Consider the following 144,179-nt stretch of genomic DNA (forward strand, 5'->3'; position numbering starts at 1 on the left):
AAGCACAGCTGTGTCTCTACAGGACATGCTGGTCACTAGACAGCCAGAGTTTCTGTGGGGGAGATATACTAGTAACAGAGGTTCTGTTGACCCAAAAAACCGGTGTAGAACGTACACAGAGAGCAACTTACAATATTTACTAAGGTAGCGGAAATGAGTTTACTGCAGTTATCAGAGCATTGTATTTTATTTGACAGCCACAAGTCACACAGGTCATGATGATAGTGTATCTGCAGCATGTTATTTGGAAATAAAGAATCCTTTTTTGTATTCGCCCGCATTTTATATAAAATCTGCATAAAAAAAATCTTCTTGGCTACACCAAAACACGTAAGAAACAAATGTATAACTTTTAGATCTACCGCATCCGCAGATATTATTTCAGCGTTCTTTAATTCTACATTATTTTAGCACATATTAATTTCACAACTTTTATATGATATTTATAACACTCATTTTATATGAGTTTTCTAACACATTCTCACGGGGATATTATATATATATATATTTTGTGTTTTGCGCAATTATTTGACACTGTAATTCGTATTTTATATAAAATATGCATAAAAAAATCTTCACATTCTCACGGGAATATTATATATATATTTTGTGCTCTGCATCATTATTTGACACTGTAATTCACATTTTATATAAAATCTGCATAAAAAAATCTTCTTGGCTACACCAAAACACGTAAGAAACAAATGTATAACTTTTAGATCTACCGCATCCGCAGATATTATTTCAGCGTTCTTTAATTCTACATTATTTTAGCACATATTAATTTCACAACTTTTATATGATATTTATAACACTCATTTTATATGAGTTTTCTAACACATTCTCACGGGGATATTATATATATATATATTTTGTGTTTTGCGCAATTATTTGACACTGTAATTCGTATTTTATATAAAATATGCATAAAAAAATCTTCACATTCTCACGGGAATATTATATATATATTTTGTGCTCTGCATCATTATTTGACACTGTAATTCACATTTTATATAAAATCTGCATAAAAAAATCTTCTTGGCTACACCAAAACACGTAAGAAACAAATGTATAACTTTTAGATCTACCGCATCCGCAGATATTATTTCAGCGTTCTTTAATTCTACATTATTTTAGCACATATTAATTTCACAACTTTTATATGATATTTATAACACTCATTTTATATGAGTTTTCTAACACATTCTCACGGGGATATTATATATATATATTTTGTGTTTTGCGCAGTTATTTGACACTGTAATTAGCATTTTATATAAAATCTGCATAAAAAATCTTCTTGGCTGCACCAAAACATGTAAGAAACAAATGTATAACTTTTAGCGCTGTCGCATCCGCAGATATTATTCCAGCGTTCTTTAATTCTACATTATTTTATCACATATTAATTTCACAACTTTTATATGATATTTATAACACATTCTCATTTATAAGAGATTTATAACACAATATTGTAAAATCATTTATTGGTTCGCGGCCTTACTAATATCCTTTGAAAATAAATTCAGCATTATTATTCCATGCTGTAACATTTCTATTCTGCAGCCGCCTGTTTAGTAAAAATTCAGCATTCTTTTTATATCTTTGGTTTATATTATATTAGCTTTTTGATAATCCCGGGAGGGCCATCTATCTAGCCCTAGTATTTTTGTTATCTCAAAAGGGTGTGACACAGTCACATATATTATTCCAGCATTCTTTAATTCTACATTATTTTAGCACATATTAATTTCACAACTTTTATATGATATTTATAACACTCATTTTATGAGTTTTCTAACACATTCTCACGGGGATATTATATATATATATATATATATATATATATATTTTGTGTTATGCACCATTATTTGACACTGTAATTCGCATTTTATATGCCGCTGCTTTTTCTTTTTTTTTGTGTAAAAATCTCTGGCAGACAGGCACAGCTGTATCTCTACAAGACATGCGGGACACACCAGAGACATTGGAAATTGGGGTTTATAATGTCGAATTCAGAAAATAACCATTTTATATTGAATGACTAATGATTTCTATAGGCCTACTTTACTATGAAATTATGCATAAAAAAATCTTCTTGGTTAACCCAAAACCGTAAGAAACAAACGCATAACTTTTAGCTCGAACACATCAGCATATATTATTACAGTTTTTTGCTGAATTAAAAATTATACAGTTATTTCATATTTTTGGGGCTTAATGACAGGAGAAATTATTGATAGAAACCCAGAATTTTGATACGTGTATGAAAATACACCAATATTAACTATTTGTGCTATTTTAGGCACAAATTTGGTCTATATGCATAACAGACAGGAGTTGGGGCGAAGAAATATGTGTTACATGCGTAGTGAATTGCAAATATATTCTGAAGTGTATGGCATTTTGAGAAATGTGTAGCATAAACAATTACCTATCACGGTCACTAGATGGCAGAATATCATATTAATTATACATTGGGGTTTACTTTTGGAAGCTTATAAAGGCGGTGTGTATGTGCACAGGATGACTTATTTTGTTTTTTATAGTCACTAATATCCATATTAAATGACTCTTTAGCTTTATGAGTAAGAGACAACCTACAAATAGAATCCTTTTCCCTAGTAGTTTTATATTCTATGTCTGATATATTTCTACACAAAGCTACAAAACTATTTTGTAGTTTATAATGTATCACAGTAGTTTCATGTGAAGTTACATCTTAGGTTCTGTTTAGACTATTGTAATATCTGTAGCTTAAAATAGAGCCAAATAGCTACTTTCAAACACGGACATACACCATTGATTTTCGTCACAAATGGAGCCAATATACACTATATCTCGTGTCACGGTTTATTTTTCCGCGTTACGGTTTAAAGTTATAATCATTTAAATAATAATTTTCTCATTAGATATGTGATTCGCGATATTTATTTGCTTAGGTTAGATCATTTTCAGTTTAACAATACATTTTATCACAAAAATGACCTTATCTGGGGCCCTAGAAATAACATAGCAGCATTAGTAAGCCCCTTTCTTTTTACATTATCAAGAATCCTTGGGATAAGATAACGTAAGTTTATATGCATAAAGCATTTAATATAGTGCACCAAACATGATATGGTTTTTGATTTCTATGAACTGTCGCAAACAAATCATATAAGGTTAAAAATATGAATATTATTGAATATAATGTTTTACTATTGTTTACAGTATTTTAGTTACTTTTGTTCATGTACTACTGGTTTCTTTCTCAGTTGTGATTTTTTACCTTTTCTATATAAATATGGGTAAATGAATTGGCCATTATAGATTTATGGCGCTGTAAAGAGAGAGGAGAATTACATAAATGAGATGGCTGCAGGCAAACACACACACACACACACAACAAACACACATAACATACAGAAAACACGCAACACATACAACAAACATACATACACAACATACAGAACACACACACACACACACAACACAGAACCCACACACCACAAACACACATAACATACAAAACACACACACACACACAACACATACAACAAACATACATACACAACATACAGAACACACACACACACACACACACAACACACATAACATACAAAACACACACACACAACACATACAACAAACATACATACACAACATACAGAACACACACACACACACACAACAAACACACATAACATACAAAACACACACAACACATACAACACACACGACAAACATACACACACAACACATACAACACACACGACAAACATACACACACACACACACACACACAACACACATACAACACATGCATTACACACAACGCACATAGTGTATAGTGCGATTACATTTTAGACCTCGACAGCATTGACACGATAAACCTATAATGGCCTATTCATTTACCCATATTTATATAGAAAAGGTAAAAAATCACAACTGAGGAAGAAACCAGTAGTACATGAACAAAAGTAACTAAAATACTGTAAACAATAGTAAAACATTATATTCAATAATATTCATATTTTTAACCTTATATGATTTGTTTGCGACAGTTCATAGAAATCAAAAACCATATCATGTTTGGTGCACTATATTAAATGCTTTATGCATATAAACTTACGTTATCTTATCCCAAGGATTCTTGATAATGTAAAAAGAAAGGGGCTTACTAATGCTGCTATGTTATTTCTAGGGCCCCAGATAAGGTCATTTTTGTGATAAAATGTATTGTTAAACTGAAAATGATCTAACCTAAGCAAATAAATATCGCGAATCACATATCTAATGAGAAAATTATTATTTAAATGATTATAACTTTAAACCGTAACGCGGAAAAATAAACCGTGACACGAGATATAGTGTATATTGGCTCCATTTGTGACGAAAATCAATGGTGTATGTCCGTGTTTGAAAGTAGCTATTTGGCTCTATTTTAAGCTACAGATATTACAATAGTCTGAACAGAACCTAAGATGTAACTTCACATGAAACTACTGTGATACATTATAAACTACAAAATAGTTTTGTAGCTTTGTGTAGAAATATATCAGACATAGAATATAAAACTACTAGGGAAAAGGATTCTATTTGTAGGTTGTCTCTTACTCATAAAGCTAAAGAGTCATTTAATATGGATATTAGTGACTATAAAAAACAAAATAAGTCATCCTGTGCACATACACACCGCCTTTATAAGCTTCCAAAAGTAAACCCCAATGTATAATTAATATGATATTCTGCCATCTAGTGACCGTGATAGGTAATTGTTTATGCTACACATTTCTCAAAATGCCATACATTTCAGAATATATTTGCAATTCACTACGCATGTAACACATATTTCTTCGCCCCAACTCCTGTCTGTTATGCATATAGACCAAATTTGTGCCTAAAATAGCACAAATAGTTAATATTGGTGTATTTTCATACACGTATCAAAATTCTGGGTTTCTATCAATAATTTCTCCTGTCATTAAGCCCCAAAAATATGAAATAACTGTATAATTTTTAATTCAGCAAAAAACTGTAATAATATATGCTGATGTGTTCGAGCTAAAAGTTATGCGTTTGTTTCTTACGGTTTTGGGTTAACCAAGAAGATTTTTTTATGCATAATTTCATAGTAAAGTAGGCCTATAGAAATCATTAGTCATTCAATATAAAATGGTTATTTTCTGAATTCGACATTATAAACCCCAATTTCCAATGTCTCTGGTGTGTCCCGCATGTCTTGTAGAGATACAGCTGTGCCTGTCTGCCAGAGATTTTTACACAAAAAACAAGAAAAAGCAGCGGCATATAAAATGCGAATTACAGTGTCAAATAATGGTGCATAACACAAAATATATATATATATATATATATATATATATAATATCCCCGTGAGAATGTGTTAGAAAACTCATAAAATGAGTGTTATAAATATCATATAAAAGTTGTGAAATTAATATGTGCTAAAATAATGTAGAATTAAAGAATGCTGGAATAATATATGTGACTGTGTCACACCCTTTTGAGATAACAAAAATACTAGGGCTAGATAGATGGCCCTCCCGGGATTATCAAAAAGCTAATATAATATAAACCAAAGATATAAAAAGAATGCTGAATTTTTACTAAACAGGCGGCTGCAGAATAGAAATGTTACAGCATGGAATAATAATGCTGAATTTATTTTCAAAGGATATTAGTAAGGCCGCGAACCAATAAATGATTTTACAATATTGTGTTATAAATCTCTTATAAATGAGAATGTGTTATAAATATCATATAAAAGTTGTGAAATTAATATGTGATAAAATAATGTAGAATTAAAGAACGCTGGAATAATATCTGCGGATGCGACAGCGCTAAAAGTTATACATTTGTTTCTTACATGTTTTGGTGCAGCCAAGAAGATTTTTTATGCAGATTTTATATAAAATGCTAATTACAGTGTCAAATAACTGCGCAAAACACAAAATATATATATATAATATCCCCGTGAGAATGTGTTAGAAAACTCATATAAAATGAGTGTTATAAATATCATATAAAAGTTGTGAAATTAATATGTGCTAAAATAATGTAGAATTAAAGAACGCTGAAATAATATCTGCGGATGCGGTAGATCTAAAAGTTATACATTTGTTTCTTACGTGTTTTGGTGTAGCCAAGAAGATTTTTTTATGCAGATTTTATATAAAATGTGAATTACAGTGTCAAATAATGATGCAGAGCACAAAATATATATATAATATTCCCGTGAGAATGTGAAGATTTTTTTATGCATATTTTATATAAAATACGAATTACAGTGTCAAATAATTGCGCAAAACACAAAATATATATATATATAATATCCCCGTGAGAATGTGTTAGAAAACTCATATAAAATGAGTGTTATAAATATCATATAAAAGTTGTGAAATTAATATGTGCTAAAATAATGTAGAATTAAAGAACGCTGAAATAATATCTGCGGATGCGGTAGATCTAAAAGTTATACATTTGTTTCTTACGTGTTTTGGTGTAGCCAAGAAGATTTTTTTATGCAGATTTTATATAAAATGTGAATTACAGTGTCAAATAATGATGCAGAGCACAAAATATATATATAATATTCCCGTGAGAATGTGAAGATTTTTTTATGCATATTTTATATAAAATACGAATTACAGTGTCAAATAATTGCGCAAAACACAAAATATATATATATATAATATCCCCGTGAGAATGTGTTAGAAAACTCATATAAAATGAGTGTTATAAATATCATATAAAAGTTGTGAAATTAATATGTGCTAAAATAATGTAGAATTAAAGAACGCTGAAATAATATCTGCGGATGCGGTAGATCTAAAAGTTATACATTTGTTTCTTACGTGTTTTGGTGTAGCCAAGAAGATTTTTTTTATGCAGATTTTATATAAAATGCGGGCGAATACAAAAAAGGATTCTTTATTTCCAAATAACATGCTGCAGATACACTATCATCATGACCTGTGTGACTTGTGGCTGTCAAATAAAATACAATGCTCTGATAACTGCAGTAAACTCATTTCCGCTACCTTAGTAAATATTGTAAGTTGCTCTCTGTGTACGTTCTACACCGGTTTTTTGGGTCAACAGAACCTCTGTTACTAGTATATCTCCCCCACAGAAACTCTGGCTGTCTAGTGACCAGCATGTCCTGTAGAGACACAGCTGTGCTTGTCTGTCAGTTTCACACTTATATTATTGAAATGTCTTTGTAAGCCACGTTGTCCTGTAGAGACACAACTGTGATTATTATATAAACGGCATGGTGTGTTATAAAATACAATATATAATAATGAGAATACCTTACACATTACAGTCTGCAGCCAGAAACACTGGTTCTAAAATACACTGCATAGAAATGTGGCCGTAATAGGTAATTGTTATGCCACACATTTCTCAAAATGACATACACTGTAGAATATATCTGCAATTCACTACGCTTGTAACACATATTTCATCGCCCCAACTCCTGTCTGCTATACATATAGGCCAATTTTACGCCTAAAATAGCACAAATAGTTAATATTGGTGTATTTTCATACACTTATCAAAACTTTGGGTTTCTACATAATTTTCTATTTATATGGGCTAATTAGCAATACTAACAACACCTGACATTACCGCGGAACTGCGTGCTTTCAAACTAAATCACCCCTGATAAATCTAGCTAAAGTCTTTTAAATCACATACAATGGTTGTCATTTTTCATAATATGTGCGTGTTGTGTGTTGTGTGTATTTGTGTGTGTGTGTGAGTTCTGTATGTGTTGCGTGTTCTTTACAGAACCATAAACTTATAATAGCAAAATGTTGATGCCGACAGCCGCACACAGATGTATTTTTGCATTATTTCACAGTGCCTGATGAGTACCGGATGCATGGTTGGTTGAGAAGCGCCCGTGGGTGCAGAAGTGTTTGTGGCCCGCATATTAATAAAGTACAAAAAATCCCTGACCTATGTGGTCAGCATATTAATAAAGTGCAAAAAACATTATAACATAAGTCCTAAATGACTAATAACCGCATATTAATAAAGTGCAAAAACATGATAACATAAGTCCTAAATGACTAATAATCGCATATTAATCATAAATAAGTTCTAAATGTCTATTTCTTGTGTGTGTTGTATGTTAATAAAGTGCAAAAATCACTGACCTATGTGGCACGCATATTAATAAAGTGCAAAAATCCCTGACCTATGTGGTCAGCATATTAATAAAGTGCAAAAAACATGATAACATAAGTCCTAAATGACTAATAACCGCATATTAATAAAGTGCAAAAAAAAAAAAAAACTGACCTATGTGGCCCGCATATTAATAATTTAGTGTTTGAGAATACTTTTCACATAACAGGATGTAGGATTGCATACAGAAACATCAGCCCTATTCACTATATGGATACACTGTGAATAAAATATAAAAAGAAATACTGGTATAATATGAGAATACTTTTCACATAACAGGATGTAGGATTGCATACAGAAACACCAGTCTCGGGTTACGTATAAAATCTAATATAAAACAAATGAGAAAGGTGTTATAAACCACGTGTAAAATAAATACACGACTAGGCTATAATTATAAACATGTGTTATATAAACGATATCAAAAGGGGAAATCAAACAAGGAGGGACAGCTGGATACCAGCCGTCAAACATTTTGTGTTGTGACATTGGTGCATATCTCTTCTGTGTATATAAGGCAGCCACAAGGATAAAACCTGCTACAATGTGAATAAACACAACTTGCAATGGCCTCAGTAGATAACAAATAACTTTGCAGATGCCATCTTCAGGACACAAAAAAGAGAAAGCAAATATCAATCCAGGTACAATACAAGTACAAATGTGTTATAAAACAAAGTTCTGCTTCACAAAGATCACCAAACAGCATGAGTTTGTACAAAAATATCTGACCCTCAGATAACACAGCTGTTTTCTGAGAAAGCTAATACAAAAAACAAATAACCTCAGATGCCATCTTCAGGACACAATAACTTTTCTGTTTGTGAGAATAAACATTTATGGGGTACGCAAATACAACAACAATTGCTTGACCTAGGTGCTATAAACCTCTGACCCACAGTTAACCTAATTTAGGTAATGTTCACCATTTAGTTAGTGTTTGAGAATACTTTTCACATAACAGGATGTAGGATTGCATACAGAAACATCAGCCCTATTCACTATATGGATACACTGTGAATAAAACAAAAGCTTACAGAATCAAACTCGGGGCTACGTATAAAATCTATTATAAAACAAATGAGAAAGGTGTTATAAACCACGTGTAAAATAAATACACGACTAGGCTATAATTATAAACATGTGTTATTCCACAAAATACGGGAATAATATCAAAACTACAACAAATTAAACTATATTAAACTATATCAAAAGGGGGAATCAAACAAGGAGGGACAGCTGGATACCAGCCGTCAGACAAGGGGAGGGGAGGGGTTACACATTTTGATACATTTTGATAGGGGCGGGGCACCTGTCAGATTGAGTTTGACGAAACCTGGCTATTATACACTACTCCCATGGACAGAACCAGGCGAAGTACCATTCATGACCACAGGAGGGAGCTTAACAACAGAATTCACAACAGGCGGCGGTCACCCATATTCCACAACGGCTCCCTGTCTCTGACAAGATCGATGAGGAGGTCAATATCAAGGCCGACCTCCTCACCGTCCGAATCTGGAGCACGCTGTGAAACCTGTTTGAAAAGGGGGAAAAAAAATTAACACCAAATTTGAAACATTGCTAACCTCCCCCCCAAATTTTTTTAAAAAACCTACACGACGACGGCCGCCACATGAATCACGCTGACGACCCTGGGAGCCACGGGAAGGACCTCTTGCTTGGGCACCAGATTCCGAACTCTAGAAGAAAAATGAAAAAAAAATTATGTGCTGCTTGTTGGTAGCTATTCTATGTGTGTGTGCCATGTGATATATATGTTTTGTATGTGTTGTGTGAGGTTTGAAAGTATCAGTTTCTATGTGTTTTGTTGTAAGAATCTCGTGTTATGTTTTGTGTGTAGTTTAGGGTGTGTTTCCGCAATACATGACAGATACATACCAATTGTGAGCCCTCTCCGTGTGTTTCTCCACCCCTTCCCTCTTCTTCGGGGAGCACCTCTTCTACTGGGGAGTCAGCCTCATCAGCTTCCTACAATGAAAGATAAAAAAAATACATTATAGATACACTCACACACACTCACACACACACACTCACACACACACACTCGACAACGATGGAGCAAGAGAACTTAGGCTCATATTTACCTCTGCGTTGACGAGGAGGAGGAGGAGGGCTCCTCGAAGACATGGTTGCAGGCTCTCGGCTCTCTGACAGGCTCTCGGCTCTCTGGCAGGCTCTCGGCTCTGTGGCTGGCTCTCGGCTCTGTGGCAGGCTCTCGGCTCTGTGGCTGGCTCTAGGCTCTGTGGCTGGCTCTCGGCTCTGTGGCAGGCTCTCGGCTCTGTGGCAGGCTCTCGGCTCTCGGCTCTGTGGCTGGCTCTCGGCTTTGTGGCTGGCTCTCGGCTCTGTGGCTGGCTCTAGGCTCTGTGGCTGGCTCTCGGCTCTGTGGCAGGCTCTCGGCTCTGTGGCAGGCTCTCGGCTCTCGGCTCTGTGGCTGGCTCTCGGCTTTGTGGCTGGCTCTCGGCTCTGTGGCTGGCTCTCGGCTCTGTGGCAGGCTCTCGGCTCTGTGGCTGGCTCTCTGGCAGGCTCTCAGCTCTCTGGCAGGCTCTCAGCTCCGTGGCAGGCTCTCGGCTCTGTGGCTGGCTCTCGGCTCTGTGGCAGGCTCTTGGCTCTGTGGCTGGCTCTCTGGCAGGCTCTCGGCTCTCTGGCAGGCTCTCGGCTCTCTGGCAGGCTCTCTGGCACAGGCTCTCTGGCAGGTTTCTTCCTCATTCTGTCTTGGCAGGGTGTGGCAGGGTGTTGGTTCTTCTGCTTTTGGGCTGGAAATGGATGAAGGCCTCATGGCCCTGCTTTATATATAGTCCAGGGGGCTGACCATAGTTTTTTGAGCATGCTCAGTGTAAAAAGTCGGATATGGCTGCCGGATCCGACTTTTTCCGGATCCGGCGCTTTCCGGTGTCCATAGACATGCATTGTTGCAAAATGCCGGAAAGGCCGGATCCGGCCTTTCCGGCTTTTTCGCCGGAGGCAAAAAAACGTTACAGTAGACGTTTTTTCCAGACGCCGGAATCGACTCGATGCCGGATCCGGCATCAGACTGGAAGGAACGCTGGGCCATCTGGCGCCATCCGGCGCCAATAATATTCAACGGGGGAAAAGCCGGATCCGGTTTCTCCGGTTTTCAATTCCGTTTTTTGGCGGAAGAGCTGGAATTCGCCTGAAACAAAAAACCTGATGTGTGAAAGCAGCCTTAGGCTATTTTCGCACATCAGGTTTTTGCCATCAGGCACAATCCGGCGAGTTTTGAAAAAAACGGATCGTTTTTTTTTCGCCTGATCCGTTTTTTTCTCAGAGTTGTATTAGCGACCAGATTGCACCAGATGGCCACATGTTTCATCCGTTTTTGCCAGAGCCATAAAAAAAATGTTTCCGCCGGACGGAGATAACATACAGAGGAAAGTCTTTTCTGTCCGGTGAAAAAACGCACTGCGACGGATCCGGCAAAAAATGTATGAAACAGATGTGAAATGATGATGAAATCATGCACATTTTCTGTTATCTCTCTCTAAAAAAAGGATCAGTTGCATCAGTTTTTCACTATTTGCAACGGATCCGTTTTTCCACAAATTCACTGGATCCTGCCTGACGAAAACAAACTGATGTGTGAAAGCAGCCTAACTATCCATATATCCATCTACATCTATCCATCAGGCAGGATCCGTCGAATTTTTGAAAAAACAGATCCGTTGCAAATAGTGAAAAACTCATGCAACTGATGCGTTTTTTTTTTAGAGAGAGAGAGAATGAAAGATGTGCATGATTTCAATGGAAAAAATGCATGAAAAAACGGATTCAGAGGCCGGGTTCATAATTTCACATCTCAGTTTCATACATTTTTCGCCGGATCCGTCGCTGTTCGTTTTTTTGCCAGACAGAAAAACCGTTCTTCTGTACTTTTTCTTCACCCGCCGGAAACGAAACAGCTTTTCTGAAGGATCCGGCAAAAAACGGATGAAACATGTGGCCATCACGCGCAATCCGGCGCTAATACAACTCTATGAGAAAGAAACGGATCCAGCGGAAAAAAACGGATCCGTTTTTTCAAAACTCGCCGGATTGTGCCTGACGGCAAAAAACTGATGTGTGAAAGCAGCCAGATATATGGATAGATACATCTATGTATCTATAGATATATCTATCTATAAATATATCTATAGATCGATATATCCATAGATATATAATAGAAAGTTGATGTTTCTTAATGAGCGTTTAATTAAAAAAAAAATGGCGTGGGCTCCCGAGGAATTTTCTGCGCCAGAGGGGGAAAGCCGACGGCTGGGGACCAATATTTGTAGCCTGGGAAGGGGGTAATACGCATGGCCCCTCCCAGGCTATGAATATCAGCCCGCAGCTGTCTGCGTAGCCTTTACTGGCTATTAAAATAGGGGAACCCCCCCCCCAAAAAATGACGTGGGTTCCCCTTATATTTTATAGCCAGAAAGGCTACGCAGACAGCTGCGGGCTGATATTTGTAGTCTAGAGAGGGGCCATGGATATTGCTCCCCCCACCCGGCAACAAATACTAGCCCGCAGCCGCCCCAGAAATGGCGCATTGTAAGGTGACATTAAGCCGGGCTAATAATGGAGAGGCGTCAATAAGACGCCTATCCATTATTAATCCTAGAGTAGTGAAAGAGTTAAAAAAATAAAGACGCATTCAGAAAAAAGTATTTTATTATTCTTAATTTAACCGTACTTACCATACTTGATCGCCTGCAAAAAATCTAAAATAATAAACCTTATACTCCCTGTCCGATGCAGTCCAATTAATAACGAGTGTCCCACGTTGATCTCCCCTATAGAACAGTGACATCAGGTTATGTCACTGTTCTATAGGACCCTCAGTGACACACTGACAGGAGACAATGGCTCCTGCAGTGCATCACTGAGGTTACCTTAGTTCACTGGTCTCACTTTATGGCATTGCTGCGTGGGAACTTTCTCACACAGCAGTGCCACAAGTGAGACTAGGGACTGTTTTTTACAGTGGCGGAGGAATACAGTGCGGAAGAATACCTCCATCATTGTATTCTTGGAGCCTCTGTAAAGCGGTCGCTCAGCTGATGCTGTTGCTCTCCACAGGAGATCATCGGAGGACACTCATTTTAATTGGATATCTGCGCATCAGGGAGTATAGTGTTTGTTTATTATTTTAATATTTTTTACAGGTGACACTGGCTTCAGGGATCAAAGTGACAAGTGATGGTGAGTATGTACTCTATGTTATATGTACTGTATGTTATATGTATGTATTGTATGTAATGTATGAATGTATTGTATGTAATATGTATGTAGTATGTATGTAGTATGTTGTATGTATGTATGTTGTATGTATGTATGTAGTATGTTGTATGTATGTATGTAGTATGCTGTATGTATGTATGTATGTAATATGTATGTAGTATGTTTGTAGTATATATGTATGTATGTAGTATGTTGTATGTAGTATGTACTATGTATGTTTGTTTTTTGTTTTTTTACATTCAACACATTAGCCGGATGATGGGACTACTACTGTCCCATCATTGGCTAATGTGTCAATCACTGTCATTGTAGCAGGCATAGCCCGATGGGACTTGTAGGTTTTTCCGCACTGATTTTGGTAAATCCGCAGGAAAACCGCACTGCGGATTTACTGCGGAATTACCGTGGATTTACCGCGGTGTTTCCTTGTTTTTTTGTGGATTCCACCTGCGGTTTTACACCTGTGAATTCCTATTGAGGAGCAGGTGTAAACCGCTGCGGAATCCACACAAAGAATTGACATGTTGCGGAATATAAACCACTGCATTTCTGGGCTGTTTTTTTCAGCAGCATATGCACTGCAGATTTTGTTTTCCATAGGTTTACATGGTACTGTAAACTCATGGAAAACTGCTGCAGATCCGCAGCGTCAAATCTGCAGCAGATCCGCAGCAAAATCAGCAACGTGTGCACATAGACTTAGAAGTGAACTTCAAGAAGAGTCAAATGGTGAGGAATATTATCTAGACATAACAGAGCATCAGTGATCCAACCTCATGCATTCCAAATTGGATACGACAAACTAATTTGCCACCATTACAGCACAGATTAGGGAAATAATTATTTGCAAATTCTGCAGTATTAAGGCTGAATTACAAGAAACTCGGAGACATACAGGGAATAATAAAATGCATTTTAATTAAAATACAACAGTAAACATTCACTTGATGGTTTAAAAGCTGCACAGGAATATGCAACTGTGACAGAGTACACGCAGCAGGCCCCCCATTAAAAATATTACCCAAAAGTAATAGACAAAGATGTTTATTTCCATCTTCTGAATATGTAAGTGGCCTGCCAGGGAAAAGGTACATTTGTGCTCAAAAGTTTGCATACCCAAGCAGAATTTTGGCTTTCTTGGCCTTTTTTCATAGAATATGAATGATAACACCAAAACTTTTTCTCTACTCATGGTTAGTGGTTGGTTTAAGCCATAAACTACTGTGTTTTGTCTTTTTAAATCATAATGACAACCCAAAACATCCAATGACCCTGATCAAAAGTTAACATACCCTGGTGATCTTGGCCTGAAAACGTACAGAAGTTGACACAAATGGGTTTGAATGGCTACTAAAGGTAACATCCTCACCTGTGACCTGTTTGCTTGTAATCGGTGTGTGCATAAAAGCTGAGTGAGTTTCTGATATCCAGACAGACTCTCACATATTTCATCCAGCCCCTGATGTTTCTGGATTGTGAGATATGGGGAAAGCAAAACAACTGCCAATGGATCTATGGGAAAACATAGTTGAACTGTATAAAACAGGAAAGGGATACAAAAAGATATCCAAGGAATTGATAATGTCAGTCAGCAGCATTCAAACTGTGATTAACAAATGGAAAATCAGGAGCTCTGTAAAAACAAAACCACGGTCAGGTGGACCAACAAAAATGTTGTCCACAGCTGCCAGGAAAATTGTAAGGGATGCAAAGAAATATCCACAAATAACATCAGCCAGCTGAAATACTGGAGTCTCTGAAAACGAGCGGTGTGGCTGTTTCAAGACGCACAATAAGGAGTGACTTGAAGAAAAATGGGCTGCATGGTTAAGTCGCCAGAAGAAAGCCATTTCTGCACAAATGTTACAAACTATCTCTCCAATAATGCGCAAAACAGCACAGAGACAAGCCTCAAAACTTCTAGGTCAAAGTAATTTGGAGTGAAGAGACAAAAATTGAACTTTTTGGCCACAACCATAAACGTTACACTTGTAGAGAGGTCAACAAGGCCTATGATGAAAGGAGCACCATTCCTACTGTAAAGCACGGAGGTGGATCGTTGATGTTTTGAGGATGTGTGAGCTATAAAGTCACAGGAAATGTGGTCAAAGATGAAAGAAAGATGAATGCAGCATGTTACCAGCAAATACTGGATTCAAATTTGCAATCATCAGCCCAGAAGCTGCGCATGGGACGTACTTGGACGTTCCAACATGACAACGATCCAAAAGGGAAGGTCAAGTCAACCTGTCATTGTCTACAGCATAACAAAGTGAAGGTTCTGGAATGGCCATCTCAGTCTACTGACTGTTGTGAATTCTGTTCTTGGGTTCCCTCCAGTGGTTGTAGGTGGGAATGCAGTTGTCACTGAGTCACAGTCCTGGCCAGGTGTATCTGCTAATTGCTGTTCTGACTGGGATATTTAAGTGTGCAGGATTCATTAGCCCTTTCCAGTTGTCAATGTTCCTTGTGAAGTGTTGGATCACTTTCTGGCTTCTCCTGCTAGCTGCCAAATTCAGCAAAGATAAGTGTTTGGTTTTTTGTGTCTGTGGCACACTGCTGTGTGTTTGTTTTTGTTTGTATTCCTGCTCTGATTGTAGGATTCGCTGGAGTTGCAGATATACGCTCCCACATCTTTAGTTAGATGTAGGAAGTTTTTGTATATTCTGCTGTGGATATTTTTGAAGGGTTTTAATACTGACCGCACAGAACTCTGACCTATCCTGTCCTATTTAGCTAGAGTGGCCTCCTGTGCTAAATCCTGTTTTTCTGCCTGTGTATGTTTTTTCCTCTCCGACTCACCGCCAATATTTGTGGGGGGCTGTCTATCCTTTGGGGATCTGCTCTGAGGCAAGATAGTATTCCTATTTCCATCTTTAGGGGTATTTAGTCCTCCGGCTGTGACGAGGTGTCTAGGGCTTGTTAGGTACACTACACGGCTACTTCTAGTTGCGGTGTTAAGTTCAGGATTGCGGTCAGTATAGTGACAACCTTCTCCAGTGAAAGTTCTCATGCTGCTCCAAGGTCACCGGATCATGACAACTGACCTCAATATCATTGAGCCACTCTGTGGAGATCTCAAGCGAGCAGTTCATGCTAGACAGCCCAGGAATTTGCAGAAACTGTAGGCTTTTTGCCAAGAAGAAAATAGAGAAAATAAAGAACCTCATCCACAACTACCGCAAAAGACTTCAAGCTGTCATTGATGTTAGAGGGGACAATACACGGTACTAAGAAATGGGGTATGTAAACTTTTGATCAGGGTCATTTGGATGTTTAGTGTTGTCATTATGATTTAAAAGAGAAAACACAGTAGTTTGACAATAAATGGCTTCACCCAACCACTAACCATGAGTGGAGAAAAAGTTTTGGTGTTATCATTCATATTCTCTAAAAAAAAGGCCAAGAAAGCAAAAATTCTGCAGGGGTATGTAAACTTTTGAGCACAGCTCTAACTATGTCATTCCAAATCCAAAGTCTTTGGAAAAAAGTAACATAACTTGCTGATTGAAAGCAGCCCAGCAAGGTAGAGAATTAGGACCTGAAAATATGAAGTGCAGTCAGCTTGGACACCGGTTCCATAAACTTCAACCTGACATCCACAATTAACGCCTCTACTGCTTTGAGAGCCACAGCTTGCTGTTAGAAAACCTGCCACTGAAAGTGAGATAATGCATCAGCTATACAAATTTTCTTCTCCAAAGAACTAAATGTTCAATTGTAAACAATGCAATACGCAATATGACAAAAAAGATCCAAATGGAAGGCAGAAAAATAGAAGAAAAAGAATTAATGACTTGGACTACACTTAGGTTATCTGTCCAAAAGCACACCTTCCTATTAATAATAATAATAATAATCTTTATTTATATAGCGCCAACATATTCCGCAGCGTTTTACAGTTTAACAGTTTCAAACACAAAAGTCATAAGTAACAACGTTAACAATACAATAATTAAAGCAAAATAAGACGACCCTGCTCGTGAGAGCTTACAATCTACAATGAATTTAGTTGCTTACCTGACAGTTCATCAACACTATAAAGGTACCTTCACACATAACGATTTCGTTAACGATATCATTGCAACGTCACACTTTTTGTGACATAGCAACAATCCCGCTAACGATCTCGTTATGTGTGACAGCAACCAACGATCAGGCCCCTGCTGGGAGATCGTTGGTCGTTGGGGAATGATCAGGACCTTTTTTTGGTCGCTGATCACCTGCTGTCATCGCTGGATCGGCGTGTGTGACGCCGATCCAGCGATGTGTTCACTTGTAACCAGGGTAAATATCGGGTTACTAAGCGCAGGGCCGCACTTAGTAACCCGATATTTATCCTGGTTACCATTGTAAAAGTTAAAAAAAAAAAAAACAGTACATACTCACATTCCGATGTCTGTCACGTCCCCCACCGTCAGCTTCCCTGCACTGACTGTCAGCGCCGGCCGTAAAGCAAAGCACAGCGGTGACGTCACGATGCCGAATTCGTTCCCCTGATCGTTGGTCGCTGGAGAGAGCTGTCTGTGTGACAGCTCCCCAGCGACCACACAACGACTTACCAACGATCACGGCCAGGTCGTATCGCTGGTCGTGATCATTGGTAAGTCGTTTAGTGTAACGGTACCTTTAGAAACAACTCACACTTGTTAGCACTGTTGTTTTGCAGCGCTGGGGACCTGGGTTAAAATCCCACCAAGGACAACATGTGCAAAAAGTTTTTATGTTCTTACTGTGTTTGCGTGGATTTCCTCTGGTTTCCTCCCACATTCCAAAGAAACAATAATAGGCAATTTAAATTGTTAGTCCCAAAAGGAACAGTGACGATAATGTACGTAAAGCGTTGCATAATATGATGGCGCTACTTAACCCCTTATTCTGACTGGCGGACATAGCACTTCATGGGCCGGTGTCAATTCATGGGAAAAATGTGATTTTTTATTTTCAGGGCTCTACGTTATTATCTTCTGTGAAGCACTTTGCGGTTCAGGGTGCTCACCACAGATCTAGATACATTTCCTAATGGTTGTAGTTTCCAAAATGGGGTCCTTTATGCTTTTTCCCTGTTTAGGCACATGTGGGGCTTCCCAAGCCCTGCCTTGCACCCAAACAGTAGTTTTCTAACACATATGGGGTATCTGCGTACTCAGGAGAAACAAATAATCTATTTTCTCTCATTACTCTTGTGGAAAAAGTGGTGATTAATAGAACATTTTTGTGGGAAAAATGTGATTTTCTTTTTATCACGGCTCTCCGTGGGGGTTCAAGGTGCTCAACAAACATCTAGATCTATTCCTTGAGGGGTCTAGTATCCAAAATGTGGTCACTTATGGGGGACTTCCACTGTTTAGGCATATCAGTGGCCCTCCAAATACAACAAGACGTCCAGTCTCAATTCCAGCCATTTTTGCGCTCAAAAAGTCAAATGGTGCTCCTTCCCTTCAAAGCCCTGCCATGCTCCTAATCAATAGTTTTGACCCACATATGGAGTATCTGTGTATTCAGGAGAAATGGCACAAAACATTTTCGGATCCATTTTCTCCTGTTCTACTTGTGAAAATAAAAAACTTGGGGCTAATTTAACATTTTTGTGAAAAGTAAAATATTCATTTTTTCCTTCCATAATGCATTAATTCTTGTAAACCAGCTGAAGGGTTAATAAACTTTTTGAATGTGGTTTTGAGGACTTTGAGGTGTGCAGTTTTTAGAATGGTGTCACTTTGGGATATTTTTGTCATATAGGCCCCAAAGTCACTTGAAATGTGATATGGTCTCTAAAAAATTGTTTTTGTAAATTGTGTTCTAAAAATTGAGAATTGCTGATCAACTTTTAACCCTTCTAACTTCCTAACAAAAAATCAATGTTAAAAAATTGTACTGATGTAAAATAGACATGTTATTTATTAACAGTTTTGTGTGACATAACTTTCTGGTTTAAGGCCATAAGAATTAAAAGTTTGAAAATTGTGACATTTTCATAATTTTCACCAAATTTCCAATATTTTCCCAAATGAACGCAAGTTATATCGAACAAATATTACCATTATCATAAAGCACAATATGTCATGAAAAAACATTATCTAAATCACTGGGATCCGTTGAAGCATTCCAGAGTTATTACATCATAAAGAGACGCTGCTCAGATTTTAAAAAATGAGGTCTGGTTATTATTATTATATATTTATATAGCAACATTAATTCCATGGTGCTGTACATGAGACGGGGTTACATCAAAATACAAATATAACTTACAGTAAACAAAACTAACAATGACAGACTGATACAGAGGGGAGATGACCCTGCCCTTGCGGGCTTACATTCTACAGGATTGTGGGGAAGTAGACAGTAGGTTGGGGGTTGCAGTAGCTCCGATGGTGTTGAGGTGGTGGTGTGGTCATTACAGGTTGTAAGCTTCTTTGAAGAGATGGGTTTTCAGGTTCCGTTTGAAGGATCCAAATGTGGTGGATAACCGGATGTGTTGGGGCACAGAATTCCAGATTATGGGGGATATTTGGGAGAAGTCTTGGAGGTGATTGGGTGAGGAGCGAACAAGCGTGGAGGAGAGAAGGAGGTCTTGGGAGGACTGGAGATTACGTGAGGGAAGATATTGAGAGATTAGCTCGGAAACATATGGAGAAGAAAGGTTATGGATGGCTTTGTAGGTCAGTGTTAGTAGTTTAAACTGGATACGCTGGGAAATTGGGAGCCAGTGAAGGGATTTGCAAAGAGGGGAAGCAGGAGTGTAGCGAGGAGAGAGATTAATTATTTGGGCATCAGAGTTAAGTACGGACTGGAGCGGTGCGAGAGTGTTAGAGGGTAGGCCACAAAGCAGGATGTTCCAGTAGTCGAGGCGGGAGATGACTAAGACATGCACAAGCATTTTGGTAGAGTGAGGGTTGAGGAAAGGACAAATTCTGAAATTTTTTTTGAGCTGGAGACGACAGGAGGTGGCGAGAGCTTGGATGTGCAGTTTAAAGGACAGGGCAGAGTCAAGGGTTACTCGGAGGCAGCGGATAACCGGGAAGGGGGAAAGTGTGAATTCATTTATCATGATAGATAGATCAGGTAGGGAAGGTGTACGAGATGGAGGAAAGAAAATTAGTTCTGTCTTGCCCACATTGAGTTTGAGGAAGTGAGAGGAGAAGAAGAAGGATATGGCTGATAGACGCTCTGGGATTCTGGAGAGCAGAGAGGTGACATCTGGGCCAGAGAGGTAGATCTGAGTGTCATCAGCATATATATGGTACTGGAAGCCATAGGACTTTATGAGTTGTCCCAGGCCAAGGGTATAGATTGAGAAGAGAAGAGGTCCTAGGACAGTGCCTTGAGGGACACCAACAGAGAGGGGGCGAGATGAAGAGGTAGTATGGGAGTAGGAAATGCTAAGTGTGCAGTTGGGGACGTATGAGGAGATCCAGGATAGGGCGAGGTCTTTGACACCAAAGAAAGAGAGGATCTGTTGTAGGAGGCAGTGGTCAACTGTGTCGAAGGCAGAGGACAGGTCTAGAAGGAGGAGTATAGAGAATTGTCTGTTAGCTTTGGCTGTAAGTAAGTCGTTCGTAAGTTTGGTCAGGGCAGTCTCAGTGGAGTGGAGGGCACGAAATCCAGATTGTAGGTTGTCGAAGAGAGAGTTAGATGCAAGGTGAGAGGAAAGTTCAGCATGGACATGCTGCTCAAGTAGTTTGGAAGCAAATGGGAGCAAAGATATGGGGCGGTAGCTGGACATAGCACTCGAGTCAAAGGAAGGCTTTTTGAGGATAGGTGTGATTATGGCATGTTTGAAAGCAGAGGGGAAGGTACTAGAAGTTAGTGATAGATTGAAGAGATTGGTTAGCGATAGGATTAGTGTAGTGGTGAGGTTGGGGAGGAGGTAGGATGGGATGGGGCCAAGTGCACAAGTGGTGAGGTGTGATTTGGAGAGAAGATGAGCAAGCTGTACTTCAGTGATTTTGGAGAGGGAAGTTATCGGGTTAGGGCATTGGTCTGGCATACAAAGGGGTTGTGGTGGTCGGACAACAAAGACTTGCCTTGTTTGGTCTATCTTATTTTTGAAGTGTATGGCAAAGTCCTCAGCAGAGATTAAGGAAGTTGGAAAGGGCAGTGGTGGACAGAGGAGGGAGTTAAAGGTGTTGAACAACTGTTTGGGGTTGTGGGATAAAGAAGATACGAGGGATGTGAAATAGGCATGTTTAGCAGAGGAGAGAACTGATTTGAATGCTATTGTTGCTTGTTTGAGCGCAGTGAAATCATCTTGCGAATGCATTTTCTTCCAACACCGTTCTGCAATTCTGGACACTTGCTGAAGCTTTTTAGTAATGTTATTGTGCCAGGATTGTCTATTGATTCATCGCACTCTGCTATGCATGACAGGGGCGACTGAGTCGATGGCTGATGCCAGAGTGGCATTGTAGAAACTCGTGGTAGTGTCTGAAGCTATGGAGGACAGTGACTGAATAGAGTCAGAAAGTGTTCGAGGGTCTAGATGTGCGAGGTTTCTACGGGGGTGCGCATGTTGCTGGAGATGGGTGACAAGTGTGGAGGGCAGTGATGAGAAAGTGAGTAGATGGTGGTCAGATAGAAGGAGAGGGGAGGTGGTGAAGTTAGATAGGGAGCAGAAATGGGTGAAGACCAGGTCTAATGTGTGTCTGTCTGTGTGGGTGGCAGAGGAGGACCACTGAGTAAGTCCAAAAGATGAAGTAAGGAACAGGAGTTTGGAGGCTGCTGACTGGCGGGTGTCAATGGGGATGTTGAAGTCACCCATGATGATGGTGGGAATGTCAGCAGATGGAAAGTGAAGGAGCCAGGTGGAGAACTGGTCAATAAAGGCAGTGGTGGGGCCCGGAGGTTGGTATATGACGACCATTTGGAGGATGGAGGGAGAGTAGATGCGGACAGAGTGGAGTTCAAAAGAGGGGAGGATAAAGGAGAGTAGAGGTGGAATTGGGTTAAAAGTACAGTTGGAAGAAAGGAGAAGGAAGGCCCACTTCTCCACCATGTCTGTTGCCAGACCGAGGAGTGTGGGTGAAGTGAAGGCCACCGTAACATAGCGCAGAAGGGGAGGCTGTGTCAGAGGGTGTCAGCCATGTTTCGGTGAGACCCAGGAGAGAAATATTACGAGAGATAAAGAGGTTGTGAATCACGTGGAGTTTATTGCAGATGGAGTGGGCATTCCAGAGTGATCAAGAGAGAGGGACATCAAGCGCACGGATTTAAGGTGGGAAAGATTTTGGGTGTTTATCTTGGGTTGGGAGCGATTGAAGGGGTAATAATGGGAGGTATGAGATGTGGGGGTCCAGAATTGGGAGATATGTCACCAGCAGTGAGGAGAAGCAGAGAGAGACAGAGCAGGTGGGAGAAGGAGAGTGGGCGGCTTGTTTTGTGCATTATTAGGAGAGATCTGAGCTTGAGGAGCAAGTCAGAGGAGGTCAGGTCGGGAGGCAGGAGGGAAGGAGAGATTATTACTTGGTTAGAGGGTGCTGGGGTTTGGGGATAGCGAAGGAGAGTGAGGAGTAATGGAGCCAAAACTGTTAGAGCGTATGTCAGCATGATGAGAGTAAGTGTGGTGGAAAGGGAAAGAAATGTAGTATATTTTTTAACAGTGATTAGTCATACCTTCTATTTACTTCTGGCTCATTTCTGCTGTTATCCTTTTAGAGCCATCCTTATAGAGACAGACCACGGTCAAGACAGACCTGCGACTCTGAATTTACAGCAGGCTAAGTGCACAAGAGATAGGCCAGGTGTGATCAGGAGGGAGGAGCAGCAGGGAGACTGATCACAGACACAGGAGGGGATTAGTAAGAAGTCAGAAGGGAAAATGCAAAAGGAAATAGTCAGAAACAAATGGAAAGATATAGCCAACTCTGTGTTAGCAGCAAAGAATTATGGTGGGAAAACATGCAGGAAGAAAAAAAAAACAGTAATAGCAACCAGTGGATATAACAGGAATAGCAGACGGATTCAGGGTGAGAGGGATCAGGAAAGATGGGTGATGGTGATGATACTACAGCCAGTGGACATATCAGGAATAGCAGACGGATAAAGGGTGAGAGGGATCGGGAAAGATGGGTGATGGTGATGATATTGCAGCCAGTGGACATACCAGGAATAGCAGACAGATAGAGGGTGAGAGGGATCAGGAAAGATGGGTGATGGTGATGGTATTACAGCCAGTGGACATACAAAGAATAGCAGATGGATACAGGGTGAGAGGGATCAGCAAATATGGGTGATGATGATGATATTACAGGCAGTGGACATAGCAGAAATAGCAGATGGATACAGGGTGAGAGGGATCAGGAAAGATGGGTGATGGTGATGATATTGCAGCCAGTGGGCATACCAGGAATAGCAGCTGGATACAGGGTGAGAGGGATCAGGAACGATGGGTGATGGTGATGATATTACAGCCAGTAGACATACCAGGAATAGCAGATGGATACAGGGTGAGAGGGATCAGGAACGATGCGTGATGCTGATGATATTACAGCCAGTGGACATGCCTGAGGATGAAGCAGATTGATTGTCAGACTGATAGCAATAAAGAAGCATAGTAATAATAATAAAGCACCTATAGCAGGGGGTTACTTTTCTGGCATATTTCTGCTGTTATTCATTTAGAGCCATCCTTATAGAGACAGACCAGGTTATTAAACTACAAAGTGGCTTGATCCTTAAGGGATAAAATAACAATAAAAACACTTGTACCATTACGATTACGTTCACCAAAATCCTTAGCAATGCCCATTGGAGGACTAAAGCTCAATGCTCTGACTCTTTGCACAAACTTACTCTCCTTATGACTCCTACCCCCTAAGCAACTTTATTGCCTGTATAGTATTTCATTATTTAAAGCTTCACTTTTCATTTTGCTTGGGGTCACATTCTAAAACCAGCCATGACAGTGACAGCACTTGTAAAACTATCAGCAGATAGCAAATGATAACACAGCATAAACAAAATATTTTTTTAAGATGTTACATTGTTATATAGGTTGAACAAAAGGCCTAGGTCCATAAAGTTTAACCTATCTCCTCAGTTGTTCATACTGTCATTAAATTAGCTATAACCATCAATGTTATGTGTATCCAGGAAATCATCCAGCCCTTTTCTAAAAGCTGTTATAGTGCCTGCCATTAGTACCTCTTGTGGTAGGGAATTATTATTATTATTTATTGTTATAGCGCCATTTATTCCATGGCGCTTTACATGTAAGGAGGGGTATAGATAATAAAAACAAGTACAATAATCTTAAACAATACAAGTCATAACTGGTACAGGAGGAGAGAGGACCCTGCCTGTGAAGGGGAACTCCACATTCTGACTGATCTAACTGTAAAGAACCCTTGCCTGCTTAGCTGTCGGAATCGCCTTTCTTCCACCCGTAATGAGTGCCCACTAGTCCTTAGTATGGTCTTTGGAAGGAATAAGTCATGTTTCAGTGTTTTGCACTGGCCACACATATATTTCTACATGTAAATAAAATCCCCTCTGAGGAGTCTTTTTCCCAAGCTAAAAAAGGCCAAATCTTTCAACCTCTTATCATATGAGACGCCTTCCATCCCCTGTCATAATCTAGTTGCCCGTCATTGAACGGATTCTAACTTCTGAATGTCCTTTTTTTTAAATGTGGAGCACAAAACTGGATCTCATATTCTAGATGTGGTCTCACCAGTGATTTATAAAGTGGTAACAATACATTGGGATCCCGGGATTTTATCTCTCTATTTATACACCCTAAAATCTTGTTTCGCTTTTGCAACTGCTACTTGACATTGAGTACTACTGCTCAGGTTATTTGTAACCAGAATACCCAATTCCTTCTCCCGTTTTGTAGACCCCAGCACACTCCCATTTAATGCATATGCAGAAATAGGATTACTCCGTCTTAGGTACATTACTCTACATTTATAGTGGGTACAGAAAGTATTCAGACCCAAATTTTTCACTCTTTGTTTCATTGCAGCCATTGCTAAATTCAAAAAAGTTCATTTTTTTCTCATTAATGTACATTCTACACCCCATGTTGACTGAAAAAAAGACAGAAATGTAAACATTTTTACATATTTATTAAAAAAGAAAAACTGAAATATCACATGGTCTTAAGTATTGAGACCCTTTGCTCAGACACTCATATTTAAGTCATATGCTGTCCATTTCCTTGTGATCCTCCTTGAGATGGTTCTACTACTTCATTGGAGTCCAGCTGTGTTTAATTAAACTGATAGGACTTGATTTGGAAAGGCACACACCTGTCTATATAAGACCTCACAGCTCACAGTGCATCGTTATAATAGATGAAATGTGGATTACATCTGCGCTGCTGCGACAAATAATAGATCCAGATATACTTGTAAGATGTTCGGGTGGTTTATTCAACGCGTTTCGAAGCTCATGGCTTCTTCTTCAGGAAGTTTCCACACAGAGATAAACCACCCGAACATCTTACAAGTATATCTGGATCTATTATTTGTCGCAGCAGCGCGGATGTAATCCACATTTCATCTATTATAACGGTTCTGAGAGGTCGCAGCGCCGACCTGTGGATCTGCAGCAGCTGACAAACTACACGCTTGTACTGTGTACTACCAGGTGAGCAGTTCTCTCACAATTGATCAGAAACAATCCTGGGGATAAGACCCTATTTGCGCTTTTTTTGTCTCCTATCTTTCAATACTAGCTCACAGTGCATGTCAGACCAAATGAGAATCATGAGGTCAAAGGAACTGGCCAAGGAACTCAGAGACAGAAATGTGGCAAGGCACAGATCTGGCCAAGGTTACAAAAAAATTTCTGCAGTACTCAAGGTCCCTAAGAGCACAGTGGCCCCCATAATCCTTAAATTGAAGAAGTTTGGGACCACCAGAAGTCTTCCTAGACCTGGCCATCCAGCCAAACTGAGCAGTCGTGAGAGAAGAGCCTTGGTGAGAGGGGTAAAGAAGAACCACAAGATCACTGTGGCTGAGCTCCAGAGATGCAGTAGGGAGATGGGAGAAAGTTCCAAAAAGTCAACTATCACTGCAGCCCTCCACGAGTTGGGTCATTATGGGAGAGTGGCCAGACGGAAGCTTCTCCTAAGTGCAAGACATATGAAAGCTGGCATAGAGTTTGCTAAAAAACACATGAAGGACTCCCATACTATGAGAAATAAGATTCTCTGGTCTGATGAGATGAAGATAGACCTTTTTGGTGATAATTCTAAGCAGTATGTATGGAGAAAACCAGGCACTGCTCATCACATGCCCAATACAATCCCAACAGTGAAACATGGTGGTGACAGCATCATACTATGGGGTGATTTTCAGTTGCAGGGACAGGACGACTAGTTGCTATTGAAGGAAACATGAATGCGGCCAAGTACGGAAATATCCTGGATGAAAACCTCTTCCAGAGTTCTCTGGTCCTCATACTTGGTCGAAGGTTCACCTTCCAACAAGACAATGACCCTAAGCACACAGCTAAAATAACAAAGGAGTGGCTTCAATACAACTCTGTGACCATTCTTGACTGGCCCAGCCAGAGCCCTGACCTAAACCCAATTGAGCATCTCTGGAGAGACCTGAAAATGGCTGTCCACCAACGTTCACCATCCAACCTGACAGAACTGGAGAGGATCTGCAAGGAAGAATGCCAGAGGATCCCCAAATCCAGGTGTAAAAAACTTGCTGCATCATTCCCTAGAAGACTCATGGCTGTACTAGCTCAAAAGGGTGCTTCTACTCAATACTGAGCAAAGGGTCTGAATATTTATGACCTTGTGATATTTCAGTTTTCCTTTTTTAATAAATTTGGAAAAATTTCTACATTTCTGTTATTTTTTTCATTCAAGATGTGGTGCAGAGTGTATATTAATGAGAAAAAAATGTGTGACACCCCAGGGTCCTGGTTGTCACAGTGGCATTGCTTTCCTCATGGGGAGAGTGATGTCACGCTTGAAAGTAAAGGAGGATCTTCTTTATCAGGTAACCACAAGCATACAACATGTTCACACTCCAGGCCAGAAGGAGGAGCTCTGATCCAGCTTGGGGGTGGCTCCCTATATATATTCTGGTCTGGAGGGAAAGTGAGGTCAGTCAGTCTGTCAGAAGGACAGAGAAGAGAGCAGTCAGACAACGAGAGTCAGAAAGACTGAGGGGGCCATGCAGCCAAGAGGGTGCTGCAGCTCCTGGATAGAGATAACACAGAAAGAAGAACAGATTGTAGTGAGCGTGCAGGAGAGCGAAGCACAGGATAGTGAGACCTGGGGATTATAGCAGCGACTAAGCTACCTCCTCAAAGGGCGCCAACACCGGTAGCCAAAAGACCAAGTTTGTGAGGGACTCCAAGACTCGCAGCAGAAACCAGCAGGACAGCTGGACTACACATCACCTGTCCACCCTAACACCTGGAGACACATGGGTGCATAGAGCCCTGGTCATGATTGAGACCCTGTAAAAAGGCTCAAGCCACCTGTCATACGGGTCAGTGTCCCACATTTAAGGAGGACAGAGAGAACAGTGGTGTAGTCCCTTGCTGCCTGTGGCTTCTGTCAAGTGGGACCTTGACTGTTATGGCTGGCAATCAGGCAACACAGCGTGCAGTAATCAGCGCACATACAGAGATCTGGCAATAACCAAAAACAATAGGACGAGCTCTGAGACGTGGAATCTCTGTAGACTGCAGTACCTGATCTATCCTCACACAACTATAAGCAGCAGTGGATTGCGCCTATCAACTACCTATGCAACTCGGCACTGCCTGAGGAGCTGACTAGCCTGAAGATAGAAATACAAGCCTGACTTACCTCAGAGAAATACCCCAAAGGAATAGGCAGCCCCCCACATATAATGACTGTTAGCAAGATGAAAAGACAAACGTAGGAATGAAATAGATTCAGCAAAGTGAGGCCCGATATTCTAGACAGAGCGAGGATAGCAAAGAGAACTATGCAGTCTACAAAAAACCCTAAAACGAAAACCACGCAAAGGGGCAAAAAGACCCACCGTGCCGAACTAACAGCACGGCGGTGCACCCCTTTGCTTCTCAGAGCTTCCAGCAAAAGTTAATAGCAAGCTGGACAAAAAAAACAGAAAACAAACTAGAAGCACTTATCTAGCAGAGCAGCAGGCCCAAGGAAAGATGCAGTAGCTCAGATCCAACACTGGAACATTGACAAGGAGCAAGGAAGACAGACACAGGTGGAGCTAAATAGCAAGGCAGCCAACGAGCTCACCAAAACACCTGAGGGAGGAAGCCCAGAGACTGCAATACCACTTGTGACCACAGAAGTGAACTCGGCCACAGAATTCACAACACTTGACAGTAGCCACAGGCAGCAAGGGACTACTTCACAGCGCTAGTAGGAAGGCTTCTAACTCCACCTGGTAAAGGGGACTCTGAACTCGCTTCCCAGCTGGCTGGACCCTGCCTGAACCTGTGATTTGGTGCCCCAGATTGTGGCTGCCTGAAGTCTTCAGTAAACCAGGTAAAGAGACTGCAAACCTGTGTCCTCCATTTCTTTCTACACTACCCACCATCGCCATCTACACACCGTGAGCCCTGGGGACCCAGCTTCAACTGTTGGAAGTTATACCATCTTAGCTGCCATACTATCACCCCAGTAGACCCCTTTAAGCGGTGTCGGTCACCTCTGACCGAAAACAACAGGTGGCGTCACGAACACAAACTTTATTCAAAACCCCTTTAAAGACTTCTCCTTTAACATTGGCGCTCAGGGCAACGGAACGGGTCGCCGCCACCGTGACATCCCCCTTTAAGTATCGGACCCGATACCGAGTACCCCAAGGCCCTGGCGGGCATTCCAAATGAACTTTTTTGAACTTACCAAATGGCTGCAATGAAACGAAGAGTGAAATATTTTAAGGGGTCTGAATACTTTCCGTACCCACTGTATCTACATTATAATAATAATAATCTTTATTTTTATATAGCGCTAACATATTCCGCAGCGCTTTACAGTTTGCACACATTATCATCACTGTCCCCGATTGGGCTCACAATCTAGAATTCCTATCAGTATGTCTTTGGAATGTGGGAGGAAACCGGAGTGCCCGGAGGAAACCCACGCAAACACGGAGAGAACATACAAACTCTTTGCAGATGTTGTCCTGGGTGGGATTAGAACCCAGGACCCCAGCGCTGCAAGGCTGTAGTGCTAACCACTGCGCCACCGTGCTGCCATTAAACCTCATTTGCCAAGTGTTCGCCCATTCTGACATCTTATCCAGATCGTTTTGCAAAATTGTATTGTACTGTTGATGTACCTTTGCTTCTTGACATGGAAGTAACATTTCTTTTATTACGAACTTCAAATTATGTGAGTGCTCAGTTGCCAACAGTCCTGAATTTACCTAAGATATTGGTAAGTATGTGAGTAAAGGATAATTTTATGCAGCCAAATATATTCCAAAATTTTAGGAGGCCTAGTATAGAGGCATGTGAATTTTTACTAATTATGGTCGTCCAGGATGAATACAAAGTCCATTTTATTGGGACTGTCAGAAACATCCTTTTTGCTGTATTCATCATAGTCTAATTTTGTCTCATGTTCTCTTCCCAGATGATAGTAAACAGACAAGTCTCTTCTGCCGCTGTCATCCACAATTACTAACAATTCTAATCATTCTTATGTTCTGTCTTGCTTATACTTTCCTCTTCAGCTCTTCCTGGCTCTCTTCTTTCACTCAGTGCCACGCAAACACTGTCACATTGTAATCTATCATACAGGTGCAAACATATAAATCAAGGAACCCTATAGCAGAACTTCTAATTCGGGCCCCTCCCCCAAAAAATGATAATATTCAGCGGGGTCACAGAAAAACATATCTCACAACTTTGCAGCCCCTACAAAGTAATTTTTCTCATACTGAAGACCCTGGATTGCCCTTTCATTGCCCCCAAAAAGTATGATGCTAACACTAGTGTCCCCCCTGAAAGATAGTCTAATAACCCCACAGTGAATTCTTCCGTAGTACCCTCCACACACATGGTAGGATAACCCTATTGTTCCACCCTCCCCCTCAATGCCCCCCCGTAAAGTATGGTGACAACAACACAGTATGATGTCCAAACTGTGGTCGCCATAAAGTATTGTGGGCCTCAATAGAGTATAATGATCCCCACACCCCTCCAATCAGTATGATAGCCCAAACACAACCATCCACACTGTATAATGACCCCCACTAGCCCTCCAAACAGTATAATGGCCCCCACTCAGCCATCCAAACACTATACTTGCCCCTATACAGCCCTCTACACAGCATTATGGACTCCACAAAAACCTTCACACTACACTGTGTGCAGAATTATTAGGCAAGTTGTATTTTAGAGAATTATTTTTATTATTGATCAAGAACTATGTACTCAATCAAACCAAAAGACTCATAAATATCAAAGCTTAATATTTTTGGAAGTTGGAGTGGGGATTTTTTAGATTTGGCTATCTTAGGAGGATATCTGTTTGTGCACGTAACTATTACTGTGCAGAATTATTAGGCAACTTAATAAAAACCAAATATATTCCCATCTCACTTGTTTATTTTCAGAAGGTAAACCAATATAACTGCAAAAAATTTTGAAATAAACATTTCTGACATGCAAAAACAAAACGCCCAAAAAACAGTGACCAATATAGCCACCTTTCTTTATGATGACACTCAACCGCCTTCCATCCATAGATTCTGTCAGTTGATTGATCTATTTACGATCAACATTGCGTGCAGCAGCCATCACAGTCTCCCAGACACTGTTCCGAGAGGTGGACTGTTTTACCTCCCTGTAGATATCACATTTTATGAGGGTCCACAGGTTCTCTATGGGGTTCAGATCAGGTGAACAAGGGGGCCATGTCGTTATTTTTTCTTCTTTGAGACCTTTACTGGCCAGCCACGCTGTGGAGTAGTTGGAGGCATGTGATGGAGCATTGTCCTGCATGAAAATCATGATTTTCTTGAACGATACCGACTTCTTCCTGTACCACTGTTTGAAGAAGTTGTCTTCCAGAAACTGGCAGTAGGTCTGAGAGTTGAGCTTCACTCCATCCTCAACCCGAAAAGGTCCCACAAGTTCATCTTTGATGATACCAGCCCATACCAGTAGCCCACCTTCACCTTGCTGGCGTCTGAGTCGGAGTGGAGCTCTCTGCCCTTTACTGATCCAGCCTCTGGCCCATCCATCTGGCCCATTAAGAGTCACTCTCATTTCATCAGTCCATAAAACCTTTGAAAAGTCAGTCTTAAGATATTTCTTGGCCCAGTCTTGACGTTTTAACTTATGTTTCTTGTTCAAAGGTGGTCGTTTTTCAGCCTTCCTTACCTTGGCCATGTCTCTGAGTATCGCACACCTTGTGCATTTTGTTACTCCAGTAACGTTGCAGCTTCACGCTTGATTTTCCTCAATTCATGGGCAGTTATTTTGCGCTTTTTTTCCCAAACACGCTTCTTGCGACCCTCTTGGCTATTTGCCATGAAGCGCTTGATTCACGTGTGATCACGCTTCAAAAGTTTGGCAGTTGCAAGACTGCTGAATCCCTCTGCCAGACATCTCACAATTTTGGACTTTTCAGAGCCAGTCAAATCTCTCTTCTGACCCATTTTGCCAAAGGAAAGGAAGTTGCCTAATAATTAAGCACACCTTATCTAGGGTTTTAATGTCATTAGACAACACCCCTCCTCATTACAGAGATGCACATCACCTGATTTACTTAATTCTTTTAATACTTAAACTCTCCTCTGGTGCCGGCACTCCATAGCGAAGCGTGCAGCCGCACAGCAACACATGGAGCTGCACGCTCCGCTCTGGAGTGCCGGCGCCAGAGTTTTACCCTGCGAGACTCGGACATATTTCTCGCAAGTGAGAAGGAGCCCTTAGTATGATTATTTTATGTGCATAGAATATCATGTTATCAGCCGTACCTCTACTATTTACATGGGACAATATGCAGCCAATAATGATGCATTTTAACCCCTTAGTGACTGAGCCAATTTGGTACTTAATGACCAGGCCAATTTTTGCAATTCTGACCACTGTCACTTTATGAGGTTATAACTCTGGAACGCTTCAACGGATCCCGCTGATTCTGAGATTGTTTTTTCGTGACATATTGTACTTCATGTTAGTGGTAACATTTCTTCGATATTACTTGCGATTATTTATGAAAAAAACGGAAATATGGCGAAAATTTTTAAAATTTTGCAATTTTCAAACTTTGTATTTTTATGCCCTTAAATCAGAGAGATATGTCATGAAAAATAGTTAATAAATAACATTTTCCACATGTCTACTTTACATCAGCACAATTTTGGAAACAAAATTTTTTTTTGTTAGGGAGTTATAAGGGTTAAAAGTTGACCAGCAATTTCTCATTTTTACAACACCATTTTTTTTTAGGGACCACATCACATTTGAAGTCATTTTGAGGGGTCTATATGATAGAAAATAATGAAGTATGACACCATTCTAAAAACTACACCCCTCAAGGTTCTCAAAACCACATTCAAGAAGCTTATTAACCCTTTACGTGCTTCACAGGAACTGAAACAATGTGGAAGGAAAAAATGAACATTTAACTTTTTTTGCAAACATCTTAATTCAGAACCATTTTTTTTATTTTCACAAGTGTAAAAACAGAAATGTAACCATAAATTTTGTTATGCAATTTCTCCTGAATACGCCAATACCCCATATGTGGGGGTAAACCACTGTTAGGGCGCACCGCAGAACTTAGAAGTGAAGGAGCGCCGTTTGACTTTTTCAATGCAGAATTGGCTGGAATTGAGATCGGACACCATGTCACATTTAGAGAGCCCCTGATGTACCTAAACAGTGGAAACTCCCCACAAGTGACACCATTTTGGAAACTAGACCCCTTAAGGAACTTATCTAGATGTGTGGCGAGCACTTTGAACCCCCATGTGCTTCACAGAAGTTTATAACGTAGAGCCGTGAAAAAAAAAATTTGCATTTTTTCTACAAAAATGATCTTTTTGCCCACAAATTTTTATTTTCACAAGGGTAACAGGAGAAATTAGACCACTAAAGTTGTTGTGCAATTTCTCCTGAGTACGTCGATACCCAATATGTTGGGGTAAACCACTGTTTGGGCGCACCGCAGAGCTTGGAAGAGAAAGAGTGCCGTTTTACTTTTTCAATGTAGAATTGGCTGGAATTGAGATCGGACGCCATGTCGCGTTTGGAGAGCCCCTGATGTGCCTAAACAGTAGAAATCCCCCACATGTGACCCCATTTTGGAAACTAGACCCCCCATGGAACTTATCTAGATGTGTGGTGAGAACCTTGAATGCCCAAGTGCTTCACAGAAGTTTATAATGCAGAGCCGTGAAAATAAAAAATATTTTTTTTTTCCACAAAAAAGATTTTTTAGCCACCAAATTTTTATTTTCACAAGGGTAACAAGAGAAATTGGACCCCAAAAGTTGTTGTCCAATTTGTCCTGAGTATGCTGGTACCCCATATGTGGGGGTAAACCACTGTTTGGGCGCACGGAAGAGCTCGGAAGGAAGGAGCGCCGTTTTGGAATGCAGACTTTGATAGAATGGTCTGCGGGTATTATGTTGCGTTTGCAGAGCCCCTGATGTACCTAACCAGTAGAAACCCTCCACAAGTGACCCCATTTTGGAAACTAGACCCCCCAAGGAACTTATCTAGATGTGTGGTGAGAACTTTGAATGCCCAAGTGCTTCACAGAAGTTTAGAATGCAGAGTCGTGAAAATAAAAAATATTTTTTTTCCACAAAAAAGATATTGTAGCCCCCAAGTTTTTATTTTCACAAGGGTAACAGGAGAAATTGGACTGCAATAGTTGTTGTCCAATTTATCCCGAGTACGCTGATGTGCCATATTTGGGGGTAAACCACTGTTTGGGCGCACGGCAGAGCTCGGAAGGAAAGGAGCGCCTTTTTGGAATGCAGACTTTGATAGAATGGTCTGTGGGCATTATGTTGCGATTGCAGAGCCCCTGATGTACCTAAACTGTAGTAACCCCCCACAAGTGACCCCATTTTGGAAACTAGACCCCCCAAGGAACTTATCTAGATGTGTGGTGAGAACTTTGAATGCCCAAGTGCTTCACAGAAGTTTAGAATGCAGAGTCGTGAAAATAATTTTTTTTTTTTTTCACAAAAAAGATATTGTAGCCCCCAAGTTTTTATTTTCACAAGGGTAACAAGAGAAATTGGACCCCAGAAGTTGTTGTCCAATTTATCCCGAGTACGCTGATGCCCCATATGTGGGGGTAACCCACTGTTTGGGCGCACGGCAGAGCTCAGAAGGGAGGGAGCACCATTTGACTTTTTGAGCGCAAAATTGGCTGTCGTGTTTGGAGACCCCCTGATGTACCTAAACAGTGGAAACCCCCCAATTCTAGCTCCAACCCTAACCCCAACACACCCCTAACCCTAATCCCAACCTCATCCATAATCCTAATCACTAACCCTAACCATAATCACAACCCTTACCCCAAAACAACCCTAATGTCAACCCTAACCATAACCCTAATCAAAACCCTAAATCCAACACACCCCTAATCCTAATCTCAACCCTAACCTCAAACCTAACCCTAATCCCAATACACCCCTAATCACAACCCTAACCTTAACCCTAATCCCAAACCTAACCCTAATCCCAAGCGTAACCCTAATGCCAACCCTAACCCTAATACGAACCCTAATCCAAACCCTAACCCTAATCCCAGCTCTAACCCTAACTTTAGCCCCAACCCTAGCCCTAACTTTAGCCCCAACCCTAACCCTAGCCCTAGGGCTACTTTCACACTTGCGTCGTTTGGCATTCCGTCGCAATCCGTCGTTTTGGACAAGAAACGGATCCTGCAAATGTGCCCGCAGGATGCGTTTTTTGCCCATAGACTTGTATTGCCGACGGATCGTGACGGATGGCCACACGTCGCGTCCATCGTGCACTGGATCAGTTGTGTTTTGGCGGAGCGTCGGCACAAAAAAACGTTCAATGAAACGTTTTTTTGTACGTCGCATCCGCCATTTCTGACCGCGCATGCGTGGCCGTAACTCCGCCCCCTCCTCCCCAGGACATAGATTGGGCAGCGGATGTGTTGAAAAACTACAGCTGCTGCCCACGTTGTGCACAATTTTCACAACGTGCGTCGGTATGTCGGGCCGACGCATTGTGACGGCCCCGTACCGACGTAAGTGTGAAAGAAGCCTAACCCTAAGTTTAGCCCCAACCCTAACCCTAAATTTAGCCCCAACCCTAACCCTAAATTTAGCCCCAACCCTAACCCTAAATTTAGCCCCAACCCTAGCCCTAACCCTAGCCCTACCCCTAACCTAACCCTACCCCTACCCCTAACCCTACCCCTAACCCTAACCTAACCCTACCCCTAACCCTAACCCTACCCCTAACCTAACCCTAACCTAACCCTACCCCTAACCCTACCCCTAACCCTACCCCTAACCTAACCCTAACCTAACCCTAACCCTACCCCTAACCCTAACCCTACCCCTAACCCTACCCCTAACCCTACCCCTAACCCTAACCCTAACCCTACCCCTAACCCTACCCCTACCCCTAACCCTACCCCTAACCCTACCCCTAACCCTAATTTTAGCTCCAACTGCTGTTCTCCTGCCGGCCGGCAGATGGAGACAGATGGCGGGCGCACTGGGCATGCGTCCGCCATGTTCTGCTGCCGGCGGCCAGGAGGAGCAGCAAGAGGATCCAGGGACCTAGGTGAGTATGCTAGGGTCCCCGAATCCCCCTATTTCTCTGTCCTCTGATGTGCGATCACATCAGAGGACAGAGAATTACACTTTACTTTTTTTTTTTTTTTGCGGTCGCCGGTAAACAGTTAATTACCGGCGATCGCAAAACAGGGGTCGGTAATACCAACCCCGATCGTGCTCTTTGGGGTCTCGGCTACCCCCGGCAGCCGAGACCCCAAAGATTCTCCCGGTGCCGGCCGGCGGGCGCACTGCGCATGCGCCCGCCATTTTGAAGATGGCGGCGCCCACCGGGAGACACGAGGAGCATCGGGGGAGCTAGGTGAGTATTGGGGGGCCACCTGGGACCCCTTTTCTCTGTCCTCCGATGTGCGATCACATCGGAGGACAGAGAAATTAAAAAGAGATCGCTTTTTTTTTTTTTTTTTTTTTTTGCGATCGCCGGTAAACGGTTAATTACCGGCGATCGCAAATGCGGGGTGGGTTAAAAACCCCCCGAATCATGTTCTCTGGGGTCTCGGCTACCCTCGGCAGCCGAGACCCCGGAGAAAATCGGCCTCTGGGGGGCGCTATGGACTTTTTCCACAGCGCCGTTAATTAACGGCGCTGTGGTTTAAGTACCCTTAGCGGCCGCCGTTAAAAGGCGTATCGGCGGTCGCTAAGGGGTTAAAGGGAATCGGTTAGCGCTGCCATCACTCACACACTGTTCCCAAGGACATGTAGGTCTTTATAATAGGCTATCTTTACCTTTACTTATTAGTAATTTGTTGCTTCATTACTGAAAAAATAGTGTATTATTCTTCATGCAAAGAAGGATGAAATGGAGGTTTCTCAAGCTTTTTCTATCAAATAGTCTGTGAGAAAAGTACAGCACACGGATGGCATCCAAGTGATTCTAGATGCTGTCTGATTTTTCCATAAACCCATAGACTTACATTGAAGTTGAATTTGACCAAGATATTAGCGGGCCATAAAGTCTGCAAAAATACGTGGACATGTGAATAGCTCCATAGACTATAATAGGTAGGAGTTCTATATCCGGTAAAACCATAGATAGAACTTGTATGTAAAATTTATGGGGTAGTTAAACTATGTTAGGACCATTCCTCAGTTCGTTCCCAAATTATCGGATTGTGTTAATTGGCCTTAAGACCCTATGTAAAGTGGTTGATTTATAAGTCACTAATATCAAGGAATGAAATATTACCATAGCCAGCTTGCATCAAGCTAAAGGTACCGTCACATTAAGCGACGCTGCAGCGATATAGACAACGATGCCGATCGCTGCAGCGTCGCTGTTTGGTCGCTGGAGAGCTGTCACACAGACAGCTCTCCAGCGACCAACGATGCCAAAGTCCCCGGGTAACCAGGGTAAACATCGGGTTACTATGCGCAGGGCCGCGCTTAGTAACCTGATGTTTACCCTGGTTACCATTGTGAATGTAAAAAAAAAAAAACACTACATACTTACATTCCGGTGTCTGTCGCGTCCCCCGGCCCCAGCCTCCCTGCACTGTGTAAGCGCCGGCTGTAAAGCAGAGCGGTGCCGTCACCGCTGTGCTTTGCTTTACGGCCGGCCGGCGCTGACACAGTGCAGGGAAGCTGATGCCGGGGGATGCGACAGACACCGGAATGTAAGTATGTAGTGTTTTTTTTTTTTTTACATTTACAATGGTAACCAGGGTAAACATCGGGTTACCCTGGTTACAAGTAAAGACATCGCTGGATTGGCGTCATACACGTCGATTCAGTGATGTCAGCGGGTGATCCAGCGACGAAATAAAGTTACACACTTTCAGCTCCGACCAGCGATGTCACAGCAGGATCCAGATCGCTGCTGCGTGTCAAACATAACGATATCGCTATCCAGGACGCTGCAACGTCACGGATCGCTATCGTTATCGTTCTAAAGTTGCTCAGTGTGACGGTACCTTAAGAATAAATTGCCCATCCTGTCTAGCATTGCATAAGACTTTGTAACTAGAGATGAGCGGTGTCCGAGTTGAACTGTTCACCAATTTCAAATTCAAGCTGTTTTGGGCGGTGTTCGAGTCGTTTGACGAAGTCGAACAATTTGGCTGTTCGAGTTTCTGTTCGATAACTGTTCGTTCACCAAAAGCCTAACTTGATTTTCACATTAAAACGTTTCTCAATGTTAATAGACTGTTTCAGTGTATATTGGGTAAGGGGGGGGGGGCGGGGGATAGATCTGTGCTGAAATAAAGTGGGGGGGCTGTAATGGGCGAAGCTGGATGGAAGCCCCCACATGACTGCGTTGCCGAAAGGCGAGTTTGGAGTTTAAAAGAAAATAAGTAGTGTACCGGGATTGGTGGGGTTATGAAGGGGGGGGCGTTTTGTGGGACAAAGAGGCGGGCTAGGGGAAAATGTGCGGGAAGACATCAGTGCTGCAGAGTCAGAGGAAGTGAGAAGCCCACCCTCCCTTTTTTTTTGTGTTGGTTGGGGCTTAACCTATGGGGGGAGGGGGTGTTGTAAGGTTTTTGGTTTCCTGTTTCGTGTCCAGTCTGGGACGTGAAGTTTTTTTAGCATTGTCACAGTGGTGGGTTGGTGGGGGGGGGTTCTTGGAGTTGATGATGATGTTTATGGGGTTGATCTGGCTTTTGTTTAAGGGCTCTGGATGGGGTGTGTACCTCGGGAGCTTTGGGGTTTGTTTGCCCGAAACGGGTTACATGGTGCCCTCGAGCTGGTGGTTACGGCTGAGGGTAAAAAAGTGTTTTGGTTTAAATTTTTGTGGTGGCTTTATGCCTGTTGTGAGCCAGATTTTTTAGCTCCAAGAACCCTCCCCTCAAGGTTTTTTACATATGCAATTGTATACATGTTGTTATTCATGTAATTGTTTGTCAATAAAATGGCCGCTGTGGCCAATTTATCCAAAGAAATGAATGTGTTTTGTTTTAATTTCAATAATTGGCGAGGGTATGTTTTATGTGGTAGGGTAGTGGGAGCGGAAGATTGCTTACGGAAAAGACCCAGTCTTGGCGATACGCGGTCATGCCGATCTCCATTTTTTTTCTTTCCCGCATTTACAGTGGGGCGGTGCAGTCTCTCAGCCTATCAGCAGTGCACACACACACAGCAATGTGCATGTGATGCACACAAGCAAGGGCATATGTCATTGGCTGTGTATGTCACATGTCCTTGCCCTATAAGAACCAGCCATTTTCTCCATTGCCACCATTTCCTCACTGCTGCAGCTTAGTGTTAGATGGCACCACTGCTGCTGTGGGCGCTATACAGTTTAAAAGTGTTTTTAGCGAGAAAAAATTTCTGTTAGACAGAGAGAGATAGGTTTAGGGAGTGGGGACTAGTTGTCATATCAGCCCTTTTCAGGGTAGGTTACAGCAGTTCATTGCACTTTCTGCCAGGCAGGTCTGTGCCAGAGCTGTGCAAGTGTTTGTCACAGCATTTGGTGTAATCTAGCTCAGCCAATCCTTTTGAGCTAGAAGAATTGTCTGGTAGTCATCTGAGTAGCACGCCTGTGAAGCTAGCTACACCGCCTGTGTATCTAAATTTTTACTGCATCTAACCCAGTAAATCGTTTTGGGCTTAGTAGCAGTGTCTGCACGTCAGCGGAGTAGCCCGCCTGTGAAGCTAGCTACACCGCCTGTGTATCTAAATTTTTACTGCATCTAACCCAGTAAATCGTTTTGGGCTTAGTAGCAATGTCTGCACGTCAGCGGAATAGCCCACCTGTGAAGCTACACCGCCTGTGTATCTAAATTTTTACTGCATCTAACTCAGTAAATCGTTTTGGGCCTAGGAGCAGTGTCTGCAAGTCAGCGGAGAAGCCCACCTGTGAAGCTAAGTACACCGCCTGTGTATCTAAATTTTTCTGCTTCTAACCCAGTAAATCGTTTTAGGCCTAGGAGCAGTGTCTGCACGTCAGCGGAGTAGCCCGCCTGTGAAGCTGGCTACACCGCCTGTGTATCTAAATTTTTACTGCATCTTACATAGTTACATAGTTACATAGTTATTAAGGTTGAAGGAAGACTATAAGTCCATCTAGTTCAACCCATAGCCTAACCTAACATGCCCTAACATGTTGATCCAGAGGAAGGCAAAAAAAAACCATGTGGCAAAGAGTAAGCACCACATTGGGGAAAAAAATTCCTTCCCGACTCCACATACGGCAATCAGACTAGTTCCCTGGATCAACGCCCTATCAAGGAATCTAGTGTATATACCCTGTAACATTATACTTTTCCAGAAAGGTATCCAGTCCCCTCTTAAATTTAAGTAATGAATCACTCATTACAACATCATACGGCAGAGAGTTCCATAGTCTCACTGCTCTTACAGTAAAGAATCCGTGTCTGTTATTATGCTTAAACCTTTTTTCCTCCAAACGCAGAGGATGCCCCCTTGTCCCGGTTTCAGGTCTATGATTAAAAAGATCATCAGAAAGGTCTTTGTACTGTCCCCTCATATATTTATACATTAACATAAGATCACCCCTTAGTCTTCGTTTTTCCAAACTAAATAGCCCCAAGTGTAATAACCTATCTTGGTATTGCAGACCCCCCCAGTCCTCTAATAACCTTGGTCGCTCTTCTCTGCACCCGCTCTAGTTCAGCTATGTCTTTCTTATACACCGGAAACCAGAACTGTGCACAGTATTCTAAGTGTGGTCGAACTAGTGACTTGTATAGAGGTAAAATTATGTTCTCCTCATGAGCATCTATGCCTCTTTTAATGCATCCCATTATTTTATTTGCCTTTGTAGCAGCTGCCTGACACTGGCCACTGAATATGAGTTTGTCATCCACCCATACACCCAGGTATTTTTCATTGACGGTTTTGCCCAGAGTTTTAGAATTAAGCACATAATTGTACATGTTATTCTACCCAAGTGCATGACCTTACATTTATCCCCATTAACCCCTTTACCCCCAAGGGTGGTTTGCACGTTTTGGACCGGGCCAATTTTTACAATTCTGACCACTGTCCCTTTATGAGGTTATAACTCTGGAACGCTTCAACGGATCCCGGTGATTCTGACAATATTTTCTCATGACATATTGTACTTCATGATAGTGGTAAAATTTATTTGATATTACCTGTGTTTATTTGTGAAAAAAACGGAAATATGGCGAAAATTTTGAAAATTTCGCAATTTTCCAACTTTGAATTTTTATGCAATTAAATCACAGAGACATGTCACACAAAATACTTAATAAGTAACATTTCCCACATGTCTACTTTACATCAGCACAATTTTGGAACCAAAATTTTTTTTTGTTAGGGAGTTATAAGGGTTAAAAGTTGACCAGCAATTTCTCATTTTTACAACACCATTTTATTTTAGGGACCACATCTCATTTAAAGTCATTTTGAGGGGTCTATATGATAGAAAATACCCAAGTGTGACACCATTCTAAAAACTGCACCCCTCAAGGTTCTCAAAACCACATTCAAGAAGTTTATTAACCCTTCAGGTGTTTCACAGGAATTTTTGGAATGTTTAAATAAAAATTAACATTTAACTTTTTTTCACAAAAAATTTACTTCAGCTCCAATTTGTTTTATTTTACCAAGGGTTACAGGAGAAAATGGACCTCAAACCTTGTTGTACAATTTGTCCTGAGTACGCCGATACCCCAAAAGTGGAGGTAAACCACTGTTTAGGCGCATGACAGAGCTTGGAAGCGAAGGAGCACCATTTGACTTTTCAATGCAAAATTGACTGGAATTGAGATGGGACGCCATGTTGCGTTTGGAGAGCCACTGATGTGCCTAAACATTGAAACCCCCCACAAGTGACACCATTTTGGAAAGTAGACCCCCTAAGGAACTTATCTAGAGGTGTGATAAGCACTTTGACCCACTAAGTGCTTCACAGAAGTTTATAATGCAGAACCATAAAAATAAAAAATCATTTTTTTTTCACAAGAATTATCTTTTCGCCCCCAATTTTTTATTTTCCCAATGGTAAGAGAAGAAATTGGAACCAAAAAGTTGTTGTACAATTTGTCCTGAGTACGCTGATACCCCATATGTGGGGGTAAACCACTGTTTGGGTGCATGGGAGATCTCAGAAGGGAATTAGCGCCGTTTGACTTTTCAATGCAAAATTCACAGGAATTGAGATGGGACGCCATGTTGCGTTTGGAGAGGCACTGATGTGCCTAAACATTGAAACCCCCCACAAGTGACACTATTTTGGAAAGTAGACCCCCTAAGGAACTTATCTAGATGTGTGGTGAGCACTTTCACCCACCAAGAGCTTCACAGAAGTTTATAATGCAGAGCCGTAAAAATAAAACAAAAATTTTTTCCCACAAAAATTATTTTTTAGCCCCCAGTTTTGTATTTTCCCGAGGGTAACAGGAGAAATTGGACCCCAAAAGTTGTTGTGCAATTTGTCCTGAGTGTGCTGATACCCCATATGTGGGGGGGAACCACTGTTTGGGCGCATGGGAGGGCTCGGAAGGGAAGGAGCGCCATTTGGAATACAGACTTAGATGGAATGGTCTGCAGGCGTCACATTGCGTTTGCAGAGCCCCTAATGTACCTAAACAGTAGAAACCCCCCACAAGTGACCCCATATTGGAAACTAGACCCCCCAAGGAGCTTATCTAGATGTGTTGTGAGAACTTTGAGCCCCCAAGTGTTTCACTACAGTTTCTAACGCAGAGCCGTGAAATAAAACAAAAAAAATTCCCCCCTAAATTATTTTTAGCCCCCAGTTTTGTATTTTCTCGAGGGTAACAGGAGAAATTGGACCCCAAAAGTTGTTGTCCAATTTGTCCTGAGTGCGCTGATGCCCCATATGTAGGGGGGAACCACCGTTTGGGCGCATGGGAGGGCTCGGAAGGGAAGGAGCGCCATTTGGAATGCAGACTTAGATGGAATGGTATGCAGGCGTCACATTGCGTTTGCAGAGCCCCTAATGTACCTAAACAGTAGAAACCCCCCCCAAGTGACCCCATATTGGAAACTAGACCCCCCACGAACTTATCTAGATGTGTTGTGAGAACTTTGAGCCCCCAAGTGTTTCACTACAGTTTATAACGCAGAGCCGTGAAAATAAAAAATCTTTTTTTCCCACAAAAATTATTTTTAGCCCCCAGTTTTGTATTTTCCCAAGGTTAACAGGAGAAATTGGACCCCAAAAGTTGTTGTCCAATTTGTCTTGAGTACGCTGATACCCCATATGTTGGGGTAAACTCCTGTTTGGGCACACGGGAGAGCTCGGAAGGGAAGGAGAACTGTTTTACTTTTTCAACGCAGAATTGGCTGGAATTGAGATCGGACGCCATGTGTCATGATCCCAATGGCAGGGGATCACAAAAGGACAAGCACAAAAACAAAACAAGCTCTAGGGTGATGGAACCTGAGCTGACCGCGATCCTGAACCTAAACACACAACTAGCAGTAGCCGGGGAACGTGCCTACGATGATTCCTAGACGTCTCGCGCCAGCCGAAGGATTAACTTCCCCTATAAGAAGAAACGCAGACCTCACTTGCCTCCAGAGAAACACCCCACAGAAATAGCAGCCCCCCACATGTAATAACGGTGAAATGAGAGGAAAGCACATACGTAGTTATGAAAATAGAGTCAGCAAAAATGAGGCCCGCTAAAGCTAGATAGCAGAGGATACAAAAGTGAACTGCGCGGTCAGCGAAAAACCCTTCAAAAAACCATCCTGAAATTACATGAACTCATGTGCCAACTCATGGAACATGAGGAGTAATTTCAGCCCACTAGAGCAACCAGCAGCAAGGAATCACATATCTGCAAGCTGGACTAAGATAAAAATTAAGCAAAACGTGGAACAGGAAAATCAAAACTTAGCTTGTCCTGAAGATAACAGACGCAGGGAGCAGAGGTAAAAAGACACGCTGATTACATTGATAGCCGGCGAGGAAATGACAAAAAAGCCAGGTTAAATAGGAAACTCCCATAACCTGATGGAACAGGTGGACACCAGAGACCGCAGAGAACACAAGTCACCCAGTACCATCAGTAACCACCAGAGGGAGCCCAAAAACAGAACTCACAACAGTACCCCCCCCTTGGATGAGCCCTATGAAAAGCACGGACCAAATCGGCAGCATGAACATCAGAGGCAATCACCCAAGAATTATCCTCCTGACCATAACCCTTCCACTTGACCAAATACTGGAGTTTCCGTCTGGAAACACGAGAATCCAAGATCTTCTCCACAACATACTCCAATTCACCCTCCACCAGCACCGGAGCAGGAGGCTCAAGCGAAGGAACGACAGGTACCTCATACTTCCGCAACAACGACCGATGGAACACATTATGAATAGCAAACGATGCCGGGAGATCCAAACGAAACGACACAGGGTTAAGAATTTCCAAGATCCTATAGGGACCGATGAACCGAGGCTTGAACTTAGGAGAAGAGACCTTCATAGGAACAAAGCGAGAAGACAACCACACCAAGTCCCCAACAAGAAGTCGAGGACCCACGCGGCGACGGCGATTAGCAAACTGCTGAGCCCTCTCCTGGGACAACTTCAAATTGTCCACCACATGACTCCAAATCCGATACAACCTATCCCCCACCATGTCCACTCCAGGACAATCAGAAGGCTCCACCTGACCAGAGGAAAAACGAGGATGAAACCCCAAATTACAAAAGAAAGGAGAAACCAAGGTAGCAGCACTAGCCCGATTATTAAGGGCAAACTCGGCAAGCGGCAAAAAGGAAACCCAGTCATCTTGATCAGCAGAAACAAAACACCTTAAATAAGTTTCTAAAGTCTGATTAGTTCGTTCCGTCTGGCCATTCGTCTGGGGATGGAATGCAGACGAAAAGGACAAATCAATGCCCATCTTAGCACAGAACGTCCGCCAAAATCTAGACACAAACTGGGATCCTGTTGTGAATTCTGTGGCTGAATTCACTCCTGTGGTCACAAGTGGTACTGCAGCTTCTGGGCTTCCTCCCTCAGGTGTTCTGGTGAGCTCGTTGGCTGCCTTGTTATTTAACTCCACCTGATTCTGTCTTCCTTGCTCCTTGTCAATGTTCCAGTGTTGGATCTGAGCTTCTGGATCTTTCCTGTGGCCTGCTGCTCTGCTTAGATAAGTGCTTCTTTGCTTTTGTTGCTGTTTTTTCTGTCCAGCTTTTCTATTCGTTTTTGCTGGAAGCTCTGAGACGCAAAGGGTGTACCGCCGTGCCGTTAGTTCGGCACGGTGGGTCTTTTTGCCCCCTTTGCGTGGTTTTTGCTTTAGGGTTTTTTGTAGACTGCAAAGTTCTCTTTGCTATCCTCGCTCTATCTAGAATATCGGGCCTCACTTTGCTGAATCTATTTCATCCCTACGTTTTGTCTTTTCATCTTGCTAACAGTCATTATATGTGGGGGGCTGCCTTTTCCTTTGGGGTATTTCTCTGTGGCAAGTCAGGCTTGTATTTCTATCTTCAGGCTAGTCAGTTCCTCAGGCTGTGCCGAGTTGCATAGGTAGTTTCAGGCGCAATCCACAGCTGCCTTTAGTTGTGTTTAGGATAGGTTCAGGTATTGCGGTCTACAGAGATTCCACGTCTCAGAGCTCGTTCTATTGTTTTTGGGTTTTTGTCAGATCACTGTATGTGCTCTGATTACTGGCACACTGTGTTACTGGATTGCCTTCATAACAGGATCCCCTGTCAGAAACGATGTTCTCCGGAATGCCATGCAAACGGACCACGTTTTGAAAAAACAGAGGGACCAACTCAGAGGAGGAAGGTAACTTAGGCAAGGGTACCAGATGAACCATCTTAGAAAAGCGGTCACACACAACCCATATGACGGACATTTTTTGAGAGACAGGGAGATCCGAAATAAAGTCCATGGAAATGTGCGTCCAAGGCCTCTTCGGGATAGGCAAAGGTAACAACAATCCACTGGCCCGAGAACAGCAAGGCTTAGCCCGAGCGCAAACTCCACAAGACTGCACGAAAGAACGCACATCCCTTGACAAGGAAGGCCACCAAAAAGACCTGGCCACCAAGTCTCTAGTACCAAATATTCCAGGATGACCTGCCAACACAGAAGAATGGACCTCGGAGATGACTCTACTGGTCCAATTATCCGGAACAAACAATCTTTCCGGCGGACAACGATCAGGTTTATCCGCCTGAAACTCCTGCAAAGCACGTCGCAAGTCTGGGGAGACAGCCGACAAAATCACCCCATCCCTAAGGATACCAGTGGGCTCAGAATTTCCAGGGGAGTCAGGCACAAAACTCCTAGAAAGAGCATCCGCCTTCACATTCTTTGAACCTGGCAGGTATGAAACCACAAAATTGAAACGGGAGAAAAACAGTGACCAACGAGCCTGTCTAGGATTCAGACGCTTGGCAGACTCAAGGTACATCAGATTTTTGTGATCAGTCAAGACCACCACACGATGTCTAGCACCCTCAAGCCAATGACGCCACTCCTCAAATGCCCACTTCATGGCCAAAAGCTCCCGATTACCAACATCATAATTCCGTTCAGCGGGCGAAAATTTTCTAGAAAAGAACGCACATGGCTTCATCACTGAGCCATCGGAGCTTCTCTGTGACAAAACCGCCCCCGCTCCGATCTCGGAAGCATCAACCTCAACCTGAAAAGGAAGCGACGTATCTGGCTGACGCAACACAGGAGCAGAAGAAAACCGGCGCTTAAGTTCCTGAAAGGCCTCCACAGCCGCAGGAGACCAATCAGTAACATCAGCACCCTTTTTAGTCAAATCCGTCAAAGGCTTAACAATACTAGAAAAATTAGTTATGAAGCGACGATAAAAATTAGCAAAGCCCAAGAACTTCTGTAGACTCTTAAGAGATGTAGGCTGCGTCCAGTCACAAATAGCCTGAACCTTGACGGGATCCATCTCAATAGTAGAAGGGGAAAAAATATACCACACAAAAGAAATCTTCTGGACTCCAAAGAGACATTTAGAACCCTTTACAAACAAAGAATTGGCCCGCAGGACCTGAAACACCTTCCTGACCTGCTGAACATGAGACTCCCAGTCATCAGAAAAAAACAAAACATCATCCAAATACACGAAAATAAATTTATCCAGATATTCACGGAAAATATCGTGCATAAAAGACTGGAAGACAGAAGGAGCATTAGAAAGTCCAAAAGGCATCACCAAATACTCGAAATGGCCCTCAGGCGTATTAAATGCGGTTTTCCACTCATCACCCTGCCTTATCCGCACAAGATTATACGCACCCCGAAGATCAATCTTAGTGAACCATTTAGCCCCCTTAATGCGAGCGAACAAATCAGTCAACAATGGCAAAGGATACTGATATTTGACTGTAATCTTATTCAAAAGACGATAATCTATGCAAGGCCTCAAGGAACCATCTTTTTTGGCCACAAAAAAAAAAACCTGCTCCCAAAGGGGACGAAGATGGACGGATATGTCCCTTTTCCAAGGACTCCTTAACATAATTCCGCATAGCAGTATGCTCTGGCACTGACAGATTGAACAAACGACCTTTAGGGAATTTACTGCCAGGAATCAAATCTATAGCACAATCGCAATCCCTGTGAGGAGGAAGCGAACTGAGCTTAGGCTCCTCAAAAACCTCCCGATAATCAGACAAAAATACCGGAACCTCAGAAGGAGTAGATGAAGCGATAGAAATCGGAGATGCATCATCATGAACCCACTGACATCCCCAGCTTAACACAGACATTGTTTTCCAGTCCAGGACTGGGTTATGAGTTTGTAACCATGGCAGACCAAGCACTAAGACATCATGTAAATTATACAGTACCAGGAAGCGAATCACCTCCTGATGAACGGGAGTCATACGCATGGTCACTTGTGTCCAGTACTGAGGTTTATTCATAGCCAAAGGTGTAGAGTCAATTCCTTTCAAAGGAATAGGAACTTCCAGAGGTTCCAGACTAAACCCACAGCGATTGGCAAATGACCAATCCATAAGACTCAGGGCAGCGCCTGAATCCACATAGGCATCGACGGAAATGATGATAATGAACAAATCAGTGTCACAGACAGAATGAACTTAGACTGTAAAGTACCAATGGCAACAGACTTATCAACCTTTTTTGTGCGTTTAGAGCATGCTGATATAACATGAGCTGAATCACCACAATAAAAACACAATCCATTTTTCCGCCTATAATTTTGCCGTTCACTTCTGGACTGAATTCTATCACATTGCATTATCTCAGGTGCCTGTTCAGAAGACACCGCCAAATGGTGCACAGGTTTGCGCTCCCGTAAACGCCGATCAATCTGAATAGCCATAGTCATGGACTCATTCAGACCTGTAGGCGCCGGGAACCCCACCATAACATCTTTAATGGCCTCAGAAAGGCCATCTCTGAATTTTGCAGCCAGAGCGCACTCATTCCACTGAGTAAGCACCGACCTTTTCCGAAATTTCTGACAATATATTTCTGCTTCATCTTGCCCCTGAGAGAGAGCCAATAAAGCTTTTTCAGCCTGAATCTCTAGGTTAGGTTCCTCATAGAGCAAACCCAATGCCAGAAAAAACGCATCCACATTGAGCAACGCAGGATCCCCTGGTGCCAATGCAAATGCCCAATTCTGAGGGTCACCCCGCAGGAAAGATATAACAATCTTGACCTGCTGAGCAGGGTCTCCAGAGGAGCGAGATTTCAAGGAAAGAAACAACTTGCAATTGTTCCTAACATTCAGAAAACTAGATCTATCTCCAGAAAAAAACTCTGGGACAGGAATTCTAGGTTCAGACATAGGCGTATGTACAACAAAATCTTGTATATTTTGAACCTTAGCAGCAAGATTATTCAGGCTGGAAGCCAAACTCTGGACGTCCATGATAAACAGCTGAGGTCAGAGCCATTCAAGGATTAAGAGGAGGAAAGAAGCAGTCAAGCTGCAATTAAGGCTAGGCAGCAAACACTGAGGAGGGGAAAAAAAAAAAAAAAAAAAAAAACTTCCTCAGACTACTTTTCCTCCTACTTCAGCCAAAACGATGACTAATTTTTTCAGGCCGGCTATACTGTCATGATCCCAATGGCAGGGGATCACAAAAGGACAAGCACAAAAACAAAACAAGCTCTAGGGTGATGGAACCTGAGCTGACCGCGATCCTGAACCTAAACACACAACTAGCAGTAGCCGGGGAACGTGCCTACGATGATTCCTAGACGTCTCGCGCCAGCCGAAGGATTAACTTCCCCTATAAGAAGAAACACAGACCTCACTTGCCTCCAGAGAAACACCCCACAGAAATAGCAGCCCCCCACATGTAATAACGGTGAAATGAGAGGAAAGCACATACGTAGTTATGAAAATAGAGTCAGCAAAAATGAGGCCCGCTAAAGCTAGATAGCAGAGGATACAAAAGTGAACTGCGCGGTCAGCGAAAAACCCTTCAAAAAACCATCCTGAAATTACTTGAACTCATGTGCCAACTCATGGAACATGAGGAGTAATTTCAGCCCACTAGAGCAACCAGCAGCAAGAAATCACATATCTGCAAGCTGGACTAAGACAAAAATTAAGCAAAACGTGGAACAGGAAAATCAAAACTTAGCTTGTCCTGAAGATAACAGACGCAGCGAGCAGAGGTAAAAAGACACGCTGATTACATTGATAGCCGGCGAGGAAATGACAAAAAAGCCAGGTTAAATAGGAAACTCCCATAACCTGATGGAACAGGTGGACAGCAGAGACCGCAGAGAACACAAGTCACCCAGTACCATCAGTAACCACCAGAGGGAGCCCAAAAACAGAACTCACAACAGCCATGTCGCGTTTGGAGAGCCCCTGATATGTCTAAACAGTGGAAACCCCCCAATTATAACTGAAACCCTAATCCAAACACACCCCTAATCCTAATTCCAACGGTAACCCTAACCACACCTCTAACCCAGACACACCCCTAACCCTAATCCCAACCCTATTCCCAACTGCAAATGTAATCCAAACCCTAACCCTAACTTTAGCCCCAACCCTAACTGTAGCCTTAACCTTAACTGTAGCCTTAACCCTAGCCCTAACCATAGCCCTAACCATAACCCTAGCCCTAACCATAACCCTAGCCCCAACCCTTACCCTAGCCCTAACCCTAGCCCTAACCCTAGCCCTAGCCCTAGCCCTAACCCTAGCCCTAACCCTAACCCTAGCCCTAACCCTAGCCCTAGCCCTAGCCCTAACCTTAGCCCTAACCCTAGCCCTAACCCTAGCCCTAACCCTAATGAGAAAATGGAAATAAATACATTTTTTTAATTTTTTTATTTTTCCCTAACTAAGGAGGTGATGAAGGGGGGTTTGATTTACTTTCATAGCGGGTTTTTTAGCGGATTTTTATGATTGGCAGCCGTCGCACACTGAAAGACGCTTTTTATTGCAAAAAATATTTTTTGCGTTACCACATTTTGAGAGCTATAATTTTTACATATTTGAGTCCACAGAGTCATGTGAGGTCTTGTTTTTTGCGGGACAAGTTGCCGTTTCTATTGGTAACATTTTCGGGCACGTGACATTTTTTGATCGCTTTTTATTTCGATTTTTGTGAGGCAGAATTACCAAAAACCAGCAATTCATGAATTTCTTTTGGGGGAGGCGTTTATACCGTTTCGCGTTTGGTAAAATTGATAAAGGAGTTTTATTCTTCGGGTCAGTACGATTACAGCAACACCTCATTTATATCATTTTTTTTATGTTTTGGCGCTTTTATACGATAAAAACTATTTTACAGAAAAAATAATTATTTTTGCATCGCTTTATTCTGAGGACTATAACTTTTTTATTTTTTTGCTGATGTTGCTGTATTGCAACTCGATTTTTGTGGGACAAGATGTCACTTTCAGCGGTACCATGGTTATTTATATCCGTCATTTTGATCGCGTGTTATTCCACTTTGTGTTCGGCGGTATGATAATAAAGCGTTGTTTGTTGCCTCGTTTTTTTTTTTTTTCTTACGGTGTTTACTGAAGGGGATAACTAGTGGGCCAGTTTTATAGGTCGGGTCGTTACGGACACGGCGATACTAAATATGTGTACTTTTATTGTTTGTTTTTTTATTTAGATAAAGAAATGTATTTATGGGAATAATATTTTTTTTTTTTCATTATTTAGGATTTTTTTTTTTTAAATTTTTTACACACTTGTAAATTTTTTTAAAACTTTTTTACTTTGTCCCAGGGGGGGACAATACAGATCGGTGATCTGACAGTTTGCACAGCACTTTGACAGATCGCCGATCTGTCAAAGAGCGCTGCAGCGTTACCAAGTGCCTGCTCTGAGCAGGCACTTGGTAAGCCACCTCCCTCCCTGCAGGACCCGGATCCGCGGCCATCTTGGATCCGGGACTTGCTGCAGGGAGGAAGGTAGGAGACCCTCGCAGCAACGCGATCACATCGCATTGCTGCGGGGGTCTTAGGGAAGCCCGCAGAGAGCCCCCTCCCTGCGCGATGCTTCCCTGCACCGCCGGCACATCGCGATCATGTTTGTCCGTGACTGCTCCTGGCACATAGTGCCGGATGTCAGCTGCGATAAGCAGCTGACACCCGGCCGCGATCGGCCGCGCTCCCCCCGAGAGCGCGGCCGATCGCCTATGACGTACTATTCCGTCCTTGGGAAGTAGGGCCCACCCCACATGGACGGAATAGTACATCTAATGGCAGAAAGGGGTTAAAGCTCATTTGCCATTTATCAGCCCAAGCTTCTAGTTTACATAAATCATCCTGTAATATAAAATTGTCCTCCTCTGTATTGATTACCCTGCAGAGTTTAGTGTCATCTGCAAATATTGAAATTCTACTCTGAATGCCCCCTACAAGGTCATTAATAATTATGTTAAAAAGAAGAGGGCCCAATACTGACCCCTGTGGTACCCCACTGCTAACCGCTACCCAGTCCGAGTGTGCTCCATTAATAACCACCCTTTGTTTCCTATCCCTGAGCCAGCTCTCAACCCACTTGCACATATTTTCCCCTATCCCCATTATTCTCATTTTATGTATCAACCTTTTGTGTGACACCGTATCAAAAGCTTTTGAAAAGTCCATATACACTACATTCACTGGGTTCCCTTGGTCCAATCCGGAACTTACCTCTTCATAGAAACTGATCAAATTAGTCTGACATGAACGGTCCCTAGTAAACCCGTGCTGATACTGGGTCATGAGGTTATTCCTCTTCAGATACTCCAGTATAGCATCCCTTAGAATGCCCTCCAGGATTTTACCCACAGTAGAGGTTAAGCTTACTGGCCTATAATTTCCGAGTTCAGTTTTTGTCCCCTTTTTGAATATTGGCACCACATTTGCTATACGCCAGTCCTGTGGCACAGACCCTGTTATTATGGACTCTTTGAAGATTAAAAATAATGGTCTATCAATGACTGTACTTAATTCCTGCAGTACTCGAGGGTGTATCCGATCCGGGCCTGGAGATTTGTCAATTTTAGTGATTTTTAGACGCCGCCGCACTTCCTGCTGGGTTAAGCAGGTGACATTTAATTGGGAATTTTTATCACTAGTCATTTTGTCTGCCATGGGATTATCTTGTGTAAATACTGATGAAAAAAAGTCATTTAGCATATTGGCTTTTTCCTCATCCTCATCCACCATTTCACCCAGACTATTTTTAAGGGGGCCAACACTATCATTTTTTAGTTTCTTACTATTTATGTAGTTAAAGAATATTTTAGGACTATTTTTACTTTCTCTGGCAATGAGTCTCTCTGTCTCAATCTTTGCTGCCTTGATTTGCTTTTTACAGGATTTATTTAATTTTCTGTATTTATTTAATGCCTCCTCACTACCTACTTCCTTTAATTCTCTAAATGCTTTCTTTTTGTCACTTATTGCGCCCCTTACAGCTCTATTTAGCCATATTGGTTTCCTCCTATTTCTACTATGTTTATTCCCATACGGTATATACTGTGCACAGGTCCTATCCAGGATGCTAATAAATGTCTCCCATTTTCTTTGTGTATTTTTGTGTCTCAGGATATCGTCCCAGTTAATTGCACCAAGATCCTCTCTCATCCTTTGGAAATTTGCCCTCCTGAAATTTAGTGTCCTTGTAACCCCTCTATTACACATCTTTTTAAAGGATACATGAAAACTTATTATTTTGTGATCGCTATTACCCAAGTGACCCCCAACCCTTATATTTGATATGTGGTCTGGCCTGTTGGTTAATATTAGGTCTAGCAGTGCCCCCCTTCTTGTTGGGTCCTGAACCAGTTGTGAAAGGTAATTGTCTCTCATAGTTGTCAAAAAACGATTACCTTTGCTGGAACTGCAGGTTTCTGTTCCCCAATCTATTTCAGGGTAGTTGAAGTCCCCCATAATAATGACTTCTCCTTGAGTCGCAGCTTCATCTATTTGCTTTACGAGGATATTCTCCATTGCTTCCATTATTTTTGGAGATTTATAACAATCCCCTATCAGTAATTTATTATTTTTCCCCCCTCCCCTTATCTCCACCCACAGGGATTCTACATTTTCATTAAATTCACCTATATTATCACGCAGGATGGGTTTTAAGGACGATTTTACATATAGACACACCCCTCCCCCTCGCTTATCTGTACGGTCATTTCTGAACAGGCTATAGCCCTGCAAGTTAACAGCCCAGTCATGGCTCTCATCCAGCCATGTCTCAGATATCCCCACCATGTCATAATTATGCTCCAACAACATTAGTTCTAATTCGTCCATTTTGTTGGCGAGGCTTCTGGCATTAGTATACATACATTTTATGTATCTCTCTGCACCTCTATTCTTTCTTAAATTATGGCCACCGCCACCCCCAACTTCCTTATTTGTGCCCAGGTCTCTATCTGCACTATCTTCCCCTCCTAGAAAATGAATAGCCCCCCCCCAATTCCTAGTTTAAACACTCCTCCAACCTTCTAGCCATTTTCTCCCCCAACACAGCTGCACCCTTCCCATTGAGGTGCAGCCCGTCCTTAGCGTAGAGCCTGTAGCCAACTGAGAAGTCGCTCTTCCGGCTTTCAGAGGACATGCTTGGCTGCAGCTGTGCTACCCCTGTACTGGCACCCCCCTCATCTGCCAACTTAGCAAACTTATTGGGGTGTTCCAGATCAGGACTAGCCTCCCTGGCACTCTTCCCTCTACCCCGCTTCCTAACTGTCACCCAGCTTGCTACTTCATCGTCCTGCAGCTCCATCCCACCATCCCCCCCCCCTCATCTGTCCCATTGAGCGTCTGCTCCGTGAGCAGAAGACTCCTCCATATTGTCTATGGATCTCAGTGTTGCCAGCTGCACATTTAGATTCCGAATCTGGTTTTCCAAATGCACAACGTGCTCACATCTCGCACAGCAGTATGCACCCTCGATCGGCTGCTCAAGGACTGCATACATGTGGCAAGATGTGCACTGGATGGCATTAACAAGAGTGGAGCACATTTCCTAATGGGGATTGTACCAGACAGAAAAGTTAAATAAATAAATAAATAAATAAATAAATAAATACAAAGTATTAATAAAAAAAACAAAAAAAAAAAACAGACAGCAATTCAGTACTTCCTCCCTTGGAAACTCCCTGACTCCAAAGTCACTGAATCACAAGTCACACTTACCGCCATTCACACTTATGCTCAGATCACACTCAGCTCGCTCACACTCGCTCTGCTGAAGATTTATAGATTTTTTTTCTCTAGTTCCCTTAACAGCAAACCACCTTGCTGTCCAAATGCACTGTCTAACCCAGTAAATCGTTTTGGGCTTAGTAGCAGTGGCTGAATGTCAGTGGAGTAGCCCGCCTGTGAAGCTACACCGCCTGTGTATCTAAATTTTTACTGCATCTAACCCAGTAAATCGTTTTAGGCCTAGGAGCAGTGTCTGCATGTCAGCGGAGTAGCCCACCTGTGAAGCTACACCACCTGTGTATCTAAATTGTTACTGCATCTAACCCAGTAAATCGTTTTAGGCCTAGGAGTAGTGTCTGCACGTCAGCGGAGTAGCCCGCCTGTGAAGCTAGCTACACCGCCTGTGTATCTAAATTTGCACTGCATCTAACCCAGTAAATCGTTTTTGGCTTAGTAGCAGTGTCTGCACGTCAGCAGAGTAGCCCGCCTGTGAAGCTACACCGCCTGTGTATCTAAATTTTTACTGCATCTAACTCAGTAAATCGTTTTGGGCCTAGGAGCAGTGTCTGCACATCAGCGGAGTAGCCCACCAGTGAAGCTAACTACACCGCCTGTGTATCTAAATTTTTACTGCATCTAACCCAGTAAATCGTTTTGGGCCTAGGAGCAGTGTCTGCACGTCAGCGGTGAAGCCCGCCTGTGAAGCTAACTACACCGCCTGTGTATCTAAAATGTTACTGCTTCTAACCCAGTAAATCGTTTTGGGCTTAGTAGCAGTGTCTGCATGTCAGCAGAGTAGCCCGCCTGTGAAGCTCTACCGCCTGTGTATCTAAATTTTTACTGCATCTAACCCAGTAAATCGTTTTGGGCCTAGGAGCAGTGTCTGCACGTCAGCGGAGTAGCCCGCCTGTGAAGCTACACCGCCTGTATATCTAAATTGTTACTGCATCTATCCCAGTAAATCATTTTGGGCCTAGGAGCAGTGTCTGCACATCAGTGGAGTAGCCCGCCAGTAAAGCTAACTACACCGCCTGTGTATCTAAATTTTTACTGCATCTAACCCAGTAAATCGTTTTGGGCCTAGGAGCAGTGTCTGCACGCCAGTGGAGTAGCCCGCCTGTGAAGCTACACCGCCTGTGTATCAAAATTTTTACTGCATCCAACCCAGTAAATCGTTTTGTGCCTAGTACCACAGTTTGGCCACTCAGCTCTGCAAGGTTTCCATCCATCGTTTTTTGTGCCAACAACTACAGAGTTGCCAATTAGTAAAGCACCAAAATGAGTGGCAAAAGGCCTGCTGCTGGTGGAAAGGGGATAGGCAAGTTGGAAAGGGAAAAAAGGGTTGTGTCTGTGGGGTAGGTGGTAAAGCAATAGTAACATCTGCAGAAGAAAGACCATCTTCCAGCCAAACTATGTCTACTTCTTTTCGTGGACAATCTGATATGATCCCTTTCTTAAGACCATCGCTACTAGCATCGCTACAAATTCCAGATGAGGCACAAAAACAGCAGGTGCTTGAATGGATATCAAGTGCTCGTTCAAGTGGGCTCTCCTCCACCTCAACTTCAACATCACAAATACTCCAGTCCTCAGAGGTGTCACCCCAATCGCACTTGCTTCCTCACAGCTCCCAAGTCTCCAGCCACCTGTCTGAATATGGGGTAACACAGATGGTTGAGTCCGCAGAGCTGTTTACTCATACTATAGCCTGGGAATCAGAGGTCTGCTTCAGAGCTTCTGTGAATACAGACGAGGAAATGATCTGCACTGATGCCCAGAACAGAATCTTTGTGAGTCGGATCCAGTCCCAGATGAAGAAGGTTCTGAGCATAATGTAGACCCTCGTTCCCAAACTGTAACTCCTATTGGTGGAAACAATGAGGAAGATGATGATGAGACTGAGATACTTGATTGGAACGAAAACTTGACTTTTTGGTCAGGGCAGGAAGAGGTGGGCTCTGAGAACGATGCTTGTGAGACCACACAGGGTGATAATGATGAAGTTGTAGACCCCACTTACTGTCAACCCACAGTCCACCAGTCCATGAGGTCAGCAGAGGAGGTGGAGGAGGATGCTAGTGACGAGTCTGACGATGAGGTTAGGTTGCGCCTTCCTGGACAGAGACAGAGTACTGGAAGCATGACAACAACTGTATCCTCAACCACAACTGTGCCTCTGAGCACAAGTCGTGGTGGCTCTTCAGTTTGCATGGGCTCTAAGCCTTGCATAGCCTGGGCATTTTTTGAGATCGCCAAGGATGACCCAACTCATGTTGTCTGTAAGATTTGTCACCAAAATCTCAGTAGAGGCCAAAAAATGAATAGTTTGAGTACTTCATGCATGAATCGTCACATGGATATGAGGCATAAGTTGCAGTGGGAAACTCACTGTGCTACAATGCGGCCTAGTCGGCCAGGCCATTCACCATCTGCCCCATCAAGTGCATCCACGGCCTCTTCGTCCTCTGTGACTGTGGGGTCAGCAGTGGCATATGGTTTTGGCGCAGACCTTCCACCTCTTTACCCGCAACCGCCAGTGTGATTGGCAGGTCGTCAGTAAATTTGCAAGTGGAAACACCTGCTGGTGTGAGCGCTCTCCGACATCGAGACCACCACATTATGATCAAGGCAACATAATATCTCTGCCTGCACCTTCCTCACGGACCAGCAGTTTGCCGGGGACACCCTACTCAACCCTGTCTAAGGACGGCAGCTAGCCCTCCGTCCCTCAGATGTGGACAAGTAAAAAACTAGCCCTGACAAAGCAAAGAGGTTGAATTTCACCATCTGCAAGCTGTTGGCTACAGAAATGCTGCCTTTCCTCCTGGTGGACACAGAGGATTTTTGAGACCTTCTCTCCATTGCAGTGCCCCAGTACCAGATGCCTAGTTGCCACTACTTCTCAAAGAAAGCGGTGCCTGCGCTACACCAGCATGTCGCACACAACATCATCGCTTCCTTGAGAAACTCTGTTTGTAACAGGGTGCATTTCACCCCAGACACTTGGATGAGTAGACATAGACAGGGGCGTTACATGTCGTTGACTGGGTAACTATGGTGACATTAGGAGAAGGGGCTGCTGTCCAAGTCTTGCCATTCCCATGAGTTGCGCGTCGATCCTCTGTATCTATAAGTTCCTCCACTGCTTCTGCTTCCTCAACCTCCTCTCGGTCCTCCACCTGCACCGAAAGCCTGTCTGGTAATGCCACCCACGTTCTAACTGCGCAGAAGGAATCCTGCACACCTCCTTACTATGCTGTCATCAGGGCTCAACGGCATCAGGCGGTGTTTACCTTGAAATGTCTGGAAAATGTGAGTCACACAGCTGAGGAGTTGTGGTCAGCTCTGGAGACCGAGTTCCATCAATAGTTGTCTCCACTGAACCTGCAGCCAGGGAAGGCCGTTTGCGACAATGCCACAAACCTGGGTGCGGCCCTTCGCCGGGGCAATGTCACACACGTGCCTCGTATGGCTCATGTTTTGAACCTGGTTATCCATTTTTGTCCCACTATCCTGGACTAGATGGGCTTCTGCAGAGGGCACAGTCGCTGTGTGTTCACTTCCGCCATTCGCATCCCGCAGCTCAATGACTTACATCTCTACAAAAGTCGCTGCGCCTGCCAGTTCACCGGCTGAAATGCGATGTGCCCACATGGTGGAATTCAACTCTGCACATGTTGCAGCGACTGTGGCAGCACAGACGAGCCCTGGTGCAGTACATTATGATGTATAGCTTGGGCCAACAAGATAATAATAATAATAATCTTTATTTAAATAGCGCCAACATATTCCGCAGCGCTTTACAGTTTAACAGTTTCAAACACAAACAGTAACAACGTTAACAATACAATAATTAAAGCGAAATAAAACGACCCTGCTCGTGAGAGCTTACAATCTACAATGAGGTGGGGAGATACAAAGCACAGGTGTGTATTTACAATAATGTATTTACAATGATGGTCCAGCCATCTTCAGGGGGTGGGGGATAGATGGAGATAGTGAATGGGCTACACACACACAAACATAAAATGACTTTGATTACTGAATGTGATAGGCCGCTCTGAACAAATGTGTTTTGAGCGAGAGCCTAAAACTATGCAAATTGTGGATGGTCCTAATATCTTGGAGTAGAGCATTCCAGAGGATTGGCGCAGCATGGGAGAAGTCTTGGAGTCGGGAATGGGAGGTACGGATTAGTGCAGAGGTTAGTCGAAAGTCATTTGCAGAGCGCAGTGGTCGGTTAGGCCGATAGACAGAAATGAGGGAGGAGATGTAAGGGGGTGCCACACTGTGGAGAGCTTTGTGGGTGAGAACAAGTACTTTGAATTGTATCCTGTAATGAATGGGCAACCAGTGTAACGACTGGTGAAGAGCGGACGAGTCCGAGTAACGATTGGCCAGATGGACGACCCTGGCTGCTGCATTAAGGATAGACTGGAGAGGGGAAAGTCGAGTAAGGGGGAGGCCAATTAGTAGAGCATTACAGTAGTCCATGCGGGAGTGGATCAGGGTGACAGTGAGGGTTTTTGTTGTTTCCATGGTGAGAAATGGGCGGATTCTAGAGATGTTCTTTAGGTGTAAGCGGCACGAGCGGGCAAGAGATTGTATATGGGAGGTGAAGGAGAGATCGGAGTCAAACATAACACCCAGACAGCGCGCCTGCTGCCGGGGTGTTATTATGGTGCCACGCACGGAGAGGGAAATGTCAGATTTAGGGAGGTTAGTAGATGGCGAGAGCAAAAGGAGTTCAGTTTTGGAGAGGTTGAGTTTCAGATAGAGAGCGGACATGATGTTAGAGACTGCAGACAGACAGTCCGTGGCGTTCTGTAGTACAGCAGGGGTAAGGTCATTGGAGGATAAAGATGGTACTGAAAGCCAAATCTGCTGATGGTCTGTCCAATTGGGGCCGTGTAGAAAGAGAAGAGAAGGGGGCCAAGAACTGAGCCCTGAGGTACCCCGACAGTGAGAGGAAGAGGAGATGAAGTGGAGCCAGAAAACAGAACACTGAAGGAGCGGTCAGAAAGATAGGAGGAGAACCAGGAGAGAGCAGTGTCCTTAATGCCAAGTGACTGGAGCCTAGAGAGTAGGAGAGGGTGGTCAACAGTGTCAAAAGCTGCAGAAAGGTTGAGAAGAATGAGCAGAGAGTGGTCACCGTTACGTTTTGCTGTCAGAAGGTCATTGGTCACTTTGATGAGTGCAGTGTCTGTCGAATGTAGGGGGCGGAAACCAGACTGTGAAGGGTCTAGGAGGGAGTGAGTGGAGAGGTAACGGATAAGGCGGGAGTATATCTGTTGCTCCAAGAGTTTAGAGATGAATGGGAGATTGGAGACTGGTCTGTAGTTCAGCAGGATGGGTCGAGGGTGGGTTTCTTTAGTAATGGAGTAATGATAGAGTGTTTGAAGGAGGAGGGGAAAATGCCAGAGGAGAGGGAGAGATTAAAGATTGTAGTTAGGTGAGTTGTGATGACTGAAGAGAGAGACTGGAGGAGATGTGAGGGAATGGGGTCGGTGGTGCATGTCCAAAGGTGGGGCAAATCACGCTGCAGGAGTGGTCTCAGATCAGGGACCTATGCACCCTTCTGCACAGTTTTGAAATAGCGACGAAGATGTTTAGTGCTGATGATGCCATTATCAGCATGACTATTCCGGTCATTTACATGCTATATCACACCTTAAACAGTATTCGGAGTCAGGTGGTGGGACAAGAGGAGGAGGAGGAGGACCAGGAGGAGTCGTATACGGAAGGGATAATATCTCCAAGGTCCAGACGGTCGGCAGCACCAAGGCGGCTGGCATTGGAGAGTGGGGGAGAGGGATTACCGAGGGTGCATGGTAGCAGCCAAACTGTTGAGGAAGGTGCAGGAGCCGAGGAGGAAGTGGAGGACGAACTGGCGCTGGGCATGGAAGACTCATCAGATGAGGAAGACCTTGATCACATTTCTGTTGTGCGAGGTTGGGGGGAGAGGGCAGAGGAATTTTTTCCAATCGTTTCAACAATTTTTTAGACCATACTTTGCAAGGCCACATGAGACAAGAAGTCTGAGGCATAGCCAACGCCTAGAGAGGATGGTACAGGAGTATCTCCAAGTTAAAATTGATGCCATGACTGTGGAACTGGACCCTTGCTCATTTTGGGCTTCCAATCTGGAAAAATGGCCTGAGCTCGCCACTCAAGCCTTGGAGATCTTGTTGTGTCCCGCAGCCAGCGTTCTCTCTGAACATGTGTTCAGCGCTGCTGGTGGTGGGCTGACAGATAAGAGCATACGGCTGTCAAGTGATAATGTAGACAGACTAACGTTCATCAAGATGAACAAATCCTGGATCCGCAAGGACTTTTCTAAAAGCTTGATGATTTTTGAAAATCACCTCACCAACCATTTTAAGAAACTTTGGCGAAATTAATGCCACTTACGTCTGTGGCCCAATTTTTGGAAAAAATTGAGACTCTTTTTGGAGTCCCCTTGCTGTGTTTTACATAACGTTGGCATCATCAATTCCAGGTGGATGGGGTCGCTCCTCCCCCCTTTTAACCTTTTTGAAACTACATACACTCTGGCTTGGGGTAACACAGATGGTTGAGTATGCAGAGCTGTTTACTCATACTATGGCCTGGCATTCAGAGGTCTGCTCCAAAGCTTCAGTGTCTGCTAGTCAGCAGAGTAGCCCATCCATGAAGCAAGCTACACTGCCTGTTTGTCTAATTACTAATTTTTAACTGCATCTAGCCCAGGCAATACTTTGGGCCTAGTAGCAGTTTCTGCTACTCAGCAGAGTACCCCACCCATGAAGCAAGCTACACCGCCTGTTTATTTAAGTACTGATTTTTAACTGCTTCTAGCCCAGGCAATACTTTGGGCCTAGTAGCAGTATCTGCTACTCAGCAGAGTACCCCACCCATGAAGCAAGCTACACCACCTGTTTATCTAATTACTAATTTCTATCTGCATCTAGCCCAGGAAATTCTTTTGGGCCTAGTTGCATTTTGTGCTACTCAGCAGAGTACCCCACTCATGAAGCAAGCTACACCGCTTGTTTATCTAATTACTAATTTTTAACCCCATCTAGCTCAGGAAATCCTTTTGGGCCTAGTAGCAGTTTCTGCTACTCAGCAGAGTACCCCACCCATGAAGCAAGCTACACCACCTTCTTCCTTTCTCAATCTAACCCTTCGGCTCTGGGGTGTCCACTTTCCCTCCATCTCTCTCCTTCTCACAGGTGGACTACCGCGTGTATTCACACTATGGCAAATATTTTGGGCCCAGGCATAAGAAGTCGTCAAGTTAATGGATAATATGTGCCCTCTTAGAAACGTCCATGACGACCCATTCGAGGAAGCAACTAAACGCCTCAAATAGTGAGCAGGATATGGAGCACCCCATGGGCAAACAGCGATCTATATAGTATGCTCCTTCACAGAAGCAACCCAATAGGCGGACACTATTCGGAGGCACAGGTAGTAACCGGAACGCCACCCCTAAATGTCTGTTTTGGCCATTAGGGTGCCCCTGCCCAACTTCTTAACCAGCCTGGTTGCCTCGTCAAAGGAGGTACAGTACAGTATATAGTACTGTACTTGGTTCCGCGTCGATGTTGTCGTTTACTGACCTGCCCCTTGGATATGACAAATGGTGGATTAGTCTGAATGTATTGGGTTCCTTTTTTGGCACAACTCCCAACGGGGGTACCACTACGTCTTCTAAGGAAAGTGTTCTGAATGGACCCGCCATTCTACCTAAAGATATTTCTTTTTTACATTTTTTTGTCACAACATCTGGGTGTTGGTAAGCTGATTTTAGATTTTTACTCAAGCCTTTCTTGATTTTAGAAAGGCATGACATGCCTATATCTGTGTCTCCTCCTCTTTTTACTCTTTTTACTCTTACACCTCTTCATGACTATATGTACTTGTGACTTTTCCATGTGTTTGTTGTGTCTTCTGAGCAGTTTGTCAGCTTTTGGACACCTTTTAAGGTGTTTTCTATGTGTTTTCTATGTGTTTGTATGTGTTTGTGTTTGCCTGCCATTGGTTTCAACGGGGTTCAACGGTGTTCGTCGAACATTCGTCGAACACACCCCAATTCGACTAACTGAACCGAACCCGAACACTAGGGGGTGGCTCAACACTATTTGTAACAAGACTTGTATGGAAGGAGTACACTGTATAAGGGTCACACGAGCAGTAATGGCTCCTCGGAAAAATCAGCAAGTTTAGTGTTTTGTTGGTGGGATCCTACCCAGATTATTCTTCCCTTCCCACATATATCTGTCAGCTGGAAATGATTGTGCTGGCTTTCTGAAGGGAGCTACATTCCAGTTTTGACATATCCTGGTTTGAAATAAAGGAATACCTTCACACCTGTGACACACCCTATATAATCTTATCTTTATTGACTTTTTGATAAGTAGAAGTACACATTTGTGAAGGATATTTTTGAGTGATTTAGCTGAGTAATCACAACTCACCTCTTTTATCTGCTCAACTTCCAGTCCCAGGTAGCAACAAATAGTCCTTCTGTACCTTGGTTTCCCCTGTATGTGTTTGTCTTTTTATAGAAAAAAGCAGTGATCAAAGAAAATCAATGATTGATGTATACAGTGACAACATATACTGCAGCACTGCTCAGAGAATGGTACAATTTACATCAGTCTCTGTCCTCAATGAGGCTTACAAGCTAAGTAATCTATCTCAGACCGGCAAACAAAAAATGTATCTAAGCATTAACAAGCAGATAATTGCAGCTTACCTGCCTGTTGTGTTTGGCATCGTTCATCCCAGAGTGGTCACAGATCACTCCTTCCAGGGACTCAGAAGTTTCTGCTGATGTCAAGTCTCCAGAGCAGAGGCTTATTTTCCAGTCCGCTCTCTCAAAGGGGCTAGACTTCCGAGGTCATTCTGATTGACAGCCGGATTCCCGCTGCCTAACTTAGGGAGTTGGCTATCAATCAGAAGCCCCGCCCCACCACGTCAGCAGAGGCAGCTGAATCCTTGGTAGGAGCATTCTGTCACCACTCTGTGCCAGGGAAGAATGGCGCCATGCACAGGCAGGTAGGTTGCAATTAGCTGCCTGTTAGTTCTAACATACATTTTTTGTTTGTTTTGTAATTTTTGTAACGTCCCAGATACACCGTTTAATAAGGAGCCCAACAACCTATCAAGATAATTTTGTAGTGTGGAATGGATGAGCAATATCTGGAGGAAGACCATGCAAAAATTGCAAGAACATACAAACTCCATACAGATGTTACCTGTGGTAATACTCAGCCTGTTGCCCTCATTATAGCAAAACGCTTAATATACTTCCAAGGAAAAAACCTGTTACCACTCCTGACATTGTCTATTTTAGAAAATATTGTATTTCATATAAAACTATTATGTTTGTACTGTGGAGCTCTACATTGTTTCTCTGTTATTCCGCCAGAATATTTATAAATAAATTGACAACTGGATGTTACCATTCCTGTTGCCAAAGGGGAGTGTCTCTACTCAGGCTGGCACCAGTGGGTGTGCTGTGGACACATCCCCATTAAGGAAACTCCTAGTTGTCAATTTATTCATAAATTCATTGGAGAAATAACAAAGGAATGGCAAAGCTTACAGCTATTTATAATGTTGAGTTATGGAAAATACATTGATTTACTAAAACAAACATGTCAGGAAAGATGACAATACAAGAAATAAAAATACAATCTATAATTAACAGCACACAAGTGACAAAGTCTTATTGAAATCTGGTAGAAAAAAATCAGGAATGACTAATAAGGAGCACCAAAGTGGAGCTCAGCTTTCTTACTGAGAATGGGGGAAGGTTTATGAAGCAGCAACCTGCCTCCTTCCCAAACTGGAAGCAACATAAGCCCTCCACTTTTTCACAATGTATTGTATAGTCCCAAAGACCTTTCTTCCCTATATTTAGATTTTAATATTAATAAAAGTTTGGCTTCTTATTAAGGCCCCTTTCACACATCAGTTTTTTGCTATCAGTCACAATCCGTCGAATTTTGAAAAAAACAAATCTGGAGACTGATGCTGCCAGATCTATTTTTTTCTCATAGACTTGTATTAGCGATAGATTGCGATGGATGGCCTCACATTTCATCCGTTGTTCGCCGGATCTGTCATAAATTGTTTGTCCGGCGGCCAGAGATAATGGACAAAGTAACGGTTTTTGTGTCCGTCGAAAAAACTGACAGCAACAAATCCGTCGCCGTCAGTCGTTTGCTTAAATGGAAGCCTATGGGCAATGGATTCGTCAAATGACAGAATCCGGCAATGGATTCCGTTTTTTTTAACTGAGCATGCTCTGATTTTTTTAGGCAGATCCGCCAATCAGATCCGTCAAAACAACAAATCCGCCACATCAGTTTTTCACAATCTGCAACGGATCTGTCGATCCTTCGAGCCAACGGATTGTGACTGACGGCAAAAAACTGATGTGTGAAAGAGGCCTAAAAGAAAGTGTGAACTTTTAATAAATATGTAAACTATTTTCTGCTTTTAAGTATTAAAGGCCCAGAGGGCATTATAATGTAATATATAGAAGTTACTGTAAACTGAATAGTATGCTTTGATTAAAATGTTGGGAGCCTCCACTGGCTCCCAATTCCCCAATGAATTCAGTTCAAACTACAAACAATGATCTACAAAGCCATCCACAACCTGTCCCTTTCCTATATCTCTGAACTAATCTCCCACTATCTTCCCTCACGTAATCTTCGATCCTCTCAAGACCTCCTACTCTCCTCCACACTTATTCGTTCCTCACACAACCGCCTCCAAGATATCGCCCATCCTCTAGAACTCCACGCCTCAACACATCCGATTATCCACCACCCTTGGATCCTTCAGACGGGACCTGAAAACCCATCTCTTCAGGAAAGCCTACAGCCTGCAATAACCATTCTGCCGCCTCACCACCACCCGAGCTGCCGCCTCACCAACCACTTGAGCTGCCGCCTCACCAACCACCCGAGCTGCCACCTAACCACCACCCGAGTTGCCGCATCACCACCGCCAGAGCTGCCGCGTCACCACCACCAGAGCTGCCACGTCACCACCACCAGAGCTGCCATGTCACCACCAGAGCTGCCGCCTCACCACCACGAGAACTGCCGCCTCACCACCACCAGAGCTGCCGCCTCACCACCAGAGCTGCCGCTCCCCCGACCTTCTGTCTCTTCCCCATAATCCCATAGAATGTAAGTCCGCAAGGACAGGGTCCTCTCCCCTCTGTACCAGTCTGTCATTGTAAATTTGTTTACTGTAAAAATAGCTTACATGCCTTGGGTATAAAAAGAAGAGATCACATCCTGGTAGACGGAAGTAACTCAGAGCTACCAGCCAGACATTCTGCAAACCACCCAACAGACAAGAGATAGGACTGCAGCCAATTCATCATGGCACCATCACGAGGGACACTGATCTATGATTCTATAGGAAACAACCTAGGGGTTTTCAGCTCCGGTTGGAAGGACACAGATCTGATCCAGTGACCATCTCTGAACTATGGATATGTTTGGAGAAAGCCAGGTTTGGGACCCGCTGGTCGCCTGGTTCCATGGAGATGGTCAGATAAGCCAGGTGGTGACTCTCGTGTCAACTGGCTTTGGACCTTGTATGGACTCTATGGACAGTTCTTGGTCATCTCCCTAAGCTTGTCGTTACCTCTTCTCTGTGCGTGCATCCACAGATAAAGTAGCGACCCTGGGAGCTCTGACATCATGTCATACTGGAAATACGCGGAGACGCACTGATCAATTATATGCGCCCATGTAATCAAGCAATTCCAGCCATGGAATTGGGATTGTTCTGTTTGCTATTGTGTGCTGTGGTTCAATAAAGTATTGCCACACTGTTTTACCTTAACCCTGTGTTGTCTGTGTAGTGTATTACCCACTGGGAGATAGAGCGGGCGTTCAGTGGTATGAGCCGTGGTCCATGCAGTCTTGCTAAAGACAGCCGGGCCAGCGGACGAGAGTGCCCACTGACCCCGTTTCTTCACAATTGGTAAACTGTAAACGATATCTATAACCCTGTACGTAACCCCTTTTCTCATGTACAGCACAATGGAATTAATGGTGCTATATAAATAAATAATAATAATTATAAAATGTTGCAACTTTTTGCAATTTTATCTTGCCTTACCACTTTAGAAAAGTTGGTATCACTCTGGGTATGATTAGCTATGTAAATGAGCAGTGAAGCAGACGTAGGAAAAAATTCACAATTCTAGACGGATTGAAAAAGTGGAGGTTTTATATTTAAAGACGGTCAAACGCTATGCATAATTTTGCTAAATTTTGTTGCACAAATGGCAATGCAGTCAAAAAGAAAAATGACTTAGAAAAGGCCACTCATGATAATTTTACCCCTTTCATGATATTTGCACACATTAAAGGGCCACTGTCACCCCCTCCAGCCGTTATAAACTAAAAGAGCCACCTTGTGCAGCAGTAATGCTGCATTCTAACAAGGTGGCTCTTTTAGTTTTAGGTTCAAGTATACCCCAAATAAAGCGTTTTTATACGTAGTCACAATTCCTGTCTCTAGCCAGGGAGGCGGGTCCTCACTCCTCAGCTCTAACCGCTCCAGCTCTGTGCTGCGCAGACGCAGTAAGCTCTGGCCGTCTGACGTCCCAGCCAGGCTTGCAGACTGGGCCTGCGCCGGATTTGAAACGTACACAGCGCTGAAGGGGCGGCGCCGAAAGCGCAGGAAGATTGGAGTGAAGGCAGAGGAGCGGTTAGAGCTGGGGAGTGAGGACCCGCCTCACTGGCTAGAGACAGGAATTGTGACTAAGTATAAAAATGCTTTATTTGGGGTATACTTGAACCTAAAACTAAAGGAGCCACCTTGTTAGAATGCAGCATTACTGCTGCACAAGGTGGCTCTTTTAGTTTATAACGGCTGGAGGGGGGTGACAGTGGCCCTTTAAGTATGTGCAGCAGAAATTTCTGCTCTAAAACTGCTGCACCAAAACGCAGAATTTCTCAGTACTAGCAAAATGGATGATACTTCAGCGATTTTATGCACACGCTGCTTATTTTACCTTACGAGTTTGAATCAGTTTCAGATCTGCAGCATGTCAATTCTTTCTGCATTTCTGCAGTGTTTTTCACCCATTCAAAAGAATATGGAAAACTCATCAAAAATGCATGCAAAAAACACACGTATTTTATGTAACATTTTTCCTGCCAAGAGAAGTGTTTTGGGAGCAGACATTTCAACATCAAATACTTAACATGTGCACATACCGTTTAACTTCTCGTGGCAGCAATGTCGTGATTCTTTTTTTAATCTGTCTTGACCTTTTCGCTGTATGTGATACTTTGAGCCATTACATTTCAAGGTTGAATAAAATGTTCTCAGATGACTAAAGATTAGTGATGAGTGAACACTAAAATGCTAGGGTGCTCGTTGCTCGGGTCGAGCAAATTGGAATACTCGGGTAGTCGGACAGAGCAACAAGCCCAATGTACATCTATGGGAGAACAGGGCATTTTTACCGCATTTCCCCGCAAGGGGTCTTTTAAGGTCTAAAAACATCTGAAAATAATGGAAACACTGCTCAAATGACACGGAAACATCATGGGGATCGCCCCGGAAACACTTTTGACTGCTAGGTCACAGTTGTAAACAATGTTGTCAGAGTTTCACGCCACTTTTACAGGTGCACCAAAAAACATACAAAAAAAAAACGAAACCAAAATGGATTTTGCTGTGAAATATATTAAGGTACATCCTTTCCAGGGTAATGACTTGAATATAAGGCAAAATAATTAACCCCAGACCAAAATGTTCCTCCATCACTTGGGCTATGTTCACACACAGCGTTTTTGATACATTTTCCAACTTTAACATTGCTTTCAACCAATACAAATGCATTCACTGGGAAATGTCATTGAAACATTTAACAACCTTAGCTGGCCATGTGGTGTGTGACACATAAGGAGACCCATCTTGTTTAATTTCTGAAGGAGGGACTCTTAAAGCCTATTTTTAGAGGGGCATCAGGCGGCATTAATATTCTTAAAGCGCCATTATTAAACAGTGCGTCTCCTATGCTGTTATTGCATATGCAGTGAGTGGCTGGGCTGCCAAAAATTATGATGCACCCCGATACCCCTTTTGCGAGAGGTACATTAGGGCTTCCTTAAAAAATGTTGCATTGAATGCAAGGACTGCCCTGCTATCAAGTCATATGCACCCCAAGAATCCTTGAGTATTGGATGACCACAGGAAAATCCACTTCACATTATTCATGTTGTACTCCCATACTGTTTTCTTAGGCATTGACTGCAAGACCTGCCCTGCTGCCAAGTCAACCCCGATAAGCCTTTGAAACCAGGTACTGGATGGCCACAGGAAAATCCACGTCGCATTATTCATTTTGTACTCCCATACTGTTGCCTTATGCATTGACTGCAAGGCTTGCCCTGCTACCAAGTCATATGCACCCCAATATGCCTTTGAAACGACATACTGGATGGCCACAGGAAAATCCACTTCACATTATTCATTTTGTACTCCCATACTGTTTTCTTATGTATTAACTGCAAGGTCTGCCCTGCTACCAAGTCACATGCACCCCAAGAAGCCTTTGAACCCAGGTACTGGATGGCCACAGGAAAACCCACTTCATATTCTTCAGTTGGTCCTGCCATACTGTTTCCTTATGTACTGAATGCAAGGGCCGCCTTGACCCAAATTTGCATGTACCCCGATCATCCCTTGGAAGAAACATGGAGGAGGGCCTCATAAAAAAACTGTCCCATTACAAAGGAGCGTGTCTCCTAGACTGGTATTGCCCATACACTAAGTGTATGGGCTAACAAACATTTTCTCCTGGGGGGTACACATCAACATACTGTGTAAATATTTTTTATTACGGGCATCATAAACACCCTTGCAAAAAACTAGAGTGGCTGTAGCAGCACGGAACACGTTAGCCCTCGTGATCTAGTGGTGGTGGATGATGAAACGTGGAGGAAGGCCTCATTAAAAAATAGGCCCAATTTAAAGGAGCGGGTCTCCTAGATTTGGAATGCCCATAGACTAAGTGTATAGGCTCACAAATATTTTCCCCTGGGGGTACATATCAACATAGTGTGTAAATTTTTTTAGGGGCATCATAATCACCTTGCAAAACTGTAAAATGGTTTCCTACACAGTTGCTGCTGGGAAGGTGCAGGTTTTTAGTAAAAATACGGTGGATGAATCGTTGGATGAAGTGATCAAGAAAAGGGGCATGGTGATGACAGGAATGGGAATGTACATGATTAATAACAGCAGTGGCTATGGGAGGTATGAGATCCAGGATACAGCCTACAATGATTAGTCGTTTAGCCACCACCAATTACCAGAATGTGTTTCATGTCCATCAGAAGATCGGTGTAATAGATGCACATATGAGACTCGGCCTAAAAAATGCCATTCAAAAATATGTTGCCAAAAACGCACGTGTCTGTCTAAAGGGCAAAGTGCAACATGTTCGTGAGATGCAGAATTAGATAAAGCAGATTAGTGTAGGAGGAAAACCAAACAAACTCATGGATGCTTGTGAAAAACTAAGTTGAAAGAGGAGTGCGCCGTCTGTTCTGTTTGATGAATCCTGTCATAAATCACACTCTGTGAGTATCTCCAGGCTCTTTATTCACATCATGTCTCAACCTCCATTACATGAATTCCCAGTACAACAACATCCAACAAGTTCCAAACAAAGAATATAGAACACACATAAAAGTAGTGAGACCCCTAGAGGCCACATGAACATACAACATATTGCTACATCCTTTCTCTTTTAACTAGAGGAACAATAAAAGATACTAAACTAATGTATACTATGACAAAGTTAGAAATTAACCTAGTACGTCCAGTTAGATATAATCTTTGAGGTGCGCCGGCTTTTTGCTAATTCTGCCAGCTCTGGTAATATAAGATGTGTCACTTTCTACATCTGGTACATCTGGTAGTTCTTCTGATATTGTCAGTCTCTGGCCAGAGTCCTCACCCTGATGGTCAGCTGTCACTGTTGGTGCCTGACTTGTACTTGCTGCCTCGTTGTCTTGGGTGTCTGGATACTGTTCAAAAGGCCATGAATCATCTCTTTCTTGCGTTTTCCTCAAATATCTTCGATTCCTCCTTAGTCTTCTTCCGTTGTCTGTTAGAATTTCGTAAGACCGAGGTCCCAGTTTCTGGACAACCTTTGCCTTTTGCCAGTGTTTGTCAAATGTGGTGCTTGGCTGCAGCCGAATGTTGTCATTTCTCTGGAGCTCAGGCAGATCCTTTGCAGATTTATTGTAATAGAAAGCTAGCCTAGCTTATTTTTATTTTTAGGGACTCTATAGCGACAGGGTCTGTTCCGCAGGACTGGCGCATAGCAAATGTGGTGCCAATATTCAAAAAGGGCTCTAAAAGTGAACCTGGAAATTATAGGCCAGTAAGTCTAACCTCTATTGTTGGTAAAATATTTGAAGGGTTTCTGAGGGATGTTATTCTGGATTATCTCAATGAGAATAACTGTTTAACTCCATATCAGCATGGGTTTATGAGAAATTGCTCCTGTCAAACCAATCTAATCAGTTTTTATGAAGAGGTAAGCTATAGGCTGGACCACGGTGAGTCATTGGACGTGGTATATCTCGATTTTTCCAAAGCGTTTGATACCGTGCCGCACAAGAGGTTGGTACACAAAATGAGAATGCTTGGTCTGGAGGAAAATGTGTGTAAATGGGTTAGTAACTGGCTTAGTGATAGAAAGCAGAGGGTGGTTATAAATGGTATAGTCTCTAACTGGGTCGCTGTGACCAGTGGGGTACCGCAGGGGTCAGCATTGGGACCTGTTCTCTTCAACATATTCATTAATGATCTGGTAGAAGGTTTACACAGTAAAATATCGATATTTGCAGATGATACAAAACTATGTAAAGCAGTTAATACAAGAGAAGATAGTATTCTGCTACAGATGGATCTGGATAAGTTGGAAACTTGGGCTGAAAGGTGGCAGATGAGGTTTAACAATGATAAATGTAAGGTTATACACATGGGAAGAAGGAATCAATATCACCATTACACACTGAATGGGAAACCACTGGGTAAATCTGACAGGGAGAAGGACTTGGGTATCCTAGTTAATGATAAACTTACCTGGAGCAGCCAGTGCCAGGCAGCAGCTGCCAAGGCAAACAGGATCATGGGGTGCATTAAAAGAGGTCTGGATACACATGATGAGAGCATTATACTGCCTCTGTACAAATCCCTAGTTAGACCGCACATGGAGTACTGTGTCCAGTTTTGGGCACCGGTGCTCAGGAAGGATATAATGGAACTAGAGAGAGTACAAAGGAGGGCAACAAAATTAATAAAGGGGATGGGAGAACTACAATACCCAGATAGATTAGCGAAATTAGGATTATTTAGTCTAGAAAAAAGACGACTGAGGGGCGATCTAATAACCATGTATAAGTATATAAGGGTACAATACAAATATCTCGCTGAGGATCTGTTTATACCAAGGAAGGTGACGGGCACAAGGGGGCATTCTTTGCGTCTGGAGGAGAGAAGGTTTTTCCACCAACATAGAAGAGGATTCTTTACTGTTAGGGCAGTGAGAATCTGGAATTGCTTGCCTGAGGAGGTGGTGATGGCGAACTCAGTCGAGGGGTTCAAGAGAGGCCTGGATGTCTTCCTGGAGCAGAACAATATTGTATCATACAATTATTAGGTTCTGTAGAAGGACGTAGATCTGGGGATTTATTATGATGGAATATAGGCTGAACTGGATGGACAAATGTCTTTTTTTGGCCTTACTAACTATGTTACTATGTTACTATGTAGCTTGATTCTTCTGTAATTTAGCTTCGATGTTTCCCAGCAGCTTTGGCTCTAACAGATGACACGCAGTTGGTACTAGTGTCTTTGTACGCCTACTCATGAGCCTCTGTGCCGGACTGCTGTCTAGGCCTTGGGTGGGTGTGTTTCTATGATCCAGTATAGACAGATATACATCAGCACCCGCCTGGTTTGCTTTCTGCATGAGTCTTTTGGCCGTTTTTACTGCTGACTCTGCTTTCCCATTACTCTGAGGATATCTTGGAGAAGATGTCTGGTGTTCAAATTCCCATTTCTTACTGAAAGTTTTGAATTCTTCCGATGTAAACTGTGCCGCATTGTCAGAGAAAACGATATCTGGAATGCCATACCTGGCAAAATGGGCCTTGAGTTTTTTAATCACTGTTCTCGCCCTTGTGTCCTGCACCAAATCAACCTCCCAGAAATTAGAGAAATAGTCCACTGTAATCAGGTATTCTTTGTCATTCCATGTGAACAAGTCTGTTCCTATTTTTGACCAAGGCCTATGTGGAATTTCATGAGGTTGCAATGTCTTCTTTGGTTGCTTATCATTGCAGGATGCACATATTTCACATTGTGCTATGTAATTTTTTATGTGGTCATTCCTTCCTGGCCAATAAACTGATTCTCGTGCACGACGTAGGCATCCTTCCATGCCTAAGTGAGAAGAGTGCAATGTCTTCAATATGCCTCTTCTGAGAACTTCAGGTATAACAGCCCTGTCTCCTTTAAAGATGATTCCTTGCTGCACTGACAATTCATCTCTTATGTGGAAGAATGGTGAGACTTCCCTCGGAGCATGCTGCTTGTATTTTGGCCAGCCCTGCAAGATGACAGTCTTTAAACTCTGGAGACTTTTATCCTTCTCTGTAAAAGTCTGGATTTGCTTGACCTTTTCTTTTGACACTGCAAGGTAGCTACACATATTGATGGTTTCAATGTCTTCCTCCTCATCATTTGTGATAGGAAGGTAAGCTCTGCTTAGCGTATCTGCAATCAGTAAGTCTCTTCCTGGACAGTACCCGATGTCAACATCATATTTCTGAAGTCGCAACAGCATGCGCTGTAGTCTCTTTGGGGAATTTAGTAATGGTTTCTTTGTAATGCTCTCCAATGGTTTGTGATCCGACTGCACTGTTACCCGTCGACTAGTGTTGAGCATTCCGATACCGCAAGTATCGGGTATCAGCCGATACTTGCGGTATCGGAATTCCGATACCGAGATCCGATACTTTTGTGGTATCGGGTATCGGTATCGGATACATAGAGATGTGTAAAATAAAGAATTAAAATAAAAAATATTGATATATTTACCTCTCCGGCGGCCCCTGGACTCAGCGCGGGTAACCGGCAGGCTTCGTTGTTCAAAATCAGCGCTTTTAGGACCTGAGAATCACGTCCCGGCTTCTGATTGGTCGCGGGCCGCCCATGTGACCGCCACGCGACCAATCACAAGCCGCGACGTCACCGCAAGCTATTAACGCGCTCATTTTTAAAAATGAGCGCGTTAATGGCTTTCAAAGACGTAGCGGCTTGTGATTGGTCGCGGCCACGCGACCAATCACAAGCCGCGACGTCACCGCAAGCTATTAACGCGCTCATTTTTAAAAATGAGCGCGTTAATGGCTTTCAAAGACGTAGCGGCTTGTGATTGGTCGCGTGGCCGCGACCAATCACAAGCCGCTACGTCTTTGAAAGTCATTACCGCGCTCATTTTTAAAAATGAGCGCGTTAATAGCTTGCGGTGACGTCGCGGCTTGTGATTGGTCGCGTGGCGGTCACATGGGCGGCCCGCGACCAATCAGAAGCCGGGATGTGATTCTCAGGTCCTAAAAGCGCTGATTTTGAACAACGAAGCCTGCCGGTTACCCGCGCTGAGTTCAGGGGCCGCCGGAGAGGTAAATATATCAATATTTTTTATTTTAATTCTTTATTTTACACATCCCTATGGATCCCAGGGCCTGAAGGAGAGTTTCCTCTCCTTCAGACCCTGGGAACCATGAGAATACCTTCCGATACTTGATGTCCCATTGACTTGTATTGGTATCGGATATCGGTATCGGCGATATCCGATATTTTTCGGGTATCGGCCGATACTATCCGATACCGATACTTTCAAGTATCGGACGGTATCGCTCAACACTACCGTCGACCATAGGTGTACTGGTGAAACTTCTCCATCCCAAATACCACAGCCAGTAGTCCCTTCTCAATCTGCGCATATCCCTGCTCTGTTGTTGTAAGGGCTCTGCTTGCAAATGTAATTGGCTGTTTGTTCTGCATTAATGTGGCTCCAAGGCCTTTTTCCGAAGCATCACATTGTACCACCAGTTCTCGATCTGGATCGAAATACTTTAGGGTTGCTGTATCTGCAATGGCATTCTTTACTGCTCGGAAAGCAGTCTCCTGGCTTTCTGTCCATTCCCAGCGCACATCTTTGTGGGTTAGCTGTCTCAGTGGCTCACACATGTCTGACAGATGTCTGCAAAATTTTGAGAGATAATTCACCATGCCCAAAAATCGTTGTACTCCAGAAACATCAGTAGGGGTAGGCAAATCTTGCATTGCTCTCACCTTTTCAGGATCCACTTTGACCCCAGTTGAAGTCAGTCGATGACCAATATAGGCCACTTCTGTCATTTTCAATTTGAATTTGTCCAAATTCAGCTTTATGTTTTTTTCTCTGCATCTGTCCAAAAATTGTATCATCTTCTGATCGTGATCCTTGATTGCAGATTCCATATTTTCACCTTCTCCCACTACTAGGATATCATCCGCTATTGTCTTCACTCCAGTAAGTCCTTCCAAAGCCTGCATCAATTTCTGCTGGAATATCTCTGGAGCAGGTTTTAGTCCCATGGGCATTTTCAGCCATTTAAAGCGTCCAAATGGTGAAGAAAATGTTGTCAATAAACTTGAATCTTCAGTCAGGGCCACATGCCAGAATCCATTTTTTACATCACATACAGAAAATATTTTAGCCTTTGATAAATCTGGTAGAACATCATCTAATGTTGGCATTGGGTAATGATTTTGTTTCAGCGCCTTGTTGAGTGGCTTAGGATCAATACATATTCTTAACTTGCCCGATGGTTTCTGCACTTTGACCAAACTTCTGATCCAATCTGTGCTCTTATGGACTGGTGCTATCATGCCTCTTCTCTGTAGATCTTGCAGTTCTACTTTCAGTGGTTGCATTAAAGCTACAGGCACTCTTCTTGTAGGTAATCTGGTGGGCTGCACTGTGTTGTTAATTTCTAGCCTATATTTACCTTCAAAGCATCCATCACCTTCAAATACATCAGCATACTCTGCTTTTATTTTCTGCATTTCCAAGTTGTGCTCTGCATTTAGTTTTGGATTTTGTATATCCTGGGCAACTTCAACAGACATAATGTTCTGCGACTGTACTTTTATTAAGTCCATTGCCTGAACTGCTTTTACTCCCAGTAATGGTACATGGTTACCACCCCGTAACACGGTAAATTCAACTCTATAACTCTTTCTGTTACATGGGTTTCGTATTTTTAGCTTACATGTCCCCATTGGTTTCAGAACACTTTTGTTGTACATCACCAGTACCTTGTCAGTTGGCTCAATAGAAACCTGTTTGTTTAGCAGATCAAATGAAATTACATTACAGCTTGCTCCACAATCCAGCTGAAATCTAATGGGCTTCTCATCCAACAAGAATGTTGCATAAAGCTGCTTGGCATCCTTCACTACTGACTGCCCGACTACATTGACTTTCTCTGTTGTAGACTGCATTTGTAGCCATGTAATGTCCTCTGCACTGTCAGTGTCTGGTGTCACAGTGTGGAGCTGTCTGTACTGTTTGCCTCTTCCTTGCCTGCAGACAGCAGAGGAATGATTCTTCTTGCCACATGACCTGCAGGTTTCCCCATATGCTGGACACTTGGTTTTGTCTCTCTCATGTCTTTTCCCACAATACTTGCAGTGGACAGTGTTTATAGGGTAGTCTGGTCCTGTCTTTCCTTTCATAGATACTGCATGTACCTTGTCATCATCATTCTCACTGGTGCCTGCCATCATCTTCAGGCTGTGCTTTGTGAGCTCAGCAGCCCTGCAGATTTGCATACATTTCTCTAAAGTCATGCCTTGCTCTCTCAGTAATCTTTCTTTGAGATGACTGTCCTTTATGCCACACACCATTCTGTCCTTGATTAGACTGTCCCTGATCTCTCCAAAGCCACATGTTTCTGCAAGTCTCCTCAGCTCTGTCAGATATCTGTCCACATTTTCACCATCCTCCTGATGTCTTGTGAAAAACTTATATCTTTCCACTGTCTCATTCTTCTTTGGGTCACAGTGTTTATCAAATGCCTGCACAATGTCTGCTAGGAGGAGGTTGTCTGTGTCTGGGAGCAAGGTGTGGGCTAATTCTCTGCCATTTTCCCCAATTAGGTAATAAAACAGCTTTACTTTCCGTTTGTCATCAGTGGGGCCCACAGTCAGATCCACATACAGTGTAAACTCTTCCTTCCAATGTCTCCAAGTCTGGGACAGATTACATGAAGTGACATCCAGTCTCTGAGGGGGCTTCAGACCAGTCTCCATTTTCTGTACTGTCATGGAATCTGTACTTACAGTTGCAGTGATCTGTGCAGTTCCAGCCTCATATAAGCTCTAAGAATTTGCAGGTTCTGTGCCCGGCTGCCACCATGTTCTGTTTGATGAATCCTGTCATAAATCACACTCTGTGAGTATCTCCAGGCTCTTTATTCACATCATGTCTCAACCTCCATTACATGAATTCCCAGTACAACAACATCCAACAAGTTCCAAACAAAGAATATAGAACACACATAAAAGTAGTGAGACCCCTAGAGGCCACATGAACATATAACATATTGCTACACCGTCCGTAACTATAAACACACCCGTGGCACAAGCTTCTTCATCTTCACCAATACATATTACCAATAATATCCAAATGTCACAGTCGAAAATTATTTGTTCTAGTGTAACGAACACTGTTAAAGGAATGCCACTAAACGTAGATAACCATGACCCTGGGAAACACCAGATTTCCTCCTTACAAGATATGGACAATGATAATATTGATGACGACTTTGAAATTTACCACATCCACTCCAAGAAGATGAAGATCACAGCTGCAAAAACTGTGCAAAAAAGGCTGTGAATGTCTGCAAAATCATTTTTCTCATGGGTAAACTTTCCTTCTTACTAAATTGGTACCGAATGATGCATACACAGCTCTCATGCCTACTTAGCATGAGATGGTTGAAAGATGATGCATTCTGTTTCGTCCATATCCACTTTTTGAAAGCAAGCAGAAAAGAAGGATGAAATGGCGAGAAGACGTGTGATTTTGATCAGTAAGGAGGTGATGTCAGGTACAGATAGGTAGATCTGCATGTCATTGGCATACTGATGATATTGCAAACCGTGCCATTACATCAGCTGTTCCAGGCCGAAGGTGTAGATGGAGAAGAGTAGGGGTCCAAGAACTGAGCCTTGGGGAACACCGAAAGAAAAGGGTTGAGGTGAGGAGGTGGTGTGGGAGAGGAACACACTACATGTCCCCGTAACAGCCTGGTTGTTTTTTAAAGACTGTGCCAATAACCCCAAAAAGGCCATTTGCACCACCAGCCATGCCCACATCAGCAAAAGTAGCAAAACTACCAGCCTATCCACCACCAGCATGATCAGGCACATGGCAGCAAAGCATCACACTTTGTTGGTTGAACACAAGGCTCCATGAACATGTTTGCGGGTGATACCAATGCTTCTATCAATGTTGTGCATGCAAGCCAACCCCTGTCCATGGTGCATGCAAAGATGGATCATGCCCTGCGTCTGTAGTAGTTGCACACAAACTCAACTAGCACCATCAATAAGCACATCCATACCCCAGTCCTTGGAACACAAGCGGAAATACGCAGCTAAAGCCACAGTACTAAATTCACACATTTCTCGTCTGCTTGCGCTCAAAATGTTGCATTTTAGGCTCATGGGAGATGGAAGCTTTCTGCACCCTAATGACGGTGACTGTCACAAGGTACTCGTTCCCCAGCCGCCACAATTTATCCCGATCTGCCATCAGGACATTACACAAGCACGTGTCCCACAACATTACCCAGGCCCTCAACAATGCTGTTACAGGGAAAGTGCACCTAACCACGGACACGTGGACAAGTGCTTGTGGGCAGGGATGGTACATCTCGCTGATGGCACAATGGGTTAGCGTAGAGGAAGCCATGACCCAGTCGGACATTGGGAGACCATGTCACAGATGTATGGAGACAGGTTGTGGAAAGCTTTGTATGTCATAGTAAGGGTTTTGAACTGTAGCCTCTGGGCAATAGGAAGGCAGAGAAGGGCCTGGCAGAAAGGAGAGGCTGGGGAATAACCGAGGGACAGTTGGATTACTCGGGCAGCAGACTTTAGGATAGATTGGAGTGGTGCAAGAGTGCTAGAGGGGAGGCCAGAGAGTAGAAGGTTGCAATAGCCGAGGCGGGAGATTATGAGGGCATGCACAAACATTTTTGTAGTTTCTTAGAATGTACGGATCGTGGAAATGTTTTTTAGTTGTATTGGGCAGGAGGAGGCAAGGACTTGGATATGTGGCTTGAATGAGAGGGCAGAGTCGAAGATCACCCCGAGGCCCCAAACAAGCGGGACTATTTGTCCTGATGTGCCATCCCGACATTACACAGGCACATGTCCTACAACATTACCCATGCCCTTCACAATGCTGTTATTGGGAAAGTCCACCTAACCACAGACACGTGGACAAGTGCTTGTGGTCAAGGATGGTACATCTCACTGATGGCACACTGGGTTAACATAGTGGAAGCCGGGACCCAGTATGACCTTGGGATATGCACGTCCTTCCAACCCCGAGTATTGCGGGCCATACATCAACCTCGGTTGCACCCACAGTCTACAGCTCCTGCACCTCCTCTTCTTTCGCATCCTCTTCAGCCTCCATCTCTGAAAGTAGCATATCAATCACAAGATGGAAGCACTGCAGCACTGCCTCATCCAAGTGGCAACAGGCTGTGCTGAAGGTAAAATGCTTAGGTGACAAACCACACAATGATGAAAAGTTGTGGACAGCTCTGAAAGATTAGGCAGATCTGTGGCTGACACCGCTGAACCTACAGCCAAGCATGGTTGTGTGTGACAATGGCTGGAACTTGGTGGCTGATCTGTGGCGAGGCGAGCTCACACACATCCATGCCTGGCCCATGTGCTTAACCTCATTGTTCAACGTTTTCTGAAAAGCGACACGGCGGTGCCAGATCTGGTAGGAAAAGTACGAGGCTCTGTGTACCCATTTAAGAAAGTCAGCTAGAGCTTCATCCGCTCTTGCCATGCTTCAGCAGTGTTTGCAGCTTCTGGCTCATCGACTGGTGTGTGATGTCCCCATGCGTTGGAACTGCATATGTTGGAAAGGATTTGTGAGCAGAAGAGGGCAGTTGGTGACTACCAGCATCAACAGGGCCATTGGTATTCAGTTTTGACTTCACACATAAGATTTCAGGAGTGGACACATGTACACATGTCAGACATGGGTACCATCCTCCAAAACTTTGAGGAATCCACCAAGATGGTGAGCGTTAATGATGCCATAATTAAGGTCTCCATCCTGCTTCTCTGTGTTCTAATATGAATATTTATAGTTATTTATACAGCGCCAACATATTTACAGTTTAACAGTTTCAAACACAACAGTCCTAAGTAACAACAACAATAATAATACAATAACTACCCTACTCGTAACAGCTTACAATCTACACTAAGTAACAACGATAACAATAATACAATAATTAAACAGAAATAAAACTACCCTGCTCGTGACAGCTTACAATCTACACTAAGTAACAACTATAACAATAATTAAACCCCCAAAAAACGATCCTGCTCGTGACAACTTACAATCTACAATGAGGTAGACATGTGCTTGACATAAGGAGGCAGATGTGGTCAGTACACCAGATTCTACTTGTGCCTTGCGTACAGCGCGCTTTCTTTTTGCGTCAAAGATTTTCCTATCTTCAGCTGCACGTGCTCCTGAGGTGATCTTGCCCCGCCAACCTGGACGATCCAGGGCAAGCTCTTCCCATTCATTGGTGTTGACTTCCAGGTTTTGAGAGACACCTTAAGGGTATGTGTCCACGTTCAGGATTGCATCAGGATTTGACCAGGATTTTACGCAGGTAAAATCTGCACCAAATCTGCAGCTGAGGTCGCTGGCAGGTCACCTGCTTTTTTCGTGCGTTTTTTTTACGCGTTTTTTCATGCGGATTTGAGTGTGTTTTTGTAAGCTCAATAAAGATATACCAAACAAAGAAAGGTGATGTCATTTCTTGTCCAACCTCTTCATTTCATTTACATACTCCATTGAAGAATAATGTTTACACACACAGACAGATAGATGATAGATAACAGATAGATAGATAGATAGATAGATAGATAGATAGATAGATAGATAGATAGATAATAGATGATAGATAGATAGATAGATAGATAGATAGATAGATAGATAGATAGATAGATAGATAGATGATATGGGATAGATAGATAATAGATCTATCATATCTATCGTATCTATCGTATCTACCGTATCTATCGTATCTAATTATCTATCTATAGATATATCTATAGATAGCTAAATATATATATCGATAGATAGATGATAGATAGATAATAGATAGATACGATAGATAATACCAAGCCCGATGTTTAGTATATCTATGTAACTATAGATATATCTATCTATAAATATATCCATAGATAGATTATCCATCTATCTATATAATCATCTAAGGGGTACTTCCGTCTGTTTTGTCTGTCTTTCTGTCTGTAACGGAAATCCCGAGTCGCTGATTGGTCGCGACTGCTGCGAATTGGCCCTTCCCTACTCCCCATCCCGGACCAACTTTTTATATATATATATATATATATATATATATATATATATATATATATATAATGGTAAAAGTAATTAAAAAAATAAAAAATCATGCTATTCTGAGCTTCCGTCGCCTCCACAGCTTTACCGCTCCTCCCAATGCTCTTGGCAGCTTCCGTTCCCAGAGATGCATTGCGAAATTACACAGATGATTCAGCGGTCTCTGGCAAAGACCACTAAAGCCCCCGTCTCACATAGCGAGATCGCTAGCGAGATCGCTGCTGAGTCACAAGTTTTGTGACGCAACAGCGATCTCAGTAGCGATCTCGCTATGTGTGACACGTAGCAGCGATCAGGCCCCTGCTGTGAGATCGCTGGTCGTGTCGGAATGGCCTGGACCATTTTTTGATCGTTGAGGTCCCGCTGGGTAACACACATCGCTGTGTTTGACACCTTACCAACGACCTCATTGACGACTCAGACACCGACATATAGGCGTGCATTTGCGTTGCCTTTTCCGCGCCCATTCAGTTCCGATTGGTGGTCGCTACTGCGTTCTGATTGGTTTGCGGCCAAGAGGCGACACATTACTTCCGTCCTTTGTTCCTGAGCGCGTGGTGGATTGCAGATCGTTGTAGAGTTCTCCGGTCTGCGACTCCTCTTCCATTTCGATAATCTGTTCTTCAAGGATTCTTCTGACAACTATACATTGTGCACGGTAGGTATTGTTTGGGGTCGCAAGTGCGTTTTCATTTTCCCCTAAATTTTTTATAGGGCACCTACAAATAATTTCCTGCTATCATTGCTGTGGAGGGAGGGAATGAGGGCTTGGCTGCTATCTGTGTACATATACTTTTACACGGGCTGCTATTTTAGGGGGTCTTGTGCTTGCACACCCGTACAGCATGTTTTCTGTCATGCATGGTAACGGAATGGAGTGCATTTATTTTTTTATAATTTTTTTTTTTATTTATTAACTTTCTCATCTTTTTCTTTTATGTGTTTCAGTTTGCAGCATCATGAACAATGCGCAGTGTGCTGTTGTGTTTGCTGCATTGCTGGTTGAGGAATCTCGGCGGCAAGATGAGGCCCGGATGCTAGAGAGGCGTTCCAAACGAAAGCGTCGCATGTGGACCAGAGAATGGCTGCAGAAGAGGTCTGATTTGTCCCACATGCAACTTGTAAGAGAGCTTCAGGATAAGAATCCTCATGATTTCCGCAACTATCTGCGGATGTCTGAGGAATCCTTCAAACATTTACTGGAAAGAATTACTCCACTGATTCAACGGAAGGATACAGCGATGCGTGCTGCCATCCCGGCAGATGAAAGATTGGCAGTCACGCTGCGATTCCTGGCCACCGGGCGCTCGCTACAAGACTTGCATTTTTCTTCAGCCATTTCAAGGACCCTGCTCAGCGTTCTAATTCCAGAGACATGTGATGCGATTTTCCACAGTCTACGTAGCTACATGCAGTTTCCCAACACGGAGGAGGAATGGAAAAAGATTGCCTCCGATTTTGAGCAGCTTTGGCAGTTCCCTAACTGTGGTGGGGCTTTGGACGGGAAACATGTCCGGATCACTCAACCACCGAACAGCGGATCCTACTTCTTTAATTATAAGGGCTATTTCAGCATCATCCTGATGGCCCTTGTTAACGCGAATTACGAATTTATAAATGTAGATGTTGGCATGAACGGAAGGGTTTCCGATGGTGGTGTTTTAGAGCACACACTCTTTGGAGAGCGTTTGAACAACTGTGAACTTCACTTGCCTCCCAACTCTGAGACTAGAGGCAACCTTAATTTTGTTTTTGTCGGTGATGAGGCCTTCCCACTTCATCCCAATCTTATCAAACCGTTCCCCCAAAAAAGTCTAAGGCCGCCATCACACATGCGAGTTTTACGGATGTAAGAGCGCAGAATCTACGTCCGTAAAACTCGCAAAAAATACGGCACAATTATTCTCTATGCCTCTGCTCCTATTTGCCATATTTTACTGATCAGTATTATACGGCTTTCTACGGCCGTACAAAATCGCAGCATGCTGCGTTTGTCACCGTACTGCGCAAGAAATACGCCAATGAAAGTCTATGGAAGCGTGAAAAATACGGATTACACACGGACAAGCAGTGTGACTTGCGAGAAATACGCAGCGCTGTTAGAGAGAAAAGCCGGTAATTCAGTGCGGAGTACAGTAAAATCACACTGACAGCTTACAGTCCAATAGGTAGAATAAATGTGTACACATAGAATAGGTATATATATATATATATGTCAGTGAGACACATATATGTATATATATTAATATTTATTCCAGCGCTATACAGCTTGAAAGCCGGTAATTCAATTACCGGCTTTTTCTTTCTCCTTCCTAAAACCCGACATGATTTGAGACATGGTTTACATACAGTAAACCATGTCTTCTCTCCATTTTTTTTGCAGATTCCACACTACTAATGTCAGTAGAGTGTATCTGCAAAATTTGGCCGTTCTAGCTCTTAAAATAAAGGGTTAAATGGCGGAAAAAATTGGCGTGGGCTCCCGCGCAATTTTCTCCGCCAGAGTAGTAAAGCCAGTGACTGAGGGAAGATATTAATAGCCTGGAGAGGGTCCACGGTTATTGGCCCCCCCCTGGCTAAAAATATCTGCCCCCAGCCACCCCAGAAAAGGCACATCTGGAAGATGCGCCTATTCTGGCACTTGGCCACTCTCTTCCCATTCCCGTGTAGCGGTGGGATATGGGGTAATGAAGGGTTAATGCCACCTTGCTATTGTAAGGTGACATTAAGCCTAATTAATAATGGAGAGGCGTCAATTATGACACCTATCCATTATTAATCCAATTGTAGTGAAGGGTTAAATAAAACACAAACACATTATTTAAAATTATTTTAATGAAATAAAAACAATGGTTGTTGGAGTATTTTATTCAACGCCCAATCCAGTCACTGAAGACCCTCGTTCTGTGAAAGAAATAACATAATAAACCAACAATATCCTTACCCTCCGCAGATCTGTAACGTCCAACGATGTAAATCCTTCTGAAGGGGTTAAAACATTTTGCAGAAAGGAGCTGTGCTAATGCAGGCTGCTCCTCGCTGCAAAACCCCAGGGAATGAGGCTAAAAATAGATCAATGATCTATATTTAGCTTCATTTGCGGTGAGGCGCCCTCTGCTGGCTGTTCATAGATCGTGGGAAATTACCTAGAAAGCTCCCTGGCTTTCTAGGTAATTTCCCACGATCTATGAACAGCCAGCAGAGGGCGCCTCACCGCAAATGAAGCTAAATATAGATCATTGATCTATTTTTAGCCTCATTCCCTGGGGTTTTGCAGCGAGGAGCAGCCTGCATTAGCACAACTCCTTTCTGCAAAATGTTTTAACCCCTTCAGAAGGATTTACATCGTTGGACGTTACAGATCTGCGGAGGGTAAGTATATTGTTGGTTTATTATGTTTTTTTACTCACAGAACGAGGGTCTTCAGTGACTGGATTGGGCGTTGAATAAAATACTGCAACAACCATTGTTTTTATTTCATTAAAATAATTTTAAAAAATGTGTTTGTGTTTTATTTAACCCTTCACTACAATTGGATTAATAATGGATAGGTGTCATAATTGACGCCTCTCCATTATTAATTAGGCTTAATGTCACCTTACAATAGCAAGGTGGCATTAACCCTTCATTACCCCATATCCCACCGCTACACGGGAATGGGAAGAGAGTGGCCAAGTGCCAGAATAGGCGCATCTTCCAGATGTGCCTTTTCTGGGGTGGCTGGGGGCAGATATTTTTAGCCAGGGGGGGGCCAATAACCGTGGACCCTCTCCAGGCTATTAATATCTGCCCTCAGTCACTGGCTTTACATACGCTGGCGGAGAAAATTGCGCGGGAGCCCACGCCAATTTTTTCCGCCATTTAACCCTTTATTTTAAGAGCTAGAACGGCCAAATTTTGCAGATACACTCTACTGACATTAGTAGTGTGGAATCTGCAAAAAAAATGGAGAGAAGACATGGTTTACTGTATGTAAACCATGTCTCAAATCATGTCGGGTTTTAGGAAGGAGAAAGAAAAAGCCGGTAATTGAATTACCGGCTTTCAAGCTGTATAGCGCTGGAATAAATATTAATATATATACATATATGTGTCTACTGACATATATATATATATATATATATATATATATATATAGACAGTATATATATATATATTTTCTTTTCTTTTTGGGACACATGGATCACTTCTATAGCGGTATGTTGGTTTTGCTAGCCTGCGAGAAAACCACGCAGTACGGATGCCATACGGATTACATACGGAGGATGCCATGCGCAAAAAACGCTGACACACCCTGCCTACGGAGGAGCTACGGACCACTTTTTTCGGGACTTTTCAGCGTATTACGGCCGTAATATACGGACCGTATTGTTTTACGCTGTGTGTGACGCCGGCCTAACAGAGGAAAGAAGAATTTTCAATTACCGCTTGTCAAGGGCACGTCGGGTTGTAGAAAATGCATTCAGTATCATGGCTAATCGCTTCAGAGTTTTCCACACGCCTATTAACATGAAGCTTGAATCGATAGACTCCGTTGTTTTGGCTTGTTGTGTGCTTCACAACTTCCTTCGCCGTCGCGATGCTTTGGCGTACAGTCCACCTGGCTTCATGGACTCTGTGGGCCTAGTAAATGGGGAAGTGCAGCTCGGTGAATGGCGCGCAAATGATCCCGCAATTGCAAGCCTTCAACCATTGTTACCTGGCAGAAACACCCATGATGCGAAGACCTGCCGAGACAACTACTGCCAATATTTTAACGGTCCTGGTACTGTTACTTGGCAGCATCAGAACTTATAGTGGGCTACTACTGACATTTATACACTGTTTTAATTATTGTACTGATTTGTCTAATAAACTGTGTGTTTTACTTTGCCAAAGCTTTGTTTCTCATTCTTTCTGCAGTAAGGGCCCGTATATGCATACGTGTATTCCTATGTATACAGATACATCCATATACACCAACATTGAAATCTACACAGATACCTACATATACACAAACATACTCACAGACATACAAATATAAATACCTATCTAAACATAAATACATATCCATACATTAAACCACCAACACTCCAGTCTTCCAGTGCAACCGGAGACGCTGTATTGATAATGCGTAACTTTTAGAACGCAGTAGTGTCTTTGGTCTGACCTGGAGATTACAATACAGGCCGCTTCCTTCGCGAACGCAGTAGCGTCCTATAATAACCGCGGTGACGTTGATGCGTCATGGGCGTGGTTTACGGCGCTGATGCGTTGTGGGCGGGTTAAAGGACATTGCTGCGGCCTTGCTTGTAACTAGTGGCGGCAAAATGGCGGCCAGGCGACGTGCAACACCTTGGGGTGACGCAGAAGTGCGGTACTTAGTTAAAGAGGTAGATGCCCGTGATTATGGGTGTCATAATCACCCTGAACATCCAGTCCTCCATAAGCAGGCTGTGCTGCGGAGGATCAGTCAGGGCCTAGCCCAGAGATTTGGGGTGCAGCGCTCCAGTACCCAGATCCGGAAGAAGCTGGCGGATCTGCAGTACAGGTCCAGTGAGCGCCTAGCCAGCATCCGGTCACAGAGCCTTCCACATCGTGGTGAGTGGTGTTAAGATAGGTTAGCATAGTATATGGCCACGACCGTTTTTAGTGTTTCTGCTGCCCTCGGCACTTTTCGTGCTGCCTCCCCAGTTGATGAGTATGCAGAGACTGTCAGCACATTCATGGCAGATCCAACAGTTTTTGGGTGGCGTGCACCCAACGTCAGACACACCGTTGTAAAATGAGGGGCATGTATACACACATATACGTATACACCACACAGTGCTCCATCTTGTATATTGGCAGCACGTAATGCTCTGCTCCGTACACACACACGCATGTGGCTCTGCACACATGCCGGTCCGCTCCGCACACACCCGGCTCGGCTCCGCACGGCTCGTACACACCAGGCTCGGCTCCGCACGCCTCGTACACACCCGGCTACGCTCTGCACACCTCGTACACACCCGGCTCGGCTCCGCACGCCTCGTACACACCCGGCTCGGCTCCGCACGCCTCGTACACACCCGGCTACGCTCCGCACACCTCGTACACACCCGGCTCGGCTCCGCACGCCTCGTACACACCCGGCTACGCTCCGCACACCTCGTGCACACCCGGCTCGGCTCCGCACGCCTCGTACACACCCGGCTACGCTCCGCACGCCTCGTACACACCCGGCTCGGCTCCGCACGCCTCGTACACACCCGGCTCCGCTCCGCACACCTCGTACACACCCGGCTCGGCTCCGCACGCTTCGTACACACCCGGCTACGCTCTGTGCTCCTCGTGCATACAATGAGGCTCCTGATCATATGACCCAAAATACGGCCCTGTATATGGCGGCACATTAGTTACAACAGTAATTACAGTGCAGCACCTCAGGTATGTAATAATGTAATAATTTATTTTTTCTCCAGCACCAGCAGACCCGGAGCCCCAGCAGGAGTCACCGACAGGCTCGTCACCAACAGGCTCGCCAGCATCACTCCATGATATGGGTGAAGCCTTGTCTCCCGGTAATTCTTGCACTAAAAAAAAGGTCCATGCAACTTGTAAAGGATAGGACTGTCGTGTACTATGAAGTGTTGTATCTTTCCCTAGGCGGTGATGCCAGAGGATCCGGGTGGTCCCTTAGTTCTTCATCACCCGATTTACCCGGAAACCGTAAGGCCGCCGTCACACATGCGAGTTTTACGGACGTAAGAGCGCAGAATCTACGTCCGTAAAACTCGCAAAAAATACGGCACAATTATTCTCTATGCCCCTGCTCCTATTTGCCGTATTTTACTGATCAGTATTATACGGCTTTCTACGGCCGTACAAAATCGCAGCATGCTGCGTTTGTCACCGTACTGCGCAAGAAATACGCCAATGAAAGTCTATGGAAGCGTGAAAAATACGGATTACACACGGACAAGCAGTGTGACTTGCGAGAAATACGCAGCGCTGTTAGAGAGAAAAGCCGGCAATTCAGTGCGGTGTACAGTAAAATCACACTGACAGCTTACAGTCCAATAGGTAGAATAAATGTGTACACATAGAATAGGTATATATATATATATATATGTCAGTGAGACACATATATGTATATATATTAATATTTATTCCAGCGCTATACAGCTTGAAAGCCGGTAATTCAATTACCGGCTTTTTCTTTCTCATTCCTAAAACCCGACATGATTTGAGACATGGTTTACATACAGTAAACCATGTCTTCTCTCCATTTTTTTTGCAGATTCCACACTACTAATGTCAGTAGTGTGTATCTGCAAAATTTGGCCGTTCTAGCTCTTAAAATAAAGGGTTAAATGGCGGAAAAAATTGGCGTGGGCTCCCGCGCAATTTTCTCCGCCAGAGTAGTAAAGCCAGTGACTGAGGGCAGATATTAATAGCCTGGAGAGGGTCCACGGTTATTGGCCCCCCCCCCTGGCTAAAAATATCTGCCCCCAGCCACCCCAGAAAAGGCACATCTGGAAGATGCGCCTATTCTGGCACTTGGCCACTCTCTTCCCATTCCCGTGTAGCGGTGGGATATGGGGTAATGAAGGGTTAATGCCACCTTGCTATTGTAAGGTGACATTAAGCCTAATTAATAATGGAGAGGCGTCAATTATGACACCTATCCATTATTAATCTCCCTGGCTTTCTAGGTAATTTCCCACGATCTATGAACATCCAGCAGAGGGCGCCTCACCGCAAATGAAGCTAAATATAGATCATTGATCTATTTTTAGCCTCATTCCCTGGGGTTTTGCAGCGAGGAGCAGCCTGCATTAGCACAGCTCCTTGCTGCAAAATGTTTTAACCCCTTCAGAAGGATTTACATCGTTGGACGTTACAGATCTGCGGAGGGTAAGTATATTGTTGGTTTATTATGTTTTTTTACTCACAGAACGAGGGTCTTCAGTGACTGGATTGGGCGTTGAATAAAATACTGCAACAACCATTGTTTTTATTTCATTAAAATAATTTTAAATAATGTGTTTGTGTTTTATTTAACCCTTCACTACAATTGGATTAATAATGGATAGGTGTCATAATTGACGCCTCTCCATTATTAATTAGGCTTAATGTCACCTTACAATAGCAAGGTGGCATTAACCCTTCATTACCCCATATCCCACCGCTACACGGGAATGGGAAGAGAGTGGCCAAGTGCCAGAATAGGCGCATCTTCCAGATGTGCCTTTTCTGGGGTGGCTGGGGGCAGATATTTTTAGCCAGGGGGGGGGGCCAATAACCGTGGACCCTCTCCAGGCTATTAATATCTGCCCTCAGTCACTGGCTTTACTACTCTGGCGGAGAAAATTGCGCGGGAGCCCACGCCAATTTTTTCCGCCATTTAACCCTTTATTTTAAGAGCTAGAACGGCCAAATTTTGCAGATACACACTACTGACATTAGTAGTGTGGAATCTGCAAAAAAAATGGAGAGAAGACATGGTTTACTGTATGTAAACCATGTCTCAAATCATGTCGGGTTTTAGGAATGAGAAAGAAAAAGCCGGTAATTGAATTACCGGCTTTCAAGCTGTATAGCGCTGGAATAAATATTAATATATATACATATATGTGTCTCACTGACATATATATATATATATACCTATTCTATGTGTACACATTTATTCTACCTATTCTACTGTAAGCTGTCAGTGTGATTTTACTGTACACCGCACTGAATTACCGGCTTTTCTCTCTAATATATGTGTCTACTGATACATATATATATATATATATATATATATATATATACAGTATATATATATTTTCTTTTCTTTTTGGGACACATGGATCACTTCTATAGCGGTATGTTGGTTTTGCTAGCCTGCGAGAAAACCACGCAGTACGGATGCCATACGGATTACATACGGAGGATGCCATGCGCAAAAAACGCTGACACACCCTGCCTACGGAGGAGCTACGGACCACTTTTTTCGGGACTTTTCAGCGTATTACGGCCGTAATATACGGACCGTATTGTTTTACGCTGTGTGTGACGCCGGCCTAAGTGTTAAATAACAAACACGTACCTGATAGTTAGATGCATGTACAAACTAAGTTTTACCATTCCCTAGATAGAAATCCCAACATTAGAGGACCTCCTGGCTTCACACAGGAGGATGATGGCGACACAGGGGACACTGGCTGAGCAAGTCAAACAGCACGGAGTGATGCTGGCTTGTTTTGTGGCTGCACAACAGCAAAGCGGCAGCCATTAATTTTTGTTTGTTGTTGTTGTTTTTGTTATATTTAAGTTTTTTGTTGTTGTTATCTTAATTTTTGTTATAAAACAAAATTACAGTTTATATCCCCTGATGTGTACGCTTTGTTAAAAACAACAAACATGTTTCATCACGCACACTCATTATATGTATGCATCTGTATACATGCACCCAGCCCATTACCCCGCCTACTAGACCTGCAAATAACTATATGCTGAATTCAGTAAAGCAGGCTGCAAGTTTGAATCAACAAAACATTTTTATTTATAACAAATATAAACATTAATTAACATTTTAATTTAACTCTTTTATATAAAATAACTTAACTATACAACAATTATACTAAAACCCTAAATGTTAAATGGAACTAAAGTTCTTCAGAATGGTTTTCACTAGGGTTGAGCGAAACGGGTCGAACATTTTCAAAAGTCGTCGACTTTTGACAAAGTCGGGTTTCATGAAACCCGATCCGACCCCTGTGCGGGGTCGGCCATGCGGTACGCGACTTTCGCGCCAAAGTCGCGTTTCAATGACGCAAAAAGCGCCATTTCTCAGCCAATGAAGGTAAACGCAGAGTGTGAGCAGCGTGATGACATAGGTCCTGGTCCCCACCATCTTAGAGAAGGGCATTGCAGTGATTGGCTTGCTGTCTGCGGCGTCACAGGGGCTATAAAGGGGCGTTCCCGCCGACCGCCATGTTACTGCTGCTGATCTGAGCTTAGGGAGAGGTTGCTGCCGCTTCGTCAGAAGCAGGGATAGCGTTAGGCAGGGTCCATTAACCACCAAACCGCTTGTGCTGTAGCGATTTCCACTGCCCAACACCACCTTCGGTGTGCAGGGACAGTGGAAGCTACATTTTTTTTTTTTTCCCCTCAGCGCTGTAGCTCATTGGGCTGCCCTAGAAGGCTCCCTGATAGCTGCATTGCTGTGTGTACGCCGCTGTGCAAACCAACTGCTTTTTTCAAAGCACAAATCCTCTTGTTCCTTCCTTTCTGCACAGCTATCTTGTTCGTTTGTCCACACTTTTTATTTAATTTGTGCATCAGTCCACTCCTTATTGCTGCCTGCCATACCTGGCTGAGATTACTGCAGGGAGATAGTAATTGAAGGACAGTTCCTTTTTTTTTTTTTTTTTTGTGGGAGATTAAGATTGGCATTTCTGCTAGAGTGCCATCCCTGTCTGTGTCATCTCTCACTCAGTGGGCCATAGAAAGCCTATTTATTTTTTTGCTTCATTTGGGTTCTAAAATCTACCTGAAAAAATCACTACATCAATCAGTGGGAGAAAAATATTGGCCTCAGGGCTTGTGTGCCACTCCTTACTCCTGTGTGTGCCATCTCTCAGTGGGCCATAGAAAGCCTATTTATTTTTTTGCTTGATTTGGGTTCCAAAATCTACCTGAAAAAATCAATAAATCAATCAGTGGGAGATTAATATTGGCCTTTGGGCTTGTGTGCCAGTCCTAAGCGTGCCATCTCTCTCTCTCAGATAGTGGGCCATAGAAAGCCTATTTATTATTTTTTTTATTGGGTTTATAAATTTTCCCTGGAAAAAAAAAAAAAAGTGGGAGATTAATATTGGCCTCTGGGCTTGTGTGCCAGTCCTGAGCGTGCCATCTCTCTCACAAATAGTGGGCCATAGAAAGCCTATTTATTTTTTTGGTTGATTTGGGTTCTAAATTCTACCTGAAAAAATCAATAAATCAATCAGTGGGAGATAAATATTGGCCTCTGGGCTTGTGTGCCACTCCTGACTCCTGTGTGCGTCCTCTCTCACTCAGTGGGCCCTAGAAAGCCTATTTTTTGTTTTATTTGTTTTCTAAATTCTCCCTGAAAAAATCATTTTATTTTATTTGGTTTCTAAATTATTCCTGAAAAAAATCATTTTTTTTGTATTTTTTTTTTCTAAAGTCTCCCTGAAAAAAAAAAAAAAAATCAAATCAGTGGGAGATTAATATTGCCCTCTCTGCTTGTGTGCCAGTCTTGACTCCTGGGTGTGCCATCTCTCTCTCTCCAATTGTGGGCCATAGAAAGCCTATTAATTTTTTTGCTTGATTTGGGTTCCAAAATCTACCTGAAAAAATCACTAAATCAATCAGTGGGAGATAAATATTGGCCTCTGGGCTTGTGTGCCACTCCTGACTCCTGTGTGCGTCCTCTCTCACTCAGTGGGCCCTAGAAAGCCTATTTTTTGTTTTATTTGTTTTCTAAATTCTCCCTGAAAAAATCATTTTATTTTATTTGGTTTCTAAATTATTCCTGAAAAAAATCATTTTTTTTGTATTTTTTTTTTCTAAAGTCTCCCTGAAAAAAAAAAAAAAAAACAAATCAGTGGGAGATTAATATTACCCTTTCTGCTTGTGTGCCAGTCTTGACTCCTGGGTGTGCCATCTCTCTCTCTCCAATTGTGGGCCATAGAAAGCCTATTAATTTTTTTGCTTGATTTGGGTTCCAAAATCTACCTGAAAAAATCACTTAATCAATCAGTGGGAGATAAATATTGGCCTCTGGGCTTGTGTGCCACTCCTGACTCCTGTGTGCGTCCTCTCTCACTCAGTGGGCCCTAGAAAGCCTATTTTTTGTTTTATTTGTTTTCTAAATTCTCCCTGAAAAAATCATTTTATTTTATTTGGTTTCTAAATTATTCCTGAAAAAAATCATTTTTTTTGTATTTTTTTTTCTAAAGTCTCCCTGAAAAAAAAAAAAAAATCAAATCAGTGGGAGATTAATATTGCCCTTTCTGCTTGTGTGCCAGTCTTGACTCCTGGGTGTGCCATCTCTCTCTCTCTCTCCAATTGTGGGCCATAGAAAGCCTATTAATTTTTTTGCTTGATTTGGGTTCCAAAATCTACCTGAAAAAATCACTTAATCAATCAGTGGGAGATAAATATTGGCCTCTGGGCTTGTGTGCCACTCCTGACTCCTGTGTGCGTCCTCTCTCACTCAGTGGGCCCTAGAAAGCCTATTTTTTGTTTTATTTGTTTTCTAAATTCTCCCTGAAAAAATCATTTTATTTTATTTGGTTTCTAAATTATTCCTGAAAAAAATCATTTTTTTTGTATTTTTTTTTTCTAATGTCTCCCTGAAAAAAAAAAAAAAATCAAATCAGTGGGAGATTAATATTGCCCTTTCTGCTTGTGTGCCAGTCTTGACTCCTGGGTGTGCCATCTCTCTCTCTCCAATTGTGGGCCATAGAAAGCCTATTAATTTTTTTGCTTGATTTGGGTTCCAAAATCTACCTGAAAAAATCACTAAATCAATCAGTGGGAGATAAATATTGGCCTCTGGACTTGTGTGCCACTCCTGACTCCTGTGTGCGTCCTCTCTCACTCAGTGGGCCCTAGAAAGCCTTTTTTTTGTTTTATTTGTTTTCTAAATTCTCCCTGAAAAAATCATTTTATTTTATTTGGTTTCTAAATTATTCCTGAAAAAAAATCATTTTTTTTGTATTTTTTTCTTCTAAAGTCTCCCTGAAAAAAAAAAAAAAAAAACAAATCAGTGGGAGATTAATATTGCCCTTTCTGCTTGTGTGCCAGTCTTGACTCCTGGGTGTGCCATCTCTCTCTCTCTCTCCAATTGTGGGCCATAGAAAGCCTATTAATTTTTTTGCTTGATTTGGGTTCCAAAATCTACCTGAAAAAATCACTTAATCAATCAGTGGGAGATAAATATTGGCCTCTGGGCTTGTGTGCCACTCCTGACTCCTGTGTGCGTCCTCTCTCACTCAGTGGGCCCTAGAAAGCCTATTTTTTGTTTTATTTGTTTTCTAAATTCTCCCTGAAAAAATCATTTTATTTTATTTGGTTTCTAAATTATTCCTGAAAAAAATCATTTTTTTTGTATTTTTTTTTTCTAATGTCTCCCTGAAAAAAAAAAAAAATCAAATCAGTGGGAGATTAATATTGCCCTTTCTGCTTGTGTGCCAGTCTTGACTCCTGGGTGTGCCATCTCTCTCTCTCCAATTGTGGGCCATAGAAAGCCTATTAATTTTTTTGCTTGATTTGGGTTCCAAAATCTACCTGAAAAAATCACTAAATCAATCAGTGGGAGATAAATATTGGCCTCTGGGCTTGTGTGCCACTCCTGACTCCTGTGTGCGTCCTCTCTCACTCACTGGGCCCTAGAAAGGCTATTTTATGTTTTATTTGTTTTCTAAATTCTCCCTGAAAAAATCATTTCATTTTATTTGGTTTATAAATTCTTCCTTAAAAAATCATTTTTTTTTTTTTTCTAAAGTCTCCTTTTTAAAAAAAAAAACACAAATCAGTGGGAGATTAATATTTACATTTGCGCTTCAGTGACAGTCCTGCGTGTGTGGCATCTCTCTCATTTGTTGCCACCAACAACAGAGTGTGTAACATTGTGCCTGATTTTCGTTGTGGTCTCACCCACCTGTAAAGGGGTAGCTAAATCATACTGAAGTTATAGCTCACCGTGTAAGTTGTGTGACTGCAACAAATACCGTTAGTTTGGTAACGTTTTTAAAACAATGAGGAAGTCTGGTGGAAGAGGTCGTGGCCGGGGGCGTTCATTGTCAGCTGGTAATGAGGGTAGTGGTAGTGGTGGAGCATCAGGTGGTCGTGGGAAAAAAAATATTGCACCTAAGTCTGGAGCTGTGGAGCCAGGTTCGTCGTCTGGCTACACAAGGCCTCGAACGCTCCCTTTTCTGGGAGTAGGAAAACCGCTTTTAAAGCCGGAGCAGCAAGAGCAAGTTTTGGCTTATCTTGCTGACTCAGCCGCTAGCTCTTTTGCCTCCTCTCGTGAAACTGGTAAAAGTAAAAGCAGCGCGTCGTTAGTGGATGTTCACGGTCAGGGACAAGTCGCTTCCTTGTCCTCTTCAGCAAAAACAACAACAGAGAAGAATGCAGCAGGCGACACAACGGGTTACTCCATGGAGCTCTTTACACATACCGTCCCTGGCTTAGAAAGTGAAGCAGTTAACAGTCCATGCCCATTACAAGTTGAATCTGACATGGAGTGCACTGATGCACAGCCACAGCCAGACTACTATGCTGGTCCTTTGACTCAGACCACAACATTGCCCTCGCAGGGTGCTGATCAAGAATCAGACCCTGATGAGACTATGTTGCCCCATCACGAACGCTATACCACCGACCGACAAGGTGACACAGACGAAGTTGCACACGAGCTACAAGAAGAGGTAATAGATGACCCAGTTCTTGACCCCGATTGGCAGCCATTGGGGGAATAGGGTGCAGGCGGCAGCAGTTCTGAAGCGGAGGAGGAGGGGCCGCAGCAGGCATCAACATCGCAACAGGTTCCATCTGCCGGGCCCGTATCTTGCCCAAAACGCGTGGCAAAGTCAAAACCTGTTGGAGGACAGCGTGGCCATCCGGTTAAAGCTCAGTCTGCAATGCCTGAAAAGGTATCCGATGCTAGAAAGAGTGCAGTCTGGCATTTTTTTAAACAACATCCAATTGATCAGCGCAAAGTCATCTGTCAAAAATGTTCAACTACCTTAAGCAGAGGGCAGAATCTGAAAAGTCTCAATACAAGTTGCATGCATAGACATTTAACCACCATGCATTTGCAAGCTTGGACTAACTATCAAACGTCCCTTAAGGTTGTAGCACCCTCGGCCAATGAAGCTAGTCATCAACGCAACATCCCTTCCGGCAGTGTAGGGCCACCATTTTCTGCACCACCTGCAGTATCTGTGCAGGTTTCTTTGCCAGGCCAAAGAAGTCAGGGTCAGGGAATCACCAGTTTCGTAGTAGGAAACACTGCATCTAGGGCACCGGCGGCAACAATACCATCTCCCACCGTCTCTCAGTCTGCCATGTCCACCGGCACCCCCGCTAGTTCCACGATCTCCAGCTCTCCAGTCCAGCTCACCCTACATGAGACTATGGTTAGAAAAAGGAAGTACTTAGCCTCGCATCCGCGTACACAGGGTTTGAACGCCCACATAGCTAGACTAATCTCGTTAGAGATGATGCCCTACCGGTTAGTTGAAAGCGAAGCTTTCAAAGCCCTGATGGACTACGCTGTACCACGCTACAAGCTACCCAGTCAACACTTTTTTTCCAGAAAAGCCATCCCAGCCCTCCACCAGCATGTTAAAGAGCGCATCGTCCATGCACTCAGGCAATCTGTGAGCACAAAGGTGCACCTGACAACAGATGCATGGACCAGTAGGCATGGCCAGGGACGTTACGTGTCCATCACGGCACACTGGGTAAATGTGGTGGATGCAGGGTCCACAGGGGACAGCAAGTTTGGGACAGTTCTGCCTAGCCCACGGTCTAGGAAACAGTTGGCTGTAGCCATTCGCACCCCCTCCTCCTCCTCCTCGTCCTCCTGCAGAAGCGAGACCTCGTCCACAGACCGCAGTCGCACAACCACTCCATCCGCAGCTGCCACTGTTGCACACCAGGTCTCCTGTTGTGAGTTCTGTTTTTGGGCTCCCTCTAGTGGTTACTGATGGTACTGGGTGACTTGTCTTTCCTGGGTCTCTGGGTTCCACCTGTTCCATCAGGATATGGGAGTTTCCTATTTAACCTGGCTTTGCTGGCATTTCCTCGCCGGTTATCAATGTATCCAGTGTGTCTTGTTACCTCTGCTCCCTGCTCCTAGAACCTTCTGGTCAAGCTAAGTTTGGATTTTCCTGTTTTGGTGTTTTGCTTTATTTGGTTTTTAGTCCAGCCTGCAGATATGTGATTCTTTGCTGCTGGTTGCTCTAGTGGGTTGAAATTGCTCCTCATGTACCATGAGTTGGCACATGAGTTCAAGTAATTTCAGGATGGTTTTTTGAAGGGTTTTTCGCTGACCGCGCAGTTCACTTTTGTATCCTCTGCTATCTAGCTTTAGCGGGCCTCATTTTGCTGAAACTGTTTTCATACTGCGTATGTGCTTTCCTCTCATTTCACCGTCATTATATGTGGGGGGCTGCTATTTCTGTGGGGTATTTCTCTGGAGGCAAGAGAGGTCTGTGTTTCTTCTAATAGGGGAAGTTAGATCTTCGGCTGGAGCGAGACGTCTAGGATCATCGTAGGCACGTTCCCCGGCTACTTTTATTTGTGTGATAGGTTCAGGGTCGCGGTCAGCTCAGGTTCCATCGCCCTAGAGCTTGTTTGTATCTGTGCTTGTCCTTTAGTGATCCCCTGCCATTGGGATCATGACAGTCTCCCATTATGGGGCAGCTACTGGCAAACGTCAGCAGGCTGTATTGGCTATGAAGTGTTTGGGCGACAACAGACACACCGCTGAAGTTCTGTCTGAGTTCTTGCAGAAAGAAACGCAGTCGTGGCTGGGCACTGTAGATCTTGAGGCAGGCAAGGTAGTGAGTGATAACGGAAGGAATTTCATGGCTGCCATCTCCATTTCCCAACTGAAACACATTCCTTGCCTGGCTCACACCTTAAACCTGGTGGTGCAGTGCTTCCTGAAAAGTTATCCGGGGTTATCCGACCTGCTCCTCAAAGTGCGTGGACTTTGCTCACATATCCGCCGTTCGCCCGTACACTCCAGCCGTATGCAGACCTATCAGCGTTCTTTGAACCTTCCCCAGCATCGCCTAATCATATACGTTGCAACAAGGTGGAACTCAACACTGCACATGCTTCAGAGACTGTGTGAACAGAGGCGGGCTGTTATGTTTTTGTGGGAGGATACACATACACGGGCAGGCAGTAGGATGGCAGACATGGAGTTGTCAGGTGTGCAGTGGTCGGAGATTCAAGACATGTGTCAAGTCCTTCAGTGTTTTGAGGAATGCACACGGCTGGTTAGTGCAGACAACGCCATAATAAGCATGAGCATCCCCCTAATGCGTCTGCTGATGCAAAGTTTGACGCACATAAAGGATCAGGCGTCTGCAGCTGAGGAAGAGGAAAGCCTTGATGACAGTCAGCCATTGTCTGGCCAGGGCAGTGTACAGGACGAGGTAGCGGGCGAAGAGGAGGAGGAGGACGAGGAGGATGATGGGGATGATTATATTTTTAATGAGGAAGCTTTTCCGGGGCCAGTGGAAATTGTTGGCGCGGCAAGGCCGGGTTCTGGTTTTTGGAGGGACACAAGTGACGTGGATTTGCCTGAAACTGCCCCTCACCCAAGCACAACCACAGATTTGAGAACTGGAACTTTGGCCCACATGGCGGATTATGCCTTACGTATCCTCAAAAGGGACACACGCATAACAAAAATGATGAACGATGACGATTACTGGTTGGCCTGCCTCCTTTATCCTCGCTATAAAGGCAAATTGCAAAATATAATGCCACATGAGAACTTGGAACTAATATTAGCAACCAAACAATCAACTCTTGTTGACCGTTTGCTTCTGGCATTCCCTGCACACAGCGCCCGTGATCGTTCTAACACGAGCTGCAGGGGCCAGCAGACCAGAGGTGTTAGAGGGGCAGAAATCAGAAGTGTCGTTGGCCAGATGGGTTTTCTGACCAGGTTGTGGAGTGATTTTGCTATGACCGCAGACAGGACAGGTACTGCAGCATCAATTCAAAGTGACAGGAGACAACATTTGTCCAGTATGGTTACTAACTATTTTTCATCCCTTATCGATGTTCTCCCTCAACCATCATTCCCATTTGATTACTGGGCATCAAAATTAGACACCTGGCCAGAATTGGCAGAATATGCATTGCAGGAGCTTGCTTGCCCGGCAGCTAGTGTCCTATCAGAAAGAGTATTCAGTGCTGCAGGTTCAATACTAACAGAAAAAAGGACTCGTCTGGCTACCCAAAATGTAGATGATCTAACCTTCATTAAAATGAACCACAACTGGATTTCGAAATCTTTTGCCCCACCTTGCCCGGCTGACACCTAGCTTTCCTATGTAAAGGTCTTGCCTGTGGACTATTCTGAACGACTTTTCCAATCTCGTAATTTGCAGCACCTGATTGTCCAGCATCCGACATGTTAACACCTCCCTAAATGGCCAAAGTCCCCACACGGGGCCGTGGTATCGCCACTTGGCGCCAGCACCCGTGAGAGTACTGTTTGTCTGAAGAGGTGGGTGTGCCCGCTTTTGGTCGACGGCACTGCCACTAGGTCCCTCATAGTACAATAAAGTGTCTGGCGGTGGTGGTGCGCACCCAACGTCAGACACACCGTTGTAATATGAGGGGCCCTGGGCCTGTACCGCCGGCCACAAGACAGTCCCCCCCCCCCCAGGTCAAACAGTGCTCTACCACTTGCAAAATTTTCTCTCACAGCTCCACCAATGTTTAGTCTATGCGCTGACATCCTTCAATGCCTGGCACTGTCAATACCATTGTATTGACATTTTTCTTATGTTAGGCCTTCGAAGCCTGTCTGCGGTCACTCCTTCCACTAGGCCTCCACTGACCTGTCTACTGCTGCCCGGGTTCCCCTGGAACCAATTTTAAATTGCCTACAGCCAGCCCAATTTATTATGTTAGGGCTTCGAAGCCTGTCTGCGGTCCCTCCTTCCACTAGGCCTCCACTGACCTGTCTACTGCTGCCCGGGTTCCCCTGGAACCAATTTTAAATTGCCTACAGTCAGCCCAATTTATTATGTTAGGGCTTCGAAGCCTGTCTGCGGTCCCTCCTTCCACTAGGCCTCCACTGACCTGTCTACTGCTGCCCGGGTTCCCCTGGAACCAATTTTAAATTGCCTACAGCCAGCCCAATTTATTATGTTAGGGCTTCGAAGCCTGTCTGCGGTCCCTCCTTCCACTAGGCCTCCACTGACCTGTCTACTGCTGCCCGTGTACCCCTTGAACCAACATCAGAAAATATAAAAATAAGTATTTTGCTTATAAAAAAGAAAATACTGGAGAGATATCAAATGCAGACATTTTAACATTAAAAACAAACACATATAACAAAAATCTGGTACAGTACTAAAAATGGCCACCAGCTACAATAACTTTCTCCTGCAAGTAGTTAACTGAAAGTTTTTTTCAATTTAAAACACAGATATGGCATCCACCGAGTGTTGTCCTGTCGCGTCTTCTTTATATTATTGCCAAGAAGATGCAAAACAATGAAAATAATAAAATCATTATTTACCAAAAAAATAGAGTAAGTCAAAACCACATTGCAAATAAACATTCATTACAAATAAAGAAGCAGGGCGCGTCCGAGGGTGAGTATATACCTAATAAGAATATAATCACCCTCGGACGCGCCCTGCTTCTTTCCGACAGCCTTCCTTCCTAAGAATCAGCCCTTCCGTGGTGTAGAGAGAGGGTGTGTTACACTCCAAGGTGTTCCCCAGGTTGCCTTTCCTGAGCTTCGATCTTCATGCTCTCGTTTAGTAGTTGTCGGAAAGTAGGCTGCATTAGGCCTACAAAATGGGTATGGGGTGGAGAGAGATGGTGTGTTACACTCCAAGGTGTTCCCCAGGTTGCCTTGCCATTGCTTCGATCTTCCGACTCTCGTTTAGTAGTTGTAGAAAACTACACTGCATTAGGCCTACAAAATGGGTATCGGGTGGAGAGAGATGGTGTGTTACACTCCAAGGTGTTCCCCAGGTTGCCTTGCCATTGCTTCGGTCTTCCGACTCTCGTTTAGTAGTTGTAGAAAACTACACAGCATTAGGCCTACAAAATGGGTATGGGGTGGAGAGAGATAGTGTGTTCCACTCCAAGGTGTTCTCCAGGTTGCCTTTCCTGAGCTTCTATCTTCAGGCTCTCGTTAAATTGTGGTTAAATGGAACAACTGCATTTGGTTTGGGGCCTACTAACAGTGTCTGCCGCTCCTTGCTGTTCTCCTGGTTTCCTGTCCTGAAATTCCGTTTTCAGGCGCTCGTTAAGTAGTTGTTAATGTTAGACTGCATTTGGCCTACTAGTTGGGTTGGGGCCTACTATCGGTGTCTGCCACTCCTTGCTGTTCTCCTCCACTGAACAAAGCTGTCCCGCCTGTTTACTACGGTTGCCAATTTTGAACTGCATTTCGACTACTTACTGATTTGGGCCTACTCTCTGTGTCAGCCTCTCATTCCAGTTGTCCTCCACTGCAATGCCCCCTGGTTATTCCTGTGTTACCAATTTTGAACTGCATTTAGCCAACTTTATTCTTTGGGCCTATATCTGTGTTTCCTCCTCATCCTGCCCATTGCCCAGCCAGTGATAGATGAGTCTGCTGGTACATTGACCCATAACGCAACATTCCCCGTGCACGCTACACAACAACATTGTGACCCTGCTGAAAGTCAGGTTGCTCTTCCCGCATACCATACCACCTTACACGGGGACAAAGAGGAAGGTGCAGATGAAAGTGCAGGTTCCTTCATCAGGTGGGGGGAGGAATACTAGTTGGCGACGTCACTGGCACAGGGCCTCTCATAGTACGCAAAAGTGTTGCTGCCGGTGGGAGGCGCCCCCGCCGTGCAAACACACCGCTGTACTTTGAGGGGCCCTGTGCCAGTGCCAATGCCAACGAGTGGGCCCCCCCTGCTTGCTCAGGTTCACAGCACTTGCAAAGTTGAAATACTTACCTCTCCCTGCTCCACTGCCGTGACGTGGTCCAGATTTCCTGGGCCCACTAATTACTTGAACCAGCCCTACCCACCACAACTTTAGCCAAATAACCCCCAATTTCAAATGCCTTCCAATTATTATAAGGTAAATTACGCTTGACAAGCTTCATTAAGAAGAATGGATGGTTTTGACATTAAAATGGGCACTCTAGGTGTTTTCCTGGCCCCCACTCACTGCCGACTATGCTGCCCCATTGACTTGCATTGGGTTTCGTGTTTCGGTCGATCCCGACTTTACGTCATAATCGGCCGATTTCACTCGACCCGACTTTTGAGATAGTCGGGTTTCGCGAAACCCGGCTCGACTCTAAAAAGGTCAAGGTCGCTCAACTCTAGTTTTCACCATTCAAAAATCCTTGGCTGGGCGGAGAAGTTAATTGTCCAAGGAAAGAATGGGAAAACCTGGGATATTGTGGTGGAGGGGCAAGCGGCAGGTTTGGATGAGATATAATTCGACGGTGTGCTGGTGTGCCACGCATTGCCTCAGGCATTTCGTTCATTGGCTGCCATGAACAAGGATCACGGTCCATCCAACTGCGCACACTTGACCTTTCATCCAGCTGACCAGCTGCCGCTTTGCTTAAAGTTTCAAATATGACCCTCTCGGCGTGGATCCTTTGTGTGTCTTGCAGCTTCCCTAGCCGATCAGCGGCAAAGTTTGCAAAGCTGTCCACGGTACTGTTGCTCTGCTGGCTTAACATCTGCTTTGCCAAAGTGACCAACTCTGTTGATGGCGACACGGTGTCCTTTCTTCTACGACCATTGTTAATCTGCCGTGGTACATAAGCTGAGTTGGGGGTTGAGGGTGCAGGGTCTTCACTCGACCCCTCAGTAGCCTCCGCCCGGCTCGGTTCATCTCCCAGCAGGTCGTCACTGGTCGGGGTGGACAGATCATCATGCCGATCATGCTGCAGGAACAGAAAATTAGAAAATTAAGAATTAAGGGGAGGAACTAGTAGTACAGGATAGGATTTTTCATTCAACGGTATGAGCACTGAGTGGGGCAAAAAAGTAAAGGATTGTACTTATCTGAAGTGGAAGGGATAACTTGGAGAAAATGCAGCATAATAAAAGAGGGAAAAACTTAGTTACTATTTTCTATTCTACTATGGCGTGAGAGACCAAGTTTTAATGCTTTTTACAGGGAAGCAAGCAAAGAAGGTACTTACATCTCCAACAGGGGTGTCAGTCGGGATCACAGGGTCTTGATCCAGGGTCTGCCGCATTGAAGATGCCATTGTGCGCGGCAGCTCCTGGTCACGGGTGAAGCCAAGCAAGTCAAAGTACCATAACGATGGCACATAAACTTCATCTGTGGCGGCACCAGACTTCTTTGACTTCACCACCTTGTTCAGCTCCTTTTTATAAACTGTGCGTAGACCCTGGATCTTTTTCCGGACAACACTCTCATCCACCTTCTCGCTGGGGTTATGCTGCTTAAAAAGAGCAACAAGTTTGGCTTTTCTTATTTCTGTTACTGTAGTCAGCGGATTTAATCTGCCAAAGGCAGGGCAGGGATCGATACATCTCAATTAATTCCCGTACAAATTCCTCGGTATTGAAAGACATCTGAAAGAAAGAATAGCATACAGTGAGCATATATGGAAAATTTTAAACAACATTTTGAAAAGAGTTATGTATGAGCCACACTACTGTGAATGTAGAATAGAGAACAATGTGCCAGGACTGCTAATAATCTCTGCCAGTCTGCGGTCCCTCCTTCCAATAGTCCTCCACTGACCACACCAATGCTGCCTGTGTACCCCTGCCAGCTAATGGAACCGGCATAGAGCCAAATTTATTATTTAAAAAATAAGGCCTAGTAAGCCAGTCTGCGGTCCCTCTGTGCCCACGAGACTACCTAAAATGGCTCCATGTGCAAAAGTATATGTACACAGATAGCAACAAAGCCCTCCCTCCCTCCTTCCAGAGCAAAGATAGCAGATTAGTAGGTGCCCTATAATAAATTAAGAATGGAAACGCATTTGAGACCCCAAACGATACCTACCGTGCACAAAGTATAGATATCCGAAGAACCGTTGAAGAATAGAATCGAATAGAAGTCGCAGGCCGGAGAACTCTACAACGATCTGCAATCCACCACGCGCTCAGGAACAAAGGACGGAAGAGCTATCGTGTCGCCTCATATGGCAAGGCCGCCAACCAATCAGAACGCAGTAGCGACCACCAATCGTAACTGATTGGGGGCGGAAAAGGCAACGCAAAGGCACGCCTGTGTGACTACAACGTCACACAAGACGTCCCTCATCGAGGTCTGTATCGTCATAATAGCAGCCTTGTGACAGGGTCACAACGACCAACGACATCGTTGTACAGGTCGCTACAGGTCGCCGCATCGCTGCTGCGTCGTTGGGAAGATCGTACTGTTTGACATCTCACCTGCGACCTCATAGCGACGCAGCAACGATCCCGGACAGGTCGTATCGTTGTCGGGATCGCTTAAGCGTCGCTATGTGTGACAGGGCCTCTGGGACAGTCATCTGGGTAATTTCGCAATGCATCTCTGGGAACGGAAGCTGTCGGCCACATCGCGAGGAGCGGGACAGCTTCGGTGGACGACGGAAGGTGAGTATATAACTATTTTTTATTTTCATTCTTTTTGTGGGCTATGTTATTTACTACGTGGCTGCTATATACTACGTGGCTATGCTATCTACTGCGTTGGCTGTGCTATATACTACGTGGCTGTGTTATATACTATGTGGGCTGTGCTATATACTACGTGGCTGTGCTATCTACTGCATGGGCTGTGCTATATACTACGTGGGCTGTGTTATATACAACATCGCTGTGCTATATACCACATGGGCTGTGTTATATACTACATCGCTGTGCTATATACTACGTTGCTGTCCTATATACTACATTGCTGTGCTATATACTATGTGGCTGTGCTATATAGTACGTGGCTGTGCTATATACTACGTGGCTGTGCTACATACTACGTGGCTTTGCTATATACTACGCAGCCAGCCGCGATCAATCAGAGATATTGGCGCGGAATTTAACCCCCACTCACAGCGCGACGTACATACATACATACATACACATATACATACATATTTTAGAATACCCAATGCGTTAAAATCGGGCCGCCATCTAGTAGATATGTAATAGCAAGGCCGGTGTTTATGAATGAACGTTCAATTTTTTTTTAAATGGGAAAAAAAACGCCGTGGGCTCCCGCGCAATTTACTGCGCAAGAGGGCAAAAGCTGAAGGCCAGGGGCCAATATTTGTAGCCTGGGAAGTGGGTAATACCCATGGCCCCTCTCTAGGCTATGAATATCAGCCCACAGCTGTCTGCGTAGCCTTTACTGGCTATAAAGATAGGGGGACCCCCCCAAAAAAGACGTGGAGTCCCCCTATATATTTATTTATACTTACATCAAAGAACAGTAGGACAGCTGAACTGCAAGTTACCTGTCTGCCACACATACCTGAAGACACAGTAACACATAGGCGTGATAGAGTCCCTGTAAAAAGGCTTGAGTTACCTATCATACAGGTATTGTCCTATCCTATATGGGGGACAGAGAGAAGAACTGTGAGGACCTTATCTGAAGCCATAGGCAGTAATGTACTACAACACGACCGCGCTAGAGGAAGGCTTTAAACTCCACCTGGTAAAGGGGACTCTGGATTCGCTTCCAAGCCGGCCGGACCCTGCCTGCCTTGTGATCTGGTACCCTGGACTGTGGCTGCCTGAAGTCTTCAGTAAACCAAGTAAAGAGACTGCAAACCTGTGTCCTCGTTCTTTACTGCACCATTCACCGTCATCTTCTATCTACACACCGGGAGCCCTGGGGATATACTTCACCTGTGGGAAGTTATACCATCTAGCTGCCATAACATCATCCCAGAGGACCCCTTAAAGCAGCATCGGTCCCCACTGTCCGAATACCACAGGTGGCGTCACGAACATAAACTTTATTCATGGTTGGCACCGTGACAACCCCCTGTGAACACCGGACCCGGTACCTGGCAGGCAACTCACTTACACTGTCTGATTCCGGAGCTGAATGTGCCGAGCAGGGCGGTGTTCAGTCTCTTATGTGCCGAGCAGGGCGGTGTTCGGTCTCTTATACTCATGATGATGCTCTGTGGCCCGCCAATCACTGCAAGACCACAACAAAGATGGCTGCGGCATTACAGTGCCTGGAAGACAATCCCTGCATGTTGATTGGGTATCTAAAGACCGCCAAAAATGCAGGGTGGAGGCCCGAGTTCCCGCCGAGTAATCCCGGAAATGATCACTGGTCCTAATTTCTGGTGCCCCATTCTGAGTTTGACTCAAGAAGCATGCATCCATGAACCCTTCCAGTCAGGTGGGGAGATGGAGGAATGGGAAATATTTAGATATTTGGACAATGGGGCTTGTATCAGGATTGTGCTCCACCTAGTTCATCCCTTCATCCCTTATGGCGGAATGACACTTTCAGCAGGACAATGCACCATGATACAAGGGTCATATATCAAGGATTGATTCCAAAAACATGTCAGCAAGTTTTTCTAGTTTTTTTTTGCTCTGTCCCCAGATACTAAAGGACATGTTCATGGCTTTTTCATTTTACAAATGGGAACATAGTGGTTTTAAAACAAAAACATTTTATATACTCATCTACCACACCTTGCCATTCCTCTGTAGTGCTGCCAATGTGTCACTGCTAAAGTCAATCACTGCTTTCCAAGCTGGAAGTGAATGGAAACAGACTGTCTCATCCAGCTTGGATGGCACGTGACTGGCACCACATTAGTTAGCAGTCACTGACTGGCTACAGGGTTGTCTCCCACCAGAAGAGGAAGTGAGAAACTGGCAGTGACATGGGCAGTAGTACAAATGAATTATGGATTTCCACTGTTTTTTTTAAATTAGCAAGTGTCAATTAAAAAAATAAAAATATGTGGACAACCACTTTAATCAGCACATCAGTATCTTCATTTAATCTGCCACAGCTGCGAGAAACTATTTTGACCTCATGGGCCATTATTCCTACAAAATGATTTTGACACCATGTAGAATCTATGTAGTGAAAAATTACTGAAGTTCTAAAAGCCAAAAAACATTGAAAGCGCTATAAGGTGGGTGTCTGATAATGTTGCCATTCAATGTATAATGAAAATCAGATAATGGATCACTTTATTATGTACCTTTACTGCCATGACTAATATAATTGTTTTCATATTTTGTTTGATAATGTTTATATACATTTTGGTGCCGTAATTACAGTATAATAGAAGTCACAATAATAGTTGACATATATCACAATATTGTTATTGTGACGCTAGTCACTTCTCACAGCCAAGCCGTGAGTCTGAGTGGTCAAGGAGTCCAAGATCAGAAGCCAGGAGGGTACATCATAAACAGAAAGAAGAGACAAAAGCATATTCAGGTAACGTTCCGAGGTCAGAGTACCGCTAGGATAACGGATCAGAGATAAAGGGGTTGAACAGGCGCATGGTCAGAGCAAAGTCCAAGGTCAGGCAACAGATCAAGAATACAGAACTCAAGGGACAGGAAAGCACAAACCTAACAAGCTGAAAGTACATCTGGTAGAGTTCTGGGATACACAGCTCAGTTAAGAAGATTGGCAATTACTTGGAATAATGAACACCTGGAGACAGCCGATGCCTCACAGTCTCAGATTGGATAGTTGAGCTGTCAATCAACACATTGACAGCTCAGCACGCCCCTGTACCATATTGGATGGCCAAGCTTTCAATCAAAGTACTGACAGCTTCAGCACACCCTTATATCAGATTGGATGGCTGAGCTGTCAGTGACTGCATTCGAGACACACTGAGGGGTGGAATCATGACAGTACCCCATCTTCTGGGGGGGCCACAGGACCCCCAAGCTTCCCATGAAATCTTATCTGGAATGCCATGACTAACCGATCAGCCTTCACATCTTGAGAAGGGACCAAGGATCTCTCCTCTGGTCCATATCCCCTCCAGTGGATGAGGTACTGGAGGGAATTACGGACCCTCCGAGAATCCACAACCCTCTGAACTTCATACTTCAGGCCATTGTTTACTGAAAGCGGAGGAGGTGGGGATGAGGCAAACAATGCAGAAGGGACATACTCCTTTAATAGGGATTTATGGAATACTTTAAGGATGGAGGAAGCTTTAATTTAAGCCACATGATTGACCACCTCTAGGATCTCATATGGACCAATAAACTTTGGACCCAACTTCACCGATGGCACTTAATGTTCCTAGAAGACAACAAAACCTTATCCACAATTTTAAAAACAGGACCCACCTTCAGTCCTTCAGGTACCCCTCCAGACCCTCCAGACTAGTGGAACATATTTGTACATTTTTTAGACATTTCTTGTAACAATTGGTGCTCCATTTCACAATCTCCTTCTTAGACCAATCAATAACTGGATTGTGAATCTGCAACCATGGAAACCCCAGTACCAATCCAAAAGGTAAATAATCCAACACAAAACAGGAGATGAATTCAGAGTGGCGTGCTCCCGCTTGGAAAGTGAAATCCACCGTTGCTCTCTTGACCAAATTGTGAGCTAACGGTGTCTTGTCAAGGGCAATGACTTTAATGGGTCTTCCTAAACTAACTGTCCCTCCGTAACTTCAGAACTAGTCCCGAATCAATAAAGTTAGCAGCAAACTCACCGTCAATGAACGCCAATGTTGATAACACCTGGTTCTTGAAGGAAATCATCATATTTATCAGTACTTTATCAGAGGAAGAAAAAGATACCTTTGATAGCTTGAGGACGAGTTGAGCAATACTTAAGAAACTGTCCAGAGAGACCACAGTATAGAAAAAGTCCGAGATCTTGTCTCCATCTTCTCTCAGCAACACAAAGACTGGCAACTCTAACCTTGGGTAAATGAACCTGCTCTGGCGAAGTATAACATGCAGCCTGCTGTTCACCTTGTCTCTCACGGATTCTGCAGTCCATTCATATGGCATGAGTAATGGCCTCCATCAGAGAATAATGGGCGTCATGGAGGACCAGAGCATCCTTGAGTGTCTCAGAAAGGTCTCTTTGGAACTGGCACCTAAGAACCACATCGTTCCGTAGAACTTCGGTGGACCACTGCCAGAGCTCAGTACAGTAGTCCTCAGCTGTGCGACCCCCCTGTGCCAGGTTCATGATCTTAGCCTCAGCAACCTGGATTCTGTTGGGTTCATCATATATCAGACCTAAACTGTCAAAAATGCATCAACAGAAAACCGTTCTGGGGCTTGTGGGGACAAAGAAATTGCCCAGGTCTGAGAATCCCCTCGCAGTAGGGGCATGATTTTTCCCACCCGCTGGAACTCCTCCCCTGATGACAGGGGGCGCAGGGTAAAAAATAACTTACAGCTCTCCCTGAATACCCTAAACTGGTCTTTTACACTTTTCAAAAAATTGGTGGATCTGGCCAAGACTGGAATAAATATGCCAAATGTTGAAAAAAAATGGCAATATATCAAACAGTTTTACTCCAGAATTCTGGAGAAATATAGTTTGATGAATCGCACCCCATGTATAGAAATGTAAGAATATTTTAGAATTTGCTAATCAGATCTACTGAGGTTAGTTCACATATAACATCTGTTTCTCCCTTCACTAAAGTCTTTCAATGCAATTTTCCATGATCCTCACTACAATACAGGTTCTTATCTCACATTTAGCGTGACCACAAATAATTGATCTCCACTAAGGTACTGATATAAAACTACACATATCCCATATTATTCCTCCCCCGCATCCACCCCAGAGGCGGCACGCATGCGCTGATGATGAACCTGAGGAGACAACGGCGAGCGGTCGGATGGGTGATGGAGTTGACGTGTCATACTAACATGTGATCCGGCACCTCTGATCTCTTGACCGCAACCCAACTCTCCATTAGATGCAGGTATCCGAGCACCGGCGCATGTGCCAAAAGAGCCTAGGGATGAAGGGGATTCCATACAGTGGCATCAAACAGGAAACCTCTTTAGCCATTTCCGGTTTCCGTGCACCATTAAGCATAGAGGTTTAGGTCTACACGCAGATGCATGGGGACTGGCCGCGTCATTCCTACACAGCTGTTCACTGTTGCCACTCTCGGGGGTCCAATGAATGAAGTAGTTCGTCCTATTTAAACCTGCCAACCCCCTGCCCTGACATGCCTCCTGAAGAAGCATTACGAAACGCGCGTCGGGGCAGAAGGACGCCGAGGTACTTCCACATGGTTGATAGCGAGGTAATTACATATATTTTCTAGCTACATATATCGAGCGCTGTTTATATACCGTATTTGCCTGTATATATTGGAGTTCTAAATAGTTAGGGCACGCTTGCTTACCTTTTCACTAAGAACAACTATGGCTTAGGGTTTCATTATGTGCATCCCTTTACTATAGACCAATTTATATTATACCACATGGTCTAATATTGTTCAGCGGCGATATGGTATTTTTCATGCTTACTAATAATCAACCTAGTCACCTTTAAAAGTACCTATGGCAGCATAGTCCCTTGTTCACTGGATTTTGTACCCTTTTCAGCATGTAGTATTGGTTTTTTAACATTTTTTATGTAATTGTCTTGTTAATAAAATACTGTTTTATATCAGTACCTTAGTGGAGATCAATTATTTGTGGTCACGCTAAATGTGAGATAGGTTATTTGTAAAGTACTATACCCCTCATATGGAAGGGGTTCTAATTTACAGGTTATTGAGCAAATCTTTTTGTGAATATATAATACAGGTTCTTAGAAGAAATCTGTCAGCGGGCTTTAGCTACTTCATCTGAGAGCAGCTTAATATAGGTAAAGAGAATCTGAATCCAACCATCTATCACTGAGAGAGCTGCCCCCACCCACACCAGGCTCTCCATGTTTAAAGTCCAAAAACAGTGAGCTCCCTATAACAGGAGGGGGCAAGTGGGACCAGGACTCAGGCAACCAGCTAGTCACAGCAATGATAAGCTACTGGTGCTAAAACAATCATTGCAAGCAAACACTACTGAGCTTGATAATAGAGGTATTGCTGAAATCTGCAATTTAACCCCCAGATTAGATAGCAAAAACCTGCTAACAGAGTCACATTAATATCATATGCAAAAGCAACAGCTACGGCAGAACTTGCCAACTTGCCACTCCTCTGTGACATTACTTCCAGCTCAGCAGCTAATGGCTGAAGATTCAACCAACGACTTCCTGCTCTTCCCATCTCCCTCCTTCATTGTGCACATAATAATGGTACTGATGAGAGTTTTCTTTTTAGCTGATTTCTCTTGCATTTGGCTTTGATAGCAGGGAGAGCTCTTAGTATTACCAGTATTATGTGCAGAAAACATGCGAGGGCAGAATGCTAAATGGCCATATTCTTTGTGTTGGAACTTAGTGCTTCAGATTTCCAAGCTTATTGTGAAATACCCATGTGGAAAAATAAAGTTTTGGAGGAAGAAATTCATAACCCATCTACTATCAGTTAAATCCTTAAAATCACATATGGGGTTCAAGGATATTGAAATGTAGCCTTAAGTAAAGGAAAACATGACCAAGGATCTGTATGTTACTCTTTGTACATAGGTTGCTAGTTTAGCCTTTTCTGACAATCTAAGTTCAAGGAATATTATTACGAATAATTTTCAGAAATACTTTTTATGAATTAATGAGAACAATCTGTGAAAAAGAGATAAGAAATCCCCCTTCCTAAGGCACGCCAAAGTCATCGGACAGTTGTTGTGACCAGGTAGAAAACCTGGACAAGTCCCAGCCAGACCAAAGTCCGGAATGGTCATCTGACAATTCTGGCAAATGATACAGTGGCCAGTCAGAATGTAACAGTACCGGAATTTAGTAACAGAATTTACCCAAAAATATCCGCCTCTGTCATTTGAGGTATTGGCACAAATATGAATGGGATTGATGTTGCAGAAAATATATCATGGATATTTCAAATATTAGGGTATCCAGCATCAATATATTGATAATGCCAGGGTCCTGTAACCTATGTGAGTCAGAGTACCAGTATAAGGAAAACTAATCTATATGGGGCTTACTGTCTGTCCCACCCAGAGGTTTTAAATAGAGACTATCAAGGGGACTCAACCACATGAGGACAGTTCATCCCTTCCATTGATTTATTAGTCCCGTGCGTCCATTATTCCCGCTATCAAGGAGCTGCAGAGCAACATCCGGCCTATGTAATACATAACCAAAAGTGATGTCTGCTGCCTGGTACCATATAAAGGATTTTTGTGGATATTGTCTGCGCTGCTGAACAAATAGAAATCCAGACGTATTGATGAAAAGGAATGGTGGTTTTATTCAACGCATTTCAAAGTCTGGATATGACTTGTTCCTCCTTTTCATCAATACGTCCGGATTTCCATTTGTTCAGCCGCGCAGACAATATCCACAAAAATCCTTTATATGGTTCCTGATATGGACAATCCTTGACCCGTGGATCTGCGTCAGCTGATGTTTATGTGCCCTATCAAAGGGGCACCAGGTGAGCAGTTTTCTGAATAACAGATTCTGAAATTGTTGGATAAGACACTATGCTCTTGAAACCCTCAAGCTATTCTCTCCTTCCCCACCATCCTGTAGAATGTAAGCCCGCAAGGGCAGGGTCCTCGCCCCTCTGTATCAGTCTGTAATTGTTAGTTTGCTTACTGTAAGTGATATCTGTAATTTGTATGTAACCCCTTCTCATGTACAGCACCATGGAATCAATGGTGCTATATAAATAAATAATAATAATATGCGCTTCTTCTCTTCTATAGTTTTTTTGTCTGCCGCCTGGTGGAAGACATGCCCTCCAAAAAGAACGTAGTTTCTTGTCAAACAAAACCAAAGAAGATTAAGAGTGAATTCAGTATGGTCTTTATATTGACACCCTCTGGCATTCAAAAAATACTACTTGACTGGCTCCATTCTCTTTTCATGGGGGATGGATGGGTGTAACGCTTCTATGTCAATACTTGCCAGTATAAAGTCAGACCCAAAATTCAAACCCTCCTTTTTGTAAGAGGTCAGTAGTGTCTTGTGTTGAAGACTGGAGTGCCCTTCCCAAAGGGTCTTAGTACCTTATCCAGATACAGTATATAGAAATATTTTGGCTCAAATAACCTACCTCCATCACAATTGGTCACAGTTTGAGGGTGGTTAACCTCTTACGAACTTTGACAGTAACATGTAGCTGTTATTGGGTGTTTTGGTAATCAAAACTCAAATTCAGTAGCCCTATGTGTAACCCATCATTGACCAGATTATAAGTGCCTCATGAAAAGTTGGAGTAGGATTAATTCGGAGGACTTCATAACCTATTTTGTCGGAAGTAAGTCTCAAAGTTGTTTGTAATGTATGGTATTAAGGATCACTACATTTCCCCCTTTATCAGAGTATTTTGCTATCCCTTTCTAGATCTAACAGACCTTGGATTTTTACTTTAGTACATTTTCCTGTATGTTTGTTTGTTTGTTTGCCCTGTCAACTATTTTATGTCAAATATGTGGCTCATTTTTAATGAACAACTTGAAGATATATTTTAATAATTGTGAAAAATCCTCTATTTTGCTACTTAGTGTACTATTAATTAGGATGTGTGACCACAGATTTGACGGATCCCTGTAATCTAATGCTTTATTTCATTGTTAGAAGAAGGCACAATTAGGGACGTTATAAGTCACAATGGAATGGTATTATTACAATTAGGAGGTACAGGGGCATTCATTTAAGCAGGCGTAATGGGTAGCATTATTATAGGAAAGCAAAATGAGTATCGATTTATATAATTGCCTTGTAATGTTTTAATTTACTGCTCTGTCCAGATGTCACCACTGTTACGCCGAGAGAGGCGAGAGACAAGAGTGGACCCACTGGACCGTAATACCGAACCTCCTCCGAGCGAGCGTACCAGATGGACCAACCCCTATACAGGGATAGTTAGGGAGCAACCTCGGAGGTCTCAAGTACCATGGATGCCAGGACCAGGGATCGGCTCCAGGAAGGGACAGAACAGGAGGGGAGAAAACACAGGAGAGAGGTCAGAACTAGAGCAACCAAAGTGGAGATGGTCAGCGGGAACCAGAGGATGTGGGACTAGGAGAGCAATGGGTGAGGTGATGGGAGGCAAAGGTTAAGGCTCTGAGATATAGGGAAGGAGCAACAGAAAGTAAAGTGGCCTGAACGAGTAAGCAAAACATAGAGCAGGACTCAGGGTTTAACTAAACAATCAGGCGCCACCACAAGGGAAGGATGGCCTGATATACAAGATGCCTGCCCCTAATTGGCCCAGCAATACTGCCGGGTCAGGTCGCAGGGTGGCACTTAGAGGAATGGTGTGTGCGCGCCCTGTCCCTAAGGAGAGGAGGGGAGGAGACAGGACGTGTGACAGGCAGCAGAGAGGAGGTGCGCCGACATGCCCGAACAGACATGCGCCGAGAGCCAGACCAGGAAGCAGCAGGCAGCGACGCGGTAGCAGTGACAGAAGAGGAGGAAGAAGTGGGCCGCGGCGCCGACAGAATCAGACCCGGGATCAGCAGAGGTGAGTATGATAACAGTACCTCCTCTCTTACACCCCTCTACTCTCCTCTTAGACAGAAATCTCTTAAGAATATGAGGTGCATTAATGTTCTCCCGGGGTTGTCAAGACCTCTCTTTGGGTCCAAACCCCTTCCAATCAATTAAAAAGAAGGTTTTGCCCCTGATACTCTTGGAAGCTAAAATATCTTTTACTTCAAAAATATTATCAGCACAAACCGGTGAAGGAGAAGAGCCGGAAGCAGGATGGAAATGATTCAGAATGACTGGTTTTAGGAGAGAAACATGGAAAACTTTGGGAATACGAAGCGAGGCAGGCAACCTGAACTTGTAGGATACTTCATTCATGCGGCGGAGGACTTCAAAAGGACCAATGTAACGAGGACCCAAATTGTAGGAAGGGATCTTTAGTCTGATATACAGTTAGGGCCAGAAATATTTGGACAGTGACACAAGTTTTGTTATTTTAGCTGTTTACAAAAACATGTTCAGAAATACAATTATATATATAATATGGGCTGAAAGTGCACACTTCCAGCTGCAATATGATAGTTTCCACATCCAAATCGGAGAAAGGGTTTAGGAATCATAGCTCTGTAATGCATAGCATCCTCTTTTTCAAGGGACCAAAAGTAATTGGACAATGGACTCTAAGGGCTGCAATTAACTCTGAAGGCGTCTCCCTCGTTAACCTGTAATCAATGAAGTAGTTAAAAAGTCAGGGGTGGATTCCAGGTGTGTGGTTTTGCATTTGGAAGCTGTTGCCGTGAGCAGACAACATGCGGTCAAAGGAACTCTCAATTGAGGTGAAGCAGAACATCCTGAGGCTGAAAAAAAAGAAAAAATCTATCAGAGAGATAGCAGACATGCTTGGAGTAGCAAAATCAACAGTTGGGTACATTCTGAGAAAAAAGGAATTGACTGGTGAGCTTGGGAACTCAAAAAGGCCTGGGCGTCCACGGATGACAACAGTGGTGGATGATCGCCGCATACTTAATTTGGTGAAGAAGAACCCGTTCACAACATCAACTGAAGTCCAGAACACTCTCAGTGAAGTAGGTGTATCTGTCTCTAAGTCAACAGTAAAGAGAAGACTCCATGACAGTAAATACAAAGGGTTCACATCTAGATGCAAACCATTCATCAATACCAAAAATAGACAGGCCAGAGTTAAATTTGCAGAAAAACACCTCAAGAAGCCAGCTCAGTTCTGGAAAAGTATTCTATGGACAGATGAGACAAAGATCAACCTGTACCAGAATGATGGGAAGAAAAAAGTTTGGAGAAGAAAGGGAACGGCACATGATCCAAGGCACACCACATCCTCTGTAAAACATGGTGGAGGCAACGTGATGGCATGGGCAATCATGGCTTTCAATGGCACTGGTTCACTTGTGTTTATTGATGACATAAGAGCAGACAAGAGTAGCCGGATGAATTCTGAAGTGTACCGGGATATACTTTCAGCCCAGATTCAGCCAAATGCTGCAAAGTTGATTGGACGGCGCTTCATAGTACAGATGGACAATGACCCCAAGCATACATCCAAAGCTACCCAGGAGTTCATGAGTGCCAAAAAGTGGAACATTCTGCAATGGCCAAGTCAATCTCCAGATCTAAACCCAATTGAGCATGCATTTCACTTGCTCAAATCCAGACTTAAGACGGAAAGACCCACAAACAAGCAAGACCTGAAGGCTGCGGCTGTAAAGGCCTGGCAAAGCATTAAGAAGGAGGGTTCCAGACTTAAGGCAGTGATTGCCTCCAAAGGATTTGCAACAAAATATTGAAAATAAAAACATTTTGTTTGGGTTATGTTTATTTGTCCAATTACTTTTGACCTCCTAAAATGTGGAGTGTTTGTAAAGAAATGTGTACAATTCCTACATTTTCTATCAGATATTTTTGTTCAACCCTTCAAATTAAACGTTACAATCTGCACTTGAATTCTATTGTAGAGGTTTCATTTCAAATCCAATGTGGTGGCATGCAGAGCCCAACTCGCGAAAATTGTGTCACTGTCCAAATATTTCTGGCCCTAACTGTATTTAGACGAAAGCCAAACCCTGTTGCCAGGAAGATAAGTTGGAGCATCTAGACGCCTTCTGTCGGCATACCTCTTCATACGTACTCTCTCGAGCACCTCTTTAGTTTCTAGCCAAACTTTGGAAAATTCTATGACCTCAGAATCAGCTGCCGGAACCCCAGAAGAGGCAGCAATCGGCAAGGGAATACTAGGATGCATGTCAAAAACAACAAAGAATGGAGATTTTCCAGAAGATTCATTGAGATGGTTATTATAGGCAAACTCAGCCCACGGAAGAAGTCCAGACCAGTCATCCTGATGAGAGTTGGAAAAATGACGTAGGTAGGAAGACAATACTTGATTTACTCGCTCCACTTGGCCGTTGGTTTGCAGATGGTAAGCTGAAGAGAAGTCTAACTTTACCTCCAAGAGACCACACAAAGCCCTCCAAAATTGAGATGTGAATTGGACTCCGTGATCAGATACAATATGTAGAGGGAATCCATGAAGTCGGAAGATGTGCTGGACAAAGAGCTTAGCTAATTCGGGAGCAGAAGGCAGTCCAGGTAGCGGGACAAAGTGGGCCATCTTTGAAAACCGGTCCACTACTACCAGAAGGGTAATATATCCGGAGGAATGAGGCAAATCAGTGATAAAATCCAAGGCGATGTGTTTCCACGGGGATGAAGGAACTGGCAATGGAAGCAGAAGACCTGAAGGTAAGCGTCTGGGAACATTGACTTTGGCACAGGAAGAACACGAGGCAGTAAAAGCTATCAATCTAATCAGTTTTTATGAAGAGGTAAGCTATAGGCTGGACCACGGTGAGTCATTGGACGTGGTATATCTCGATTTTTCCAAAGCGTTTGATACCGTGCCGCACAAGAGGTTGGTACACAAAATGAGAATGCTTGGTCTGGGGGAAAATGTGTGTAAATGGGTTAGTAACTGGCTTAGTGATAGAAAGCAGAGGGTGGTTATAAATGGTATAGTCTCTAACTGGGTCGCTGTGACCAGTGGGGTACCGCAGGGGTCAGTATTGGGACCTGTTCTCTTCAACATATTCATTAATGATCTGGTAGAAGGTTTACACAGTAAAATATCGATATTTGCAGATGATACAAAACTATGTAAAGCAGTTAATACAAGAGAAGATAGTATTCTGCTACAGATGGATCTGGATAAGTTGGAAACTTGGGCTGAAAGGTGGCAGATGAGGTTTAACAATGATAAATGTAAGGTTATACACATGGGAAGAAGGAATCAATATCACCATTACACACTGAATGGGAAACCACTGGGTAAATCTGACAGGGAGAAGGACTTGGGGATCCTAGTTAATGATAAACTTACCTGGAGCAGCCAGTGCCAGGCAGCAGCTGCCAAGGCAAACAGGATCATGGGGTGCATTAAAAGAGGTCTGGATACACATGATGAGAGCATTATACTGCCTCTGTACAAATCCCTAGTTAGACCGCACATGGAGTACTGTGTCCAGTTTTGGGCACCGGTGCTCAGGAAGGATATAATGGAACTAGAGAGAGTACAAAGGAGGGCAACAAAATTAATAAAGGGGATGGGAGAACTACAATACCCAGATAGATTAGCGAAATTAGGATTATTTAGTCTAGAAAAAAGACGACTGAGGGGCGATCTAATAACCATGTATAAGTATATAAGGGGACAATACAAATATCTCGCTGAGGATCTGTTTATACCAAGGAAGGTGACGGGCACAAGGGGGCATTCTTTGCGTCTGGAGGAGAGAAGGTTTTTCCACCAACATAGAAGAGGATTCTTTACTGTTAGGGCAGTGAGAATCTGGAATTGCTTGCCTGAGGAGGTGGTGATGGCGAACTCAGTCGAGGGGTTCAAGAGAGGCCTGGATGTCTTCCTGGAGCAGAACAATATTGTATCATACAATTATTAGGTTCTGTAGAAGGACGTAGATCTGGGGATTTATTATGATGGAATATTGGCTGAACTGGAGGGACAAATGTCTTTTTTCGGCCTTACTAACTATGTTACTATGGATCACATCTTGATGGAGAGAAGGCCACCAAAAGAAACGAGAAATGAGATCCAGAGTCTTCTTAATACCAACATGCCCAGAGATCTTGGAAGAATGTCCCCAGCGTAAAATCGTCCTTCTGTCAGCCTCTGGAACGAAAGTCGTGCCTGGAGGTGGGGCGATTAGGTTTCCAGGAGCCACAGAGACAATCTTGGTTGGATCAATAATGTGGGAAGACTCCTCATCCAAGTCAGAAGGTTGAAGAGATCAAGACAATGCGTCGGCTTTGGCGTTCTTCAGACCAGGCCGAAAGTGTAACTTGAAATCGAAACGGGCAAAGAATAGAGACCACCTGGCCTGTCGTGAATTTAGCCTCTGGGCAGACTGAAAGTAGGACAGATTCTTATGGTCCATGAAGATAGTGAAAGGATGGACAGCCCCTTCAAGCAAATAGCGCCACTCTTCCAGAGCCATTTTTATGGCTAACAATTCCCGATCTCCGATGGAATAGTTACACTCCGCAGAAGAAAAAGCCTTAGAAAAGAACCCGCAGGTAACCAACCGGCCAGTAGAAGACCTCTGAGACAGCACTGCACCAGTATCAATGGTAGATGCGTCCACTTCTAGAACAAATGGTTTGTTCGCCTCGGGTCGATGTAAAATAGGAGCAGCTGCAAAGGCATGTTTTAGACTTAGAAAAACATCTTCAGCCTCTGGAGACCAAGTTGCGGGACCTACTCCTCTTCGGGTAAGGCATGAGATCGGCATGGTTACAGACAAAAAATGCGGAATAAACCGACAATAGTAGTTGGCAAACCCGAGGAAGCGTTGGATAGCCTTCACTCCAACTGGCCGAGGCCAATGGAGGATCACAGACAATTTTTCATAGTCCATTTCCAGTCCAGACTCAGAGACGATATACCCTAGGAAGGGCAAAGAAGCTTGCTCAAGGATGCACTTCTCCATCTTGGTGTATAGCTGGTTTAGACCGAAAGGCATGACGAGGTACTCATAATGACCATCCCGGGTGTTAAACGCAGTCTTCCACTCGTCTCCAGGGTGGATTCGGATGACGTTGTAGGCTCCACATAAGTCATAATTTAGAGAACACTCGGGCTCCTCTCAAGCGGTCGAAGAGCTCAGGAATGAGCGGCAGAGGATACTTATTTTTTATAGTAATATCATTCAAACCCCGATAATCTATGCATGGCCGAAGAGTACCATCCTTCTTTTTTACAAAGAAGAAGCCGGCACCTGTGGGTGAGGAGGATTTACGCATAAACCCCTTGACGAGGTTCTCACGGATATACTCAGTCATGGCAGATGTCTCAGCCGGAGAGAGTGGATAGATTCGACCTCTTGGTGGAATAGTCCCCGGTCGTAGTTCAACTGGACAGTCATAGGGACGGTGAGGTGGCAAGGTCTCAGCCTCCTTCTTGTCAAATACATCTGCATAAGACCATCAGACCGAAGGCAGTCCGACAGGACCAAAAGATGGTTGAGAAGGAGTCAGCGGATGAACAATCCTTAAGCATCTCTCTTGACATGGATATCTGTTATGACCTGGTGGTCAGGACAATAATGGACCTGGTGGTTAAGAGCACACGGAATGACCTGATAGTTACTGATAATAAGGACGAGCTCTGGGACATGGGAACTCTGCTGACCGCAATCCCTAAACCTATCAAACACACTAGAAATAGCCGTGGATTGCGCCTAACGCTCCCTATGCAACTCGGCACAGCCTAAGAAACTAGCTAGCCCTGAAGATAGAAAAATAAAGCCTACCTTGCCTCAGAGAAATTCCCCAAAGAAAAGGCAGCCCCCCACATATAATGACTGTGAGTAAAGATGAAAATACAAACACTGAGATGAAATAGATTTAGCAAAGTGAGGCCCGACTTACTGAACAGACCGAGGATAGGAAAGGTTACTTTGCGGTCAGCACAAAAACCTACAAAAAGACCACGCAGAGGGCGCAAAAAGACCCTCCGCACCGACTCATGGTGCGGAGGCGCTCCCTCTGCGTCCCAGAGCTTCCAGCAAGCAAGACAACAAATTAAATAGCAAGCTGGACAGAAAAAATAGCAAACCAAAGAAATACAAGCTGGAACTTATCTTCTGATGGGAAGACAGGTCACAAGAACGATCCAGGAGTGAACTAGACCGATACTGGAACATTGACAGGTGGCATGGAGCAAAAATCTAAGTGGAGTTAAATAGAGCAGCAGCTAACGAATTAACCTCGTCACCTGTGAAACTCAGAAACACCCACCAGAGGAAGTCCATGGACAGAACCAGCCGAAGTACCATTCATGACCACAGGAGGGAGCCCGACAACAGAATTCACAACAGTACCCCCCCCTTGAGGAGGGGTCACCGAACCCTCACCAGAGCCCCCAGGCCGACCAGGATGAGCCAAATGAAAGGCACGAACCAGATATGAACATCAGAGGCAAAAACCCAGGAATTATCTTCCTGACCATAACCCTTCCACTTGACCAGGTACTGGAGTTTCCGTCTCGAAACACAAGAATCCAAAATCTTCTCCACCACATACTCCAACTCCCCCTCAACTAACACCGGGGCAGGAGGATCAACGGATGGAACCACAGGCGCCACGTATCTCCGCAATAACGACCTATGGAACACATTATGGATGGCAAAAGAAGCAGGAAGGGCCAAACGAAATGACACAGGATTGATAACCTCAGAAATCTTATACGGACCAATGAAACGAGGCTTAAACTTAGGAGAGGAAACCTTCATAGAAACATAACGAGACGACAACCAAACCAAATCCCCAACACGAAGTCGGGGACCCACACAGCGCCGGCGGTTAGCGAAACGTTGAGCCTTCTCCTGGGACAATGTCAAATTGTCCACCACATGAGTCCAAATCTGCTGCAACCTATCCACCACAGTATCTACACCAGGACAGTCTGAAGACTCAACCTGCCCTGAAGAGAAACGAGGATGGAAACCAGAATTGCAGAAAAACGGCGAAACCAAAGTAGCCGAGCTGGCCCGATTATTAAGGGCGAACTCAGCCAACGGCAAAAAGGACACCCAATCATCCTGATCAGCAGAAACAAAGCATCTCAGATATGTTTCCAAAGTTTGATTAGTTCGTTCGGTTTGGCCATTTGTCTGAGGATGGAAAGCCGAGGAAAAAGACAAATCAATGCCGATCCTAGCACAAAAGGATCGCCAAAACCTTGAAACAAACTGGGAACCTCTGTCAGAAACGAGGTTCTCCGGGATACCATGTGAACGAACCACATGCTGGAAAAATAATGGCACCAAATCAGAGGAGGAAGGCAATTTAGACAAAGATACCAAATGGACCATCTTAGAAAAGCGATCACAAACCACCCAAATGACCGACATCTTTTGAGAGACGGGGAGATCTGAAATAAAATCCATAGAAATATGCGTCCAGGGCCTCTTCGGGACCGGCAAGGGCAAAAGCAACCCACTGGCACGAGAACAGCAGGGCTTAGCCCGAGCACAAGTCCCACAGGACAGCACAAAAGAACGCACATCCCGCGACAAAGACGGCCACCAGAAGGATCTAGCCACCAAATCTCTGGTACCAAAGATTCCAGGATGCCCAGCCAACACTGAACAATGAATCTCAGAGATAACTCTACTAGTCCATCTATCAGGGACAAACAGTTTCTCCGCTGGGCAACGGTCAGGTCTATCAGCCTGAAATTTTTGCAGCACCCGCCGCAAATCAGGGGAGATGGCAGACAAAATTACCCCCTCTTTGAGAATACCCGCCGGCTCAGGAACACCCGGAGAGTCAGGCACAAAACTCCTTGACAGGGCATCAGCCTTCACATTCTTAGAGCCCGGAAGGTACGAAACCACAAAATCAAAACGGGAGAAAAATAACGACCATCGAGCCTGTCTCGGATTCAACCGTTTGGCAGACTCAAGATAAGTCAAATTCTTGTGATCTGTCAAGACCACCATGCGATGCTTGGCTCCTTCCAGCCAATGACGCCACTCCTCGAATGCCCACTTCATGGCCAACAATTCACGATTACCAACATCATAGTTACGCTCAGCAGGCGAAAACTTTCTAGAAAAGAAAGCACATGGCTTCATCACCGAGCCATCAGAACTTCTTTGCGACAAAACAGCCCCTGCTCCAATCTCAGAAGCATCAACCTCAACCTGAAACGGAAGCAAAACATCTGGCTGGCACAACACAGGGGCAGAAGAAAAACGACGCTTCAACTCCTGAAAAGCCTCTACAGCCGCAGAAGACCAATTGACCACATCAGCACCCTTCTTGGTCAAATCAGTCAACGGTTTAGCTACAGTAGAAAAATTAGCGATGAAGCGCCGATAAAAATTAACAAAGCCCAGGAACTTTTGCAGGCTCTTCACAGATGTCGGCTGAGTCCAATCGTAAATGGCCTGGACTTTAACAGGGTCCATCTCGATAGTAGAAGGGGAAAAAATGAACCCCAAAAATGAAACCTTCTGAACTCCAAAGAGACACTTTGACCCCTTCACAAACAAGGAATTCGCACGAAGAACCTGGAACACCATTCTGACCTGCTTCACATGAGACTCCCAATCATCCGAAAAGACCAAAATATCATCCAAATACACAATCAGGAATTTATCCAGGTACTCTCGGAAGATGTCATGCATAAAGGACTGAAATACTGATGGAGCATTGGAAAGCCCAAATGGCATAACCAGGTACTCAAAATGGCCCTCGGGCGTATTAAAGGCTGTTTTCCATTCATCGCCTTGTTTAATACGCACAAGATTATACGCCCCTCGAAGATCTATCCTGGTGAACCAACTAGCCCCCTTAATCCGAGCAAACAAATCAGACAGCAGCGGCAAAGGATACTGAAATTTGACTGTAATTTTATTAAGAAGGCGGTAATCAATACAAGGTCTCAAAGAACCATCCTTCTTGGCCACAAAAAAGAACCCTGCTCCTAACGGTGATGACGACGGGCGAATATGGCCTTTCTCCAAGGATTCCTTTATATAACTCCGCATAGCGGTGTGTTCTGGCACAGATAAATTGAACAATCGGCCCTTAGGAAACTTACTACCAGGAATCAAATTAATTGCACAATCGCAATCCCTATGAGGAGGTAGGGCACTGGCTTTGGGCTCATCAAATACATCCCGATAATCCGACAAAAACTCTGGAACTTCAGAAGGAGTGGAAGACGAAATAGACAAAAATGGAACATCACCATGTACCCCCTGGCAACCCCAGCTGGACACAGACATAGATTTCCAGTCCAATACTGGATTATGAACCTGTAGCCATGGCAACCCCAAAACGACCACATCATGCAGATTATGCAACACCAGAAAGCGGATATCCTCCTGATGTGCAGGAGCCATGCACATGGTCAATTGGGTCCAATACTGAGGCTTATTCTTGGCCAAAGGCGTAGCATCAATTCCTCTCAATGGAATAGGATACTGCAAGGGCTCCAAGAAAAAACCACAGCGCCTAGCATACTCCAAGTCCATCAAATTCAGGGCAGCGCCTGAATCCACAAATGCCATAACAGAATAGGATGACAAAGAGCAAATCAGAGTAACAGACAATAGAAATTTAGACTGTACCGTACCAATGGTGGCAGACCTAGCGAACCACTTAGTGCGCTTAGGACAATCGGAGATAGCATGAGTGGAATCACCACAGTAAAAACACAGCCCATTCCGACATCTGTGTTCTTGCCGTTCAGCTCTGGTCAAAGTCCTATCACATTGCATAGGCTCAGGCCCATGCTCAGATAGTACCGCCAAATGGTGCACAGCTTTACGCTCACGCAAGCGTCGATCGATCTGAATGGCCAAGGACATAGACTCATTCAGACCAGCAGGCATGGGAAACCCCACCATGACATCCTTAAGGGCTTCAGAGAGACCCTTTCTGAAGATTGCTGCCAGGGCACATTCATTCCACTGAGTGAGCACAGACCACTTTCTAAACTTCTGACAATATATCTCCGCTTCATCCTGACCCTGACACAGAGCCAGCAAGATTTTCTCTGCCTGATCCACTGAATTAGGTTCGTCATAAAGCAATCCAAGCGCCAGGAAAAACGCATTAACATCACGCAATGCTGGATCTCCTGGCGCAAGGGAAAATGCCCAGTCTTGAGGGTCACCACGTAACAAAGAAATAATGATCTTTACTTGTTGAACAGGGTCACCTGAGGAGCGAGGTTTCAAGGCAAGAAACAATTTACAATTATTTTTGAAATTCAAGAACTTAGATCTATCACCAAAAAACAAATCAGGAATTGGAATCCTAGGCTCTGACATCGGATTCTGAACCACAAAATCTTGAATGTTTTGTATACTTGTAGTGAGATTATCCATCCAAGAGGACAGACCTTGAATGTCCATGTTTACACCAGTGTCCTGAACCACCCAGAGGTAAAGGGGAAAATAGAGACAAAACACACTGCAAAGAAAAAAAAATGGTCTCAGAACTTCTCTTATCCCTCTATTGAGATGCATTAGTACTTTGGGCCACCTGTACTGTTATGACCTGGTGGTCAGGACAATAATGGACCTGGTGGTTAAGAGCACACGGAATAACCTGATAGTTACTGATAATAAGGACGAGCTCTGGGACGTGGGAACTCTGCTGACCGCAATCCCTAAACCTATCAAACACACTAGAAATAGCCGTGGATTGTGCCTAACGCTCCCTATGCAACTCGGCACAGCCTAAGAAACTAGCTAGCCCTGAAGATAGAAAAATAAAGCCTACCTTGCCTCAGAGAAATTCCCCAAAGGAAAAGGCAGCCCCCCACATATAATGACTGTGAGTAAAGATGAATATACAAACACAGAGATGAAATAGATTTAGCAAAGTGAGGCCCGACTTACTGAACAGACCGAGGATAGGAAAGGTTAATTTGCGGTCAGCAAAAAAACCTACAAAAAGACGACGCAGAGGGCGCAAAAAGACCCTCCGCACCGACTCACGGTGCGGAGGCGCTCCCTCTGCGTCCCAGAGCTTCCAGCAAGCAAGACAACAAATTAAATAGCAAGCTGGACAGAAAAAATAGCAAACCAAAGAAATACAAGCTGGAACTTAGCTTCTGCTGGAAGACAGGTCACAAGAACGATCCAGGAGTGAACTAGACCAATACTGGAACATTGACAGGTGGCATGGAGCAAAGATCTAAGTGGAGTTAAATAGAGCAGCAGCTAACGAATTAACCTCGTTACCTGTGAAACTCAGAAACACCCACCAGAGGAAGTCCATGGACAGAACCAGCCAAAGTACCATTCATGACCACAGGAGGGAGCCCGACAACAGAATTCACAACAGATATCCCCACCAGAGAACCTCACCAGAGTGCCAATCCAAAATGGGTTCATGTGTCCGTAGCCACAGAAGACCAAGAAGCAGCGCATGAGACAGGTTGGGCAAGACAAAGAAGGCAATCTTCTCTCGATGTAAGGCCCCTACTTGAAGGTCCAGTTCTTCAGTGACCATGGTGACGGTTTCTTGCAGGAGTCTGCCATCTACGGAGGCAATCATGCAAGGATGCTCAAGGGAGATCATGGGAATCTGATATTTCTTCACCTCCTTAAGTCAGATGAAGTTGCCTGCCGCACCCGAATCCACATACGCTATCTCAGAGCTTCTTACCCTGAAGAATCAAAACAGAAAGAGTAAGGGGTGGAGAGGAAGCAGACACACCTAAGGAGGCCTCTCCTACCTGACCTAGGTGGAGGCGTTTCCCGGCCTCTCCGGACAAGAACGCAGAAAATGCGACGTTCCCCCACAGTACAAGCACAAGCCTTGTGCCAATCTCTCTCTCTCTGACTTCGTTCGGCCAACTTAACCCGATCTACTTGCATAGGCTCAGGACCAGTACCGCAGGAAAAACCTGAAAGCCGAGTACTGGGTGGTCTAGAGACAGAGGAAGAAGAAGATGGCCTAAAAGGTCTCCTCTCCCTGGCAGCCTCTCGAGAGCGCTCCTGAAAGCACAAATCAATGCGCGTGGCAAGAGAAATGAGATCCTCCAGTGTGGTCGGAGTATCTCGATCAGCAAGTAGATCCTTGATCTTACCGGACAACCCTCTCCAGAAGGCCCCAACCAATGCCTCATTGTTCCACCCCAGCTCAGAAGATAATGTGCGAAAGTGGATTGCGTATTGCCCGACAGAGAGGGTGCCCTGCTGTAGATTAAAGAGGGATTCCGTAGTTGAAGCGAGGCGACTGGGTTCATCAGAAACCTTCCGGAAGGTGTCCAAAAAGACAGCAATACTAGACACCACAGGGTTGTCGTATTTCCAAAGAGGATTAACCCAGGATAGGGCCTCTACCTCCAAATGGGACACGATAAAAGCCACCTTGGCCCGATCGGTGGGGTACTGTTGGGGTAGAAGCTCAAAATGGAGGCGACACTGATTGAGAAAACCTCGGCAGAGCTTGGGATCCCCGCCATAACGAGGTGGTTTAGCAAGACGAGGAGAAGGAACTGACACAGGATCAGAGGCACGAGAGGAAGCCTGCAAGGAGGTGGACTGCAAGGAGAGCAAACGGTCATCTACCGAGGCCATATAAGATAAAATGTGATGCTGGGTATCGCGTTGCTGAACCAATTCTTGCTGGAGAGCCGCTAACTGAGAAGCGTTACTGGGATCCGCGGCCTGTAAGGCGGACAAGCGGGAATCCATTGTCTTCATAAAAGACATAATACGAGTCTGGTTCTCTCGTAAATAAACCAGCTCCTTCTGAGCAGTGGTCCCGGCGGCATCCATGGCCTGATTGTAGTGTTACGCCGAGGGCGGCAGGAGACAAGAGTGGACCCACTGGACCATAATACCGAACCTCCTCCGAGCGAGCGTACCAGATGGACCAACCCCTATACAGGGATAGTTAGGGAGCAAGCTCGGAGGTCTCAAGTACCATGGATGTCAGGACCAGGGATCGGCTCCAGGAAGGGACAGAACAGGAGGAGAAAACACAGGAGAGAGGTAAGAACTAGAGCAACTAAAGTGGAGATGGTGGGAACCAGAGGATGCGGGACTAGGAGAGCAATGGACGAGGTGACGGGAGACAAAGGGTTAGGGCTCTGAGATATAGGGAAGGAGCAACAGAAAGTAAAGTGGCCTGAACGAGTAAGCAAAACATAGAGCAGGACTCAGGGTTTAACTAAACAATCAGGTGCCACCACAAGGGAAGGACGGCCTGATATACAAGATGCCTGCCCCTAATTGGCCCAGAAATACTGCCGGGTCAGGTCACAGCATGATACTTAGAGGAATGGTGTGCGCGCGCCCGGTCCCTAAGGAGAGGAGGGGAGGAGACAGGACGCGTGACAGGCAGCAGAGAGGAGGTGCGCTGATGTGCCTGAACAGACACGCGACGGGAACCAGACCAGGAAGCAGCAGGCAGCGACGCGGGAGCAGCGACAGAAGAGGAGGAAAAAGCGGTGGGCGCGGTGCCGACAGAATCAGACCCGGGATCGGCAGAGGTGAGTATGGTAACAACCGTATACCAGAATACCAAGTGGAGGAAGTTCACCGACCGCCATATTGGGACACCCAAGTGATGGGTGTCTCAATATGGAAACTACTGCTGGTACCAACCTATTGCGAGGTACCACCAGGGGAACACTGTTGCACCACACACACACGCACACTCTATAGGCCGTACGCACCACACACACACACTCACACACTCTCACACTTTCACACACTCAAACACACACTCATACTCACACACTCAGACACACTCTCTCACACTCACACACTCACATTCACACTCACACTCACACACTCACACTGTCTGCACAAAGATGTTGCTGGTCTGATTTACTGCGCCTGCGTGAATTGCGCGCAGGTGCAGTGAATCATTTGGCTGATCCTGGCGGCAGATGCACGACGTATCTACAGGCACAGGAAGCCGGTCACATTAAAGGGGTTTTCCCATGAACGAGAGTTCATTTTAAAAATTGACTTTGTCTGACCGTGTACAAAGCATACCACATCTCCTGGGCAGGGGAGGAAGAAAAAGATAATACTGACGTTACAGCAGGGGATCACAGTGGATTCATTTTGTGTGGTAAAATATTTCATTGACTGTTTTTAAACAATATTTTACCTCACAAAATGTATCCTCTGCGATCTCCTCCTGTAATGTCAGTATTGTCTTTTGCTTCCTCCCCTGCCCAGGAGCTGTGGTATGTTGTGTACACGGTTAGACACAGGGTTGAGTGTGTCTGACTGTGTACGGAGCATACCACATCTCCTGGGCAGGGGAGGAAACAAAAGACAATACTGACATTTCAGCACGGGATCACAGTGGATTCATTTTGTGAAGTAAAATATTTCGCTGACTGTTTTTAAAAAATATTTTACCTCACAAAATGTATCCTCTGCGATCTCCTGCTGTAATGTCAGTATTGTCTTTTGTGTCCTCCCTTGCCAAGTAGCTGTGGTATGTTCGGTACAAGGTCAGACACAGACAATTTTTAAAATGAACTTTTGTTCGTGGGAAAATCCCTTTAAAAAGCAAATATCAATGCCAACATGGCTTCCTCACCGCTCCCTCCTCATGTCGTAGCCTGTCTGATTCCTAGCTGGGAATGCTGAGCCATGGTCAATAAAGGACTATTATACCATTGAAGATTACGGGTGAGTGCTGCTTTCATTCATTCCTTCATATATATATATATATGTATATATATATATATATAGATGTTAGTGATTATACTCGTTACTCAAGATTTCTCAAGCATGCTCGGGGGTCCTCAGAGTATTTTTTAGTGCTCAGAGTTTTAGTTTTTCTTGCCGCAGCTGAATAATTTACAACCAGGCAACTCCCACATGTACTTATGCTGGCTAACAGATGTAAATCACTCAGCTGTGGCAAGAAAAACTAAAACTCCGAGCACAAAAAAATACTCGGAGGACCCCCGAGCATGCTCTAGAAATCTCTGAAAATTCATAGTTGTTTTTGAGGGTTTGTGCAGTCCATGTAAAGAACATGCCTACAACTGTGAACATTTGGTTTTCTTTTTATTGTCAAGCAACAACAAATAGGACAAAATAACTGAAAACTTTAGTGTGCATAACTATTCTCCAACCCATCCCGTCCCCTAAAGTAAGTACTTTGTAGAGCCAACTTTTGCAGCAATTACAGCTGCAAGTCGATTTGGATAAATCTCTATAAGTTTTACACATCTTGCCACTGGGATTTTTCTCCATTCCTCAAGGCAAAATTGTTCCAGCTCCTTCAAGTTAGATGGTTTCCTCTGGTGAACAGCAATCTTCAAGTCTGACCACAGATTCTCAATTGGATTAAAGGGACACTGTCACCTGAATTTGGAGGGAACAATCTTCAGCCATGGAGGCGGGGTTTTTGGGTTTTTGATTCACCCTTTCCTTACCCGCTGGCTGCATGCTGGCTGCAATATTGGATTGGAGTTCATTCTCTGTCCTCCGTAGTACATGCCTGCACAAGGTAATCTTGCCTTGCGCAGGCGTGTACTATGGAGGACAGAGCATGAACTTCAATCCAATATTGCAGCCAGCATGCAGCCAGCGGGTAAGGAAAGGGTGAATCAAACACCCAAAAACCCCGCCTCCATGGCTGAAGATTGTTCCCTCCAAATTCAGGTGACAGTGTCCCTTTAAGGTGTGGACTTTGTCTAGGCCACTCCAAAACATTTACACATTTCCCTTAAACCACTCAAGTGTTGCTTCAGCAGTGTCCCAGTCTCAAATCACTGACACTGTCCTTGAGCAATCCAAGGACTCCCTGCCTATTATTCAGAAAAGGGATACTAGTAAACGTATCCCCTTTGTCCATCTTTACCATCCCTTCTCTTTTATCCTGCATAAATCAATAAGGAAACACTGGCATTTGCTAGCCACCACACGCCCTAATGTACCGGAATTCAACCCTGCTTTAAAAGACCACCCAATTTGAGGGACAATTTGTTTAGAGCTGACTAAGATTCTATAAGTTTGCATAAGCAACGCTTCCTATCCAGACCTGAAACTGGCACCTTTCCATGCCTTCATGGAAAATTACATGTGCCCAATGTAATAATGTACAGAGAGGTAGTACGTTTCAACATCCGAGGTCAGGCAAGACTTTTCAGATTAAGGACTTCTTCACTTGCGAGTCATCTTTTGTAGTTTACATGATCAAATGCCCATGTGGGTTACTCTATATTGGTGAAACTACGCAGTCGGTTAGAGATAGGATCTCTAAACACAAGTCCAGCGTTCGCTGCAAAAATTTACTTTTGCCTATTCCTAACCATTTTCATTCTCAGGGTCATTCAGTGTCACAGCTCAGATATCAGGTAATCAATTTTGTGCTGCCACCCAGACGTGGTGGTGACAGGATCTCTCTATTGAAGAAAGGAGAGGCATTCTTGATCCATATATTAGAGACACTTTCTCCTAAAGGATTCAACAGGGATTATGACCTCATAGCAGTCATATGAATTAATATGTATGTTGACATTTTACTGTTACTAATAATGTCCTCTCTATCCCTCCAGAGTCACCTCTATTGACCTCCGGACACCGCCGAGCATGAACACCTATAGATCCTCACGTTAAAAACACCCTCACCTGTCCTTGGATAGTCCTACTTGCTGATATAAATCATGTCTGCACCACTAGCCCATCTTTACTACCTCTTCTCATTAGACAGTGCACTCTGTGATCTAATAGATTCGTGTAGATCACCACTATATTCTATGTTTACAGGTGTATATTAAGCCACCCCCTCTATTTTAGTCCCATCTTAATAGCCAGACTATTGGGGAATTGTGAATACTAGTAGCACCTACTACTTTACTCATGATTTCCATATTCCACCCATAAGCTCAAACACTAGGTTAGACACGCCCAGGTCCATTGAATTTCATCTACTCAAGCGGTGGAACGCACACATTACAGGTGGCACGCACATCCATTCTTAACGCGTCATTTCCGCTCTTGCGGCGCGACGCGAGGTACAGCCCCACATGCTGGAGACAGTATCCACCAGCTGGCCGGGTACATTACTTCCGGCCACATCAGTCTCTAGAAGGATGTCTCTGAAAGGATAACAGCAAATATGAATGCAGAAATATGCCAGAAATGAGCCAGAAGTGAACTGAAGGTAAGACTAACCACTGTTAATAAATGTACTAAATTTATTTTCCTTTCCACCACACTTACTGTCACCATGCTGACATATGCTCTAATAGTTTTGGCTCCATTACTCCTCAGCCTCCTTCGCTATCCCCAAACCCCAGCAACCTCTAACCAAGTAATAATCTCTTCTTCCCTCCTGCCTCCCCACTTGTCCTCCTCTGCTGAGCTCCTCCTCAACCTGAGACCTCTCCTAATGAAACACAAAACAAGCCGCCCACTTTCCTTCTCCCACTTGCTCTCTCTCTGCTTCTGCTCACTGCTTGAGACATATCTCCCAATCCTGGACCCCCACAGCTCATACCTCCCATTACTACCCCCTCCTATTGCTCCCAACCCACTATAAACTCCCGAAATCTTGCCCACCTCAAATCCATTCCCATGAAGCCCATCCCCCTGCACCCTCTCTCTGGATCACTATGGAATGCTGCTCCATCTGCAATAAACTCCATGTGATTCATGACCTCTTTACCTCTCGCAATCTTTTCTTTCTGGGCTTCACAGAAACATGGCTGACACCCTCTGACACAGCCTCCCCCGCTGCACTATGTTACAGTGGCCTCCACTTCACACACACTCCTCGCCCTGGCAATAAACATGGTGGAGGAGTGGGTCTTCTCCTTTCTTCCAACTGTACCTTTAACCCAATCCCACCTCTACCCTCCCTAATCCTTCCTTCTTTTGAAGTCCACACTGTCCGCATCTACTCCCCCTACAACCTCCAAATGGCCGTCATATACCGACCTCTGGGCCCGACCACTGCCTTTATTAACCAATTCTCCACCTGGCTCCTTCACTTTCTCTCTGCTGACATTCCCTCCATCATCATGGGTGATTTCAACATACCCATTGACACCCACCAGTCAGCAGCCTCCAAACTCCTGTTCCTTACTTCATCCTTTGGACTTACTCAGTGGTCCTCCTCAGCCACCCACACAGACAGACACACATTAGACCTTGTCTTCACCCGTTTATGCTCTCTATCTAACTTCACAACCTCCCCTCTCCCTCTATCTGACTACCATATACTCACTTTCTCATCCCTGTCCTCCTCGCCTATCAATCATGTCCAGCAACATGCGCACTCATGCAGGAACCTCGCACACCTAGACACCCACACACTCTCTGACTCTATCTTACCACTAGGATCCATATCCTCACTCCACGACACAGACGCTGCCGCTGCTTTCTAGAATGCCACTCTTGCATCAGCTGTTGACATGGTCGCCCCTGTCATGGATAGCAGAGTGCGATGAACCAATAGACAACCCTGGCACAATAACATCACTAAAAAGCTTCGGCAAGCATCCAGAATTGCAGAACGGCTTTGGAAAAAACTAATTCGCAAGATGATTTCACTGCACTCAAACAAGCAACACTCGCATTCAAATCAACTCTCACCTCTGCTAAACAGGCCTACTTCACAACCCTTGTATCTTCCTATCCCACAACCCCAAACAGTTGTTCAACACCTTTAACTCCCTCCTCTGCCCACCACTGCCCCCTCCGAGTTACCTAATCATGGCCGAGGACTTTGCCACACACTTCAAAAATAAGATCGACCAAACACGGCAAATCTTTGTCATCAAACCACCACAACCCCTTTGTATACCAGACCAATGCCCAAACCCAATAACTTCCCTCTCCAAAATCACTGAAGGGGAGCTTGCTCATCTTCTCTCAAAATCACACCTCACATGGGGCGTGGCTTCGGTGCTTATGGAGAAGCACCTGTGAAGAGGGAGCTCCAGGGGATTTGTCCCAAACAAGCTACTTCCAACGCATTTAGGAGTCCCTCCTGCCGCATAGACCCCTTATAACGTCTCCTGATTCATCAGAGACCCTCTCCAATCAAGTCCTGGGGCAACTTTTACACATTTTGGGCTTCTAAGCTGCACCAGCCTGACTAGGCCTCAGGCCTGCTGCCCAGTGGATTCATCCGCGCTGTTTATGGGAAGAATCTCTGCCTCCTGTACTCAGGAATTAATTCCCAGTACAGGCTCATTCCCTTCCAGGGTCTTCCTGAACGACCATCCTGCATAAGAAATTGCCCAAACAAAGCCTCAAGCATCTGGGACCAGCTCTTGCCAAAGACCGCAGCCGAAATAGTCCCCTCTCTCAGCCCTGCAGAGCCGCCGGAGATCCGCCCTCAGCGGCCGCTACCCACGGGCGGCGAGGGCGAAGCTGCAGCGGCACCTACAAGTAACCTCCAGCCGGCCAGGAAGCCGAAGACTCCCGGCCGACTGCTCCGTGTGAAGACCCGGCTAGTATCTCCAGACGGCCGGCACCGGAGCGTCGGCGACAGAAGACCCAAGACTCCTCCCACTCCAGGAATAGCACCGCCGGGACCCCATCGCCGACGCCGGCCAGGCGCGGACATCAGTGCAGAGCCGCAGCGGCTCTGCCGCTCACCAGCGATTCCCCGCAGCTGCGGGCAGAAGACTCCCCTCCGGCCGACACTCCCGGGTGGGAAGTCCCGGATCGCAGACACGCACCGGAGCTCGGGTCTCAGACGGAGACCCGAAGCTCCGCCTCCCCCTATCAAGACCGGGGTGCCGCCGACGCCGCCGAAGATATCCTCGGCCACAATGGACCGTACGGGTGGGCACGGAGCTGCAGCGGCGCCGAACCAGGTAACCGCCCCAGCTCCTGACCCCCATCGGGCACTGCAACACAGAGCTTAGTCTACTCTCTGAGGACCAGCGAGAGCAGAGCCGCAGCAGCGCCGCACTATCCCAGGTAACCGCTCTGGCTCCTGTTCCCCTCCGGGCACCGCCACACTCAAACTGTCAGATCCAGCCCCTCCATATCTGTGGTGCGGCTACTAGCGGTGCTACTGAAACACAGGCACCGCTGCCCTAAAGGCAAGTCCCCCTCTCTCCAACAACCCCGGACCCGACGAGCGGTCCCTAGGTCAAAGCAGCATAAAAATACCCGGTGGGTCACTGGTTCGATCCCCCCCTTTACCTCCCACAATAAGAAGGCAATAATAAAAAAGCCCCCCCTCTCTTTCCTAGCAGTTTGAGGCAATTGAGTCCACATATAGTGAATAAAAAAGCTGTAATTCTCTGTCCAGCCCTACAACAATTCCAAGACTTTACTATAACTCCCTAGGGGAAGTAGTTCCGGCTATAAATACCAGGAATCAATGCGCAGGTGCCATCTTGTTGTCTGTTCCCCAGAGCAGATAACAGAAAGCAATAGCTGTTAATCCTTAAATCTGCACTAAAATCGTAAAAACTTAACCCTACAAGAAACTCCTACACTATCCTCTCTATTGACTTCCAATATTAAAGAGCATTATTCCCTACAACAACAGATAATAAAGAGAAAAGGCCGAAATACAGTGCCACTGTACTCAAGTCAAATTCACCAGATTTTATTCTGTAAGGGTTTTAACGCCCACTATCTATCACTATGAGCAGCACAAAAACTAAATGAAAAATTGCTCCAACCTCGTCACTAAGATCACAGTATAGCCAGAAACAGGAAAAAACGTTAGGTCGCAGAGACCAAGAAAAAACCAGACAGAATTCCCTCTACTCTCCCAGGCCCAGATCTAGGTCTCCCAGGAGAGACCTACCTAACCTATTGGAATACGAGTCCTTTAGCAAGTCGCCAATTAATAAATCTTCTCCAGTAAAAATGGACTCCTCGTCCAGTCTTAAGAGATTGAATCCTGGTGCAACGAGCGAAAAATACATATCCACTGGAAATTACTCAGAAGTAGAGGACGAGGTTGACTCTAGTGACACCTCTCCTAATCCAACTCCCATGAAGAGCAAAACTAAATATGACAACCCAGCTCCCCTGGTAAGCTCCAATCCGCCAGATTATGAAGATTTACTCAACAAACTAGCATCAAAAATGGACGAAAAATTAAATATTGTCGTCAAAACCCTAAAAACTGAAATGGATAATAACTTCCAAAAATACTGTGCCAAATTAGACAACATAGACAGACAACTATCCAAACACGAAGATAGGATTAACAGGCTTGAACATAGGTCATCAATCTCATTTGACGAATTTGACCGAGTTAACAGTGAGATGAAAATCCTGCGCTCCAAGATGGCCGACTTGGAGGACAGAAGTAGAAGGAATAACTTAAAAATCAGGGGTATCCCTGAAGACGTGCCCCAAGACCAGCTATCTCAACATATAAAAGACATATTTAAATCAGCCTTACCTGATCTGACAGACCTAGACCTAACAATTGACAGGGCCCACCGACTGCCAAAGCCTCCTAAAGTCTCCGCTGATTTACCAAGAGACACCATTCTCAAAGTTCATTTCTTCAAGACTAAAGAAGCCATTCTCTCCTACCTGAGGGACAAAAAATCCTTCCCAGACCCTTACAAAAATCTGAAGGTTTTTCCCGATTTTTCCAAAGACACCCTGGAGGGTCGCAGAGAGTTCAGGCCTGTCACATCAGCCCTCCGCGACAGAGGCATAAAATATAGATGGGGCTTCCCGCTCAAACTTCTAGTCTCATTCCGGGAAAAAATCATCCCGATATATTCGGTCGAGGAAGGAATGGACTTCGTCAGATCATTGAGCCGTTGATTGTTTATGCCATACATATGTGGTTAAGCTCTATTGCAAGGGGTCTCCTTTTCCCTTCATCATATTCTGGGACAAACCCCTTATTCCTGCCCACATGTACTAACCCCCTTTCTTCTTCTTTTAGGTAGCTCTGTCGACCTACCAATTCTGTTCTAATTTTTCTTCTCCCTAGGTACCCACCAAGTTTTGGCTGATTTGTAGACATACTAGAGAAGAGTTCCATTTAAGTCTTCGTATTCTTGTTACGATTTATGCTTGTTTCCTCCTAGGTTACATCAGCTCTTGTTGTTGTTCTACTTGTAAATATGTCATATGTAATCTCCTACAACGTTAGAGGGCTGAATAGCCCACAAAAAAGACATGCTTTGTGGAGAGAGTTGATCAGCCTTCAGACAGACATTGCATGCTTACAGGAAACAAAATTCCTGGCGGGGAATCACCCCTACTTTAATCATCGTAGCTTTCCTCACATTTTTGAGGCCTGTAACTCCAGCAAAAAAGCGGGGGTGATTACCCTGATCAGGAATAGTGTACCTTTCGAGTTTATTGAGGAATATGCTGATCCAAAAGGTAGGTACCACATCCTGATATGTAATATTAATGGCCAAGAATGCACCATAATTAACACATACGCCCCAAATAAAAACCAGATTAGCTTTCTGTCCAAGCTCCTGAAAAAAATCAATAAGGTTAAGAAGGGTAACCTCATCTTCCTAGGTGACTTTAATACCACCCCTGACAAAACGCTTGACTCTTCCTCTGGCTTGAGACCAGCCTCAGAGGTCCGGAATTGGTGGCTGGATAAAAATGAGCTCTATGACACCTTTAGATGTCTTAACTCCACATCAAGAGAATACACTCATTTTTCTTCGGTCCATCATTCAGCATCCAGGATTGACCTGATATTATCTGACATTTTCTCTCTCGAAAAATTCAAAAAGGTGGACATAGGGGACAGGACACTGTCGGATCATTCCCCTGTCACTGCAGAAATTAGCCTTGGCCCCTCCCTAAAAAACTCTAAAGCATGGAAATGCAGCTAAAAATCCTTAGGTCTCTCCGCCTCCATAGACGATTGGGAGGAGGCCTTTTCGGCATCTTACCAATCTACAATTTCAATGTCCCTTCTGGAGTCGCACTTCAAGGTGTGCTCCAGGTGGTACTACACCCCAGCAAGACTGTCCCACATCAGCCCATCCAACTCCCCCATATGTTGGAGAAACTGTGGTCATAAAGGTGACCTTTTACACATTTTTTGGAGCTGCCCCACTGCGGCCCTCTTTTGGCTGGAAATCTCTTCAATCATCTCTAAATTGTCAGGTTCCCTTTTCACACTCTCCTCACAACTAGCCCTTCTCTCCTTGGACACCAACCTTGTTGACAGATCCTTACTGCGTATAGTCTTGCATATCTGTCTGGTTGCAAAAAAATCCATTGCATGTCATTGGAAAAAGGCCACTCTGCCCAACGCAGCCTTTGTCATCAAGCTCATGATGCAACACAGAGAGCTAGAGCTCAAATTTGCCTTACTCAATAATGAATTTGGCAGATTCTACCAAAAATGGCATATATGGGAGCAGCATTATCCTCCTTGAACAACCAACATTCTCAAATTGGTTTATGTCTACATAACTGTTCACAAGATCTTCTCTCTCCTTCCCTTCCCACACTAAACTTCGATTTTGCAGCTGTAATTGTTGGATATTTACAAGTTTTCTCACAAGGGTCGTCCCCTTGTATTGTTTAGATACATCGATGTTGATTCGTATTCAGCCTATTTGCCTTCAAGGGCTGCGTCCCTTGCATTACTCTTCGTTGAATTGTTATTATTCTTCAAAGTTCTTGTCTTGTATTGTCCTTGCCCTCCCTTATTTCCCTTTCTCATATCCTCTCCCTCCTCCCTCCCTCCCTCCCCCTCCCTTTTTATTCCCCGCCCCTCCTCTCCAGGTCAAGACACAAAATTCCAATAAAGTTCTTTGGAAAAAAAATCACACCTCACCACTTGTGCACTTGACCCCATCCCATCCCACCTCCTCCCCAACCTCACCACCACACTAATCCCATCTCTAATCCATCTCTTCAACCTATCACTAACTTCTGGTACCTTCCCCACTGCTTTCAAACATGCCACAATCACACCTATCCTCAAAAAGCCATCCCTAGGCCCAAGCGCTATGTCCAGCTATCGCCCCATATCTTTGCTCCCATTTGCTTTCAAACTCCTTGAGCAGCACGTACATGCTGAACTTTCCTCTCACTTTGCATCTAACTCTCTCTTTGACAACCTACAGTCTGGCTTCCATCCCCACCATTCCACTGAGACTGCCCTGACCAAAATTACTAACGACTTACTTACAGCCAAAGCTAACAGACAATTCTCTAGACCTGTCCTCTGCCTTTGACACAGTTGACCACTGCCTCCTACTACAGATCCTCTCTTCCTTTGGGGTCAAAGACCTTGTCCTATCTTGGATCTCCTCATACCTTATCAACCGCACATTTAGCGTTTCCTACAACTCATAAGGTCCTATGGCTTCCAGTACCATCTATATGCTGATGACACTTAGATCTACCTCTCTGGCCCAGATGTCACCATTCTGCTCTCCAGAATCCCGGAGTGTCTATCAGCCATATCCTCCTTCTTCTCATCTCACTTCCTCAAGCTCAATGTGGACAAATCTGAACAAATTATGTTTCCTCCATTTCGCAAATCTTCCCTACCTGATCTATCTTATCAAAATAAATGAAATCACACTTTCCCCAGTCCCCAAAATCCGCTGCCTTGGAGTAACCCTGGACTCTGCCCTGTCCTTCAAACCGCACATACAAGATCTCGCCACCTCCTGTCGTCTCCAGCTCAAAAATATTTTCAGAATCCGTCCTTTCCTCAACCCTCACTCTACCAAAATGCTTGTGCATGCTCTAATCATCTCCTGTCTCGATTACTGCAACATCCTCCTCTGTGGCCTACCTTCTAACACTCTCGCATCCCTCCAGTCCATCCTTAACTCTGCTAATTAATCTCTCCCCTCGCTACACTCCTGCTTCCCCTCTTTGCAAATCCCTTTACTGGCTCTCAATTTCCCAGCGTATCCAGTTTAAACTACTAACACTGACCTACAAAGCCATCCATAAGCTTTCTCCTCCGTATATTTCCAAACTAATCTCTCAATATCTTCCCTCACGTAATCTCCGGTCCTCCCAAGATCTCCTTCTCTCCTACACGCTTATTCGCTCCTCACCCAGTCGCCTCCAAGACTTCTCCCGAATATCCCCCATCCTCTGGAATTCTGTGCCACAACACGTCCGGTTATCCACCACATTTGGATCCTTCAAAAGAAACTTGAAAACCCACCTCTACAAAGAAGCTTACAGCCTGTAACGACCACACGGCCACCTCAACACGATCGGAACTACTGCAACTCTCGACCTACTGTCTCCTTCCCCATAATCCTGTAGAATGTAAGCCCGCAAGGGCAGGGTCCTCTCCGCTCTGTATCAGTCTGTCATTGTTAGTTTTGTTTACTGTAAGTGATATTTGCATTTTGATGTAACCCCCTCTCATGTACAGCACCATAGAATTAATGGTGCTATGTAAAAAAATAATAATAATACGGACACACTCCCACGTGGCCCCAATACAGCGGTGGACACCGCGGTAGCAGCCACGTCTCAGGTATAGTCTAGCCCTTCCGCACCTTACGGATTAGCTGTCCCTAGCAAATTTGGCCTCTTATCTAGTGTTGAGCGATACCTTCCGATATTCAAAGGTATCAGTATCGGATGGTATCGGCCGATATCCAAAAAATATCGGATATCGCCGATACCGATACCCAATACCAATGCAAGTCAATGGGACACAAATATCGGAAGGTATCCTGGATGGTTCCAAGGGTCTGGAGGAGAGGAAACTCTCCTTCAGGCCCTGGGATCCATATTCATGTAAAAAATAAAGAATAAAAATAAAAAATATGGATATACTCACCCCTCCGAAGGACCCTGGCTGTCACCGCTGCAAGCGTCTGCCTCTGTTCCTGAGAATGCAGTGAGTGAAGGACCTTCGATGACCTCACGGTCAGGTCACCTGACCGCTCACGTGACCATGACGTCATCGAAGGTCCTTCACTCACTGCATTCTTAGGAATGGAGGCAGACACTCGCAGTGGTGACAGCCAGGGTTCGCCAGAGGGGTGAGTATATCCATATTTTTTATTTTTATTCTTTATTTTTTACATGAATATGGATCCCAGGGCCTGAAGGAGAGTTTCCTCTCCTCCAGACCCTTGGAACCATATACACCGCACACGCCGATTCCGATTTCCGATATCGCAAAAATATCGGAACTCGGTATCGGAATTCCGATACAGCAAATATCGGCCGATACCCGATATTTGCAGTATCGGAATGCACAACACTACCCTTATCTACTGCATATAACTTTTTATCTACGTTGCCACCACCCTACATAGACTACTCCTAGGCATCTACAATCCAGACTATTGGTAGGTCCTCAGTTATCAAATTCACGAAGCTCTCACGCTAGATTCACTTATTGACAACACACTGTTTCTCCTGCAGCCTTAATCTGCCAATTTTTCAGTATACCACATCCTTCTGTATGGTTCGTTTTTTTCCGCTTGGTTCCACCTTTCCTTTCGTTCTTTTATCCATTCTACTTGACTATGCCTCGATATATCTATTTCTTCCATATCAATATTACTGTTATATCTATATCTATAAGTATATCTATTTGCCACGATGAAAATATGTGAGATTATTTATATATTTTCTTGTATATACTTTGTTTCCCCTTTTTTTTGTCTTATTTTTGTCATTTCTGTCCCGCTTATATACTTGATATATTGTATATCTATGTACATCTTTACAGTAATTGATGAAGGTCTCTGGTTGGGACAGAAACGTCTTGTCACATACTGGGATTGAATGAAATCACCTTTATCCTCACCACAAAGTTGAGTGCCGGGTTCTGGTTTTTATGGTGACTACAGTTTGGGAACCTACCTGAGCACCCTCTTGTTGTTGTGCACACGTACTTCTACCACTCAAATCATTGACAGACTGAAACAGGTTTTGCTCAAGAACATCCCTGTATTTCACACCATCCTTCTTTCTCTCAACTCGAACCATTTTCTCTGTTCCTGATGCCAAAAATCATTCCAACAGAATGTTGCTGCCACCATCATGTTTCATTGTGGGGATGGTGTTCTTGGGGTGATGAGCTGTGTTAGTTTGGTGCACGACATAGTATTTACCTTGGTGGCCAAAAAGTTAAATTTTGGTCTCATCTGACCACAGCACCTTCCTTCATACAGTACAGACCAAAAGTTTGGAAACACACCTTCTCATTTAAAGATTTTTCTGTATTTTCATGACTATGAAAATTGTAAATTCACACTGAAGGCATCAAAATTATGAATTAACACATGTGGACTTATATACTACATATATATATACTTTATATATAAAAAGTGTGAAACAACTGAAAATATGTCTTGTATTCTAGGTTCTTCAAAGTAGCCACCTTTTGCTTTGATGACTGCTTTGCACACTCTTGGCATTCAAGAGGTAGTCACCGGAAATGGTTTTCACTTCACAGGTGTGCCCTGTCAGTTTTAATAAGTGGGATTTCTTGCCTTATAAATGGGGTTGGGACCATCAGTTGTTCTTTCCATTTGATGATATTGGATTTAATGGTGTTCTGGGGAATCATCAGAGATTGGGATATTTTTTTATTGCACAACCCTGACTTGTACTTCTCAACAACTTAGTATTTAGGGACCTCATAGCAACAGGGGTGAATACATATGCACATGGCAATTTTTAGTTATGTGATTCTGTAAATGTAATTTATGCCTATATTTGTCATGATCCAGACCAGGTTTTGAGTCCTGTTTTCCTTTTTTCCCGGTCTGGTCATGTCAAGAGTTAACCTTTCTCAAACTCTGTCTGGGTCCAGGTTGGCTATTTATTGCCGCTGCTTCCTGCAGGCGATGTCAGTTATTGTTTTGGCCTAGTGCTGCTGTAGCTGACTCTGATTGCTCTCATTTGTCCTGCTGCCTTTGCTGTCTGAACCCGTGTCTGTTTTCCCCTATTCCCATTTGACTCCTTGATTCCCTTTCGTGTACTGACTCCCTGGTTTTGGCTTGGGTTGTATCCTGACCTGCTTCTGTCTTTTGTCTTTTAGCTTATCCACTCCTGACCATTACTAACTCCCTGGCTTGTCTCTGACCGTGAGTTTGCTTATTTCTTTGTTACTGTGCAACAGTTTAGGATTTGACCCGGTTTGTTTGACTATTCTGCTGCCAACTGTGGTAGCCTCACTGTTGCACTGCAGGCCAGCTCTGATTAGGTGATTAGGTGCAGCCCTGCTTCCACTCTACTGCCATTTAGTGGAGCCTGCACCTACATGCATTGCAGCAACATGACATTATAACTGACCAGCAACAGACAGTTTTTTTCTCTGCTCTGCTTTCTATGGATCCGCTCCGTACCTTGGCAGATCAAATGACTAGTTTGACACAAATGATGCAGGCTCTGTCTGTGGAACATAGGGCCTTGGCCACATCTTGTAACCACCTGAAAAGAGAGCTTTCAGACACGGTAAAATCTTTGCAGGGATCTTCTTCCCAGTCTGTCTGTAAGCTCTCTGACACTGTTGATGTCTCATTGCACTCTCCTGAACCTATGGTCAGGCTCCCAGATACCTTCTTTGGGGAAAAGGAGAGGTTACATACGTTCAAGGAGAGTTGCAAGCTATTGTTTTCTCTTAGACCCCGATCTTCTGGAGATAAGAGTCAGTGGGTGGGGATAATAATTTCCTTACTTTGGGAGGGACCTCAATCATGGGATTTCTCTTTACCTGCTTCTGCCCCTGAACGTGTGTCTGTGGATAGGTTCTTTGAGGCCCAAGGACCTATTTTTGATGAGCCTGACTGGATCAGAGTGGCAGAGGACACAATAATGAGTCTCTTTCAGGGTAAGCCCTCAACTGATTAGTATAGCTCTGAGTTCCGTCGATGGTCCACTGAGGTGTTTTTAGGATGACTCTGCGCTGAGATGTTAGTTCAGGAGAGGACTGTCAGATCACCTGAAGGACGTTCTGGCTCTCCATCCATCACCCAGCTCATTGGAGGAGACTATGACTCAGGCTATCCATATGGATAGGAGGCTGCGGGAGAGAGGTGTTACACAGCAAGAGGTTCAGTTGCTCTCTGCTAATCCTGTTGTTTTGTCACCCTCTGAACCTATGGAGGTGGGGGCCACCAACCTCAAGGAGGAGAGGAGATGTCGATGTGAAGGAAAGCTGTGTTTTTACTGTGGAGATCCTGGACATTAGAAAAAGGACTGTTCTTCTTGCCCACTGACTAAAAAGAGGCTGAGTCTGGGTGATTGTCAAGGAGGTCACCCAGACTCTCAGGTACCTTTTTCCTCATTCTCTAAAGTATTGTTGGAAGTGGAACTTAGTTGTGGGAGTTGCTTCATGCCCACTTCTGCTTTCGTGGACTGCGGGTCATCCATGAACTTTATTGACTCTGACTTGGTGACCAACTGTAAGTTAGGGACAGCTAGGCTGG

General features: G+C 44.0%; 1 protein-coding gene across 1 annotated transcript; it reads left to right on the forward strand.

Annotated features, from left to right (window-relative positions):
* Positions 1-26,803: 26,803 nt before the first annotated feature.
* On the forward strand, positions 26,804-86,369 carry LOC138666732 (uncharacterized). Its single transcript, XM_069754914.1, has 4 exons — positions 26,804-26,880; positions 79,907-79,964; positions 82,582-83,349; positions 85,931-86,369. The coding sequence occupies exons 1-4, from the start codon at positions 26,804-26,806 to the stop codon at positions 86,333-86,335; spliced, it is 1,308 nt and encodes a 435-aa protein (XP_069611015.1). The 3' UTR covers positions 86,336-86,369.
* The last annotated feature ends 57,810 nt before the right edge of the window (positions 86,370-144,179 follow it).

Source organism: Ranitomeya imitator, chromosome 2 (assembly GCF_032444005.1).
Source record: "Ranitomeya imitator isolate aRanImi1 chromosome 2, aRanImi1.pri, whole genome shotgun sequence".
Taxonomy (NCBI): Eukaryota; Metazoa; Chordata; class Amphibia; order Anura; family Dendrobatidae; genus Ranitomeya; species Ranitomeya imitator.

What these genes read in the sequence shown, in the direction of transcription:
- LOC138666732 (XM_069754914.1), top strand. Translation starts at nt 26,804, where the DNA reads ATGAATGCGGCCAAGTACGGAAATATCCTGGATGAAAACCTCTTCCAG. An exon ending in AGCAGTGTTTGCAGCTTCTG is followed by an intron (nt 79,965 to 82,581) that starts GCTCATCGACTG and finishes CGGATGCTAGAG; the next exon opens with AGGCGTTCCAAACGAAAGCG. An exon ending in TCAAACCGTTCCCCCAAAAA is followed by an intron (nt 83,350 to 85,930) that starts AGTCTAAGGCCG and finishes GTGTGTGACGCC; the next exon opens with GGCCTAACAGAGGAAAGAAG.